The sequence below is a fragment of the Hyaena hyaena genome, unplaced genomic scaffold (assembly GCF_003009895.1).
Source record: "Hyaena hyaena isolate Hyena2069 unplaced genomic scaffold, ASM300989v1 scaffold_137, whole genome shotgun sequence".
Classification (NCBI taxonomy): Eukaryota; Metazoa; Chordata; class Mammalia; order Carnivora; family Hyaenidae; genus Hyaena; species Hyaena hyaena.
Window position 1 is genome coordinate 2,716,091 of NW_024080769.1, and position 108,274 is coordinate 2,824,364.

Genomic DNA, 108,274 nt, shown 5'->3' on the forward strand with positions numbered 1-108,274 from the left:
CCCCCAGGCTTCTCTGTGCAGTGTTCCAGCGTCCATATCTTGCCAGCTACTCTCTAAAACATGGAGATCTCTTGTCCCAGTGCTGCAGAGGTCTGTCTCTGCTGAGGGCCGCCACGGAGCCTGCTTTCTGCTGATTATTGTGGGGGGCCTGGCTGTGGTCCTGTTGAGAGGAGCCAGAAGGCTTTGAAACTGAACGAACGTGAGGACTTCTGGTGATCATGGCCCTGTGGCCAGCAGTGTGGCCTTACCCAGATGCTGGCTCTGGACAGAAGTGAAGGGGCCATACATTAGGATGCCTGATCTGGGCCAGGCTGAGATGAGCTTCTTAAGGTGAGATTGTGTCTGATCACCTGTCTTCTGGTAAGAAAATGACTCACATTTCAGCAGGTGCTGACGGAAGGATTTGGGTTGGGGGGGATCTGTTCGGCTGGTCATCTTGGACCTGGTGCCTTGCCTACAAACACCCAGAATCTCACCAGGCTTCTACTGAGGCAAACTCGATGCATTTCTCTATTTGGGGGTTTCACATATTTCCATTCACTTCTTTAACAAGCATCTAAAAAATTCCAGCTTGCTCTTGAAGCATTGATCAAAACAGACAAGAGTCCATGTTCTGCTGGAGCTTATGTTCTAGTCGAGGGATACAGACCACACACAGTCAACGTAGAATATATAGTATATTTCACATTTGTAAGTATACAAATAAAAATCAAGTTGAGAAGAGGAAGAGACTGGAGTCAGTGTAATAGTTTTACATGGGAAGATTTACATTGAGAAGGTGATATACGAGGAAGTAAGACATGAAGATTTGGGGGCAAGGGTTTCCAGGGGGAGGGAACAGCAAGTGCAAAGGCCCTGAGACGGAGTGCTGGATATCTTCCACTTGCCCCTCCAGACCTACTTTCCACTCTTCTCTACTCTCTGTCCTGTAGGGCTGACTTTCACGGGCAACAGTAATGGGTTCCTTGCTCTCTGGCCTTCAGTTGGGTACATGGAAGGCACCAGTGGGACATCAGAAGGCATGAATAGCGTGAAGTCAGAGTACTTAAGTTCTCTCCCTGCAGGGTCTTTGCATGCTAGCTGTGATTCTCTACTGAAGGCCACAGCTCCCTCTGTGCAGCCCCTCCATAGCCACCTTCTCTGTGGTCCACTTTCTGCTCCTTCCCTTCCCTGGTTCTGACTTTGTTGTAAGTCCTGGAGTGCTGCACTTACTGGCTTCTCTAAATCCTGCTCACACCTTTGTGAATGGTGTCATTATTAAACTCTTTTCCATGACCCAATTCCAGGGCGGGGGGTGGGGGGCTCTGTTTCCTGCAGGAAGGACCCTGACAGACACAGGCAGGAACTCGCCTGGATTGTCTTAGGATCATCAAGGAGGCTTTTGTGCCTAGAAAGGAGTGAGCCAAGGGAAAGGAAGAGTAACAGGCAAGGAGGTCAGAGAGCTATTGGGAGCCATATCTGGAAGGGCCTTGCAGGTCATTATAAGGACCAATCCTCATAAACTACTTTCTGAAAACTCCAACTTGTTCCTTCATGAACTTGGCAAGAGGATGGATGGGGTCTTTTCCTCAGTGAGGAGCTGTGAGAGCAAATGGGGCATGAGGAACTTAGCAATGGGCACTTCCTTCCCAGGGCATCTCCCAGCCAACAGGGTGGTGGCATAGACTCTTCTGACAGCCTCCGCTTCATGCCTGGGTTCTCTCTAGATACTCTCCAGCCAACAGCTCATCAACACCCTCAAGGAGTCTTCTGGACATAGAATTAGCCTCCCACGGTGGGGCTGATGGTGGCATTTTTGACACAGGGGCAGGCTGTGGGAAGCTATTAGGAGTGACTTCTTAGGATTCTGTCCGACTTGCCCAGGCCACCTGAGGGTCAGCCTCAAGGGCGAAGGTTTAATCACTCAGAGAGCTCTCTGGCAGGCAGGTTTTGGTTATAATTCTTCAGTTTCAAATCCTCAACCCTAACTTCTAGTAGAAGAAAAAGAGGAGAAGGAGGAGGTGGAGGATGAAGGGAAAGAGGAAGAAGTGAAGAAGAAGAAAAGACGGGGGAAGGAGGAAAAGGCAGAAGTGGTGGTGATATTGATTCACGTTCTAGAGATGTTCTATGGGTAAATTTCATTGACTTCAAGAATAACTGGATCTAGGTGCTCAGTGTCATCAATTCTTTCCCTCTCTCCCTCTCCTCGTCTCTCAGTTTTGCCTTCCCCTGAATGGACGTCATTCTAAAGTAAGCCTTCTTTGGGGCGCCTGGATGGCTTAGTCGGTTAAGCGTCCAACTTTCACTTAGGTCATGATCTCGCGGTTCGTGGGTTCGAGCCCTGCGTCGGGCTCTGTGCTGACTGCCAGCTCAGAGACTGGAGCCTGTTTCAGTCTGTGACTCCCTCTCTCTCTGACCCTCCCCTGCTCATGCTGTCTCTCTCTCTCTCTCCTAGAAATAAATAAAACATTTAAAAAAAATAAAAATAAAGTAAGCCTTCTTTATAAATGGCCACTGGTAGGCCCAGACTTATTTTCTAACTGGCTTAGCCACCCCTGGCAGAAAGAGAACTTCTCTTTCCCGACCATTTCATGAAAACCTCTCTAAGGTTCTCATTGGTCTCGGACGTGTGTCAGCCTGATGGCCAAACCTACCGGCTAAGAATAGAAGTGACGTAGTCTCATAGGCCAATCAAAGTGGTATTGCCAGAAGAGAGAATGGACGCTGGGCACACAAAACTCCTCAGATATCTACTAGCACTGGGGTAATCATATGACTTATTGTCCAGCCATGACTCTCTCAGAGGAGAGTGAAAGAGGGCACCTTTAATAGTTATACCAGTTCAACAGGTTTAGGCCAAGACTTTCCTGGGAAAGTGTTGTCACCCTACCTAGAATAGCCAAGGGCCAGGGAGCCAGGGGGCGCTGCCCTATCTGAGCCCTGGATCCTGCAAACCCAGTCCATTTGGCTGTCTGGGCACAGCTAGGAGAGGGGAAGGTCCTCAGAGTTCAGAGCTCATGTGGGTGAGGGCGAAGACGCACTGCAAGGCAAGTCCCAGTGCTCCACATCCACTCACACCCTACTCTTTTTTTTTTTTAATGTTTTTTATTTATTTTTAGGAGAGAGAGAGAGAGACAGTGTGAGCAGGGGAGGGTCAGAGAGAGAGGGAGTCACAGACTGAAACAGGCTCCAGGCTCTGAGCTGGCAGCCAGCACAGAGCCCGACGCGAGGCTCGAACCCACGAACCGCGAGATCATGACCTAAGCGAAAGTCGGACGCTTAACCGACTAAGCCACCCAGGCGCCCCAACTCACACCCTACTCTTGTCCCACAGCCTCACCCCAACCTCCCGCTACCATGCCTCATTGGTACTATGTCCCCTCCACGGGCTGGGAATGCCCCTCCTCTACTCTTCTTACTCTACCCTCCAGCAGAGTCCCCTTACATGCCCCCAACCCCGGGTCTCAGCTTTTTCTCAGCTCCTGGAGCACTTCCAGATTCGGCACAAGCTATGTTTGGGGCACTGTTCCTGTCTGCACCATGAGGTAGGGTTTTTTGTGAGTCTTGGTGTCTCCCCATCCCCCCACCACACTGCCTTCAGCAGTGCTGACCAAACACTCCTGTCTGGACCAAGACCCTCAGCCCAGAGCCCTTTCCCCCTCCCCACTGCCCCCCTGTCCCCATGTTCCTGGTATCAGATCAATCGATTGCTAGGAAATCCTAGCCAAAGATCTTCTCACGCAAAGGCATGTAAACTTTGACCCTGGATGGGCTGTTCAGCTCCATGCTAAGGCCCTCTAACCACCTGCTTGCCTCCCTCTTTCTCCGCCTGGTGATTTGGAGGCCCCTTTGTCTTGTGGGCTATTCACTGAGACAGGGCTTGCTCATGAGAAGTGCAATGCCTCCTGTAAGCTCAGTGCTCTTGTCCAGGAGTCTGGGGAAATGGGGGCCCCTGACCCAGGGGCTGAGCCTATCCACCTTTGGACCCCTGAGGCTTTTTGCTGGTAATCTGGGGCAATAAATCATGGTGGGTAGAGCCAGGAAGGAAGAGACCAGAGTTCTAGACTCTGATTTGCCACATCTCCTTGGTTGGGCCTTCTCCTTTCTGGTGCCAGAGAAGTGGGAAAGAAATTGACTAATCATGGGGTGCCTGGGTGGCTCAGTCAGTTAAGCGTCTGACTTTGACTCAGGTCATGATCTCATGGTTCATGGGTTCGAGCCCCGTGTTGGCCTCTGTGCTGACAGCTAGCTCAGAGCCTGGAGCCTGTTTTGGATTCTGTGTGTGTCTCTCTCTCTGACCCTCCTCTGTTCATGCTCTCTCTCTCTCAGAAATAAATTTTAAAAAATTAAAAAAAAAAAGAAATTGACTTAGTTAGCTAATGAATTTCTTTGGGGTCGAGAGCCCCTTAGAGAATGTGAGCAAAGCATCTTCTACCAAGAGGAGTTTGCTGGCTCCCTGCCCGGAGCCCCAATAGACAGTTTTCCATCCCTGATGAGCAGGCTGCCATGATTCTGTAGAGCATAGGTGGGGACTCTGGGAAGCCAAGGGAGAGACTGGGCTGCAGAGCTGGACAGGGATCTGGGGGTGCCTTGCTCCTTGCTTCCTTGTCACGGTTTCCATATGGGTTCTTTCTACTCTCTGTGGCTCCAACTCCAACTGAGATAGAAGGACAGAACTTTCCTGGGTACCAGGAAGCTCCTCAAGCTGAGCCAGAGGTACGGAAGTGGAATGAATGGAAGGATGCTAGGCAGAATGGAAGCCCGTAACTCCCTTGTCTCCTGCCTCTCCTTTTGCCTAAATTATAGCATTAGCACTTGGGGCTCAATATCAGCCAGGTAAATGTAACTCCTTTACCGATTATTAATATCTTGCAAAGGCTTGACTTAGCAATCTATTTCTCCCAAGTTGGTGTTTGTTCTGTGTTAAGGCATGGAGGGAGGAATGACAGGTTGGGTTGGGGTCATAGCAGGGGTCAAGTGTTCTGAGAATTACCATGGGAGAGTGTTGGAAGCACAGATCAGGAGACACCAAACTAGCTGTGGGGAGGATTTGGGGTGGGGTAGGGGCTTCCCAAGCAAAGTTTTAGCTGAATTTCAAAATAGGGGAGATTAGAAGTAGAGGTGGTCAGGCCAGGTAGGTTCTACTAAAGATTCTGGGTTTCGTTCAGATGGGAGCTACTCAAGGGGCATGGTTGTGACAGAATGAGATTTTCCATTTTCAGAAAGACCGTTTTGGATCCAACATGCTAGAGAAGGAATTGGAGGGAGCCAGAGGCAAGTGGGAACCAGGTTTGGAGACCATTTTTACTCTAGGGAGCAATGATTCGATCCTGGCCAAAGATGCACAGTAGGGCTGCTAGAGTGGAGAAGTGTGTCCTCCACATAGTCTATCCTCAGCACAGTAGCCAGAGTGATCTTCCTTGCCTCAGACCCCACAATGTGTCTGTTTCACACAGAGATGTTTTTAGTGCTCCTGGTACTGCTCCCTCCCAAAGACCACCCTTAGGGGCCGTTGAATGTGCTGTTTCCTCAGCCCAGTGCACCCTGCTTCCAGATATCTGTGCGTCTTGAGTCTTGATTCCACGCTCCTGCCTCTGCTCAGTGTCATTTTCTCAGGGATGCCTTCTTTGATCACCCTATTTTTTAAAATTAGGTTCCATGCTCCAAGTAGGGCTTGAATTCTCAACCCAGGAGATCAAATGTCACATGCTCCACCAACTGACCCAGCCAGGTGCCTCTGACCACCAATTCTGAATTGCAATTTCCCCCAACGTGATTCCTACCCCTTCTTTTATTTTTTGCGAAAGCACTTTTCCCCCCTCTGACATTCTCTGTGCATTACCCACCCCGCGGGGCACCAACGTAAGTTCCCTGTGAGCAGGAGCGTTGTCAGTTTTGTTCACTTTTATATCAATCGCCAGCATCCAAAAACAGCGCCTGCCGCATAGTAGGTGCCTGGTAAACATTTGTCCAATGCGTGAGTAGAGCGGAAGGTGAGAGAACCTCAGAAGGGCGAGGCTCTGGTTTTGGTGGGGCCAGGAGATGGCGGTGCCATTTGTTGGGTTCGGGAGCACAGCGGGGAGGGCGGGTGATGTGGTTAGTTTGGGACAAGTTGAGCTAGACACGCAAATGGGGCTTTTTTCTCCCTGCACGTTCTACCGAGGGAGGCTCGGCAGGGGCGGGGACAGCGTCCGAGGCAGCCAGCCAGGCGCTGGGTCTGCGTGTCTTGCCACAGGCGTGGGCCCAAAACACGGACACACGCAGGCGCCTGCTTGGAGGCAAAAAAGCTCGGCTCCGCACGCAAACCTGGGCCCTTTGCACCGCACCCCTCCCACCCAATCCAGGAGTGTACCCAAGGCTTCGCGGCTCCTCCCTCTCCACCCTCACCTCTAGCTCTCTGAGGACTGGCTCTTTAAGAGCCCCGCCCCCGACTCCCCGCCCCCTTCGCGTGACTTTGCTGGTACCCGAGCTTGGGAATAGGGTTGTTTAGTAGTTGTTCCCGTCTCACGCAACTCCCGGGCATCGCGCCCCCGGCCAGGTGGGGCAGGGATGGGCCGCCTGACCTCTGCCCCTTGGAGGGATGTACCAGACACGTGCACGCTAGCCTGGGGAGGCATCCGTGCTGGCCCCCCGGCTCCTCGGTCCCTGGGCCCCCTCCTCTGCCCCGCCCGAGGGTCCTCCTTTCCTCGGCCACCGGGAACTGGCCGCGCAGCCCCACTCGCCTCCCGATTTCTCCGCCCCGCCGACACGCTAGCAACCCCGGGAGTCAAGAGGGAACCTGGAGGGCCAGTGTTGTCCCGGCTGGAAGTACCTCTGGTTTACAGTATTCCAAAGTGGCCCTAGAGCTAGTGAGAGCCAGGGAGCGCTCAGCGAGAGTGAGACCGCATGTTTCCAGGCATTCCTGCGTGTCTGTAGAGGAGCTGAGACTTCAGCTAGTCACCCGGGCTCTGGGGGCTCTAGGAGAACGGAGCCAGCCCATCGGCGCCGCTGGCCTTCCGGCCCCGGTGACCTCGGGGCTGGGGTCGCCGCGCTTCTCACGCGAGCCCGAGCCCAGACTCCGTAACCCGGGCGAAAGAGGTCATCACACGGCAGCCTGGCCCCGCCTGCCGGGCTCCTGTCAACTAGTAGTGAGGGGGAGGCACTTGCAAGCCTAGTGTTCCAGTGCATGCAAAAACTAGGGTGAGGGGTCCCCGGGGATGGAGGCCTTCCAATACCGTGTCTTCGGGCTGTCCTGGGACTTCTCCCTCAAATTCCCACCGCAGCGGGGTTCTGTGCTGTCCATGGGGAACCTTGGAACGGGGGGTCAGGTGTCCCCAGCCTCCACCCCTTTACGTGCTGGCACTTGGATGAGTCCCCATAGCGGGTTCTTACCTGTCCCTCTGAGTTCCCCCAATCCTGTCCTCTCCTCCACTTCCCATCCCCCTTTCCTCCCCCTTTCCCTCCCTCTTTCCCCTCCATCTTAGAGCAACCATCCCCCCACCACCCACAGCCCGCCCCTTCCTCTGTCCGAACTCCAGAGGGCGGGCCCAAGCCTGCAGGCTGTTTATATAAAGGTGACTTCACCCTCACCCTGAAGGTGACAGTTCTAGGAGTCTTCCCTGATCTTCTTTGGGGTCCTGGCTTAAGAGACCACTCATCCCAGCTCAGTTGGGGAAGTCCTCACAGCCACAGGTGAGTGCTGGGAGCTTATGGCTTGCCCTTCCCTCCCAACAAAAAGAAAATTTTGATGCCTCCAGGTTTTCCTAGGTGGCCACTGGTCTAGCACCTCAAAAAGGAGGCTAAGAGGATCCTCAGTGACCAGGCACTGCAACTCTGTATTGGGAAAACTGAGGCCAGGGGGAAGGGCAGGTATTGCCCAAGGTCCCACAGCTAGTGCTGGAATTCTAGATATCAGATGGTCCCCCCTCCAAGGACTCCAGGATTTAGTTTCCAGCTCCATTCCCACTGACTCCCTGAATGTGCTGAGGCTTCCCCATCAGGGTCACCTGGGAAGCTGGAATAAAGACACAACTGTGGAAAGCTGGGATCAGGTGCAGCCTTTTCTTCACGCGGTGTGATGAGAGAGCCTCTTCCTGGGTGGTTGGGACGGGTGGGGGGAGGGTTGGGTTCTTACCAGCTGTATGCCTGCTGTCTCTGCCCTCCCAAAGCATGGCTTGTTAGAGCCAAGATGTGCTGGCCAGGACAAAAGATGCATATCTGAACAGGGGTCCCGGGCACTGCCCTGGGCCTTCCCTATATCATTGACTGCCATCTCTGGCTTGTACTGGGGTGGGCAATCAGTATGAGGGACTGCTAGCTGCAGAGATCTGAACTATCAGTCCCTGAAAACTCACCAGTCACACTCTTTTGGCCTCATACCATCCCACTAAGGCTAGAGGCCCTTGGGGTACCTGGTGAGCAGAAGGGAACACTGTGGCATACCAAGGCCTGTCCATATTTCACTCAAGGAGTCAGGGCCTGACTATGCTTTGAGATCCAGCTCCTCCAGGGGGGCCGCCCCAGAGAGATGGCTATACAGGTAAGGTAGGAGCCAGACAACCTCCCCATCTTGGGTGGTTCTCCTGTGAGGCAACCTCACTAGTCAGACTGTGAGGTTCCGCAGGTCAGATGTGAGTTTTCTCTTCTCTGGGACCAAGCTGGGCACCCTGAATCGGAGATCATATCCCACCCCCTCTCTCAGGTGATATAACTGGAGCCCAGAAAGGCAAAATGACAACTCCAAGGCCATGTCATGGAACCTGGAATACTCAGTCTCCTCATCTCCAGCCCAGGGCACCTGGCAGATACCCCAGTCTGAGGAACAATGTCTTCATGAATTTGCACACCCTTTCTAGAACCAGCCTAGAGAGAAAGTATTATCTCCACCTCTGTTAAATCTAGATTGATTCCTAATTTCCCTTATTCCAGTCTAGCATTATCTTGCAGCCCTTATCTGGTGGGGGCTTTCCATTTATTCTCTGCTCTCTTGGTGACTGGCAAGTGAGGGAGGCTGAGATTATGCATTCATTGAGAACTGAGCCCAACAAAAACCCTGGCCTGGATCTCTGGGACTAGGAACCTCAATGTAGCTTGTCTCCAACTGCTTTTATTTTATTATTAAAAAAATTTTTTTTAATGTTTTTAATGTTTTATTTATTTTTGAAAGAGAGAGACAGCACGAGCAGGGGAGGGTCAGAGAGAGAGGGAGACACAGAGTCTGAAGGAGGCTCCAGGCTCTGAGCGAGCTGTCAGCACAGAGCCTGATGCAGGGCTCGAACCCATGAACCGTGAGACTGTGACCTGAGCCCGTCAGACGCCCAACTGACCGAGCCACCCAGGCGCCCCCTCCAATGGCTTTTAGACTATGAGTCAGTTGAACTCAGAGAGCTGAGGCTGAGTGGTGTGGTTTAGGCAGTGGTCTTCCAGTCCCCTGTCCCCTCCCTATCCTGTCCCAGGGTTTGGTCTGGCAGGATTCCCTAGACCCTGGGATGGAGCAGTAAAAAACTGAGGGTTCTGAAAAACAAAACAAAACAAAACATTTTTCATTAATGTGACAACTCTTTAAAGGGAGGTATCGGTGACAAGAGTTGAAAACTTCCCAGGGAACTTTCCCTAAGAGGTCCTGGCTCTGTCAGTGAGTCCTAGGTGGCTTTAGTCAAGTCCATGACTCCTCTGGATGGAGGTCAGTTTCCCCAAATGTGAAATGAAGCAAAAGAAGCACACAATCCCTAGTTCTCCTGATGGCAGTGTTTCCCCAAGTGTGGTGGGTAGTACTCAAGGGGATTGGGGGTGACATATGTCGATTATGTGCTTAATTAGGGGGGAAAAATCAAACCTGTACTTTCATGCAGATATTTTTGTGTGGAGTGATGCTTAGTGGGTAGATTTAAAGTTGGTTTTAGGGGCGCCTGGGTGGCTTAGTCGGTTAAGTGTCTGACTTTCGCTTGGGTCATGATCTCGCAGTTCGCGGGTTCGAGCCCCGCGTCTGGCTGACTGCCAGCTCAGAGCCTGGAGCCTGTTTCAGTCTGTGACTCCCTCTCTCTCTGACCCTCCCCTGCTCACGCTCTCTCTCTCTCCTAGAAATAAATAAAACATTAAAAAAAATAAAGTTGGTTTTAGAAGGGTGTCTGGGTGACTCAGTAAGTTAAGTGTCTGACTCTTGATATCAGCTCAGGGTCTTGATCTCATCACGGTCATGAGTTTGAGCCTAGCATTGGGCTCCCCGCTGGGCATGCAGCCTGCTAATAAAAAATTTTTTTCTTCAGTTGATTTTAGAAAAGTACAAAATAAATAACAGTACAGGTGCTATATAGTGGTCACAGACTGATGTTTGGAAAACCCTGTTTTGGTGCAGCAAGGTTCTGAAATTGGGCAGTTGGGGTTGGGAGTATGGATCCAACACTTCCTGACTGTGACCTTGCCCAAGTTACTTACCTTCTCTGAGCCTCACTAATCTACCTTATAGGCTGTGGCCAGGACTGAATGAATGACAGTGGAATTCTTGGCACACAGTGACAGCTCAACAAAGAGCTTCTCCCATCTCTTCCTTTCCTTCATGTCCAGTTAGCGGTTCTGGATGGGAAGATTTCCCCTCTCTTTGACTAGAATGCTGACACTAGGACATTGGTTCCTCACATCCCCCCCTTCTGATGTCTTCATCTTTTCCTCCCACCCCAGCTCTCAGCAGCAATCTTGAGATCTCTACAATGATGATGCTTTCTGTGTTTGGACTCTCTGTCCCCATCTCGGCCACAATGCTTCTCCTGGCCTCCGCTGTCTTCTGTCTGGTGTTCTGGTTGGTCAGGGCTCGGCAGCCTCGGGTTCCCGAAGGCCTGAAGAGTCCACCAGGGCCCTGGGGCTGGCCTCTGCTCGGGCACGTGCTGACCTTGGGGAAGAACCCCCATCTGGCGCTGGCAAGGCTGAGCCAGCATTATGGGGACGTGCTGCAAATCCGCATTGGCTCCACACCTGTGCTGGTGCTCAGCGGCTTGGATACCATCCGGCAGGCCCTGGTGCGTCAGGGTGATGATTTCAAAGGCCGACCTGATCTCTACAGCTTCTCTCTGATCACTGACGGCCAAAGTATGTCCTTCAGCCCAGACTCTGGACCGGTGTGGGCTGCCCGCAGGCGCCTGGCCCAGAACGCCCTGAAGAGTTTCTCAATTGCCTCAGACCCGGCTTCCTCATCCTCCTGCTACCTGGAAGAGCATGTGAGCAAGGAGGCTGAGTACCTCATTGGCAAGTTCCAGGAGCTGATGGCAGAGGTTGGGCACTTTGACGCCTACAGATATGTAGTGGTGTCAGTGGCCAATGTCATCTGTGCCATGTGCTTTGGCCGGCGCTATGACCATGATGACCAAGAGCTGCTTAGCTTAGTTAATCTGAGTAATGAGTTCGGGGATGGCGCTGCCTCTGGGAACCCTGTGGACTTCTTCCCCATCCTTCGATACCTACCCAACCGTTCCCTGGATTTCTTCAAGGACATAAATGAGAAGTTCTCTAGCTTCATGAAAAAGATGGTCAAGGAACACTACAAAACTTTTGAGAAGGTATAGGCTGGGGAGAGGCAAGTGGATGGTGGGGAGCAGGTAGGGTTGGGGCCAGAAGGTCAAAGGTAAATGGAGCGGGGGGGGGGGGGGGGGGGGGGGGGGAGTGTCTGGCAGGCCCTCAGGGGCCGTCCTCCCTTGGATTTTGAGGCCAGTGGGACAGTGGACTCCATCCATGCCAGGGAAGCAGAACTTTTCCTTGACTAGACTTTCTTTCCGTCTGTGAGACAGCAATATTTACTGAGCAGCCAGTCTGTGCAGAACCCTAGGCCAGTTGTTCTGGGACCAGGAAGAGTTAAAAAGTTGATCCCCTGGCCTCACGGGACAGAGAAGGGTGAAGACCATATCCAGATGACACCTCTGTCTCATGTGTTCCTTGGGCTGGGGCTGCCAGTATTCTGGGGCAGGAGAGAGCCTTGAAGAGGTGTGAGAAGCTGGGATGGAGTACGGAGGTCAGTTCATGAACAAAGGTGCTAGGGACGGTGAGGAACCAGGCCTGAATGGAGACATAGGTCTGGGTTTGGGATCTTGTTCATCTGTGGGCTCTCCCCACCCAGGGTCACATTCGGGATATCACAGACAGCCTGATTGAGCACTGTCAGGACAAGAAGCTGGATGAGAATGCCAATATCCAGGTGTCTGATGAGAAGATCGTTAATGTTGTCTTGGACCTCTTCGGAGCTGGTATGAGCTACCCCATTGTGCCTCTCCTTTGCCCAACTGCCCTGATCTGCCAAGCATTTGATTTCTTTTCCCTTTGTTTTTCCCCGGTCAGGATTTGACACAGTCACAACTGCCATCTCCTGGAGCCTCATGTACCTGGTGACAAGCCCCAATGTACAGAAAAAGATCCAGAAGGAGTTGGGTAGGTGGTGGCTTCCTTTAACACACTCAAGGCAGAGGGCCTGGCCTCTTCTGGGAAGCCCCTTCATCCGTAGTCCTTTATGTTCTACAGACACGGTGATTGGTAGGGCGCGGCAGCCCCGGCTCTCTGACAGACTCCAGCTGCCCTACTTGGAAGCCTTCATCTTGGAGACCTTCCGACATGCTTCCTTCGTCCCTCTCACTATCCCCCATAGGTGAGGTCCCATGGATCCACTGCTTTCTGATCCTGGGCCTTCCTCCAGTCCACATCCCTGATCAGGGCTGGTGGAAAGGACATGTATGGGAGGCAGGGAGATCTCATTGTAGCCCTGAGCCTGACTGAGCTTCCTTCCTCCCCAGTACCACAAGAGACACAAGTCTGAGTGGCTTTTACATCCCCAAGGGGCGTTGTGTCTTTGTGAACCAGTGGCAGATCAACCATGACCAGTAAGTTGAGAGGAGGCAGGGGAAACTCTACCCTGTCCCAAGCTGTTCCTGGGCCACTTGCCCATCCCTTACTCTTTTGGTTTGGGGTTCAACCCACTTGATGCTTCAGAGCCCCCAGGGTACCACTTCAGCTGCCTCTCTCTGGTTACAGGAAGCTATGGGGTGACCCATCTGAGTTCCGACCAGAACGATTTCTCACTTCTGATGGCACTGTCAACAAGGCACTGAGTGAGAAGGTGATTCTCTTTGGCTTGGGCAAGAGGAAGTGCATCGGTGAGACCATCGCCCGCTTGGAGGTCTTTCTCTTCCTGGCCATCCTGCTGCAGCAGGTGGAATTCAGTGTGCCACAGGGCACAAAGGTGGACATGACCCCCATTTATGGGCTGACCATGAAGCATGCCCGCTGTGAGCACTTCCAAGTGCGGGTGCGCACTTAGGTGTCAGAGAGCCCTGCAACTTAGACTCTATTTACCTGGCCTGTCTGGGCAGCCAGACCAGGGGGCTGGCTTGGGGTCTGGGTGTGGGCGGGGGGCGGTCTAAACTTTGGCCTGAAACCCACAGATATTGGTCTGGCTGATTTTTGCTGTCTGGGCTACAGGCAAGCTTAAAGGATCATGTCTGCTCCTCAACCTTGGACTTGCTCCTCTGCAGATTGACCACAGACAATGGACACAGCAGGGGCCAAAAAAAAAAAAAAAAAAAAAAAAAAAAAAGGAGCAGATGAAGTCTTCCAGAGTTTTGCTTGAGGCAGGAGGCTTGGTAGGGTTAGGAGGTCCTCAGGCCCCTGGAAACCTCGAGGGAATTCTCTAGAAACCTCTAAGCCCAGTGGCTAGCTGGCTTTCTGTAGGGGCTGACTGGTTTGAGAAACATTTATAGCAGGTCATGCCAGGGCCTGTCCAATCTCTTTGACAATTGGGAACTGTCAAGAGTGAAGGGAAGAGGCAGCTTAGGAATCTCAGGCACAGAGGTGGTCCTCCAGCTTGAATAAGGCCGAGCAGTCTGAGCACATGGGCTGGGGACACTGCAATGCCTTCTTCTGTTCTCCCTGCTGGCAGGAATAGGGCTGCATCCTGGCCTTGCAAGGACCCTGTTCCTGTCCAGGAGGGGCTGGGGGCTCATACCTATGAGGAGCAGAGTGCAGAGGGAGTGCCCAGACTCAGACATCACAGTCAGGTCTCTATGCCCAATATTAAAATGCCTTTTAAAAATGTTTATATGCATTAAACATTAAAAAATGTTTATATTTTAGCCTGCATTGTACTGGCATGCCTTCATTTATCATACGTAAGAGCTTAAGAACAATTTATTGAGTGCAATAGAGAAAATTCTAACCCAGGTATCCAGAAATGTGTAAGAAACTTCTACGTAAGCTAAATAAAGATATTATCCAGAAGTCCTGTGGTGGAAATTTTTTGATTCTTGAATGAAGCCATCACTCACCTACATGCCCACTTTGAGCCCAGTCTCATGTTGGATTTTAGCGTGGGAGAAAGAAAAGAGGGATCCATCAAGAGGGGAAGCCATGGCTCTTTGGAAGTTTGCAATCCAGCTGGGGCACAAGACTTTATCACTACACTGTCTTCCTCCTTTTCTAACTGATCATACGTTGATAAAGTACATTCTCTAGACCAGACACTGGGGGGTAAAGAGCAAATAAAACATGGTCTCTGCCTTCAGAAGCCTCCCAAACTGGTTGGAAGAACCAACTTATAAACACATCATGTAATTCATTGTGATTAGGGCTCTATCAGATAGATCACCCAGGAAGGTGAGGCTCAGAGCTGGGGCTCGCTGGGTGGGGGGGCAGGGGTGAAGTGGGCTGCTGCAGAACTTGGGGATATCTATGCAGATCCCTTTTCAAAGAATGAGAGGCATCTCACTTGGGTCTCATGGCGTTAGATTCTCAAGTCCAACAGGGAAGACTCTAGTCACAGTTTAGGGGGAAGAAGAAGATTCTCAACTCAGAAGTTGTGATCTGCTCCTCACTTCCTTGTGCAGGTTTAGGTCCTGCTCCCTCACTGGAACCCAAGGCTGGTCACAGTTGGAAAACGAAGCCTTTGGTCATTGGGTCCCACAAGCAGACTGTGGCCCAGATTTCAACATTGAATGTCCCTGTCCATCTGGGATGTCAGAGTAGTTAGTGGTGCCCATTATGGACAGAGGCTGGACCCACATAGCCAGGAGCTGTTCTGACTGAGGGACTGAGGGATGACACATCTTGGGATGTGACCTCCAGCCTAGCTTTCTTCCTCAAGCATTGTGTGATGGCCAGCAGTTGCTATTCAGGCCCTGTGCTTTCTGGCAGGGGCAGATAGAGCCAACATACCAAAAGTTTCAGTCTACTGCAAGGGATGAGCTAAAGTCAGCTGGATCAACCCTGTTTATGAGGGAAAATGAGGCATTTGATGCCCAATATTTCTTGTATTGACTTTTAAACTTTTTATTTATTTATTAAAATTTTTTTTAATGTTTTTATTTATTTCTAGGAGAGAGAGAGAGAGAGACAGCGTGAGCAGGGGAGGGTCAGAGAGAGAGGGAGTCACAGACTGAAACAGGCTCCAGGCTCTGAGCTGGCAGTCAGCACAGAGCCTGACGCGGGGCTCGAACCCACAAACCGCGAGATCATGACCTAAGCGAAAGTCGGACGCTCAACCGACTAAGCCACCCAGGCGCCCCAACTTTTAAACTTTTTAAAAAATTTTTAACATTTTAATTTATTTTTGAGACACAGAGCATGAACGGGGGAGGGGCAGAGAGAGAGGGAGACCCAGAATCTGAAGCAGGCTCCAGGCTCTGAGCTGTCAGCACAGAGCCTGATGCGGGCTTGAACCCACAATCTGTGAGATCATGACCTGAGCCAAAGTTGGACACTTAACCAGGACTGAGCCATCCAGGCGCCCCTCACTGACTTATTTTTAACTTAAAAAATAACTTGTATTATATACTATAACATAGGTTGAGCCTTGAAAACATCACAGTAAGTGAAAGAAGCCAGACACAAAAGACCACATGGTATATGATTCCATTGATATGAAATGTCTAGAACATGTAAATCTATAGACAGAAAGTAGATTAGTGGTTGCTGGGGTTGGGAGTGGGGGAAATGGAAGGTATAGGCATTTCTTTTAGAGTTGATGGAAACATTCTGGAATTAGATAGTGGTAAGAGTTGTATAATGTGACTATACTAAAAACCACTTAATTATGCAGTTTAAAATGATTAAAACAGGGGCCCCTGGGTGGCTCAGTCAGTTAAGCATCCGACTTCGGCTCAGGTCATGATCTCATGGTTCATGGGTTCAAGCCCCGCGTTGGGCTCTGTGCTGACAGCCTGTTTCAGATTCTGTATCTCCCTCTCTCTCTGACCCTCTGCTGCTCACGCTGTCTTTCTCTCTCTCTCTCTCTCTCTCTCTCAGAAAAAAATAAAACATTAAAAATAAATAAATAAATAAAATGATTAAAACAGTAAAAAAGAAAAAGTTTGCTGACTTTTGTTCTAAAAGAAAAGTGAGAGACATGGGGATAACATATGAAAAATAATTTCTGTAACTGTTCTCAGTAATCATATTGGTAATGGTAATATTAGTATTTCTTTTTGAGACTATAGTTTAATGGGGGGGGTAAAACAAATGAGTAATCAATAATAAAAATATCTGAGTTCATGATCACCTGTATCCTCAAGACTTAGGATTTTTGGTATGGAAAAAAGAAGATAGAGATATAATATAGGAAATGTTGAGTATACATATACATATATATGTATATATACAAGTGACTCTTGAACAATGTGGGGGTTCTGGGCACTGACCCCCATGCAGTAAAAAATATTCATATAACTTTTGACTTCCTCAAAACTTATAGCCTACTGTTGACCAGAAGCCTCACCCATAACATAAACAGTCAATTAATGTGTGCTTTGTCTATGTATTATATATTGTATTCTTATAATAAAGTAAACTACAGAATAGGAAATGTTTTTAAGAGACTCATAAGTGTTCTGTTTTTATATACTAAAAAAAAACAACAACACGTATAAGTGGACCCGCCCAGTTCAAACCCTTGTTGTTCAAGGGTCGACTGTGTATGTGTGCATGAGTGTGTGTGTGTGTGTGTGTACTACTATGTGTTAGAATCAATGACCAACTCATAGCAATCCCTGATGCCTAGATTACCATCCAGGTACTCTCCACTTCTCGGAGAAATGCTGGTTACAGATTTGAGGCAGGAGATATCAAAGATGAGCCCAGAAGAGCTGCTCATACCAGAGAGCAAAAGACTACCAAGAGTGGATCAATATATTTAGAAGCCACTGAAAAGGCTCCAGCAAGTCAAAGACAGGACAATTTGAGTGTCAATAATTATAACTGTCATTGACTAAAATCTATCAAATATGTTTGAATCCACGAGTTCATAAGCATCTATGTATCTGTTTTTTAATTAGCTGGTTACCTTCAGAGGAACCAGTTCAGTATCTTAACAAGTGAGAAACAAAGGCAAGATATTAAGCATTTATCCTACCTTTCCTATATGACCTATACCTACAGATAACCAAATAGTAGATAGAAAGCATCTCTTAAGTATTCCAATTAACAAATGAAAAAGAAATAATAGAATATCACTACTTTATAGCCACCAACAAATTAATGGATCTGGACATTGTACCCAACAATTGATAGCATCCTAAAAATCAGAGAAAACCAGATATGTGCTTCCTGATGAAAGAATCCAACACTGCCAAAGGTATTGCCAAAGGGATTGAACACAAGTCTAATAACTTAGCCATTGGGTCCGGCTTCCAGTTTACAATACAGAGGATTAAGAAACATGCTAGACAGAAACATAAGTGTGCAATCAGTAAATTTCAGAACTTGGGAAATTACAGGTCTGAAGGCCTGGGGTATTCAACAGAAAAATTAGAAAGAAAGAATTGGAGGGAAAACTTGTAAATCAAAAGAGACTTCAAAGATGTATAGGTGTGTCTAGGTGGCTTACTTGGTTAAGGGTTAAGTGTCCTACTCTTGATCTCAGCTCACACCTTGATCTCAGGGTCCTGAGTTCAAGCCCCGTGTTGGCCTCCATGCTAGGTATGAAGCCTACTTTAAAAAAATAAATGTATAGAATTTTAAGAAACAGACAGGGGCACTTGAGTGGCTCAGTTAGTTAAGTATCTGACACTTGATTTTGGCTCAGGTCATGATCTCACATTTTATGAGTTTGAGCCCTGTGTTTGGGTCTGTGCTGGTAGTGTGGAGCCTGCTTGGGATTTTCTCTCTCTCTCTCTTTGCCCCCCACCGCTTTCTCAAAATAAATAAATAAGCTTAAAAATACAATAGAATCTGATAATTTCATTTTTGAGTATTTATTTGAAGAAAACAAAAACCCTAACTCAAAATATACATTCCCATGTTTGTTGCAGGATTACTTAACAAGAGCCAAGATATGGAAGCAACCTAAGTGTCCGTTGACAGATGAATGGATAAAGAAGGTGTGTGTGTGTGTGTGTGTGTGCGTGCACACACACACACACAGAGAAAGAGAGAGAGAGAGAGGGAGAGAGAATAAAATGAACAAAATCTTGTCATTTGTGATGATATGGATGGACCTTGAGGGCATGATGCTAAGCGAAATATGTCAGACAGTGAAAGACAAGCACTGCATAGTTTCACTTATAAGCAGAATCAACACAAACAAATAATCAACACAAACAAACAAATACAACAAAATCCAGACCATATATAGAGAGAACAGAGTAGGGGTTGCCAGGCAGGAAAGGAGTTAGGAGTATGAAATGGTGAAGGGGAATATAGTCAATAACATTGCATTGACTTCATATGGTGGCAGAAGGTAACTAGACTTATTGCGGTAGCCAGTTTGTAACAATACACATGTTGAATTACTGTCTTATACACACAAAACTAATAAAATATTGCATGTCAATTATACTCCACTTAAAAGAAAAGAAATACTTGTACATTGTTGTGGAAATGTAAAATGATGTTGCCACTTTGGAAAAGAGTTTCTTAAAAGGTTAAACACAGGGTCATTGTATAATCCAGTAATCCCATTCTTAGGTGTACACTCAAGAGAATTAAAACATATATCTACACAAAAACTTGTTAGGTGTTCCTAACAGCGTTATCCATTATAGCCAAAAAAAAAAAAAAAAAGTGGAAATAATTCAAGTATTCATCACCTGGTTAGTGGATAGATAAAATGTCATATATTCATGCAATGGAATAATATTATGCCATAAAATGATTGTATCAGAAGCACTTATACATGCTGTAATATGGATGGGCCTTGAAAACATCAAGTCAAAGAAGCCACATATTATATACATGCCACATATTATATGATTTTATTTATATGAAATGTCCAAGAATAGGAAAATCCACAGAGACAGAAAACAGATTAGTGGTTGCCAGGGGCTGAGGGGTAGAAGAAATGGGGTTTGACTACTGATGGGTCCAGGGCTCTTTTCTCATGGGTTGTCAGATTGAACCCCACTTCGGGCTCTGTGCTGACAGTGTGGAGCCTGCTTGGGATTCTCTCCCCCACTCTCTCTGCCCCTCCCCTGCTTGCATGTTCTCTCTCTCAAATAAATAAACATGAAAAAAATTTTTAAAAAGAAAAAAATAATTATTGACAGGGATGTAATAATGCCATCTTCTTAATTGGTTTCTTGCTATTGTTTTTAATGTTTATTTATTTATTTTGAGAGAGAGAGAGTGGGGGAGGGGAAGAGAGAGAGGGAGAAAGAGAGAATCCCACATAGGCTCCATGCCCACCGCAGAGCATGACTTGGGGCTATATCTCACGACTGCAAGGAGATCACGACCTGAGATCATGACCTGAGCTCATGACCTGAGCTGACATCAAGAGTTGGACATTTAACCAACTGAATCAGCCAGGTGTCCCTCTGGCTATTTTGTAGTTCCCTTGTGTTTTAATTTCTCTCTTTCTACCTTCCTTTGTGAACTGATGATTTTCCATAGTCGTATGCTTTGATTTCCTTCTCTTCATTTTCTGTGAATCTACTGTAGGGTTTTGCTTTGTGGTTACCACGAGGCTTACATAAAACATCTTATAGATATAACAGTCTATTTTATGTGGATAACAACTTATTTATTATTTTTTAATGCTTTTTCTGAATTTATTTTTTGGGAGTGAGAGAGAGCATAATTGGCAGAGGAGAAGGGAGAGTTGGGGACAGAGGATCCAAAGCAGGCTCTGCACTGACAGGCTTGACAGCAGCAAGTCTGACGTGGAGATCAAACTCACGAACTGTGAAATCATGACCTGAGCTGCCCAGGTGCCCCTACATGGATAACAATTTAACTTCAATCACATACAAAATCTCTATTCTTTCTTTCACTCCCTGCTTTTGTTTTTGATGTCACAATTTACATCTCTTTATATTGTGTATCCATTAAGAAATTATTGTAGCTATAGCTATTTTAATCATTTTGTCCTTTAACCTTTTTCTTTAAGTCCGTATAATTAAAGGTGATTAGTGTTACATTAGTTTCAGGTGTACAATATAGTGATTCAACAATCTATACGTTACTCAGTGCTCAACATGATAAGTATATGTCCTTTTAACCTTTATAATAGAATTAAGTGGTTGACACATCACCATATTACAGTATTAGAGTATTCTGAATTTGATTATGTGCTTACCTTTAACCAGTATGATGTATATTTTCATATGCTTTCATGTTACTAATTAGCATTTTTTGTTTCAGCTTGAAGAACTCCCTTTAGCATTTCTTGCAAAGCAGGTCTAGTTGTAGTGAATTCCCTCAGCTTTTGTTTGTTAGGGAAAACCTTTACCTGGTACAGGTTTATGGTATTTTTTTTTCCTGTGAGAGAGAGAGAGAGAGAGAGAGAGAGAGAGAGACAGTGTGAGCAGGGGAGGGTCAAAGAGAGAGGGAGATACAGAATCTGAAACAGGCTCCAGGCTCTGAGCTGCCAGCACAGAGCCTGAGGTGGGGCTTGAACCCACTAACCATGAGATCATGACCTGAGCCGAAGCCGGACGCTTAACCAACTGAGCCATCCAGGCACCCCAACCTGGTACAGGTTTTACTTAAAATAACAAAGCTGGGGCACTCAGGTGGCTCAATAAGTTAAGCATCTGACTCTTGATTTCAGCTTAGGTCATGATCTCATGGTTCATGAGATGGAGCCCCACATTGGGCTCTGCACTGACAGTGTGGAGCCTGCTTGGGATTCTCTCTCTCCAAATCTCACTGCTCCTCCCTCACTCATGCTGCCCCCCCCCAAAATAAATAAACTTAAAAAAAATAGCAAGGCTAATGTGATATACATCACTTAATAACATGCTCATTAAATCAATCCTATTTTAAGATTAAAAATTAAAACTTTAAGTAATATTGTCTTCCAACATTGTAGGGTATGACTAAATCTTTAAATATATTCAATAATAATGTCGGTAAGCAAAAAATTTAAATATGGTAGGAAAAAGGGGACTTGCAGCTAAAGGAATATTATGGCCTGGAACATACAGTTTACTTAGATATGAAGAACTGAATAATATTCTTTGTCGTCTGCATACTCTACTCAGACAATAAAATTATATTTTGCTTCACCTGTGTAAATGCTCCCTCAATTCTCAAAAATCTAATTTCTATTCCCCAGCTGCCTTTTCCTATACTCTTAGGTTGTTTTATTTTTTTTATTTTTCCCTTAAAAATTAAAAAAAAATTATTTATTTATAAGACAGAGACAGAGAATGTGGGGGGGAGGGGTAGAAAGAGAGGGAAACACAAAATCTGAGGCAGGCTCTAGGCTCTAAGGTGTCACCACAGAGCCCAACATGGGGCTCAAGCTCGCAAACCATGAGATCATGACCTGAGCCAAAGTCGGCCGCTTAACTGACTGAGACACCCAGGTGCATTCTTATTTTTCCCTTTCAAGTAGGCTTCATAGCCAGTGTAGAGCCCAATGCAGGACCTGAACCCATGACCACAAGATCAAGACCTGGGCTGAGATCAAGAGGTGGAAGCTTAACCAAATGAAGCATCCAGGCACTCCCTAGGTTATTTTAATAAAGCAACAAAGGGGGCGCCTGGATGACTCAGTATGTTAAGGGACTGACTTGGCTCAGCTCAGGATCTTGCGGCTTTTGAGTTCAAGCCCTGCCTCTGGCTCTGTGCTGACAGCTCAGAGCCTGGAGCCTGCTTTAGATTCTGTGTTTCCCTCTCTCTGCCCCTCCCCTGATCACACTCTGTGTCTTTCTCTGTCTCTCTCAAAAATACACATTAAAAGGGGCGTCTGGGTGGCTCAGTTGGTTAAGTGTCCGACTTTAGCTCAGGTCATGATCTCACAGTTCGTGGGTTCGGGCCCTGTGTCGGCCTCTGATAACGGCTAGCTCAGAGCCTAGAGCCTGTCTTTGGATTCTGTATCTCCCTCTCTCTCTGACCCTCCTCTGCTCATGTTGTTTCTCTCTCTCAAAAAATAAATAAAACAACACAAAATAAACATTAAAAGAAAGAGAGTTGGGTTTTCAACTGACTGAACCACCCAGGAACCCCTCAGCTTTACCATTCTAGACCTCCATGCTATATACTGTCAGGTCAAAAACTGCAGATTAGTGCTGTGCTGTTCTTGAGCTAAGAGTTAATTCTCTGATGGTTGATGCCCTTGTTAGAGACTATTAGTGTGGTCCGCAGTACAATAAGGCAGAAGTAAGTCTTGTTAAAACTCCCTTACATATGTTGGGAGAGGCAAGTGGGTGCTGCTCACTGACTTAATCTGCAATGGCTTCCAGAAATTTGACTCTACTGGTCAGGTAAGATCTACCCAGTTCAGATAACTGTCTTTAAGCAGCAGTACCTAGTGGTATAACTTGAGAACTTAGAAAGTCTTCAAGAGGATTTGGTGAGTAGTAAATTGTCACTGAATGGTTATTATTTTCAGCTGCCAGTACTGTTTTTTTTTAATTTTTAATGTTTTATTTATTTCTAGGAGAGAGAGAGAGAGACAGCGTGAGCAGGGGAGGGTCAGAGAGAGAGGGAGTCACAGACTCCGAAACAGGCTCCAGGCTCTGAGCTGGCAGTCAGCACAGAGCCTGACGCGGGGCTCGAACCCACGAACCGCGAGATCATGACCTAAATGAAAGTCGGACGCTTAACCGACTAAGCCACCCAGGCGCCCCCAGCTGCCAGTACTGTTAACTGTGTATCATTTCTTACCTTCATAGTCAAATTTCTTGAAATTGTCCACATTCACTGCTTCCACTTGTTCATCTCACATTCTCTCCTGATCCTCTGACATTTGACTTTTGGCTCCTCCCTCTATGTCAAAATAACCAGGGCCCTCCTACCTACTAAATCTAGTGGACATTTTCAGTCTTCTATGATTCAAGCTCTTTGCAGTATTTAGCACTGTTAACTATTCTCTTAAAATTCTCTTAAAAAAATTATCCCTTTCCTGGTCACTTTGGCATTACCCATTGCTGAGTTTTCTCTTGTATTTCTAGTTGTAGCTTCTCGATTTCCTTTGAATCATTCTCTCCTTATGTGTATCCCTTAAATGTTGGTGTTCATCAGAGTTCTGTCCTTGGCCCTTGACTATTCCCTTGCTGTATGCCATCCCTGGACCATATCACTCATTATTGGGTCTTTAAGTACCGCCTGGTTATGGATGACTTCCAAGACTCTTCTATCTCTCCTGAGCTCCGGATCCACATTTCCAATTTCCTACCAGATGCCCCACACCAGGCCCACTCCTAACACACATGGAGCTCCCTGACCTGTTTCCCTTTTCTTCACACCCCTATTCTACCCCACACTATGAGGGGCTTCTCAGATCCACATGTGTGAACATTCCAGCCTGAATTTCCAGGCTCCATCCACACTCTTCCCAAACAGCCACATTTTTGTCCACTCCTTGGGCTTACGCGTATTGCACAATGGCAGCGAGGTCCACCATCAGGATGACCTGGGGAAGATGCTTATCTATGGCCTGAAAGTGGACTCAGGCCATTTGGAAGGGAATTTGGGAATCCTAGGAATGTGAAATTCAGCAGGTCTGAACGGGCTGTGTGTGTGTGAGCTCTGGGTAGTCATGTCCCCTTAGCCTACAGAGAAAGGTTTGGCTTAAGGAGTTCCAGAGTGTGGACCATCTAAAGTGTGGAGTCTAGGGTAAGGTTCCCAATTTCCCGAGTCTAAGGATTTTAACCACTCCTACAGTACCTTAGGCTCAACATATGCAGACCTGAGTTTGTCATCTATCTTTCCCCCCTTTTCTATTATTGCCTACCCACAACCTCTTCATCCTCTTCGATTCCATATCTGAGCAAATAGTCCTGCCAAACAATCTTTTGCCTTACCATAAGTCTGGCAGTTGATCTGTCTTCTAAGCATCTTTATAATCTGTTTGTGGTCGCCTCATCAGCCCCACTGGCTGGTGCCTTACCATGACTTCTCAACATTTCTCATCTGGGCTTACTCCAACCAGTTTTCATTCAAGTCCATATTCCATAATACAAGTCTGACTAGGATACTCTCTTGCTTCAAATTCCTCATTTGTTTCCCTTAGGACATGCCCTTAGGATAAATCCAAATTCCTTAGGGCATAGAAGGTTCCTCGGAATCTGGCTCTGCTTACGTTTCCAGATCAATCTATCACCACTTTCTCCTTTTACATATGTGCTCCATTCAAGTTGAGCTACTTGTATTTCCCTGGATGGGCCTTAATTCACCCACATTTCCTTGGTTTTCTATACAATCCTCCCTTTACTGGAATGACCTTCCTATTTCACCTAATAATTCCTTTTTTTATTCTTTAAATCTCAGCCTAGATGTTACATCTAGAAAACCCCATGCTTACTGTTAGCATCCTCTTCCCCTACTTCGTTGTCTTGGGGAATTATATATTATATAGCCTTTTGAGTCTGGATTTAACTTAACATAATGCATTTGAGATTCATTCATATTGTTGCAGGTATTAGTTAATTTTTATTGTTTGCATGGATCCACCACAGCATGTTTATCCATTCCTCAGTTGAGGGACATTAGGTTGTTTTCAACCTAAGTATGGTTCCAATTAAGCTGTTTAGAATGATCATTAGTGGGGCTCCTGGTGACCAGTTGGTTCAGTGCCCGACTCTTGATTTTGGCTCAGGTCATGATGTCATGATTTGTGGATTTGAGCCCTGTGTCGGGCTCTGTGCTAACAGTGCGGAAACCTGCTTGGGATTCTCTCTCTCTCTCTCTCTGTCTTCCCCTCCTCTGCTTGCACTCTCTTTCTCTCTCAAAATATATAAAACTTGAGAAATAAAGTTATCATGAGTAACGCACAGATTTTAATATATTCGGTGAATTCCCAGTGTTCTTATTGATGCTCAAATTATCCTACTTTTGACCAGTGGGAGCTTCTTACGTTCCAAATTCTTTTAGCAAACACCTAGTAGTCTGATAGCTTCTGAGCTTTCTTGTACCACAACACATTCCGGGTGTATGGTATTTCTTGTCCCAATTAGTGTTCAGTTTAACACATGGAGAGTTAATTTGTATAGCTGGTGGTTGTAGCAAAAACAAGGTGTTTGGAATAGCGTTACAGCAGGACTTCCCCTCTTCCCTAATTATGTAAAATGCTAATCTTTAATTTGAATTTATTGTATAATTGATGAACACCCCCAATTCTGGATTCTATGAGAGAATATACCTCTTGGGTAAAACCGGATATGCATTAGTGCAGGAACCATCAGAGCCGAAGGAAAAAGGCTAAGTTCGGCTTTGAAGGAGAAAGGAAAGAACTAAGTTCAGCTTTGGAGGAGTAAACCTTGTCAATTTCTGTGTGATTTGGGCTTGGGGTGGTGGTCGGAGGCTTGGGGAGGGAAATGGAGGTGCTAGGAGGCTTCAGTATCTAACGTTAAGCAAAAAACTGTATGTGCCTCCAAAAGCATGATCCTTTAGCCCCCAGCATCAAAACTCCCTGAGGAGTTTGTTAAAATAGACTCCTGGGGGAGCCTGGGTGGCTCAGTGGGTTGAGCACCCCACTCTAAATCTCGGTTCAGGTCATGGTCTCACTGTTGGTGAGATCGAGCCCCGTGTAGGGCTTAGTGCTGACAGCGCCGAGTCTGTTTGGGATCCTCTCCCCCTCTTACTATGCCCCTCCCCGGCTCGAGTGCACACACACTGTCTCTGAAAATAATCTTTAAAAAAATCCTTTAAAATACAGACTCCTGGATCCTACCCCAGAGTCAGTGAATTAGACTCTCTTGAGAGTGAGACTTAAGAATGTGTATTTTAGGGGCGCCTGGGTGGCTCAATCGGTTAAGTGTCCGACTTCGGCTCAGGTCATGGTCTCACAGTTTGTGGGTTTGAGCCCCGCATCGGGCTCTGTGCTGGCAGCTAGCTCAGACCCTGCAGCCTGCTTCAGATTCTGTGTCTCCCTCTCTCTCTGACCCACCCATGCTCATGCTGTCTCTCTCTCAGAAATAAATAAAACATTAAAAAAGAATGTGTATTTTAAACAACCTTTGCCCAATGCCACTGTGGTTTCTGAAAGAACTCAATGAAAGCAACTTTTCTGTGCTCAGGTCAGGTAAGGGAAATAATCCCCTTCTCAGGGAGAATCTTTGTGGTTCTCAGACAACCAGCCCTAGAGAAAGATGAAGACATAGTTTAGAGAAAACAAAGTTCCCCTTTACAATTCTGCATGTATCTGCCACTCCAGTTAGGCCGAATGAGAAATTCAAGAATGCTTAAAAGCATTAAAAGATGGGGTGATTGATGGGCATGGAGGAGGGCACTTGCGGGGATGAGCACTGGGTGTTATATAGAAACCAACTTGACAATAAACTATTTGTAAAAAAAAAAAAAAAGATGGGGTGATTGATCCCTCTATAAGGTCAAAGTTCAAAAACAATACGCTGTATTTGCTAAGCAGAACAATTCAATAGTGGAATTAAGGCAGCTGATCTTGTTTCCAAAGTTTAATAGCTGACCAAGGGGTACTTCAGATCTTGCTAAAAGCTTCCCCATTTGAGCTCTAGGCAGTCTCTGCAGGGGGTCTTGGGACAATTCTTTCTTTCATTCAACAGACACTTATTTTAGCACCTATTCTAGGCAAGCACTGTGCAAGGTGACAGGGCAGCGAAGAACAACCACATGATGGAAAGCTGATGTGGGGCCTCTGGACTGGGTGGAGGCTGGTAGTTCAGGAGGTGAAAGAATTCACCCAATGCAGAACAAAGGAGACAGACATTTATTGAATACACTGCAAGAGAACAGTGGGCAGGACAGCAAAGGAGAGACTGCCTGCTAGGAGGCAGTGGAGAGGGTTTGTAGTTTAAGGGGAGGGAGGGGGAGGAAGTATGGCAACAAATGGAATTTTCCCTTTTTGGTACCTGTGCCTGGTTCCAAGTAGCCCATTGGTCAGCTAGGGTCTATGGCTATTTTGAGGTGGGTCCCTAATGAGCCTGTTGCATTCAGCCCTGTGGTCACTGTGGGCCCATTTACCTTACTCAGGTTTCCATTGTTCAAGCTTGTTGCCTAAAAGTGGCCACTACCACGGATTCTCCTGTGAATTTAAAAGATCATTTCGAGTGGACTATAGAATCCTAACCAAAAGAAGGCACAAGAGAATTAACCACCTTTTTAGGAATACTAATCATGTTCAGACGCACAGCATTTAATTTTATAGCAATTTTGTTAGCTAGTATCTCCAGTTTATCTCAAGTTGCACAGCTGTTATAAAAAAACAAAAGGTAGGGGCGTCTCGTCTTGTTGGCTCAGTCAGAAGAGCATCCAACTCTTGATCTTGGGTATACAGATTACTTAAATAAAAAACACTTTAAAAAGTGATATATATAAAACAAAAGGTAGAGCTAGAACAAAACTCAACCCTGAGTTTCACACAGCAATGGCTCCCAAACCTGGGATGTGCAAGAATTGACTGTAAAGAACCTTTAAAATAATCTACATACATGTCAAGGCCCCTTCAGACCTACTAAAACTGAATCTCTGCGATGGGAGAGGGGAAGGGAGTCCCTGGAGAGAGAAAACTTTATAAAATTCCTCAATTGATTTTGCAGAGCCAAGTTTGGAACTACTGCCCTACTCTATGCTGCTTGCCCAAGCAGTAGTTCCCAAACGTGGCGTCAGGCTTTAAGAGGACCTTACAAACTTTAAAGGTCTCAAATTTCTCACTATACTCAGTCTTGCTCTTAAACGCCTACTTTTCTTCAAAACCAAGACTACCAATACTCTAAAATGTCGTAAGGAGAGTGGCACTTAACCATGTACCAAGTACTGGGATGTGTGTGGAGGAGCGGCACTCACGTACAGATTGGCTAGCGCGAACTCCAGAGAGCTGAAGCTGATCACACTCTGAAGCTCAACCACAAAGGGAATTTTTGTTTCCTTTAATCCGTTGCGGGGGCCTACTTAATTGCTTCCCACAGGTATAACTTGATCAAAGGCCGGGATCTACCCCTTCCTCCCCAAAGTCCTCTGTTCTTCTTCCGCGATGAGCCGAAAGGGTCTGGAAGGAAAGCTGGAACTTTTCATCACAACTGGGCGGGAAAGTAGGGCCGGATCCCAACTCCAACCAGGCCTCCACCTCACGTAAGTAGGCAGGCGCCGTTCTGGAAAGGACGCAGCGCGGGCCTACACCGCGGTCTTCCAGGCTCTTAAATTTCCCGGGCGCCCTGACCCTCAACAGCCTACCCTCCGCTTTCCAAGGCGTCGCGCCGGAAGTGACCTCACGACAGTGGCGTGGAGACGCGGGGCGCTTCCGGCGGTGGCGGCCGCGGCTGTGGGGGTGGGTGTGGAGAAGCCCCTTGGTCTCTGGGTCGCCTCGTGTCGCGGGGTCTACTTGGCGCGGTGTGCGGAGGAGGCGCCGGGAGGACTGCGTGGAGGTGGGAGCGGAAGGGCAGCGGGGGTACGGGCGCTCGCGGGAGGGGGCTTCTGGGGTTGCCAGGCGGGTTTGCTTTTAGGCTTCGGGGGTTCCAGGCCTTGTAGACTTTTACCGAGGCGGGCGCGAGCGGGGGACCAGGGCCTGGGGGTTGCCTCGGGGGTGTGTGGTTTGCGGTGGGAAGCTGAGGGCTTCCGGGTTCCAAACAGCCTGGGAAGCGTGTGAGGTGGGAGGCATTAGCGGCCTGGGCTCTTGGTTTAGCCTCGTTCATGGCCGCTGCAGCTCGCCCACTCTTTGCTCCATGCCTCAGTGTCTTTTTGCACGATGGAGTAGGGTGGCATGGAACAGCGCGGGTGCCACCTTTAAGTACGCTTTGTGTGCTGTTGATTGAACTTCTCAACATTTGGCTTGTTGAGTAGTTCAGGTGTTATGGCGTGGGCGAGGCATAGTCCTCACCTCGTTGGCCAGTTGGTTTTCAGTGACTCTCCCAGTTCCAGAGCTAGGAGGAGTCCTAATAATCCTCTCCTGTGGTTGCGGGTGAGGAACTAGAATGGTTTTTCTACTCTTCCCTACTCACAGACTAAACTGATTTCGGTCCGTTGGCAGGTATCGGTCTAGTAAGACCATCAGACCATAAATGACTCTGAGCAGGTCAGTGTTTCAACTGGAAACCTCAGATGGATTCTAGTCTTTTTTTTTTTTTTTTTAATAAATGGTAGATTAAGGGTACGGAGTTCAAAATTCCTATCTGTAGGTTTTTCTATATGCAATAAAGATGGTTACAAGTAACGTAACTTTTTTATTACTAAACATATTTTTGGTGGAACTTCCTTGTGGGGGTTGGGCTGTGGGACTGGCAAACCGTGTTTCAGACTTCACACCACACACATCCCAAAAGTTTATCCTTTTTACCTATGATGCCCCTTGACATTTTCTGTTTCCTTAAAAGAAAAAATTGATTGCAATTCCCCTAATTGACTGCTAACAGGTCTGACCACCAAAGACCTGTAATTTGAAAAACACTGGACTGAAAATGTTTAAGATATTTGTGACTTCTGAGATAACTGTAATTCAAAGTGGAAATGTATCCTAGCCAGAGGAAGGTTTTTGGAGTTATACATTCACTCTGAACTGCAGGACAGGAACTTCAAATTGGTATCGCAAAGAAAGATAGCAATAGCGTTCAGGATTTTAGTAAGGCATTTGTTAAGTCTTTTTTTTATGATCACCTGGTGGATGAGATCGGGGAATTTGCCAGATTGTGATAAAATTAGATGGAGTCGTGACTTTGAGCCTCTAGGTCTGGAGGGGTTTGATTTATGGATACAATTTAGGGTTGGGATTCTGGTGGTTGAGGCTATATCACTTTATTTTATTTTATTTTTTTTAATATTTTATTTATTTCTAGGAGAGAGAGAGAGACAGTGAGACAGTGAGCAGGGGAGGGTCAGAGAGAGAGGGATTCACAGACAGAAACAGGCTCCAGGCTCTGAGCTGGCAGTCAGCACAGAGCCCGACACGGGGCTCGAACCCACGAACCGCGAGATCATGACCTAAGCGAAAGTCGGACGCTTAACCGACTAAGCCACCCAGGCATCCCTATATCACTTTCTTTAAATAGAGTGTGTATTTAAAGCCTTATCTGGCAGATGTGCTTATCAGATTTTTTTGCAAACTTTTTGAAGTGAAGGGAGAAAATATCATCTGATTAATCTCAAGATTTGCCCAGTGCAGTTTAATGAAATGGAAGGGTCATACAAATGTGAGAAATTTCAGTTAGGTTAAAAAAAAATGCAGTTATACCAGTTAATGAAGGTAGATTTAACTTAGAAGGGGTTCATGTGATAAAAAATGGAGTTTCAGTCGTCTGAATCAGTGGTGTGGCTAGGTTGTGAGAAGGACTCGTGTGACTGGTGGTAGATTGCATTAGGAGAATGTAGAATCCAGGACAAGAAAGGAAGATTGACCCTAGCGCTGGTTGGCTTGCCGCTGGAATATAAGGTTCATGTCTTCTGGGTACTCTAAATTAATTTGGGGATACAAATTAAAAGTCGCATTTTCAAAAGTAATTTTTTATTGCCTGTCTGAAGTAATTTTTTATTGGTTGTCTGGGTTGCTTTGACATGAATGATTCTTTTTCCCTTGTTACTCAGGGTCTTAAAACATTTTTTAGGGTCCAAAACATTAGAAAGTCTGTGTATCTCTTATACATTTAAGTTGGCATCTGAAATTGCTCATCGTAAATTTCAGTAGTTTGAATAACTTAGGATGCTAAGTTTTGACGTGTATATACTAACTTCTAAAAAATCCATACAAAGTTATCTAAATATGCAATTTGATGTTTTTATTTTATTCTTTTTTCTAAGTGGGCTCCACACCCTGTGTAGGGCTTGAACTTAAGACTCTGAGATCAAGAGCTGCATGCTCCACTGACTGAGCCAGCCAGGCACCCCTGATGTTTTTAAAATATACAAATAACCTTTTTTTTTTCTTTAACAAATAGTTTATTGTCAAATTAGTTTCCACATAACACTCAGTGCTCATCCCCACAAGTGTCCTCCTCCATGCCCATCCCCCCCTCCCCCCCCACATCCATCAGTCCTCAGTTTTTGTCAGCATTCAAGAGTCTCTCATGGTTTGCCTCTCTCCCTTTCCCCCACCAAACCTTTTTTGTTTTAAACCTCTGAGATAATGTGTAAGATATCTACCACTGGTGTCTTACATTACTCGAATTTGAATATCAAACCAATCTTGTGTTGCTGGAATGAACCCCACTTAGTCATGGTGTATAATATTTTTTTATATGTTGCTGAATTTAGTTTGCCAATATTTTGTTAAGAATTCTCATGTCTGTGTTCATGAGGGGTACTGAAGGTTTTTTTTTTTTTAATGTTTTATTTTTTTCTAGGAGAGAGAGAGACAGCGTGAGCAGGGGAGGGCCAGAGAGAGAGGGAGTCACAGACTGAAACAGGCTCCAGGCTCTGAGCTGGCAGTCAGCACAGAGCCCGACGCGGGGCTCGAACCCACGAACCGTGAGATCATGACCTAAGCGAAAGTCAGACGCTTAACCGACTAAGCCACCCAGGCGCCCCAAATAAATACACATTTTTTAAAAAGCTCTTTTGGGGTGCCTGGGTGGCTCAGTCAATTAAGCGTCCGACTTCGGCTGAGGTCATGATCTCACGGTTCGTGGGTTTGAGCCCCGCGTCGGATTCTGTGCTGACAGCTAGCTCAGACTGGAGCCTGTTTCAGATTCTGTATCTTCCTCTCTCTCTGACCCTCCCTTGTTCACACTTGTCTCTCTCTCTCTCTCAGAAATAAATAAAACATTAAAAAAATAAAATAAAAAGCTCTTTTAAAAAATAAAATGGGTTAGTAAAGTAGCTATGCCATAGAATTGTCATGAGGATTGAAGGGAAGAATGCCCCTAAAGTTTTGGCTGAGATGTGCTAAGCGTGCACTAAATGCTGCTGCTATTGTTGCATAATGTGATGGTATGTGCTTAAAGGCTGTGGGATTATGTGTGTTCCACTCACCTTTTATTTTCTTAGCAGTTTTTTTCCCTTCCTTTCTGTTAAACTATCATTAGATTCAAACCACCACCTGTATAAGTCTTAATTCGTCAACTACTTTCCATCTCCATCGATCTGCCTGTTAAAATTTACCATCAGTTCTCAGATGCTCTGCTCTAGTTGCCTCCCTGTTAGTCTCACTGAACTTTTTTTTCTGCTTCTCTTCCAATTTGTATTCCTTATGGTGACCTTTGATAATTAGAACTTTTACATTTTTTTTAAAATTTTTTTTTAATGTTTTATTTATTTCTGAGAGAGAGAGAGGGAGAGAGAGAGACAGCGTGAGCAGGGGAGGGTCAGAGAGAGAGGGAGTCACAGACTAAAACAGGCTCCAGGCTCTGAGCTGGCAGTCAGCACACAGCCCGACGCGGGGCTCGAACCCACGAACTGCGAGATCATGACCTAAGCGAAAGTCGGACGCTTAACCGACTAAGCCACCCAGGTGCCCCAGAACTTTTACATTTTGATGAAATCTAATTCATCAGATTTTTTTTCTTTTATGATTAGTACCTATTTGTGTTTTGTCTAAGAAAGTTTTTTCTCCCCTAAGGTCACTAAGATATTCTGTTTTCTTAGTAGCTTTAATAGTTCTAGTTTTTATGTTTAGATAGTTTGTTTCAAGTTGATTTTTTATATCTGATATGGGATAGGAATAGAAGGTTATTTTTCCTCCTATATGTCTAGTCCTAGCACCCATTTATTGAAAAATACTTGGATTTTTTCATTGATTTATCTTGGTACCTTGCTTGGAAGTCAGTGTGGGTCTATTTGTGGGCTCTTTCTGTTCCATTGATTTTGTTTGTTTTGTTTAGCCTTGCACCAACACACAGATTTTCTATAGCTTTATAGCAAATCTTGAAATGAGGTTATATAAAACATGTAGCCTTGTTTTGTATTTTCATGAATGTTTTGGCTGTTCTAAGTATTTTTGCATTGCCATATACCTTTTAGAATCAGTTTTTCAGTTTCTTCAAAAAGACTAACTGGGATTTTTATTAATCTTTGTATTTGGGGAGAATTGACAGCATTGAGCTCTTTGACTTATGAAGGTGGTGCATCTCTCCCATTTATTTAGATCCTCTTAATTTTTCTCAGTGGTCTTTTATAGTTTTCATCGTAGAAGTTCTGCACATTTTTCATTAGATTTATCCTAAGTAGTTTATAGTTTTTAATAGTATTACAAATAGTATTTTAAAATTTCATTTTCAGTTGTTTTTTGCTAAATAAACTGAGAGTACAGTTTATTTGAAATTGAGCATGTATCCTGTGACCTTGCTAAATTAATTTATTAGTTCTAGTAGGATTTTTTTATTTGGTACATTTCTTAGGGTTTTCTTTTTTTTTTTTTTTTAATTTTTTATTTATTTCTAGGAGAGAGAGAGAGAGACAGAGTGAGCAGGGGAGGGTCAGAGATATAGGGAGACACAGACTCTGAAATAGGCTCCAGGCTTTGAGCTGGCAGTCAGCACAGACCCCGACGCGGGGCTCGAACCCACGAACTGCGAGATCATGACCTAAGCGAAAGTCGGACGCTTAACCGACTAAGCCACCCAGGCGCCCCATAGGGTTTTCTACATATACAGTCAATCATATGGTTTACAAGTAAAGACATTTTTAATTCTTCCTTTCCACTATTTGTGCTTCTTATTTCTTGTTGCAGTGGGTAGGACCTACAGTATGGTATTGATTAGAATTAGAAATAATGGAAGTGGACATCTTTGCTTGGTCCCAGTCTTTAGGGATAAAGGATTCATTATTTCACCATTAATATGTTTGTTGTAATTGTTTTGTAGATGCCTCCACTCCCCCCTTTTTGATTTCATGAATGGATATTGAATTTTGTCTGATTATCTTTCTGCATTTATTATTATTATTCTTAAAGATTTTACTTTCAAGTAATTTCTATACCCAATGTGGGGTTTGAACTCAACCCCAAGATCAAGAGTTGTATGCTCTGCTGACTGAGCCAGCCAGGCACCACTTTGTGCATTTATTGGTATCACATGTGATTTCCTTGTTTATTTTTTAATGTGGTAGAAGACACTGATGTTTTAAAATTTTTTTGTTTTATTTTTTTTAATGTTTATTTTGAGAGCAAGTGTGTGTGCGAGTGCAGGGGAGGGGCAGAGGGGGGGGGGAGAGAGAGAGAGAGAGAGAGAGAGAGAGAGAGAATCCTAAGCAGGTTTCTGGGCTGACAGCGCAGAGCCCAACATGGGGCTCAATCTCACCAAGTGTGAGATCATGACCTGAGTGAAATCAAGAGTCAGATGCTTAAGCGACTGAGCCACCCAGGTGACCCTGATTTTTTTAAATTAAACTTTTTAGTGGAGATAACTGTAGATTCTTACGCACTTGTAAGGAATAATACAGAAACATTACATATACCTTTTCCTGGTTTTCCTCATTGGTAATAATAGTTTCAAAAACTATAGTACAATATCACTACCAAGATACTGACATTGATATGGTCAAGGTACAGAACATTTCCATTACTACAAGAGTTCCTTTTTATAGCCCTTTTGTGGTGCTTTTATGGCCATCTCTTATTTGCCTCCTGCCTCAGCCCCTCCCTAAACCCTGAAAACCACTCATCTCCATTTCTGTAGTTTGTCTTTTGAGAAATGTTAACACAAATTGAATCATACAGAATGTAACATTTTTCATTTTGTCTGTGGTATGCATGTACCACAGTTTGTTTAACCATTCACCTGTTGTCATCTTGGTTTCTAGTTTGGGCCTATTAGTGTAAACTTAAGTGTTACTTTCTCTGGGATAAATGACCAGTCGTACAATTGCTGAGTCATGTAATAGTTGCATGTTTATACTTTTTTATATAGATGGCCAAATTGTTTACCAGAACGGCCAAACCATTTAATATTCCCATCAGCAATGTATGAGGAATCCAGTTTTTTCCACATCCTTTCCAGGACTTGGCTATTGTCACTATTTTTTATCATAGCCATTCTGGTTGGTGTGTGGTGATCTTTCATGGTAGTTTTAATTTGTATTTCCCTAATGGTTAATGACGTTGAACTGTTGAACATCGTTTCATGTGCTTGTTTGCTGTCTGTATATCTTCTATTTTGAAATGTCTTTTGCTAATTTTTGCTGTATTTTTTTTCTACTGGGTTTTTTTTTAATTTTTATTTTTATTTATTTATTTTTATTTCTAGGAGAGAGAGAGAGACAGCGTGAGCAGGGGAGGGTCAGAGAGAGAGGGAGTCACAGACCGAAACAGGCTCCAGGCTCTGAGCTGGCAGTCAGCACAGAGCCCGACGCGGGGCTCGAACCCACGAACCGCGAGATCATGACCCAAGCGAAAGTCGGGCACTCAACCGACTAAGCCACCCAGGCGCCCCTCTACTGGGTTTTCAGAGTTCTTTGTATATCCTGTATACTAGTTCCTTGTCTTTTTCCCACTGTGTTTTCCCTAAAAGTTTTATAGTTTGACATTTTACATTTAAGTCTATAATTTTTAATAAATGTGTACATTATGAAACTTAGGTCGGGGTTTAGTTTTTACTGATGGATATCCATTTGCTCCAGCACCATTTGTAAAAACCATGTTATCTTGGTTGAATTACTTTTGTGTTTTGTCAGAATCATTTCAGGGCATATTTGTGTGTATCTCTTTCTGGGTTTTCTATTGTATTCCATTGATTTATATATCCTCCCACCACTACCATATCATTTTGATTACTATACCCATATATATAATAAGCCTTGAAATTGGGTAGATTGATGCCTTCCATTTTCCTGTCAAAATTGATTTAAAAAGGTTATAGTTTGTGTGATTTGATGTCTAGGTAAATATTATCTTTACTATTCTTTAAAGCAAGTATAAAATTTTTATATACATTAAATTATATTGCTTATTCATTAATATAACAAAAAATGAATTCCAATATACTTACAGTGTTATATTAGTTTCAGGTGTACAGTATAGTGACTCATCAATTCTATATATTACTCAGTGCATATCAAGATGAGTTGTACTCTTAATCCCTTCACCTATTTCACCAGTCCCCCCACCCACCTCCACTCTGGTGACCATCTGTTTATTCTCTATAGTTGAGTCTGTTTTATTTTATTTTACTTCTTGCTTATATATATTTTATTTTTTTAATTTACATCCAAGTTAGTTAGCATATAGTGCAACAGTGATTTCAGGAGGAGATTGTAGTGATTCATCCCCTACATATAACACCCAGTGCTCATCCTAGCGTCTTCCTTAATGCCTCTTACCCATTTAGCCCATCCCCCTCCCACAATCCCTCCAGCAACCCTCTGTTTATTCTCTATATTTAAGAGTCTCTTATTTTTTTTTCCCTTTCCTGTTTTAATATTATTTTTGCTTCCCTTCCTTTATGTTCATCTGTTTTGTATCTTAAATTCCACATATGAGTGAAGTCATATGATATTTGTCTTTCTCTAATTTCACTTAGCATAATACCCTCTAGTTCCATCCATGTATTTGCAAATGGCAGGATTTCATTCTTTTTGATTGCTGCGTAATACTCATATATATATGTGTGTGTGTGTATGTTATATTTATATATATATATAAACACACATCTGTAGTGTCTGTTTTTTGACTTGTCTCTCTTTTTCCCCTTTTGCTTGTTTTATTTCTTAAATTCCACATGTGATTGAAATCATAAGGTATTTGTCTTTCTCTGACAGGCTTATTTTGCTTAGCATTATACATTTTAGCTCCATCCATGTTGTTGCAAATGGCAAGATTTCATTCTTTTTTTATGGCTGAGTACTTTATTACTTCAATTAAGGATGTGACAGAATATGTATTATTTAAAATTTTTTTTTTTAACATTTATTCAGTTTTGAGACAGAGACAGAGCATGTGTGGGGAAGGGCCAGAGAGAGAGGGAGACACAGAATCCCAAGAGGTTCCAGGCTCTGAGCTGACAGCACAGAGCCTGATGCGGGGCTTGAACTCACAGACTGTAAGATCATGACCTGAGCTGAAGTCAGATGCTTAACCAACTGAGCCACTCAGGCGCCCCCAGATATGTATTATTAAGCAACACCTGGGTCAGAGCCTGACATAATATCTGGTGAATTTAATTAAAATTAAATTGTTTCTCAAGATTTGTGTGACTCCTTCTTTCTACAGTGGTCATATACCAGCAACATGGCTACGGATTGGCTGGGCAGTATTGTGTCCATCAACTGTGGAGATAGCTTGGGGGTCTATCAGGGAAGAGTGTCAGCAGTGGATCAGGTCAGCCAGACCATTTCTCTCACCCGGCCTTTCCACAATGGAGTGAAGTGCCTCGTGCCAGAAGTTACCTTCAGGTGAGTGCCCTGATTGATTTCTTCAAATCTGGCCTCGTGGTCTGTGGAGCTTGAATCTAGCTCTGATTGCCAGTGTTCTCTTGTATAGGGCTGCTTTTGAAGAGAGTCTTGTCAGGTGGGATTTTGCAGTCTTAACTCTTCTAGTCTAGCTGCCATTTCAGCATAGAGTTTGTGTTGTGTCGTAATTAGCTTTTAGCCAGTGAATTGGGGTTTGTCAGACATTTTTCTTGTCTCTGTCAATATTATCTTATTTAAATGGGTCAAATTCAGAATAATCTATTTTCTTTCTCAGATTTTTATTATTTGTGTTTTCTTATATCTAAGGCCTTTATTGATCCTCCCCCCACCACCTAAATGTATCTCTCTTTATAGATTTGTATTATAATTTATCTCCAGAAGCACAGTTTCTAGTAGCTGAAGTCCTTAGTTACAGGAATATATTTTACTTTCTTTTTTTTTTTTTAATGTTTATTTATTTTGAAAGAAAGTGTGTGAGAACAGCATGAGTAGGGGAGGGGCAGAGAGAGAAGGGAAGAGAGAATCCCAAGTAGGTTCAAGGTGTCAACGCAGAGCCCAACACAGTGCTCGACCTCATGAATTACGAGATCACGACCTGAGCCAAAACCCGAGTCAGATGCTTAACTGACTGAGCCATCCAGGTGTCCCCGGTATGTATTTTTCGTAGTGTTTGTCTATGGATCTCAAGTTGTTGTCTGCAAGTTCACTTATTATCTTCACATCCCTCTTTCCACCAGTTTTTCATACAGTCTCCCTTTCTTAGGTTAGAGCATCAACAGCGTGGTCAGACGAGAGCTTCCTTGACTCTCTGAAAAGTACCTTCACATAGTGTTTCCTGTAGGAGTAGCCATTCTTATTTCTAACTCCCTCTAAGTCAATAGAAGACATGTCCTGTGTATTCAGGGCTACCCTTGTCCTGTACGCTTTACATACTATCCTTTTCTGTCTCCTCTGACACCCTATTCCATCTCTTTTGTGTCTTCATTATCAGCCTTTATACTGTCTTTCTCCTCTCTGCATCCCAGCATTTTCCCAGCCTTCCCTCACAATTCCCACCCTCTAACACCCATGTCCACCCCCAGCTGGCATGTGCCATTAGGTATTGCCCTGTCCTTTCCTTTTTCTTCATACCCGCGGTTCTTTTCAGAGCAAAATAGTCTGTTTTCATTCTCTTTGTGGCCTCATTCTCTAGTCCTTCTTCTCTCCACCATTGTCTTTTTTCTAATTTTACCTCTTGCTGAACTAGCTCTTGCTAGTTCAATATTACAGATTAACTAATTGCCAAATTCTGCAGCAGTGTCTTCATTCTAACCTTACTCAAACTGTTGAAGTGCCCTCATTTAGTTCCTCTGTCACTCCTTTGAGTTTTCTTTGCATGTATTCCTCCATTCCTTTACATCCCTGACACCACATTCTTCTTCTTCTTTTTTTTCATGTTTGTTTATTTTTGAGAGTGAGTAGGCGAGCGGGCGAGGGGCAGAGAGAGGAGGCAGAGGCTCCAAAGTGGGCTTTCTTTAAGTGGAGCTTGAACTCACTAACTGAGATTATGACTGGAGCTGAAGTTGGATGCTTAACTGACTAAGCCTCCCAGGCGCCCCTGTTCTACTCACTTTTTAAGACTGATTTATTCAGAGTTCTATCTTTGATTCTTTTCTTAGTCTGTAATCTCGACCACTTCATGTGTATCTTCTTACACATTAATGAGACCCCAAACCTTTAATATAAACCCATTATCTGAACTCCAGACACTTATTTTGTCTATTAGTCATTTCCAGGTGGATATCCCACAAAATATCTTTTTGTTTTTACACCTAGCTAAGAGCTCGACCCTGAGATCAAGAGTTGGATGCTCTTTCGATTAAACCAGCCAGGCACCCCTCCCACAAAATATAGATATATTTTTAATGAATATGTGAAATTTGTTCACATATCCTGTCTTTTTTTTTTAATGTATTTATTTTGAGAGAGAAAGTGTGAGTGGGGGAGGGGTAGAGAGAGAGGGAGAGAGAAAGAAAATTAATGCTGCCACCATGGAGCTCAACATGTGGCTTGAACCCATGAATTGTGAGATTGTGACCTGAGCTGAAGTCGGACACTTAACCGACTGAGCCACCCAGGTGCCCCGCTCCCACAAAATATCTTAAATTTAAGATTTTCAAAGCTGAACTCATTATGTTATCTGTAGGTTTCTTCTTTCAAAGGTCTATCCTCAATCGGTAAACTAATTATACTTTTCTGAGTTAGAAACTTAGGAATCATTGTAAATTCTTCTTTCTCTTTGATCCACATGCTCAGTTAGTCACCAAACCCTATGGAGTCCAGATGTCTCTTGGTTTCATCCTCCCCTCTCCATTTGCATTGTCACTTGCCCAGTTCGTTCCCTCTTATTTCTTGCCCAATCTCCTAACTCTGTGTTCTTTCCGCTAGCTTTTCCACCTTCCCTACAGTCCCCAGAAAAATGTAACATGAGTATGATCTGGCCCCCATTTCCTCCACAGCTTTACCTCCTGTCACTGCTATCCATCTCCAGAACTTTTCCATCATCCCACAGTGAAACTTCATACCTTGTAAACACTTAACTCTCCAATCTCATTTTCCTCTAGCCCTGGTAACCAATTTTTACCTTCTTTCTCTGTGAATGAGACTATTGTAGGTACCTCTTATAAAGTGGGAATCATTTAATAATTGTCTTTTTGTGATAGTTTATTTTACTTAGCATACTGTCTTCAAGGTTCATCCATGGTGTACTATGTGTCACAATTTCCCTCCTTTTAAACGCCTAGTGGGGCGCCTGGGTGGCTCAGTCGGTTAAGTGTCTGACTTCAGCTCAGGTCATGATCTTGTGCTCTGTGAGTTCAAGCCCCGCGTTGGGCTCTGTGCTAACAGCTCAGAGTCCAGAGCCTGCTTCAGATTCTATGTCTCCGTCTCTCTCTGCACCTCTACCCCTCCCCTGCTGATGCTCTGTCTCCCTCTCTCTCAAAAAATAAACATTAAAAAAAAATTTAAAGGCCTAGTGAATACTTCACTGTAAGCCTATGTATGCCATATTTTGTTTATCCCTTCATCTTACAGGAGACACTTGGGTTCCACCCTTTGGCTCTTGGGAAGAATGCTGCTATGAACATGGGTGTGACACTCTTACAGTTTTGAGACTTGGACTCTTTTGTTTATTTCAGGGCAGGTGACATTACAGAATTAAAAATTCTGGAGATACCAGGTCCTGGAGAAAACCAACATTTTGGAGATCTTCATCAGACAGAATTAGGCGCCTCTGGTGTTGGATACCAAGTGGGTATCAGTCAGAATGGCACAGGCAAGCTGGTGAAGAAACCAACCTCTTCCAGCAGTGCCCCTCAGAATATCCCTAAGAGGACAGATGTGAAGAGCCAAGATGTTGCCGTTTCCCCCCAGCAGCAACAGTGCTCAAAGAGCTATGTGGACAGGCACACGGAATCCTTGAGTCAGTCCAAAAGTTTCCGTCGTCGGCACAATTCTTGTAAGTTGGATCAAGTTGATATTTCTTTTTAACCTTGTGTTTCAGGTCTGTAAGCTTTTATCCACTGCTGTTGTTTAAACACATTCTTTGTTACCCTAGTGAAAAGGGATGCTGATAGAACTTCACAAAAACACAGCATGATTCTCTTATGTAGATCTACTCCATCAGGAGATTAAGGGAAAGAAAATAAACTGTTAGAGACTCAGCTTCCTACCCCCCCCCCACTTAACTTCCTTCAGGAAAAGTCAGTAACCTGCCTGGAGTTCACACAGATGAAAGTGATTATTGTCTTCAATCTGGTAACAGGTGGTGGTGGTGACGTCTGAGTTGAGCCTATACTTGGCTCTTCTAGGAGATTCTTGGATAACTTGCGATTTGGTTCCCATCCTCAGAGGAGAGGAAGGGACTGGCTTACGCATCTTTGTGATCGGACATTACTGACAGACTATAGTTGGGTTTGTTTTTTTTTTTTAAGTTTATTTTTTGTTTATTTGAGAGAAAAAAGTGTGAGTGGGGGAGGGGCACAGAGGGAGAGGGAGAGGGAGAGGGAGAGGCAAGAGTGAGAATCCCAAGCAGCCTCTTCACTGCCAGTGCGGAGCCCAACATGGGGCTTGAACCTATGAACTGTGAGATCATGACCTAAGCTGAAATCAGATGGTTCACCCACTGAGCCACCCAGGTGCCCCTTCCAACAGACTGCAGTTTTAAATTTGCTGTATTTACTGTCCTTGCTAATACATAAAGGAGAATATGCACTGGTGTATGTTGACTGCCCAGTTGTGTTTGGCAATAACAAATCATTGAATGCCATTCACTCACTATGGAACCGTAATTAATTCACTAGAATGTGGTATGCTTTTTAACACAGTCACTAGAATAATGCTATAAAAGTGAATAATAACAGATTCACCAGAATCTGTGTGACATCTGGGTTAGGGGCCAACATTTTTAAGTTTTGAAAATGCCCTGATTTCATGAATGATCTCGTGAAATTTTGGAACTTAAAAAAAATGTATTTCAAGACCCATTCCTTCATTTTAAGTAACTGAATTGACAGGGGTTGAAAACCTGAGACTAAAATTGAATTGTTACTTCCATATCTTTTGAAAAACTAAAGAATGGCTTGGATAGGAAATTTACTATTTCCATTTAGATTTTAACCCTCTCTGCTTTGCTTTATTCTCACTTAAGCCCTTTTTTCTTTACTGAAGACACTGACTTGTTTGTTTAAAGTTCAGAGGTCAATGGGGCGCCTGGGTGGCTTAGTTGGTTGAGCGTCCAACTTCGGCTCAGGTCATGATCTTGAGGTTCGTGGGTTTGAGCCCCACATCAGGTTCTGTGCTGGCAGCTCAGAGCCTGGAGCCTGTTTTGGATTCTGTGTCTCCCTCTCTCTGCCTCTCCCCTGCTCATGTTCTGTCTCTCTCTGTCTCAAAAATAAATAAACTATTTAAAAAATTTTTTTAAAAAAGGTTTAGACAGTCAAGCAGTTTATAATCTCATGTGCTTGGAGTAACCTTCATTAGCACATTTTTCCTAGTATTTTTTTCTCTTATTATTAACATCCTACATTACCAAGGTAAATTTTGTTAACAGTTAATGAACTAGTGTTGATATATTATTATTAAGTAGCGTCTTCAGATTACCTTAGTATTTATCTAATGTTCTTGTTACAGACTCTTGTCCAGCATACTACATTACATTTAATAGTCATGTCTCTTCTTGCATCTGACAATTTCTCAGACTTTCATTAGTTTTGGTGACCTAGACTATTTTGAAGAGTATCATTCAGGTATTCTGTAGAATATTCTCAATTAGGATTCGATGTTTCACTTGTGATCAGATTGGGGTTATGTGTTTAGGGTGGAAGACTACAGTGATAAAAGTTATTTTCATCACTTCATATCAAGGGTATGTACTGTCAACATGGTTTATGACTTGATGTTGACTTTGAGCCATGCTCATTGGTATATACACATATCTCTTACTATTTTTACATGTAACCTTCTGTACTATATGAAGCTAAGCATGAGTTCATACTGATGTCTCCAGCTCGAATCCATTACCACCTGCCTCACTCTAGCCACCTCTTTTTCTTATCTGTCACCTCTTACTCTAACAATAAAAGACTGGTCTCCTACCATTTACCATCCATGGGCTTAAATCATTCAGTTCCAGTGTACAGGTATAGCCCAATCAGAATTACTAACCTGTACTCACATTCCCTTCGTTGACTTGTTTTATACATTTGTAACAGATTGTTTTGTCACATTCTGCCTTCCATCCTGGGATCCTCCCGCCTCCTCAATGAATTTTTAAAAATTTGCATATATTAAGGCTTATTCTTTGTGCTCTAAAGTTCTGAGTTTTAACATGCAGTGCCTTGTATCCATTATTACAGTATTATACAGAATGCCTTGTTTCACCAATTTAGTCTTTCTGACTTTTCCTCCATGACCTCTCCCCTACCTAAGCAACTGATCTTTTTACCATCTTTGTAGGTTTCGCCTTTTCCAGAATACGACATAATTAAAATCACACAGTATGTAGCCTTTGGAGACAGACTTCTTTCACTTAACAATGCACATTTAAGATTCACTCATGCTGGGGTGCCAGGGTGCCTCAGTCAGTTGAGTGCCGACTCTCAATTTTGGCTTAGGTCATGATGCCAGAGTTGTGGGATGGAGCCCTGCGTTGGTTTCTGAATTGGGCATGGAGCCTGCTTAAGACTTCTATCCCTCTGACCCACTCTCCCACTCCTACTCTCTCTCCTTCAAACTAAAAACAAACAAACAAAAAAAACAAAACAAAAGATTCATGTCTTTGTGGCTTGATAGCCCATTTCCTTTTATTGCTGAGTAATATATTTCACTGTATGGATGTATCAAAGTTTGTCTATCCATTTATCTGTTGAAGGGCATTTTGGCTGATTCCATCTTTTGATGACTATGAACAAAACTTGCTAGAAACATTTGTGTGCAGGTTTTATGTGAGCATAAGTTTTCAGTTGGGTAAATACCTAAGAGTATGATTGCTGCATGTTATGGTAAAACTGTTGAATTTTTTTCCCATTACCAACAATTATAGCAACTCCCTTGAAAATGTGCAGTTAACATCAAACAAGTAATTTATTTGTTCTTTAACAAGTCACCCTGGTAAAAAAAGTTGGGTCGCTTTCAAAAAGTATCCCCTGGTAGATGATACTTCTATTTTTGGTGTTTAGTCTGTTGCTAGATTATTAAGTGCACTTAAATAAGGTGAAGGGATCACGGCGAAAAAAAAAAAAAAAAAGTTATTCTCTTTCAGAGAACTTCTTTTGAATCCAGATTTGTGTGGAAAATGTCTGTGACCTGAGAATTTGATGATGAGATGTGGCTCAGAATTGGTTTATGATAGGTAGACTTGCATTTATTTATTTATTATTATTATTTTTTTAATGTTTAGTTTTGAGAGACAGAGAGAGACAGCGTAAGCAGGGGAGGGGCAGAGAGAGAGGGAGACACAGAATCAGGAGAAGGCTCCAGGCTCTGAGCTGTGAGCACAGAAGCCCCATGCTGGGCTTGAACTCTTGAACCGTGAGATCATGACCTGAGCCGAAGTCAGTTGCTTAACTGACTGAGCCACCCAGGTGCCCCAGAGTTTCATTTATTTATCTGTTTAGTGAACCCTGTAAGATGAAGAAAGGTCTGCCAGAGCATTTTAAGGATTCCAAGAAAATAGATTGTTTCTTCCCACTTCAGTTGTAACGTAGATTATCATTGTTTTTCTCATTGATGATTGAAGAAATGGAGATTAAGTGTTTTTTGCATTAGAGATATAGAAATAAAAATTTTCCTGATATATGTTTATTGATGTTGAAACTAGTAGATTGATAAAGTATAGGAATATAATCTCTCTTCAGTTCTGGTTTTTAAGTATTCTCTCAAGGTTAGTGATGAGCTGTTGAGGGATTTGTTGGTTATAGTTACCTAATCCAACATTCATGAGAGATTTAGCACAAGCAGATTTTATTTTATTTATTTATTTATTTTAAGGTTTATTTATTTTGAGAGAGAGAGAGCAAGAGTGAGCGAGCGCACATGCAAGTGGCAAGGGGGAGAATCCCAAGCAGGCCCTGTGCTGCCAGCCAAGAGCCTGACGTGGGACTCCATCTCACAAACCATGAGACCATGACCTGAGCCAAAATCAAGAGTCAGACGCTCAACCAGCTGAGCCATCCAGGCACCCCTAAGTTAATTAATTATATTTTTTTTTTTTAGAGAGAGAGAGTGGAAGTGTGTGTGTGTGAGAGCACGTGCGAGAGAGAGAAAGAGGGAGAGAGAGGATATCCCAAACAGGCTCCATATTTGTCGTAGATGAATGGAATATTAGTCCTGGGAAGCAGAGGGAAACCACTGGAGACTGGTTAAGGGTATAGGTCTGTTCCTTTTACCAGTGATCCCACCATCTGAGGTCCTACTGTGACTTCTTAACCTCCTTGGATGTACCCTGGTGTCCAAGAAGTTGAATTATTACCAAAGCCTGGAATTTGGGGGAGTTGAAAAGAAGATTCCAGATGCTCTCAGTTGTCTCCTCATGAAGCCCGTTGAAACTGACATGAAAACATTTGCAGTTTGACCTTCAGGTGCCCTTTAGCGTGCTAAATGCAGGACAAAGTTCCCCTTTACAATATGTGTGTGACAAAACCCAATAAATAAGTGGCGCTGAGGGTTACACAACAATGGGTTTGTTGTATGTTATCCTGGCCAAAGGGCTTTTGTGCCAAAGGCGGGCAGCAAAATGGCACAGGAAGGCGGCCAGCCTCTAGTCTTAACACATACTTGGCCCTTGTAATTGAAAGGTAAAGAAATCTGTGAAGCGCTGTTTATCTTTTCCAAGGGAAGCGCTTTTCTCTCCTAGTGGTCAAAGGCCATTTTATTTTTTTATTTTTTATTTATTTCCCCCAAATATTTTATTATCTTAAATTCTGAACAACAGCTGTGCTGCTTAGTTTTACATATGTTATATTTCAAATGAACACATTTTAATTATTTGCCACAGTACATTTTAAATATAGAGCCAGGCCCTTGGGCTGAAGAAGCCAAGTATTGAGACCGCTTATTCACCCAGGACTTCCTAATATTTGTATTAAAGTATGAGGAAAAGGAAGAATCAGAGACAACCAAGCATATTGGCTTGCTTTTCATTTACTTTATAATCTCTTATCTTTTTCTTGCTGACCTATGATGTCAGTATTTCCTCTTGGAAATCTTTTTTGCTCTCTACTTTCCTAACAGTGTTTGGAACATAGCTGGTCCTTAGTGTATATTTGTCAAATGAGTGAATGTAAGGTCTGTATTCAGAGGGAGTGTGAGGAGATACTTAATACTTTCTAAAGACACACTCTGGTTTGATTGCAAGTGGTGTTTATAGAAACTTAAGGCTGAGCCAAAAATGGCTTCCTATTTTGCTGCTTTTGCCCTGTCTTCTCTCAAACTGATTAATTGCTTCTCTTCATCTGTCATTGTGATAGATTCGGATAGTTCATTGTCGGTTCATACTGGGCATGACTGAACTCCTTTCCTCTGAAGCCCTTGCCTTATCATACCCCCTCTTTATTGTTGCTGACAACTTCATCTTCCTGTCTTTTCAGTCACGCAAAGATTTGATAGCTCCCATTCTTTCTCATAGTTAATCTCAAGTTGTCTTTTCTTTAGTGACCTCTTTAGACTCTTAACTTTTGTTGCTTGTATGGGGTGTTTTTTGTTTTTTTTGAGATGGCTGTTTTCAGCAGAGATTTGTATATTTATGGTGGACAGAGCATAGAATTGGGTGACAGGTCTGAACAACATAGTTCTGTGCTCCATTTGCTTACATTGTCCTTGAGGAGTTAGAGTAAAAACACAGATAACTGCAGAACAGAGTAGGTACTGTGGAGCAAGTGCTAGATGAACGGTACCCACACTGCTGCAGGTGGTCACATGGGGGTGATCTTTCAGCTGGATGAATCAAGATGGGGTGTTTGGGCTGAGTTTGTAACATTAAAAATGAGAATTAGCTTAAAAGTTCATCAGTAGGTATGGTATATATCAATAGGGTATAGTCTAAAAAATCTTTAAAAAAATTTTTTTTAATGTTTTATTATTTATTTTTGAGAGAGAGAGACAGTGTGTGAGTGAGGGAGGGGCAGAGAGAGAGGGAGACACAGAATCTGAAGCAGGCTCCAGGCTCTGAGCTGTCTGCACAGAGCCCAACACAGGGCTCTGACTCACAAACCTTGAGATTATGACCTGAGCCGAAGTCAGACACTTAACCGACTGAGCCACTCAGGCACCCCTATAAAAAATCTTATAAAAAGATACTTGGAGAAATCATTCATGAAACAGAAGCTCCTAAGCAAGAGAGCAAGGTACAAAACTTTATAAGATGGATGCATACTTTTTGACTAAAAGAGAACATGTCAAAATGTTAAGTGAATATCTGCAGTTTTTGGGGTGCCTGGGTGGCTCAGTTGATTAAGCATCTAACTTCAGCTCAGGTCATGGTCTCATGGTTCATGAATTTGAACTTGCATCAGGTCCCTTGCGGACAATGAGGAGCCTGCTTGGAATTCTCCCCCCCCCACTCTCTGGCCCTCCCCTGTATGTTCTTGTTCTTTCTCTGAATAAACTTTTAAAACGTTCAGTGAATGTCTGCAATTTTCTGTATATTTTATGCACTATTAAGAACATTTATTAATAAAGTTATTTCTAAAAAAAGGAATACTTCTTTCCTGTGGCTTTTGAGTTCCTTTTTTACCATTGTGCTGTACTGAATAGGTTTTTTGCTTTTGCCTTTATGCTCATTTTCTAGACATGATCCTCTGCTAGTTCTTTTAACTTTGCCTAGGTCTGTCAGAGTTACATGTCCTTATTGTTTCCATAAATACTGTGGAGTTTGGAATCTGACAGATCAGAGTTCAAGTCCTACCTTAGACATTTATCAGCTGTATGGATTTGGAACATCTTAGTTTCCTCATTGATAGAATGCTAATTTTAATTGGATTATTCTGAAGACAAAGGGAGGTAATGTGCATATCTAAGATGGTACTAGTTACATAGGTTCTGCAAATTGACAGGTGGTGGGAGCCCTTAGTATCTTTCTTCCTTTACTCTCGGCTAGTCAATAACTATAGAAATAATAACCATCTTAAGTATTTTCTTGCTTCTCTAATTCCTTATAATACTTTAGAATATTATAACAATGAAGTAATCTATATGAAAAAACTCATGGTAAATGTTAAAGTGCAAATGGATTTTATAATTTAGGATACTCTGTCTGTAATAGAAACCCTACTTATTGGCTCAAATAATAAAGAAATTTTATCACATGTGAAATCCAGCGTTGGGACATTTCCAGGCATAGTACAGTCAGGTCTCCAGGCTAGTTTCTCTGAAACTCACCTTTGTGCGTTGGCTTTGTTCTCAAACTGACACTCGCTTGATATAGCAGTTCTAGGTGTCTCATCCAGATTCTTCAGGAGAGAAGACACTGTCTCTTCTAGTCTGTCGTCTTTAGCAGGGTTTCTCAACCTCGGTGCTCTTGATATTTTGGTCCAGATAATTTTTGTTGTGGGAGACTGTTGTGTGCATTGTTGAACGTTTAGCAGCATCCCTGGACTCTACCTTCTAGATGCTGGGAACACTTCCCAATCACCACCAACCAAAAATGTCTCCAGACATTGTCAAATGTCCCATTGGGGCGTAATATTGCCCCTGATTGAGAATCAGAAGTTCTTCAGGAATGAGGAGACCTTGTTATCAGAAACTGCTGTAAGATCTACTCTCCACCTTTCACCCCATTTGGTCTTCTTGACCAGTATTCTTCACATGCCCATGCTTAAATCAGTTGGCATAAGCAGCACCATGGTTGATTCAGAAATTTGTCTCTCCCCTACCCTGAGAGGAGGGTGTGCTATAGCTTTCTGAATAAAAATGGGTTTTGTTCTGAGGGAGAGATTTGGATAACAACGGAATCTGCTTACAGGGCAGAAAGCTCTAAAATTGCTTACCTGTGGCAAGGGCCTCTTGAAAGTGCCATGGAAGATACAGGCAGTTTGACTCTTGGGTCTGCAGAAGTGATTGGGAATGAGAGTAAAGGGGGGTGAGAGTAACTTTAGTTGAGGACTGGGGTTATGTTGATATTGTTCACCGTTGACTCTCGTAGCACAGATCCCAGGGGATAGCAGATGCTTAATGAACAGTTTTTAAATGAGTATAGAAAAATACTGATCAGAATTCTTTCCTGAGTGAAATGTGTTTTGGATTCAGTGAGCAGTGGTATGATTATAGGTATGGTTGGCTGAGATGAAGAGACTCCTGGAGGCCACCCCCATTCCTTTCTTTCAGATAAACTAGCTTCAAAAAAATTGTGCTTTTGGCCTAAATAGTGCCTTAAAATAAGCATGAAGTAGTTGACTACTAATATTGATGTTACTAGTTCATTAGGTTTCTTTTACTTCTTTTTGTAAAAGTAAACATTTCTGTTACCCTGACCACTCTTGATGGGCTCGCCAATTTATTGACTTTTTTCTATGATACATACATACTACATACATTAGGTATGAGGCACAGAGGAACTAGATAAACACGAAGTAAACTTTTACAGTAATATTGGTTCACATTCAGATATGGTTCAAAATATGTTTTGCTTCTTAAGAATTAATATTTGGTTATTCAACAGAGTGAATAACGAGTCATTGACTTTTCTGGAGGTGGTGGGGAGGTGATGGAGATTCCAAGGTGATGTTTATTACCTTGATTGTGGTCATGGCATTACAAGTATTTGTGTATGTCCAAACTCATCATATTGTATCCATTACGTATGTGCAGGGTTTTGTATACTGATAATACCTCTAGTAAAGCTGTAAACACAAAAATCAGTGTTGCACTTCGGAGCAGATAAAGCCCAGGTGCATCTTCTCTGGCTCCCAGGTCTGACTCCAGGGTGGCAATAACCTTGGCCGACTTTGTTTCTTTAGTAGTCTCCCTTTCTACTACTTTTTTGTTTTCGCTTTGTCTACAGCTAAGCTGCTCCCCATTGGTAGCACAGTGATTAGGGGTTTGGCTTTATGGTTTGATCACTTGATCTCTGTAAGGGAATTAATCTTTCTAGAGCTCTACTTTCTGTTGGGTGAGAGACAACAGAAAATCTGGTTAGTCTGTTTCTTTTTGTCTATTTGTCTACTTTGAGCTCGAGTCAGCTAAGATTTTCATCCCTACTGGGAGAAGATGAGCTCTTTAACATCTACACTGGTCTGTGTTTAATCTTGGCCCATGTCTGAGATTTTAGAATTGGAGCTCTAAGCACTATTTCTGTGTGTCTGTCATTCAGAAAGTTCTTTACCTTTACAATTTAAAAAGGATGAAATAAACATGAACTATTTTTAAAGAAATGGTTTATTAATGGTTCAAAACCTTTTTGCTTAATAAACGTTAATATTTGGTTATAACAGAGTGATTAGCTGTGAGTCCTTAATTTTTTTGATCTTGGTGTACCGCTAAAGAAAATAGAAACCACACTAGTTATTTCTGAAGAAATTTAAGAGAATTGGTTAAATAGGTGTTAGAAGACCAAAAAAGCAAAAAGAGACCTTGAGGGAGGGAAAACCGGGAGGAGGCTGCTGTTAGCAGAAATTTGAAGTTCAGAGAAGGGGCTTCTCACAGCTGGTGCCAGTAGTTCCCGGAGCTGCCCTGACACCGGGTGTCTCTGCACGAGGCGGAAAGAAAACTGAGACTGGAGCCGACTGCCAGGGCAATGCTGGTGCGAATAGCAAGCAGACAAGAAGGAGAAAGTCCCGTCTCATTCCTCCTTCCTTTTTCTTCCACTCTCTTCCAGTGTCTGCTACTGGCCGTGGAAGCTGACAGGAAGCCGCCTGAGGGAGGGAAAATGGAGCTGGGGAGTCCAGCCCAGCATTGCAGAGATTGAGTGTGGAGTAGAAAGACTCATAAGTGACACTTTGAATGAAACAGAAGTTCAAAGAACTGGTCCTGGGTTCAGTGAATTAAAAATTTAACATTTTTTTCATTGCTGGAAAGTTATTAGCTGGGGGGAACAAAAAGGCAAAACTGAAAAGAATACCTCTGAGAGGCCTGACATAGAGCAGGGTGAGCACACTTTCCCTGTTCGGGGTCAGATGTTAAATATTTTAGGCTTTGCCGGTCATGAGGTCTCGGTCTCAAATACTTAATGTTGCTTTTGCACCACAGAAGTGGCCTTACATAGAATGTAAACAGATGTGTGACTGTATTCTAAGGACACTTATCATAGGAACAGTGGTGGCCTGGGTTTGGTGGGCTCCAAACAGTTTGCATACTCCTGATGTAGAATATACACTTAGGGGGAGCTTAGTCGGTGATAGTCCATATGGATTCCTGTTTGGAATAACCTTGATACTTTCTCTAATTTGGGAGATCATCTTCTTCCATCTGATCAATTTTTTAAAAACTTCATTCTAGCCAAAGAAGGCCTACAATAGAGGAATAGGGGAGGCATTAGCTCTGCCATTCTTTTTGTTCACTTACGATTGCGTTATTAGTATCATATTTAATACATAATTTCTTTATAGGAATCTTTTTAAGCCACTTATTTTAGCATGCTTTAGTAGCTAAAAATTTATATAATTGCACAACAGTACTTGATGCCCCTGAACTGTAAACTTAAAAATAGTTAAAATCGTAAATTTTATGTTACATACATTTTATAGTAACAACAAAAAGTGTCCATTTGCATGGATGTACTTCTTGTTATGGAACATCACTCTTTCTTCCAACATCTCATATTGGCAGTGATTGGCTGGCATGAAGCCTCATAAGAGTGCCAATTTCTATCTGAACATTAAATTCATAAAGCTTAATTTTCTATTCTTTTTAGTTAAAAGAAAAAAATAGAGTATGCAATATCTTCTCCCTTCATCCCAGTGGATCATCCTTTACACTCCTGGGTATGTCCACATCCACTGGAGAAAGACCACTGGGCCAGAGACCTGTTTTCTAATAGTATGCTTTGATTTGTATTGAGGCCAGAACATTAGTCCTGGATATAGGATTTTTTTCTAGTTCTTCCCCTACCTACTTCTATTGCCGAGGATGTTATCCTGACCTTGTATTTTCATGCCTGCTCTCCCATTCCTAATCCAGCTCTGGTTTTTTCTTCCACGTTTCTTTAATACTTTATATAAATTTCTGTTATAATTCTTATCATGTTGTATTTTAGTTACTTATATATCTCTCCTCTGTTAAAAAGAAAAATGTTTGTTTATGTTAGAGCACGAAGCAGGGAAGGGCAGAGAAGGAGAGAGAGAATCCCAAACAGGCAGAGCTCGAGTCCATGACCATGAGATCATGACCTGAGCTGCAATAGAGTCCCTTGCCCCAGTAATGAACATTGGTGCTTCCTACAGACTTTGCATTGGAAAAGGTCTCATGGCAACTTGTTGCTAGAGTTTTAGAAATTTATTTTTTTATTAATTAATATTTTTTAAATTTATTTTTTTATTTCAGAGAGTGCAAGTGGGGGAGGAGGTAAATGGAGGGGGGAGACAGACAGGCAGGGGGAGAGAGCATCTTAAGCGGTCTCCACACTCACCACAGAGCCTGACACAGGGGTTGATCCCACCACCCTGGGATCATGACCTGAGCAGAAATAAGAGCTGGATGCTCAATGACTAAGCCACCAGGCACCCCTCTCCTCCTTCCTTTTAGAGTAGCATGTCTAATATACTATATTTCTAGCACCTGGCTTTGGCACATAGCATGCTCTCACTAAATGTTTTTGTCAGATTATTGGAACTAGAACTTAACCCAAATTTTGTCAAGTGTGTCATTGTTTTATAATCCAAGCTGTTGATGGTGGCTCAGCTAGATCTTCCTCTCCTTTATAATTTTGGCCAACCTAAGTTATTTTCAGAGGCCTAAATCTCATCTTTCAGCTCAGCCCTTTTCTATACCAGTATTTGGCATCAGGAAGACTTGGGGACACGAGTTGTATTTGCACAGTACACATCTTGCAGAATAATTATTGCAGTTGATCTTGCCAATGTTGATTAAGTTGTTAAACAAATATTTATTGACTGCTGGCTGTGTGCTAGGAACTGTGCTGGGGATATAACAGTGAGCATTTTACGTACAAGGAAATTGAGATTGTATAACATGTTAACGAGAACTGCAGCTAGACATAGGTGTCCTGGCTCGTCCATAGGGTAGAAGGGAGTTGCTGTGAGAGGTTAGAGCAGGATAGTTGGGATGATGTATGTGAGGGGATTTGCTCGTGATCATTCTAACCTCTACTTAAGTATCTTCAGTAATTAAAGAGCTCAGTCTTTCAAAAGGAGGCACATCACATTTATTTAAACCATATTGGAGGTTCAGTTTGGCATACCATTAGCCTGGTCACCCTGAAAGGGTCAGAATATAAACTCAATTCAGAATTCTCTAAGAGTGGATGGCTTGGAGAATTCTGTGTGATTTTCTGTCTTGGCTGCTAGAAGAGTAGACTGATGTGTGGTAGCCAGATAGTGTCTGCTGTTCTGGTGTTGATGTGCGTCTTGGTGAATCAGGTCAGTATGGTCCTTGTCCTGTTTGATGGTTCAGTAATTGCTTCCCTACAAGTGTTAAATTCTGAGAAAAGATCACATTAAAAGATCTAAGGGTGCCTGGGTATTGTCTTAGTCAGTTAAACATCTGACTTCAGCTCAGGTCATGATCCCATGACTTGTGAGTTTGAGCCCCACATTGGGCTCTGTGCTGACAGTTCAGAGCCTGGAGCCTGCCTTGGACTCTGTGTCTCCCTTTCTCTCTTCTCTGCCCCTCCCCTACTTATACTCTGTCTCTCTCTTAAAAATAATGAAATATTAAAAGAGAGAGAGCTAAAAACAGGTTTATAAGTCAAAATACCAACTTATAGTGATAGATGTATATCTGACTCAAGATCTGGAATCTCTCTAAACCAGAGATTCCCTCCTGCTGGGTTCCAGGCTAAGACCACATTAAAAATTTAGAAGGTTGTTTGTTTGGGAAGCATAGAATCTGGAGCCAGTTGAGTAGTATTTTTCTGTGAACTTCAGGTTATGAGGAGTTGGTCTTCTTTTACTCTGGGGGGATTTCTCTTTCAACTGCTGGACATTAGGGTTAAACCATTCAGACATGTGGGGAGAGGCTGCTGTATCATTGCCCTTCTGCTTTTTTTTTCTTTTTTCTTTTTAAATTATTTTTTCAGATTGATTTATTTTTTAATTTACGTCCAAGTTAGCATATAGTGCAACAGTGATTTCAGGAGTAGATTCCTTAATACCCCTTACCCATTTAGCCCATCCCCCTCCCCCCAACCCTTCCCCCAACCCTCTGTTTGTTCTCTATATTTAAGAGTCTTTTATGTTGTCCCCCTCCGTTTTTATATTATTTTTGCTTCCCTTCCCTTATGTTAATCTGTTTTGAATCTTAAATTCCTCATGAGTGAAGTTATATATTTGTCTTCCTCTAATTTTGCTTAGTGTAATACCCTCTAGTTCCACCCATGTAGTTGCAAATGGCAGGATTTCATTCTTTTTGATTGCTGAGTAATACTTCAGTGTGTGTGTGTATCACATCTTTATCCATTCATCTGTTGATAGGCATTTGAGCTATTTCCATACTTTGGCTGTTGTTGATAGTGCCGCTCTAAATGTTGGGGTGCATGTGCCGCCTCGAAACAGCACACCAGTATCCCTTGGATAAATACCTAGTAGTGCAATTGCTGGGTCATAGGGTACTTCTCATTTTTTGAGGAACCTCCATACTGTTTTCCAGAGTGGCTGTGCACCAGTTTGCATTCCCACCAGCAGTGCACAAGAGATCCTCTTTCTCTGTATCCTTGCCAATACCTGTTGCCTGAGTTGTTAGCCATTCTGACAGGTGTGAGGTGGCATCTCATTGTGATTTAAATTTGTATTTCCTTGATGATGAGTGATGTTGAGCATTTTTTCACGTGTCAGTTGGCCATCTGAATGTCTTCTTTGGAGAAATGTCTATTCATGTCTTTTGCCCATTTCTTCACTGGATTATCAACTCGGTGTTGAGTTTGATAAGTCTTTATAAGTTTTGGATACTAACCCTTTATCTCGTATGTCATTTGCAAGTATCTTCTCCCATTCTGTCAGTTGTCTTTTAGTTTTGCTGATTGTTTCCTTCACTGTGCAGAAGCTTTTTATTTTGATGAGGTCCCAATAGTTCATTTTTGCTTTTGTTTCCCTTGCTTCCGGAGATGTGTTGAGTAAGAAGTTGCTGCAGCTGAGGTCAGGTTTTTGCCTGCCTTCTCCTTGAGGATTTTGATGGCTTCCTGTCTTACATTTAGGTCTTTCATCCATTTTGAGTTTATTTTTGTGTATGGTGTAAGAAAGTGGTCCATGTTCATTTTTCTGCATGTCACTGTCCAGTTTTACCAACACCAATTGCTGAAAAGACTGTCTTTATTCCATTGGATATTCTTTCCTGCTTTGTCAAAGATGAGTTGGCCATACGTTTGTGGGTCCATTTCTGGATTCTCTATTCTGTTCAATTGATAAAAATGTCTAATTTTGTACCAATACAATACTGTCTTGATAATTAAAGCTTTGTAATATAGCTTGAAGTCTGGGATTGTGATGCCTCCAAATTTGCTTTTCTTTTTCAGGATTGCTTTGGCTATTTGGGGTCTTTTGTGGTTCCATACAAATTTTAGGATTGTTTGTTCTAGCTCTGTGAAGAATGCTGGTGTTATTTTGATAGGCTTGCGCCCTACCGCTTTTTTGACATTCAGTTGTCAAAAAGCCTCTGTCATTACTGATTTCCTAGTGAAGGATAGAACTGGTTAATATTTCCAGGAGTTGTACTTATTTTATATTCATTATTACTTGGGTAATATATGAAATCTGTTATTCTGGGAGATCTGTGGTAGTTTATGCTACTTAATGTGATCTAGGAAAAGCTTATCTTTACCATCTTCACTTTGATTCCTGTAACACTGCCCATAAAAGACTAATGTATTTTTCACTTCTACTGAGCACATCCTGTGGGCACACTGACCTTAGTTCCCATTTTTTTCTCTAGGGTCATCTAGTAGCAGACACCCAAATCAGGCAACTCCAAAGAAAAGTGGCTTAAAGAATGGCCAAATGAAGAATAAAGATGACGAATGCTTCGGGGATGATATCGAGGAGATTCCAGACACAGATTTTGATTTTGAAGGGAACCTGGCTCTTTTTGACAAGGCAGCTGTGTTTGAGGAGATTGATACCTACGAGAGGAGAAGTGGTACCCGTTCCCGGGGCATCCCAAATGAAAGGCCCACTCGGTACCGCCACGATGAGAACATCCTGGAGTCAGAGCCCATTGTCTATCGGCGGATCACAGTGCCCCACAACGTGAGCAAGGAGTTCTGCACTGGTGAGTTGCACCAGGTCCACTTCCCACTGGCTGCTCTTCCCTTTCCATTATGCTAAAAACAGAATGACCTAGATTCTGAATCAGAGGCTTGCAGTAGGAATTAACTAAAGTGGTTTTGTGGTTGGCTTATTATTATTGTCTCTTGTGGCTAATGTAGCATCCTACCTACCATGGGGTAGGGGAGTAGGGGGCTGATTTCATGTCCATTTTATCCTACATCTGACAGGATCTGCTCTGCCTTTAGTGCATTATGATTAACAGCTAAAGGCATAGGAGCCACCTAATCAGATCTTTGCTTTTCACTTTGGCTTGCCTATTACTGCCTATACATTTTACCAGAAGTTCAACTCTGTTTCACTGGCTTTTGGGGTAAAAAAACAGTTGGAGATGGATGATTGACCATTGGCTAAAATTAGGACTTTAATAAATTGTTTACTATACTGTCCTCATTTCTTGCTAGCCTTGGTCATGGAAGTTTTGTTAATCCTAATTCTCATGTAACCAAGTAGTAGTGCCTAGGTCACTATCTTGAATAGTCTAGTCTATTACCTCAGTGGTTTTTAAGTTTTGTTTTGTTTTTTAATGTTTTATTTTTGAGAGAGAAAGAGACAGCATGAGCGGGGGAGGGGCAGAGAAGGAGACATGGAATCTGAAGCAGGTTCCAGGCTCTGAGCTGTCAGCACAGAACCCATCGTGGGGCTTGAACTCGCAAACCGTGAGATCGTGACCTGAGCCAGAGTTGGACTCTCATCCGACTGAGCCATCCAGGTGCCCCAAGTTCCTTTCTTTCTTTTTTTTTTAACATTAGGATCTTTCTTCAAACATGGCATTTGAGGAAGATAAATGCAGCTGTGGGAGAGGTGGTCTACTTCACCCCTCTCTGTCCCTTCTCCCCCAAACCACATTATTATCTGGGCTTCCTGGAATATAGTTTGAAAACCATTGTTATTGAAGGATCTTAAAGAACGAAGGAGGAATCATAATCATTTTAATGAAGTAGAGAAGGAACTAAGTACAATATTCATTTTGGTTTGAGGGTCTGAATATAGGGAATATAAATTTAGAACAGTAGTAACAGTTACAGTAAGTATTACAGAGATGGCTTAATTACATTTGGAGGAAAATCAGATATGGCGTGGCTTTTTGTAGACCGCAGTAGGACTGTGATGTGTTTGGTTTGCTGAGTATAGAAACTTGCATGTGCTTTCCGTGTGAGAACAAAAAATAAGCAGACTGTCAGGCTAAGAGAGATTACCAAATTATCTTTCCATTTTTCACTGGCAGATTCTGGTGGGCATGCCTCTTTACTAAGGTGGTTTCCCTCAGTGGCACTGAGAGTGTAACTTGCTCAACTCTTTTGCTTTTTACCACCTGTGTATAGGCAAACAACCTCGCTCGGAATCAGGCTTAATTTAAGTTGCCCGATTTTAAACTTTTCAAAGGCAGCTATCATCCAGCAGGCCTGAGGACACTCAGATTTATCCACCCCTATGGCTCCCCTTTTTTACTGCCCTCATTTGGAAAATAAGCCTCTGCTGGTGGCTCTCTGAGCTGAGGTGGTTGGGCCGTGCAGTATGTCGTTTCCCTGAAATCCCCGAGCTGGGGGGATCTAGCCTGCCTCGGAATGCAGTGGCTAAGAGGGAGGGAAAAATAGACTCAGGAAAGACACTGAGATTTGAAGGAACCTGAGAAAACATTGCTAGAGCAAACAAAGGGGAGGGTGGGAGTTTTTCCCTACTACACACTCCACGTCTCTAACTTTATTTTTGCACTTTAATTTAATGACAGAAGTAAAAAGTTCCCTTCTCTTACGTGAAACTATTTTTCCAAAACTGCCATCAACAAACCTGCTACAAAGCCCATGAACTGGTCCTCCGCCAAGAGCTCAGGATGCGGCCTGTGGTGTGTAGCGACCAGTTGTACCTCATTGAGGCATGACGGTGGGAGGACGAGAGGCCCCACAGCTTCATGCTACCTGGTTTTCCTCTTTATCATCAGTGGTGATCAGGAATGTAACCGGAGCCCTTTGGCCAAGCAGGGTCTGCGTTGAAAGTAGAGCAAGCAAGCTCTTGCCTTGCTGAGCGGCTTCTACAGGTGGTTGTCATCTCTGCTCCAGGAGCAAGACACAAGCCCCAAAGTAGGTTTTTACTGTTATTCAGACAGTGCACGGCTGGGGACACTTCTCCACTTGAGTCTCCTATGCAGATGCTACAGTTAGAATAAGGCAGACTTTCTGGAATAGGTGGGGAAACCACCTAAGACCATCAAATGTTAGTTTTAGGTTACTTGATTGCTTAGTATGATTTTCTCGTTTTACATATGAGGACATTGAGGCCCAGAGAGATGAATGCTCTTATGAACCTTATCTGTCACATTTCATTTTATCTTCCAAATGTGGATACGTTAAAAAGGAAGAAGATGGTATAAGAAGAGAAGGGCAGCGTAATGGCAAAATATACTATAGTCGTTTCTGTTTAGTATTCCCTCAGGAATGGACGAGCTTAGATCAGCCTCTGTGGGGAGTGGCTTGGATAGCTCCCCAACTAGCCGTTTAGCATTAATGTCCTAGAGCCCCAAATACCTTATTTTCTGCCAATCCCCAGGGTAGCAAAAGAACAACAACATGCTTACTACCATTTGGTGATGGCTTGGGTTTTCGGATTCTCACAGCTTGCTGCTGGTATCCAGCACATTGACTGCATGCTAAGTGGTGTCAACAGTTTCTAATTGCTCATACTCCTCATGGCAATCCTCTGCCAACTATGTGTGTGTGTGTGTGTGTGTGTGTGTCTGTGTGCGTGTGCGTGTGTTACGGGGGCAGTGTTCTAAAATGCCTGTGGATTGGGAAAACACTTTCAGGAAGCAACTAAATTTAGTTCTTTGTTTAACCCAAATCTTTTCTCTCTGAAAAGCCTTTGAGTCCTTTGATAGTGCTGTTTCCAACAGTCGTGGATTGTCAGACATTCCTCCAGCTTGGACTTAACCCTGCTAATAAGGATATCCAGTGGTCATATACTTGTGTATTAAGTTTGGCTGTAAAGTGTGAGATGCATGTGCACACTGTGTTCAGTGGTAAAGCAGTCCCCAAAGAACACTAGTTAGGAGAGAGTCTTTGCTCAACAATCATAATACTCTAAAAGAAATATTTAAAAGTTTTCGGTCAGAATACTGTGCTTATTTTGTGTCAGTCACTCTAAGACAGACCTTGCATTTGTTATTAAAATATATTAGGAAATGGAAAGATACCATATATGCCTGGAGTCCAGTGAGAATGGACATTAATTGCACTGGACTGAGAAGCAGGAGAGGTCCTGAACGCTGGGCTGATCAGGAACGGCTTCACCAAGGGCGCAGGACAGAAGCCTTGAAGCATTGGGCAGGCTTCACCAGGCAGGGAGGAAGAGGAGATGTGTGGGTGGGCTGGTAGGCACTGGTGAATAGTGTGAGTAAAGGGCCGTGTGAGAGATTGGCCTGGTGTGGCCAGGGCCCATGGTTTGCATGGGGGACTAGCAGGAATTAAAAATACTTTGGACCGGAGCACAGAGCCTTGTGTGCATGTGCTTTCCTTGTCCTGTGCCGTAGGGAGCAGCTCAAGGGTTCTGAAAATGACATGATCCCAGATCTCTTTTAGGACGACTTTTAGTCTTTACAAAGACTGGTCTCATGATAGAATTCAGGGTACAGTGGGAGGACAGAGGGACCAGAGCAGGAAGACTGGTCAGTCTCTGGACCTAATTCATGTACCAGAGGTTTGGGCCTCTGAGTGGAAAGGAAGACAGAGCTGTGAGAGAAATGGTGCAGAGGAGTGTGATGGTTGGAAACAGGTAGAGAAGGGTTGAGTGGGCAGAAGTGTTGAAAGGCATCGAGCCCGTGGGGCAGGAAGAATGGCCGTGAGCGTCTAGTGGCAGTTAGACTGCGTAAGTGCAGTGGGCCAAGTCTGCGTGGTGTTGTGATTTCCCGCCCGCGGTGCTTTGTGGCTGAGCTCAGAGAAGACCAGCAGTAGAGTCACCACACAGAGAGAGGTCAGGGAGTTACCACAAGTTTCAGTGGGGAGACGTCTGTAGAGTCAGAGTGGAGGTATAGAGCCAGGTGGGGGCTACTGAGCCTATTTCCTTATCTGTAAAGTGGGATAAAATTGTCAAATGAGATCATATGGAAAAGCAGCTAGTACAGTGCACAGCTTATGATCGTTAGTCAGTATTTGACTTCGAATAGAATTGCAAAGGCTGCCCCAGGAAGGTTTTTTCAAAGCATCTGCATTTATAAAGTTTTTACTATGTGCGAGGCACTATTCTAGATCCTCTGGGTAAGTCACTGTCTGCCACTTCAGGGGCCTCAGGAGTAACTAAATGTGTAAACAAATAATAGAAGTGTGTACAGGGGTTAGAGGTGGCAGAAAGGGGATGTGGGAGCCTGTTTCAGGAGAGGCAGCATCATTATGATCAGCATCATGGTATTGAAGGTTCATTGAGTATTTATGATGACTCTGTCATGGCACCATTCTGAGTACTTTACATGCTTATCACAGTCTTCATGGCACATCTGCGAGATTGCCCTATTCTCATTTTGTTATTATCTCCATTTTGTTGGCATTAAATGATCCAGTAAACCTTTCAATCAGGAATGACTTTAAAGTGTCTCGAATTCTTCATTTCCTGAGTTGTAATAAATTATTGTTGGGTATATTTAGGTAAGAACCCTTCCTATTAGGTAGAATTCTTAGTTAACTTCCACCATTTGTTTTCTACTGTGTAGCCTCCTCCTGCCCTCCAGTATTTGGAAGCCCAGATGGGAGGCAGGGTGTGCTGTTGGTGCAGGCACTGAATCTCTGCAGTTGTCCCATTTGCTTTGCCTGAAGGATGTTGCTTTGTCTCTATGCTGTCTACTGAGATTTGAGGAGCAGCAAATGTATGAGGAGGATGACCTGAAGTAGAGTTACTATTTACTGTCTTGCAGAAGGATCAAGTCAAAGTTTGAGTGGGGCACTCTGGTCTGAGCTCCCTTTGAGTCCATTACCACTTACCTGTACCCATCTTGGTAGAAGCATTTCTGTTTCCTACTTCGAGGGAGAGCTGCTGGCGGTGCCACAGTGGGTTTGTTCCTGCTGCTTTATGGCTTGCCTCTTTACTCTTCCCACCTTGGCTAATAACTAAGTCTTTGAGCTTCAGTGGGGATGTATCTTGCTGTCAGGACAAGCTTGATCTTCAGCATTTCAGGCTGGCAGTTGTCTTCCACAGCTGGCATTTCATTTCTGCCTCTGAACTCTGGCTGCCTGCTTCTGCCTCTTGTCACCAAGAGTCCCTTAAAAAGTATTCTGATGCCTTCCAGACCAGCAGTGTTCTTCTCTCTTGATGAACAGGTAATCAGGAAATCTGCTTTGAGTTTCTGTGTGTGTTCAGTAGAAATTCAAGAAGAAATAAATCTTTGAGTTTAGAAGGGGCCATTGAAGAATTTTACCCTAAGGGAGAGAGATTTTCCTTTAGCAGTTGTGCTCCTGAGAGCCACAGGGACACAGGAGGTAAATTCTAGGAAATGTTCTGGATCAAAACACCTGCACTAATAACCTGTGCGGCACCAAGTGGCACCATAAGTTTTCACTGAACAGAGTTAATGAACCTAGTTTCTAAAATTGTGTCTCTGCTAGCAGACTTACTTGACAGTGACTTGGTTGATTTTAGGAACCTCAGGTTCTAACAGATCCTCTGGTGCTAGGAGTTGAGGGAGTAAGTAGTCCTTCACATGGTGTCCTACAGAGTTTTGGGGCCTGAATCATCAGGTGGGTACTTGTCCTAGGCCTGAAGGCCTCGGTTGTAGGCATTGGCAGTCTCACGAGGGTTTAGGGCAGTATTGTTAAGACAGGTGTCTTTGTGAGACCCTTCCCCCAGGAATGAACATTTGTGCCTCCTACAGTCTCTGCATGGGGAAAAGGTCTCCTGAGAACTTGTTGCAAGAGTTTTAATTTAAGAATTTATTTATTTTTTATTATTATTTTTTTTTAATTTCTAGGAGAGAGAGAGACAGCATGAGCAGGGGAGGGTCAGAGAGAGTGGGAGTGACAGACTCTGAAACAGGCTCCAGGCTGTGAGCTGGCAGTCAGCACAGAGCCCGACGTGGGGCTCGAACCCACGAACCACGAGATCATGACCTAAGCGAAAGTCGGACGCTTAACCGACTAAGCCACCTGGGCGCCCCTTTAAGAATTTATTTTTAATTAAAAATTTTAAAGTTTATTATCTTTTATGTTAGAAAGTGCAAGAGGGAGGAGGGAGGGAGGGGGAGAGAGAGAGAGAGAGAAAGAGAAAGAGAGAATATGAATGAATCTTAAGCAGGCTCCACACTCAGTGCAGAGCCCGATGCAAGGCTTGGGATTTCAGCCCTGGGATTATGACCTGAGTTGAAATCAAGCATCAGATGCTCAACCAACCAAGCCACTTAATTTGATTTGACCAGGTACCCTGTAATTTAAAATTTAAAATTTAAACCAAGGACTGGAGGGCCTGGAGCTGTGGCATATTATGGCCTCACAACTGAGTTTTTGATATTACCAAAAGTTGCCAATTGGTCATTTTATTTTATTTTATTTTATTTTATTTTTCTAGAAAATGATTTGGTCTTTGTGAATGTGACTGACCCCTTTGCCAGTATGTATCCTCTGGTCATTTCAGAGCCACAGTGTCTAGCCAGAGTGAGGAAACGAGTTTGATCTTTGCATACGCACCGTCCACCATCCTCCTTAAATTTGACACACCGCAGCTAAGTCCGTCGTCCCTGCCTGGCACTCTTGCCCCTTTCCCATTCCTTTTTCTTTTCGTGCGGTCGCCATTCTTTAGGTGCCTGGCAGAGAACATTGCAGTCACCTTTGCCTCTTCCTTCTCGTAAAAATTCCTGACAAGAAAGGATCCTAGAGGTCATTTTTTTCTTCTTTCTTTCTTTCTTTCTTTCTTTCTTTCTTTCTTTCTTTCTTTCTTTCTTTTTCTTTCTTTCTTTCTTTCTTTCTTTCTTTCTTTCTTTCTCTGTTTCTTTGTTTCTTTGTTTCTTTGTTTGTTTCTTTCTTTCTTTCTTTCTTTCTTTCTTCTTTTTTAAATGTTTTACCTATTTTTTGAGAGAGAGAGAGAGAGAGAGAGAGACAGCATGAGCAGGGGAGGGTCAGAGAGAGAGGAAGACACAGAATCTGAAGCAGGCTCCAGGCTCTGAGCTGTCAGCACAGAGTCTGACGTGGGACTCAAACCCATGAACTATGATCATGACCTGAGCCGAAGTTGGACGTTTAACTGCCTGAGCCACCCAGGCGCCCCCACCCCCCCTTTTTAAGAAAGGCAGCCTGCCACATGCAGCACCTCATTTTGGATGTGTCTGGAGTCTTGGAAGCTTGACTCCCCTACATTCTCCTACAAGTGGACCTTGAGAGCTTGTTGGGAGGCTCTCGCAGGGGAGCCATTCATATACCCTTGGCTGAAGAATGGCCCTTCTCTGTTGGAGAAGGTTGTCCTCTTCAACCTGCTCACAGCTTCAGGAGGGATGCACATGGAGCTGTGAAGAAGGAAGAGGAACCTGCCTAGCCAGTCAGCCCAGCCACATCAACCCTGGAGATCTGTGCGGTCACAGATGTCGTAGCCCGATTGCCCTCACATTATTATTATTATTTTTTTTCTAATTTAATAGCAGACGTTGTGATTCCTTGTGTCGCAGCCCTGGCAAGGAATTTTTCCTTTGTCCTCAGTATTCATTCTGGCTTTAGGCTCTCTTATTCCTACAGAATCACCATTGAAATGGTCATGGCTTTTTAGTTACTTGTGCTTCCCCACAGGCTCCCTGTGTCATCTGATACCAGTTCCACAGAGTCTTTCTGTCTTCATTTTCTAGCCCTGTCAACTCCACCCTGCATAAAACAACTTGGCCTTTAAAGCCTCCTGGAGTCTGGGCCTGCCTGCTACTCTGAGTCTAAGCTGGCCTTCACATGAGCATCTGGGCTCCAGGCAGGGAAGTTTTCATCTGCACATGTCGCACAGATTCCAGCCTCTGGACCTTTGTTCATGGTTCCTCCCCACCCCATCTGGAGTACTCTCTCTCTCCTGTCATTCTGACTACCGTCTTGCCTGTCTTTCAAGGCATAGTTCAGATCGAGAATTAATTATCTGTCACCTGCAGCTCCTGATTTGAAATCGATATATGACACTTGGGCTCAAGACAACAGTTTAGTCTGTGTATTCTCTGGTATTTGCACATATTTTTTTTTTGTTTTCAGCTAGATCATAAGACTGTGGGAATAGGGTCTTTTTTCCTCTATTTTTTATTTACTCTGTCTTTTGCCACTCCCCACCCCGCCACTGGCTTGATGCATTATTACTCTGCACACATTTCTTGGTCGTGTTTGCAGGCACTTAACTCTTTCTCTTTTCTACCCCCCAACTTTTTTACACTGGAAACAATTTGAGACTTTCAGAAAAGTTGCTAGAATAGTATAATGAACACCATGGGCTCTTCATTTAGATTCACTTGTTAACATTTTGCCACATTTACTTTGTATAAACGCATATGCACACCTAACCCTTTGAGATTTAGTTGGAGTACTCCTTCCGCTTAATCACATTATCCCACCTACTTCTGGTGCTGCTCTGTGCAACCATAGGGTAAGCTGGCTCTCAGGAAACTTAAAATGAACACAGATGTATTACCTAATGTACACTCCATATCCATTGACTTTCCAGTTGTCCCAGTAGTGTTCTTCATAGCTGTATTTATAATCAACAGTGTGTATTATAATTAGTTGTCATCTCTCATTTGTTTCCTTTTAACCAGGACAATTCCCACAGCTTTTGTTGTCTGGTGTGATACTGACATTTGTGCAGAGTCTAGGCCAGTTGATTTGCAGTATACTCCTTAATTTTTAAAAAAAATTTTTTAAAGTTTTTATTTTTGACAGAGAACGTGCGTTGGGGAGGGGCAGAGAGAGAAGGAGACATAGAATCTGAAGCAGGCTCCAGGCTCCAAGTTGTCATCACAGAGCCCGGTGTAGGGCTCGAACTCACGAACCAGGAGATCATGACCTGGGCTGCAGTCGGATGCCTAACTGACTGAGCCACCCAGGCGCCCCTTCCTTAGTTTTATTTACTGATTGTTTCCTTTTGATGTGGTTAATGTTACACATTTTTCCAGGATTTTGGTGGGGCACTCTCTCCGGGTATCACATCATAAGAGTATACAGTGTCAGTTTGTCTTACCCCTGGGGCTTAGTCACTTGGTAAGGTATTGTCCACCGGATATCTTCTTTGTAAAGCTCCTTCTCCTCTTCATAATTAAAAATCTTGTCAGGAAGTTCTTTACACTCTTGAGTCCAAGGCTTATTGTAGTGGAGCTTTAACCTGAAGTAATGAGGTCCAGTGTGGACAGGGGGTTGGTCTAGTTGTTGTAAATGGGGGGAGTAAGAGGTGAGGAGAGAATCCGAACCTCTTACCCACACTTAACCTTTGGTTACAGCTGGGCTCTTATCCAACTGCAGAATGGAATGTGCTGAGGCGGTTTTATAGGTTTCCGTTCTTATTCATTCATTCATTCATTCATTCATTCATTCAGTACCTATTGATACAGACCTTCTTCCAGGTCCCGTGCTAACACTGAAGGCACAAAGAAGAAGAACAGAATACAGCAGCGAATGAGACAAACACGGTCCCTGCCTTCATGGAGTTTATAGTCTGGCAAAGTAGATAGCCCAAAAAGAAAAAAACCAGTTGTTTACAAGTTGTATTCAGCACAATGAAGGAAATAAGCAGCATGCTGAGACTGAGCTCTTTAAGCCGAGACCTGAAGAATGAGGAACCAGCCTTGAGTGTGGGTAGAGCATTGATTGGAAGAGAGAAGAGAGTCCCCAGAGAGGGGACATCCTTCCTAAGGCCAGAAGGGACTGGGGTGTTTAGGAACCAAAAGGCAGCCAAGGTGCCTTGGAGCATGGTTGGGGTTGGGATTTAAGGTAAAGGGGGTAAAGTAAACAGGGGCCAGATCATGGGCCCTAATAAAGAGTATTAAGAATAGTTAGGCTTCTTCTAACACATTCTTCTTTCAGAGATACTCATGACACCAAATTTCATTTTGTGGTAGCTTTAATGTAAATCTGCAGGGGCTTTCTTGTACACTTTGGGTCTGAGGGTATGAATTTACTGGTGGTTTGTACTCCAAAATAGAACCAGTGTGTTTAATTATAGAGAATAAACTGATGGTTATTAGGGGGGAGGTGGGTGTAGGGATGGGGGAAGTAGATGATGGGGATTAAGGAGTGCACTCATAAGGAGCACTGGTTGATTAAAAGAAAAACTTAAAAACAAAACAAAGCCAGTGTGATATTGCCCCACAGTTGAGTCACCACCATGGAATGGAAGCAGAATTCATAGCCCTGGAGAAATCACCATGCCCGTTAATGCACTGTGCTCCTCACTGATAAGACATGGGATGCACACAGTCTTTCTAACCAAAGGGCCAAAGGATTGGGTTTTGATCTGAGACGGCACTTTGTTGTGGGAGCCTTGTTACATAACCGAAAGGCTGGGGGGGTTGAAGGACAGGGAGGGACGTACATGCAGAGGCTGCTGGAGGTTTGGACATTCTGCTTGAGGGTGTGAGAACGTGTATATATGTCCATAAGGGAGGCAGAGGCCTGAAATAGCATGTGCTGGAAGGAGCCATGTGGAAATGTCAAAGGCCTGAAGAAGGGGAGGCCACAGCAGGCAGTGAGCTCGCTGGCTGTGAGGCTGCATTGCCCTCATAGCCTTACGTTGTGGAATGAGCTCCCAGCCTGTATGGGGTGTACTTAAGTCGTTTTCCTTGATACCCTAAGGTTAATCAGATCCTAAGACGTGCTCTGGCTATAATCCTGTCTCCCTTTCTGGTTTCACCAACAGCTGTAAAATACATATTAAGAGAAACCCTACCAACTGATCTTACTGCTTTGGTTCCCGAACAATAAAGATACATCTTCCAACCCAAACATAATTAGCTTGGCTCGTGTTCAGGCTTTGGCAGCGTTATTGTTTGCAGTTAACACGCTATGTTCTTGGTTCCCTTCCTTTGGAGTTTATTTTATTCCCTCTGCCTGTTTCTGATAAGCCAGTCTGACTGGTTGGACTTTGTGTGTAAATGTTGAAAAGAAACATTTTGTGGTGCTCGCACATTCCTTTCAGAGAAACTGAATAGGGTACGGTAGAGTCCTAGACCCTGTAACTGGCAGACTGTCTTTCCCTAGGCTACAGAGTGCCGGTTCATCAACAGTGACCCCCCCCCCCACCCGCTCCCCAATCCCCAAGCCCAGATCAGCAAGAGGCTGGGCATTAATATGCAGCTCCCACCTTAACCAGCCAGGGTGTGGGGTCAGCTCTCCTCTCCCTGTACTCTGAGTTCTGTACCCTTAGGCTGAGGAGACAGGTAGCAGAGGATGCTCAGTCTGCCTCTGGAGAGCCCTCAGAATGGGAGGCTGTCTGTACATGCAGCACAGGACACGGCCCCTTGGTTTGTAGGGTTGCAGGCTCAGGACTCGCTGCCTTGATCCATTTCATATTCAGCAGAAAGCACATAACCGGTTGAAGGAAAGCACAGGCTCCAGGGAAAGCCTCTTTTGCGTGACTTTGCAGGTAAAGAGGGTGTTTGGAGGAAGCAGGCGTATGACTTGTCTGACAGGTTAGGGTTGTTAGTGACTTAAGATTCACTGGGCCTTAAGATTCACTGGGCCTTTTCACACCGCTATCAGTGGTTCCTAATTAGTTTCGATAATATGTGCGTGTCTGGAGCAGGCCATAAAAATGGCTGTTTTAATCAGCTGTTGACACGCAAGGTCAGGCTGCAGCCTTCCTAGAACCTATGTTTCAGAGGGTGAGAGAGGAGACTGCCTACGTTCCTAATGGCGCTGTTTGTACCAAGGCGGGAGTGGGACTCAGGCGGGTGGAGGAGCTCGGTTAACCAACAGGATAGTGGTAATTTGGATGTGTAGACATCTTGTATTATCATCATTACATAAATTATTATTATTTTACCTTCCCTTGAGAGGATGTAGACCTTGGTGCTTTCAGTTCAGTCTTTGTGCTTGGGTTCCTGTTGTTCACATGTACCACCACAGCCTTGTTCTGTGTGGTTTTAAGAATCTGTGTAGGGGCGCCTGGGTGGCTTAGTCAGTTAAGCCAACTTTCGCTTAGGTCATGATCTCATGGTTCATGGGTTTGAGCCCCGCGTCGGGCTCTGTGCTGACTGCCAGCTCAGAGCCTGGAGCCTGTTTCAGTCTGTGACTCCCTCTCTCTCTGACCCTCCCCTGCTCATGCTGTTTCTCTCTCTCCTAGAAATAAATAAAAATATTAAAAAAAAAAAAAAAAAAGAATCTGTGTAGGCAGGCCTGGATCTCTGATCGAACTTCAAGAAATTATTCCTGAAACGATCAGTAAGGAAGACAAGTTTTTCTATAGAGGAACCAGTAGGATAATGATGAATTTCCTGATAACTCCTACCATAAAGTTAGGCCAGACCAGAAATAGCACTAGGATTGCATCATGTATATGTTTGAGTACCCACCTCTTTAGATAAATGTTGCTGAGACAAGTTGAAGAGGTGGGGGGCGGGGGGGAGCAAAGAAGTTAAAGGTTTATTTCCCTGTTTTGAGGAGTCTACAGGCCAGTATAGATGAAGACACAGGATCTAAAAAGGTATCTGATCCAGCCAGACAAAACTAGTTACATGCAATCCCATGGTGACCTGCCAGTTGGTCTGTGTGTGTCGGTCTTTCTGCCAGTAAGATCAAAATGGGGCTCTTTGGCAAAAGTCTCCTCTCTTGGCTTCTAGTATTTGTAAAGTGGCATTGCTTATCAGGATGAGCTGCCCATTACAGATCACGGGTTTTTACTTTGTCATGTCTTTCTGTCCTGGTTTTCCTGGGCCCGGAAACAGTACCTGGTTTGTTGGAACTGATGCTTGTAAGACTCTTTCAGGTGTACCAGCTGCTGCAGATGTTGGCCTTGTGAAACCAAATCTTTTCCACGGTCTGCTTTCAGTGCCTGTGATTCTCCCTAATGTTCGTTGAGTTTCTTTCTTTATGGCAAATAAAATGTTTGAGATTCCTGTGAGTAGCTTGCTTTCTATGTACTCTTTCCCTGAGGTAGAAGTATTAGGTTACACTCACCCCAAATGGGGAGAAAATGACAAGTTATTTGAGGAAACAAGTTGCTCATTCAATTTCTTAAAAAGGAGGAAGGGCTGAGTAGAAGAGAGGAGGAAGAGTAGGGAGCAGGTGGGAACAAGTCGTCCAGCCTAGACAGTGAACAGAGTGTCAGGAGGCATTAGTCGGTGTCTGTTGTGGCCACTAGGTTGCTGTTACATGCTCTGCTACCTTCTCTGGCTGGTAACAAAGTCAACCTTGGTAGACTTGGCTTTTACAGCTAAAGCTGAATTGCTGAGAGAGCTGAAGCTCGCCGCTGCTCTTTGGCAACACAAACCAGTTGTTAACTCCCTTCCGCATCCACTGCTTGAGCCCTGGAGGGCCATATGGCACACCTCTGTCCCCGGTCAGGCGGATGGGCCAGGGGAGGGTTACTCTTAGAGTCTTGGCTTTCACAGAATCCTGGATTGAATACAGCCACTTGTGGATCTGGTTTCCTGTTGTCACTTACCCTTTCTCTCCTCACCTCCTTTTGAACTGCAGACTCAGGCCTGGTTGTCCCAAGTGTTTCCTATGAGCTGCATAAAAAGCTGTTGTCTGTGGCCGAGAAGCATGGACTGACTCTGGAGCGGAGGCTGGAGATGACAGGGGTGTGTGCCAGTCAGATGGCACTGACCCTACTCGGAGGACCCAACAGGTAAATAAATGCCTCCAGACTGGAGGGGCTGAGTGTGGGGAGGTGCCGCTCACCGAGGAGTTGGTCGTTGTGAGTCTTTCGGTGAAGTCACTTTCCTGGATGCTGCGAGGGGTGTTTTGCCCCTCTTACCCACCTCCCGGAAGTCCTCATTCTTCTCTCAGCAAGCTGCCCTTTGACCCTCTCTCTCCCTGATAACAGCTGGTTCATGACACTCCTGCTGGCCACCAGAGGCCTGCCTTCTAGGAGCCTTCAGAGATCAGCCTTTGGCACTTGTCATTCACTTCGGATGGGCTGGGATACAAATGAACTGAGTTCCATACCTGAGAACTTCTGGAACCACCGTCACAGCTGGGTGGGAGAGCTGGAGTTCGGTGCCTTCCTACCTGCCCTTGGGCCCATATATCAAGAGCAGTGCTTAATTTTAATTGTCATTTCCCGAGATCATGCACCAGTCCTTGCGCTAGGACTAGGGACACAAAGAAGATTGAGATACTGCTCCTGCCCTCCGGAGGGCTGGTGAGGTCTTCGGAAAGTACAGGGCTGTGGTAGAGGAAACAAGCTTGTCCAGGAAGCCACGGTTCTACTCCAGGCCGGGCAAGCCAGTTGTCCTTCCTTGAGCAGCAGCATCTAAGCCGTGTCCTGCGGAGAAGAGGGAATTCACACAGGCGAGCAGGAAGGGAGGGCAGTCCAGGTCTCGGGAGTCACGTGCGCGAGGGCAGAGGGAATTGAGAGCGTGGGGGTGGCCGGGATCTAGAAGGTCACTCTGTGTGGCCGGAAGGTAGGGCTTTAGACCAGCTGAGCAGTCGGGCACTGCCCAAGGAACAGCAGTGTGGGGGCAGGATGCAGATGTCCTCACCGGGCCGCGTTCCTCTCCAGCTGGCTTCTTGGGGCTGGTTGTCCTTGTGCCTGTCTTTTCTCGCATTGGAACTCTCAGGAGGGCCACCCCCAGCTCCTTTGTGTCAGTTGCTGGTTTTCCTTTGAGAAGGATCATCACAGCCAGTAATGTTTGTCATGTGTGTAGGGTACCGTGTGGTTTATCACTGCTTTCACAGCACTGTTGGATGTGAGCCTCATAACTTCACCTCGAAGGTAAGTCGTAGCCTGGTGTTTGACAGGCTCACAGAGCTGGAAGTTTTGCCACATTGACACTGCTGGTACTTGATGGAGCCAGGTCTCCCCCCCAGACATGGCTGGGTTCTGCCCCCTGCCGTTGGTTATGTGGTGCTGTGGCCTGCTTGGAGTCCTCTGATGGGGGTGCCTCTGTGAGAGGAAGAGTCCGTTTCAGAACAGACACGGGTGAGTCAGATGCCACAGCTCAGCAGTGTCCGTCAGAAGGGAGAAGTACTCATCATATTTCCTTCAGATGCAGACGTCGTGGGGGAATGAAATGTTTGGTGTCTGTGTAGAGTAGGTTGCTGAATTCCCTAGAATTTATTTGGAAGACAGGGGTTTCCTTTTTGACTTGAATAGCATCTGTCATCTTCCTCCCTTTGGGAGACTAGTAGGTGATGGTCCCTGCTAAGCAGGGGCCTAAGCCTGTTGTTTGCTGTCCATCTCCACCTGCCTTCTGTCCTGGAGGCCGACCGCACTGCCTGTGGGTTGGGAAGAGCTCCAGAGTTAGTCCTCCAAGCCTCCTTACCGTGGCTCGGCTTTGAATGGCAGGAGGTGGAAATGACTTCATCAGGAAGTGGGTATCTAAGGGAGCTGCCAGTCTTGGAGACCAGGAAGCCCCGAGCCTGCTGCCTCCTCTGTGACCAGTGCTGCAGTGTATCAGGCTATACCTCCATTGACCCACATGGCACTCTGTGGAGGAGGTACCAGCTGTGCCTACACTGTTGCCCCTGTTAGCTTACCCACAGCTCTGTAACGAGAACTTGGTTTGGCACCTGATTGAGGACGATTTAGAACGGCCCTGTTCAGTGCTTGCTGTGAGCTGCTTAGGAGTTGAGCCAGAGTAATCCTGGAAGACCATGAGCCTTAGGCCAGATCTCTAAGAAAAGGTGGGTCAGAACTTGACAAGGAGAAGCAGGAAGGAGCCTTACAGGTACAGGACAGAGTGAGGCCAGCCTTGCTTCAGTCGGGCAGCACGTTGGGGAAGAGTGAAGAAGGCTGTAGAGGTAGAGAAGCATCTCTGCTAAGCAGAATTCGGACCTCACAGGTCACACAGAGCAGTCAAGTGGTTTTGGTCAGAAAGCAGTGTTCTGGCAACAGTGTCGTATGGAACAAGATCTGGGTGAACCGCCTAGTGAGAGGACCCAGCAGATGAAATGACACTGATGTGTGGGACAGTGCCAGTGCCACCGCCACCCTGTAGACCTGGGATGCTGTGGATTTTGGCCCCTCTGGGAACTGGGACTGTTAAGAACTCAGCAACAGGTGCTGAGAGGAGCTTGTCTGGTTTAGGGTGCAAGAGATGGGCAGATCTGCAGCTGATAATGCTTATTTACCTTCTGTTTTAGGTTGAATCCCAAAAATGTTCACCAGAGGCCTACAGTGGCCCTGCTGTGTGGCCCCCATGTGAAAGGGGCTCAGGGGATCAGCTGTGGAAGGCATCTAGCCAACCATGATGTCCAGGTCATTCTCTTCCTACCCAACTTTGTGAAGATGCTGGAATCCATCACCAACGAGCTGTCTCTCTTCAGCAAGACCCAAGGCCAACAAGTATCTAACCTCAAAGGTGAGCGTTTGCTAGGGCTGGGCTAATACGGCAAGCTGCCTCCCTCCTCTTGGAGTTTAATGGTCTGGTGCTGCCGCCTGGTGGTGGCGGATGGAAAGGCATCACAGGTGTAAAGTCTGCTCTGCTTGTAAGTTTTCGTGCATAAAGGAAGTACCTAGGGTATTGACCTGCCTACTTCCCATCCCTTCACTGTCCTCCCTCTCACACTTCTCATATGGAGAGTTGGGGACTCGTTTGTTCTTTTATGAACATTTACAGAACAGGCGCTATTCCTGACACTGAGGATGTGGTAGCAGATTTTTTTTTTTTTTTTTTTTAATCCGTGCTTCATGGACTTACATTCCGGTTAGGACAGACAGAGACAAATAAGTACCGTTTCTGTTAGGTCAGATGGTGGTAAGTGTTACAGGGACAAAGCAGGGAAGGGAACTAGAAAGTGTTGGAGAGCTGGGTAGAGAGTAGCAGACTTAGACATTTTAGGGTCAGGTTCTAAAGGACCTGCAGATCACTCTAAGGTTTGAATGTTTGCCCCGGATGAGATGGGGAATCACTGGAGGAATGAGTAGAAGGAAGATAGAATCCAGCTCAGGTCCCAAGTGATTATTCTGGCTACTGTTTGGAAATAGACTAGAGGTTTACAAACAGGTGTTGGAGGCTCCTGTGAAGCACTGGCACGCATGCTGGTGGCCCAGACAGTGGTACTGGTAGAGGAGGTGAAGGGTGGTTCGGTTCTAAATCAGTTTTAAAGCTTGAGACTGCAGATTGGATATGTGGAATGGGACAGGGAAGGGTTAAGAACGACTCCGAGGTGTTTGGCCTGAGTCATCTGAAGGATGGAGGTGCCATCCTGAGATGGGCAGACTTGTGGGAGGAGATTTGGGCAGGAAGAGCAGAATAGAGCTGCTGAGTGGATGTGCAGGTATTCAAGGGGTCTGGCCTGGAGGGCCAAGTGTGTAGGTGGGAATGAGCCGTGATGAGCTTGGATAAGCTATCTCCTCGGAAGAGAGAACAGGTAGGGGAGTTTTTAGACTGAGTTCTTTGTTTAGAAGTCAGGGAGGGGGCACCTGGGTGGCTTAGTCAGGTTAAGCGTCCTGACTTCAGCTCAAGTCATGATCTCGTGGTTTGCAAGTTTGAGCCCTGCGTCAGGCTCACTGCTGTCAGCACGGAACCCCCTTCAGATCATCTGTTCCTTCATCTGTCTCTGCCCCTCCCCTGCTCACTCGCTCTCTCTCTCTCTCCCCCTCTCTCCCTCCCTCCTTCTTCTTCTCTCTCTCAAAAATAAATATTTAGAAAGGGGGGGGGGGGTTGAGAGACCGGTTTAAGAGACAGGGAAGGAGAAGGGAAACCAGGAGAGCTAGGCACCTAGAAGTTAAGTGAAAGGGGGGGTGTGGTGCAGTCAGCTCTGCCAGCAAGCAGCTCTAGGTTAGGCTCAAATGAAGACTGGGAACTGACTACTGGATCTCGCAGCGTGGAAGCTCCTGATAATCTTGACTAAAGCAGTTTCAAGTGGGGGAAAGGGGCAAAGTGATTGAAGAGGGTTTCAGTGTGAGTGGTGGGGGGGCAGGGAGGCGGAGTGGAGAGAAGAAATGGGAAGAGAGGGCTTTGCCAGGGGTCAGATGGCAAATTGGGGCCAGACCCAGGGCCAGAACCTCAGTCTCTTCTCAGGCCAGGTTCCTGGGTACATAGAAGTAAGACTGCCCTGCATTCTTAATCTTGAGAACCTAATGGCCCACAGGGACATCCCCCGGCCCCTCATCATGGTGGCCTATCATAAGTAAGGAAGCCACGAGTCCGTAATTGAGAAATAGCAGTTCTTTAGGCCAAGAGTCAGGAAGGGGGCCTACTGTGGGTTCTCCCTCTTGAGATATGTAACATGATGTCCTGTTCCAGGTAGTTCTTCCCCTGGCTACCCAAAAAGCCTTCCTTTTCAACTCTAGAAGCCAGTCTGAGGATGCCGACCTTGAGTTTGGTCTGATTTCTCTTATTCTCAATTTATCCTCTTAGGCTGGTCAAGACTAACATACTTGTTGAGACATCTGTTTCTAGGCTGTCCCAGAGGCTTGGTTTGAGCAGAGCTTTGTTAAGTGCATGGAGAAGTGATAGGTTTCTCTCTCCGTTCTTAAGATTGGGCTGCAAGGACAACAGCCCATTTCCATGAGATGGGGGGTCGGGGGGATAGTGCAGCAAGGCCCAGCTGGCTCCTGAGGTGTGAGTAGGCTAGCCCAAGGCAGAGTAATAAGTAAGCATGTTCTGGCCTGCTTGCAGTTCTTGGGCCAGTCTGCAAATGGCAGCCAGCCCATTTGTGCTGGGCTCTGGGCAGGGCGCCCTCTTCCCCGAGCTTAGTTGGATGTGCATTCCCATGCCCGGAGGTGGCCTGCACAGCCATCAGGACAGTGTTTCGGCCTGGGGCCTCCGTGAGGACAGTGGTCCATCAGGCTGACATTGGTCTCTTGGTCTCTGGTGCCCAGCCCAACCAGGCCTTGGAATTCCTTGGGCCTGGCACAGTGTTGAGAAAGCCAGCCTGTGGAGAGGCCTCTGAGTGGTGTCGGAACAAGACACCCTTGGGGCCATCTGGGTTCTGGTGCCTACCTGGGTTTCTCTCTGCTTAAAACGATTCCCAGATGGTACTCTTTCCACCTGCAGATTTGCCCACTAGTCCTGTGGACCTGGTGATCAACTGCCTGGACTGCCCTGAGAACGCCTTCCTGCGGGACCAGCCCTGGTACAAGGCAGCTGTCGCCTGGGCCAATCGGAACCGGGCACCGGTGCTCAGCATAGACCCTCCTGTGCATGAAGGGGAACAGGGCATCGACGCCAAGTGGTCACTGGCTCTGGGCCTGCCTCTGCCACTGGGGGAGCGTGCGGGCCGCGTCTACTTGTGCGACATCGGCCTCCCCCAGCAGGTGTTCCAGGAGGTGGGCATCAGCTACCACTCACCCTTCGGCTGCAAGTTTGTCATTCCACTGCACTCTGCCTAGAGGAGCTCTGGGCGCTGCAGTCCCCTGCTGCTCCGGACACACTGAACTTGACAACGAACGCCTTAAGGATGTGAAGCTTCAAGGACCTTGTTAAATTTTTTCGCTTTTGGATTTGTTAGTTTGTGAGAGAACAGATCATATTTAAAAGTGACCTGTCACCTGCCCTTAGCCGGGGAAGGCTTTCCCACTGGGTGTGCGGGGTGGGCGGCAGGCCGAGTGGCTCTAGGCATCTCTACACTTGGCCCCCTGCGTGGCTGGGTGGGACTTTGTTTACAGATTTAGGCAGCTCACAGACTGTGTTTCAGGTTTACAGTCACTGGGGCCTGGGCAAGCACCGTGGGTGGGGTGGGTCCTGTTTGGGGGCCTGTACTTGCCGTAGCTTGTGGCTTCCTCTCCCCTCGCCAGCAGCCCCACCTTCCGATCATGTCGAACTGGCTGTGCTGCAGCTGCCCGCTAGAGGGCGGACTTGCACTCTGCATTTGTTTCCAGGGCTTAGAGGCAGCCCAGAGCCCCGCCACAAGTTGATTTGGGGGCTTTTGACCCTTTCTCCTGAGCTGATGCAAGTTTTATGGTGGGATTTCTTTCAGGGTCCTTCCTTTCCACTCCATCACTCCAAGAGGCAGGGAAGGGGGTGACATCAGGATGGTTTTACTGTATTGGGATTTTATACTGTTTTTCTGTTTTCAGCATAGGTAGTATAAGGTTATGTTACTGTAGAACCACAGTGCCCATCTTGCCAGCTGTGCCCCTCAGCCCCATACTCTCTTTAGCTGGGGGCAGAGCCTTTGCCTAGTCTGGGGCCAGAGCCCTCAGGGTGCAGCTTTACTGTTCAGTATTGGGGAGGTCCCTGGGGGAGCCTGGTGCTGAGCCAGAAGAGGCTCCCTGGTGCTTCTTAGGCCACCACTATCCCACCCCTACCTCCTTGCCTCCATATGTCCCCGTACTTCCTTCTGCACCCCCCCCCCCCGCCCCGGTCCTTCCCCTGAAACAGTTCTCTGCAGCTGCCATCCCAGAGCAGGGTGCATGTCTTTCCCCTGTCTGGGCTCCACCCCAGCTCTTATAGTGTCTGGACTTTGACCCCTTTATGGGTGTCCATTCTAGATGAGTAGGCTTGGGGCCAGCCCCCTATCTCAAAGATGCCAAAATGAGTCTAGTTCTGGCTGAGCTAGCTGATGGGGCTCAGCCATAGGAACATACTGCTGCTCAGATCCTAAGGCAGTAGAGCCCTTGGGCCTTCCCAGGCTTAGGCCTTGGAGGCTGGTTTCAGAACAGGAGCTGTGCCCTGGAGTCCCCGGCAGGGGCCCTTGCCAAAAGCTCATGCTTTTAAAAGCCGTTTTCAGGGCTTCAGGCCTCTTCCTGTTCTCTGCCCACCCACTCTGGTTAGGGGGGTGAATGGGAGGGCTCGCCAAGGATCATGGACACAGGGTAGGCCCTGGTACCTTGGGTTTCAGGCTACTTATCACTTTTCTTATAGGAGCATAGCCAGGAGCAGATGAGGCAGGGCAGAGGGCTGGTCCCTCCTTTCCTCCCATCCTCCCTCAAACGTTACATTGTCTCCAGCAGTGGGAGGAAGCCAGAGACGGTGAGCCTTGTTGTATCCTCTCTGAGCCTCTGCTCACTCTCAGGGCCAAGAAGCTCCCGAGATGCGTGCGGCCCTCTCTTCTAGAGGCAGGGCCGTGATCTGAGGAGCAGTGCTGGATCACAGGCATTGTATGTCGTAAGCAACCATTAAACAGATCTTGGGTGTCTGCCTGTGAATGCAGTTAGGCCCCCCCATCGGGTACAGTGGAAGGAAGAGCTTGAGGGACCCCCGGCCCAGCGGACTCTGCTTGCTCCAGGAAGTTGCAGAGGCTCTGGAGGTGAAGGCCGTGTTAAGGGGCCGCTGGGAGCTTCTGCCCAAGCCTCTCCGTCTTCTCCCTGCAGGTGGCTCTGGAGCCTCTTCCTGCCTTCAGCCTGGGCCTTCTCCTTTGGTATTAAAGCATGATTCCTCTTCCTTCAGCTCTTTTCAGAGGCCTCCTGCCCCCCCAGTGCCCAGTCCCCAAGGGGCCTCAGTCAGGTGGTCGACTATCACTCCTGCAGCTCTTGGGGAACTAAATACCAGCACTTAAAATAAAGCTGAATGACGGAGTCCTGCGCTCTGTGGTAGATTGCTGCGTAGGCTGCTGTGAGGCACCGCCACTCCAACCCTAGGAGCCCAGCTTGATCGGCTCACGCCTGACAGCCTTTGGTAAGCCAGTTGTCAGGCACAGCGAGCCTCAAGTGCCAGCCAGTGGCTGGGCAGGAAGGATAGGGACACTAGGCGCGCCTGCCCAGGCGTGGCGGGCCACTTCCCCTAGACTCCACGGGCTGAGGGGAGCAGGTGCCCTCCAGCAGCCCCTCCCCTCCCCCCGCCCAGTTCTCCTGGGCCCAGAGGGACCCCTGGCTTCGGTCTTTTCACTGGCTAGCCTTTCTGTGCCCGGTTCACACTTTGTTCTCCACAAGCTGAACTGCTAAGAAAGACTTTATTAATCAGGTAGGGGAAGGAGAAGGCAAGGAGCCTGGAGACGGACACACCGGTACCAGGGGCTACAAACAGTAAGAAACACTTTATTATAACTTTACAACATATAAATAGCTTGGGTCAAATCTGTGCTTTCTGGCAGCTGGGCATCAAGTCTCCTCCTCTGCGGGCTCCTGCCTTCCTTCACATTGCACTGTTCGTTTGGTGGCTCTGGCCCTGGGGCCCGGCAGTGGCGGTTGGAGAAAAGGGGCCGGGCAGCCCAGTCCCGCTCTCCGTCGCACGTGGTGGCCTGTGTCTGTCATCTGCTTGGGTTGCGGCTGGTGTGGAAGGACCGCTCCTCAGGGGTCAGGCCGGCAAAGAAGGGGTGCAGAAGGGCCTCGGCCAGTGTGATGCGCTGGGCAGGGTCAAACTCTAACATCCTCCTCATCAGGTCAAACAGCTGCACGTGCTCCAAGGAGTCTTGGAGCATGTAACTCTGCTCAGGGACACAGGGTGCCTCAGTGTGACAGCAGGGTTGTGGGAGGCCTTGCTGCAGGGGTGGAGGAGGCAGCGATGCCCCCTGGAGGACTACTTCTCCCCTCCGGGACAGTGAGCAGCTCCTCTCCTTTCATGCCCGTATAGAGCGTCTGCTCGGAACTTGTCAGGCTACTGGGTGTCTTGCTGGCTTGGGGCCTCTGCCCCCACATGCAGAGTCCGGACAGGTGGGCAGCAATCACCTCTGCAGAATTCGCTTGTCGGAGCACCAAACGCAGTTGACCGAGGTTTCCCCGGCCATGTCTGCGCCTTCCCTCCCCCTCACTTCAGTCCTGCCTAGTTCTTCCCAAAACAGAGGAGAGGAACAGGAGGCAACAAGGTGTCTGACATCTGGCTCTTCTGCTGTTCCCCAATTACATCCATAGCCACCCTGTGGGGAAGGGGGTTGCTGCACGAAGCCCCGCTGCCGGCGGCCTCGGGTGCGGCCTCCCATACAGCTGGGGCGGGGAGGCAGCCTTTAGCGGCCTGGGGTCTCCTTGGCATGAGCTGAGCTGGGGGGGGCCAGAAACTGACCTTCAGAGGTTTGCAGTTCTCCTTCACGTACCGGCCGTCAGAGCTGTTCTCGTCCCAAACCAGGCCCCCCTTGTAGAAATATTTCTGCTTCCTGGAAGTAAGGGAAACGTCAGGTGGTGGGGGTGGGAGGGGGCCACAAGTCTCAGCTGGGGGGTGGGGAAGGGCAGCAAAGCCAGGTTGGGGGGAGGGGTCCTAGCCAGCCTGACCCAGCATGGCAAACGGTGTACCGGGTCTCTCGGAGTGTGTACGGCAGGGGAGGCCACTGAGCCTGGAGGGGCCAGGCTGTCCCGGAAAGACTGGCTCATGACCCACAGCCAAGACCGGAAGGGCCCCTAGGGCACCACCGGGCTCTTTACCTGGTACGGTGGATCATGTGCGATGGGATGGGCCCCAGGATCTTCTCCATCATTACTAAATGTTCTCGGTTCTCGTGGGTCTACGGAATGTCAGGGAAAGTGCAAGCAAGGGTCAGTACCAGCCTCAATGGGCAGGTGCCCTCCTTGCCCCAAGAGATGCAAATCCACCAGTGGGAACAGCAGCCCGGGCCTGTGACCCAGCGGCAGCCCTTCCGCCGACTCGTCCTTCACCGCACACCTCTGCCCGGCCCGTGCCCACCTGGCCCGTCCTTGCCCCTCGCTCCTGTCCTGGCCCTCCATCCCAAGGCTGAGCACCAGACTCCCCAGCTGGGGGTGGTCAAAGGGCTCCGCACACCGGCCCCACCACCTGCCGGGGGGCAGCGCGCAGGGCAGTGCAGGGACGCGGGACAGGCCTCACCTGGAAGAGTGTGAAGCCCCGGTAGTACTCAAAGAGGATGCAGCCAATGCTCCAGACGTCACAGGGCTGTGCCCAGCCCAGCTCTGAAAGCCAAGATGGGGAGAGACCATGAGAGCCCGCCCTGTCCTCTCAGCCTAGAGGTCAAAGGGCAGCGGTCACTCTGGCTGGCAGGACTCTTGCCCAAACCTCAACAGGAGACCTTTCCTCAGGAAGGCCAAGTCAGCAACCACATACGACTCTCTAACACTGGCCCCTGGTGGCAGGCACTGCCTCTATCCGTCCCCTCCCCAGCAACTGTTCATTTTATCAGGGTCGGGGGCTATAGTCACTCACCAAGGATCACCTCAGGCGGGCGGTAGTGACGGGTGGCCACGATGGTTGTGTGATGCTCATGGTCAAAGGTGGCACTGCCAAAGTCAGCTACTCGGATGCTGGTGTTCTTCACCGACTTCTCCTCACAGCTCTGACAGGCAAGGGAGGCGAGCCAGGTCAGGAGTCTTCCCGTGGGTGACCCGCCCCAGAGCACGGCCCTGCCCCTTCCCTGCCGCATACCTTGTGCTCATTGTAGAGCGTTTCAAACTCTGAATTCACAAACAAGATGTTCTCTGGCTTCAAGTCTGTGTGGGTCAGTTGGTTTTCATGTAGAACTGGGAAAGCGGGAGGAGGAAAGCAGACACTTGAGAGCCCCGCTGCTTCTCTGGTCCGCAGGCCACCTCCCTCCTCCAAAGCCCGCCTGCCAGGGCCTCGCCCACCCCTACCCTCAGCAGCGGGCTAAGGGACACTTAGACTCTGCGTCTACACTGGTTCCGTCCCAACAGTTCTGTGCCTGGGGCCTGGGAAGGCTCTGACACCCTACGAGAGGGGCAGGGGAGACTTTCCACTTAGAAAACCCCCTTCACCTCCTCCGTGGGGGCCTGGCTGCCTCAGCCTCCTCTTACCAAAGCTGCAGCACCAGCCCTGGGGTGGGTCCCTCTCCCCAGCACCAGCTACATTATCTACAGGGCCCAGGGCAAAATGAAAATGCAGGACCCTTTACTCAAGTTATTAAGAATGTCAAGAGAGTGGCAACCGATGTTAAACTAACCACCGGGCCACCCGTGAAGCACAACCTAAGCCTGAGCAGAGACACCTACCGCTTCCTCTGGCCCCTGCCCCCTCAATGGGAGCACCCTGCCATCTCTCACGTTCTGGTTCTCATCAGAGTGAGTTTCAGCACATGCCGGGCTCTGGGCCCTCACTGAGCTGCTCACCTCGGAGTACTGGCCCTTGTCCTCCCAGTCTGTGGACGCCATACAGCCTAGCTCTAGGCCCATCTATAGCTCCAAGGAGCCTGTCCTGCGCTGCCCACCACAAATCCTGCAGGGCTGAGCACGTGTACCACCGAAGAGGCTCTTAAAGGCTGGGAAGTGGTGGCCAGACAGGGCGTCTGTGTGGGCAGCACCTGGGGGTAGAATCTGCCAGGGCAGGCTCTGACCTTTTCATCTCTGCAGGAAGGTGAGAGGTACCGGTAGCCGGAATGACTTTATAGCCACTCTCCTTCCCTCCTGAGTGCCTGCCGCACAGGTGGGCTCAGGAGGCCCCTGGAGATTCCTACCTGAAGGCTTTGTAGCCAAAGGGGCCCAGGTGTCTCTCAGGCCCCACAGAATGGCTTGCCGGTGTGAACAGGGCAGTGTAAGAGCACCGGGTGAGTGTGCCGCAGGCGTGTGGCCGCCCCATGCGCCCCGTGAGCGTGGACACTTACATCTAAGGGCGTGGCAGAGCTGGTAGGCCATGTGCCGGACGTGTGGTAGCGGGTAAGGCTGGAAGTTATTCTCCTTCAGGAACTCAAAGGTGTTCTTGCCCAGGAGCTCAAAGGCGATGCACATGTGACCGTGGAAGTTGAACCAGTCAGACATCAAGACACACAGGCTAGAGAAGGACAAGTGGGGCTCAGGCTCTGCTGGGGGGGTGGGGGTGGCTGGCTCCCCGCCCCTCCCTCAGATGAAGCCGGTCCCCACTCCAGGCCACATCTCCACGACAGATGTCCCTCAGATCAGCTCAGGGCAAGGACTAAAGTTCCTGCAGGGGGAATTCGGGTCCAAGGTGTCCTGCTTCCTCTATTATGACACGGGCACAGCCGCACAGAGTGGTGGGATCACACACTGCTTTTTCCAGCTCCCTTAACTGAGCTGCTCGGGTCTGCAGGGCTCAGCAGAGGGAGAGGAACCGCTTAGCCTGTGTGTGCAGAGGTGGCTCTCCTTCGGAGCTCTTGGACTACACCAGAGCCCTAATGGCTTCAGGTGCGCGTCTTGTCTGACACCTGCTGTGACCCCCGGAGGCCCCTATTCACAGAAGCGGGCCTGGGAGGCCTGCCGGGGAACGCAGAAATGTCTGCGGGTGGAGGCTGGACCGAAATCCAAAGCTCCTTCGGTGAGTCTCACTGGCCCAGCTCCCCTGGCTCTGGGCGCTGGGAGAAGGCCCGGTGCCAGACAGAGGACACGGCTTGGCCCCCAGGGGCCAGGCGGCTGGGGCTGGAGTGGACACCGTCCCCGCCGAAGGCTTCCCTGCCGACACTCACAACTTGTTCTCTTTGTCCTTCTCCTTGATCTTTTTGAGAACGTTGATTTCTAGCCGGGCGGCCTCCCGGTACTTGCCCACGTTGCGGATGATCTTCAGGGCGACCTGAGACTTCCCTCTGGGACCAGGGAAGGGAGCAGAAGTGCTTGTGAGAAGCGCCCGGCCCCTCCCTCCCTCCCCCCCAGTCTGGCACCTCCTGGCAAATACCATTAGGGGCTTCAGGAACAGGGCCTGCTCTGAAGACAGCAGACACTGGGCCAGCCCTGCCCAAGAGACACCAGACCTCTACTCTCCCAGCAGCAAGCTCCCCTGGCGGTCTGTGCGTTAGCGCTCCTGGCATCCGTGCCAGCCTAGGCTTGTCTCGTGTCAGCCGGTGCCAGCTCCCAGAGGACAGTGGGCAGAGGAGAACAGGCCTAGCCCACTGACCAGCACCGGCTCACTCAGTGACCCAACCTGTAGGCTGGTCAGCCCTGACCCTGGCCAGGCCATCCCACCCCACCCCACCCAGAACCTCCTTGCAGCACCTCTTGACCTTCCTAATAAGCACATCTCCAAACCGCCCCCCCTGGGGTGGGGGTTCTAGGATGGAACGAAGCCTCGGCAAGAAAGTCAAGGGTGGCAACAGTAGGATGCCCCAGGGAGCACCTCTCTCCCTGCAGCCCCACCAGCCTGCCTATCAAGCAGCCACAGCATTTCTCAGAGACCGAGTGCCAGCAACCCTCTTGGGTGCCCAGTGAAGATTTTACGAATTCCTGCTCTGCGCTTCCCAGCCCTGGCCCCGTGCCACAGGCCACCTGCAGGAGGCCTGCTGAGACTCGGTGGCCGGGACCAACGGCTACGAGGAAGGGACAGCCAGACTTCAGAGGCCTGGTGGGGGACTGGAGGGACACGGCCCTGGCCCACAAGGACATGGCCCTGTGAGGCTGGCCATGGTGCCTAAGGAAAGTCTCCCAGGCCCTAGGGCAGAGGCACCTTCTGGAGAACATCCTGATTTTTCTCTCCCTATCCCATTTTCCCAGATTTTCAGAGCAGGGCAGGACCTCAGAGAAAAAGCCACCCCTGCCCCAGGCTCCAAGGACAGGACCCCTCAATGGCATTCTCGTCTTCAACACAGGGAACACCTCACCTCCACAGGCAGCCAGCATCAGGGCTGGAGGCTCTGAGGATAAGGCCCTTCCCTTCGCGGAGCTGGAGCTCACATCGTCAAAACCCTTTGGAGACCCTGAAAGTCTCTTGAGCCTTGTGCCTGCCCGCGAGGGACTTGGCTCAGCTTCCTACTGGCTGTTCACAGAGCCACAGCGCTCAGATCTGCCCCAGGTCACTGTGGTCTACACATCCCTAGGTCCACTGGTGGTCCCAGCCCCGACCTTCTGGGCTCTGCTGGGTCCGAGGGGTGTTTAAATAGGAAGTGGGCACCCACGGAGGTTTCCCCTCGGTCACTGTCACCATCTCGTTGGGAACGACAGGGCTAGCTGGACTGCTGGGTCTAACCGTCCCTTCTGAGCACCCCGGGCGGTGGTTCTCGGTGCCAGCACTCAACAACTGGGGGTACGGGTAAACCCCGAGTGCATCTCTTCACCTCTAACACAGTGGAAGGGTTGTGACAGGTGGCACGTGGCTCCAGTGAGACAGCATGACAAGAGCACTCTATAGCTAACGCCCCAAACCAACGGGAGTGCCATCAAGGGAGGCAGTGGGCTCCAGGGAGGTGGCCTCGCAGCCTAAGGCAAGAGTCCTGGCCCTCAGGAACGGCAGGGGGACAAAAGTGTTTCTCCATTCAGCCTGGAAGGTGGCACGGTTGCCCAGAAGCACCCCCCCCACACAGGCGTAACCCCATTCTAACTGAGCATGCTCAGAGGGCCCCACGATCCACCCCAGCCACCTCAGTGGAGGCAACGGCCTGCAACGTGAGAGAGCCCAGGTCTCGTTTCTGAGCTGGGACGTGCACAGCCTCTCAGGCCGCCCTCCGAGGGTGGGGGCTCCTGCTTGGTCTGGGCACAGCGCTACTCTCGTCCCCCTGCCAGGCCCGAGCCCTAAAGAGCGCAGGAAGTGACCCAGACCACGTTAAGGGCCAGGGCCTTGGCCCTGCTCCGACACCCACCACCACGGCCTGAGGGACACAGGGCAACGAGGGCAGCCCCACTCACTGGCCAGCACTGCCTGGGCAGGGATGCACGTGCCTGTGGAACCCCAGGAACTTCTCCCGATTTCCGGGGCTCGGCAGAACCCAGCACGTGCCGGCCAGCACCCTGCTACGCTTTTTGAAAAGCAAAAGGATAAACGGATTGCCGCCACCCTCGGGAAGCCCAGGCCAGCTCCTCCCAGGAGGATGGCTCACCTGGCGTGGTCCAGGCACTCCACCACCTTGCCAAAGGTGCCTTCGCCCAGGTTCCCCACGATCTCATCTAGGAGAGAAAAGACGCAGGGCGTGAGGGTCTGGAGGGCAGAGGGTCGGCGGCTCCTGCAAGTTCACAGCATTCAAATTTTCAAAACAAAAAAGGTTTCTCTCTCACTGCTACACTCTTAAAAACGGAAGTTGCTAGTGTCTGTGTCATTCAGGCAATTTACTGGTGGCCCCACTAAGGCGCCACGCGCAATAGAGGCCCCTCCGGGCAGGAGAGGTCTCGTCTAACAAGGGGGGTAGAAAGTAGAGAGGTAAAGTTTTACGAAAGGTGGCTGTACATCGCTCTTGGAGCCAATCGCCGATCCGGCACACCAGGTGGCCCTCCTTGTCATCTTCCACACTCCGGCTGCTGCGCTTACTGCTCTGTTGGCTTCTCTGCATGCACCGCCCCCCGAAACGCCATCCGACCAATCGCATGGTAGGCGGTTCCGATTGACAGATTGAGGTGTCAGTCAAAGGCAGAGGTTGGAGACGGTGAGGAGCCGGTGGGTTGGTTGGTTGGATTTTCCAGATCCCAGCATTTCATAAGGCACACAGCATATATAACGATAGGGATATTGCAAGGGACACGTCAAGACACAAACTGACTTCAAAAACAGAAAAGTAAAAACAGCTACAGGTATGTAAAGAAAACTCGGACATTATCTAAGAGAAGGGCGCCGCAAACGCTCGGAAAGACGACCAGCTGCTGAGGGGCCAGGCCACGCAGAGAGCCACAGCCCCGACTCCCTTCTCCTCTGAGCGTCCCCCTCCCGGGCCCTCCCGTGATGGCTCCAGGCGGGGCGAAGACGCGGCGAGAACGGCGCAAGAAGGTGGCTGGCAGAGCCCGGGTCCGATCGTCCAGAATGGCCAGGGGCCACCCTGGTGGCAGCCGCAGAATGCCCAGCCCGTCCTGGCCTGCCTCTGCTCGCACACGCAGCCCTGCGCGTGCCGACAGCTGCCACTCAGAGCCAAGCTGCTACCTGCCCCCAGACGGCATCCACGGCCAGACTTCGCATCGCCACCAGAAACGGCCTTCCATCAGCAGCCCTTGTGCCACCAGCCTCGAGCAGGGAAGGAGCCCAGGATCCTCTGGGCCCGTCGGCCACCTACCACCATGGCCCACACGGGCCCCAAGCCAGTTCCTGCCCTGGCACCCATGATACTCACAGGCCAGGCCATCCTGAGCCTCGTGACGACAGAGGGCACCAAAAAGAGAAGCAGCAGAGCCACAGACCCAAGCCGCCATCTGCAGCAACGTGTGGCAGGGTGCAGGGGGGCCGCCAGGCCACGCTGGGCACCCACAGTCAACCCTCAAACCCGTGGCCACTCAAGGAAGTCGCAGGAAAGCTGCGCGGAGAAGATGCCTGGCTCCCTGTCCTCCGCCACTACTCCTCAGGGGCCTCAGCCGGCGGGGCAGGGGGGAAAAGGGATGGGGAGGAGAAGAAAAGACGGCACGTAACCTGAGAGACACGAGTGGCCTGCCTTCCAGAGGCCCGAGTGCAGCGGGGGCTCCTGGTCTCGGCAGAGAGCTATGCAACCGCCACGCTAAGAACACCGCCAGACCCTGCTCTTGGCCGGCAGCCTTGCGAGCAGACAGGGCCTGGGGCTGCGGGCCTTTCTGCCGTCTCCTCGTGTGTGCGATCACACAGGCAGCTGGTCCAGCCTCGTCCTGTCTGCCTCTCACAGGAAGAGGCGAGGCGAAGAGGGCCTGGCTGGAGGTTGGAGGGGACGCTCCGGGTCTGAGCTGACAGGCAGACCTCCCCTACCCGCGGGTACTCCAGCCTCCAGCCCCTGGGGAGGGGTGTGGAGATGAGACCGCAGAGATAGGTGCTGTCCACAGCAATCAGAACTCGAGGCTGTGAGTGCAGGCAATTGTTTGGTGGGAAGGACCAGGTTATATGGCTCCAGACCACATACCAGCAACACTATCAGGTTTCCTGTGTGTCCTCGGCCACTTGCACCATGTGGCCTGTGCCTGGGAGCCGTGCAGAGACATAGACAGGCCGGGGGGCCAGCCAGCGCCGGAACCAGAGCTCCTATTGCTGCCCATGCCAATGGGCCAGTAGACAGAGGCGCCGGGGCTGCTGCTCAGCCCTGCACCTCGACCAGACGACACACACACACAAGCACACGCACGCACACCAAATGCGCGTGCGCGGGGCTGGCAGTACTCACCCACACCAGCCAGCCTGAGAGAAGGCTAGAAAGAGATGAGGCCTTTGAGCCCCAGCCGGCACACTCTGGCCACCACTCACCGAGGAGGCGCTGCTACAAGACCTGGTGCGGCGTTTGTGGCAGTGGTGGGCGTGTTTGCGGGTCCGGTACGGCTCCCTCTCCCGTGACCGCCGGCGATGATGGGAACGGGAAGATCCATAGCAGTCCTCTACGAAGGACGGGCTCCGCTCTTCACACCGGTACGTGTCACTGTCGCGGCGCTCCCGGTATCTTCTCTGGTAGGGCAGGCGGTCATGGCTGCCAGGAGGGGGGTGAGGACACTGGTAAGACGGGGACCTTCTTCCCACCAGCCAGCTTTCGGCTTCTGGGCAGAAGGCGTGTGGGGAGACCCCTGCAGAGAGCTCACAAGGGCAGCCCGCAGGAGCTGAGGGGCGGGGGGAGAGAGGTCAAGTCCAGCCTCCAGAACCTTGGCTGATGGCAGCAACACTCCAGCACAGGCGAGCAGGGTGAAGGGCTTCGGGGGCTCCCAGTGCCCCAGAATTCCCTGTGGCCATTAAGACAGGGCCAGGGACCAACCTCCAGCAAGGACATAGGCTGTGTTTCTAACCCCCTTCGAGAAAGGCTCAGCAGGGAAGATGCTGGCCTAGAAAATGGGGGAACGTGTCTGGAGAAAAAAGACCCAAGGACAGAGAAAGGGGCAGCATGGATGGCAGTGAATACAGAGGCCCAGAAAGGCAGGAGATCAGGGGAGGACGGGGCAGCGAGCGAGGTGCCGTGGGACAGAGGCGGCAGGCAGCTGACAGAGCCCAGGGCCGCCGTGCGCCTCCAGGTCGTCTCCCTGACCCCAGTGAGGGAAGGAGCCCTGTCTTCCCGCCTAATCCCTTGTTACCTTCTGGACCGAGATCTCCGGGGCGGAGGCTCCCTTCGAGACGGATACCGCAGTCTCCCTTCGTGCTCCCGACTGTAAGACCTCCTCCTCTTCCATCGGTAGCTCAGGTACGGGTCTGGCTCAGGGGAGCGGTATCGCTTACAGTGATGCATCTAGGCCACGAGGAACAGAGAGCCCTGCTAAAGGCGCAGCTGGCCACCTCGGGCCACGGGGCTGCTGGCACAGCCCAGGCGCTCCTGAAGAGGCCCACTGTTCTGTGTGGGGGCAGCCCCTCCCAGGGGTTTATGAAGTGAAGAAGAACTCTGAGGTCACACTGGTCAAACAGCATACAATGGGCAACACCCTTCTCTGCCAGGAACAAAACAGACAGCTGCCTCCCCGGCTTGGTGGCGGTGGCCTGGGCACTTGTGGCACCAAGCTGAGCCAGTACAGGTGCTGAGACAGAATGGGGATTGGGGGGTAGGGTGTGGGGGGTGCCGGTGAGCACCGTCACAGGAGACCAAGGCCAAGGAGGAAGGAGAGCCTCCTGGGTTCAGTTTCTGCCTGTCTGTGGGGCTGTACAAAGCCACTGGTCTGTCAAGCCAGAGACCAGGGTCAAAAGGCTGTTGGCAGGAAGCCAACACACAGGTGCAAAGGGTGAAAGCCTTCAAGTTTGAAGCCGCGTTGCCTGGCTGAAGCCCTGAACTGGACCCGGCTAAAGGGAGCAAAGGCCACACACCAGGGTGAGCAGCCGTGGGCAGAGACAAGAAGGCCCGCCCTTGGAGAAGGGGGCGTGCAGGGGCTCTCCACCATGCCCCAGCCCACCTGAGGGTCTGGCCAAGCAGCCACGGAGGTCTGTCCAGCCCCCGCTGCTGCTCCACACTCTGAGCACCAGGAAACCGATGCCAGCATCCTCAGGGCATCCAAGTTTCTTGCCCAAGGCCCCTCTGACCACCTGTGGTGCCATGCCGGGCAGTGCCTCCTCTCTAACTGTACCGCTGCTGCCCCCTCCCAGATCCCTGTTCCAGGGCCTACTCCTGTGCTCATCTCAGGAGGAGCCGGAGGGCTGAGTGTCTGGCAAGCCTGTGGGCTTGGAGCCGCAGGCCAAAAGGGCCCCACCTCGCTATCCCTGCTCAGCAGGGCCTTAACTCCACCACAGGAAACTGCCAGGCTGGATCAGACACCAGCTGAGGAAGAGGGCTGTGGGAGGCCAGCTCCCTGTTCCACCCACACCCAAAACCTCCACACTGGCGCCATCGGAAATCCGGGCCAGAGACCGAGGCCAGCCTTCCTCCCAGCCCTTTACCAGCCTCCATGGTGGTCAGTCCCTGGGCTTGCCTGACTCAGTACCTTTGGACAAACCCCCTGCGGCCGCCCTGTCCCCTGAGAAGGGTCTGTCAGGAGAGCCAAACGCAACCGCTCCCCTCGGATGAGCAGGGCAGCAAGGCGTATCTGATTAAAGCCAAGCTTTAGGAGCTTCTCCCTGATCCCAAGTAAGTCACTGCTCTCCCTCTCCCCACCAGCAGGTTTCTTCCCCTTTGTACCTGGCAGCCCAGGGAGCAGCAACTCTCGGAGGTAAATACTATGTAAAATTACCAACAGCTTCCCCTGGGGCTTAAACTGCTGTTCTGTTTTGATCAGCTGACCAATGTTTCACTGTCTTCCTGCAATTACCCTGGGTCAGGTGCCCAAGTTATGGAATGAAGGCAGCATATCACACCTCACTGAGTGATGCGGAAGATGCTCCAGTGGCCAGGCAGAGGTCTGTCCATCCCTGCTGGGCAGACAAAGCACCAGAGCCGGGGGATGTGACTCAGTGCACGCCAAAGACTCCCTCCTGAGATCTAGAGGGTTCTTACGTCCGCACATGTTCATGTTGGTGGGCTGAGCACAGCTTCAGAGTCAGACAGATGTCAGTCTCAATTCCAACACTGCCACTTCTAGCTATGTGCCTTTAAGCAAGTTAATAAACCACTCTGACCTTCAACTTCCTCTTGCAACAAAGGGATAGTAATTTCTTACAGGGCTCTGTGAGGATTAAATTAAGCCACTTCTTAACATCCTAGCACATGCATTGGGGTCAAATGCTTAACAGAAGTCAACCCCCGCCCCCATTAAAAAAGTTCAAGGTTAACACCTCTGGGTCTATGTTAAATGCCTTAGGGCATGAGGGATATTTTTTTTTCCCCCTAAGATCTTTCCAAAGGGAGAGAGAGCTCTGGGCAGAAAATCCTGAACTAAATCCCGGTGCTGCCACTTACTGCCCTTGTGACCTTACACAAGTCACTCTAGGCCTTGGTTACCGTACCTGAAAATCAGAGGTAACACCTCCCGGACAACTTGGCAAAGAAGATGACAAGTATGAGAGCTATGAAGTACCACATAAAGTAATCGTAGGGAAGATAACCTCTCCTTTAGCACATCCTAAGCACGTGAAATATCGGGAATATCAGCTATCCCTCGTTATATTCCTAGCCAGGACTCTAGTTCCCATTTCTCATCAATTACCTCTGATTCTCTGAGACTCCAGCATATAGGTTATTTAAAGAAGCCAGGGGTCACAATTATGTTCAGGAAAGCTCTACTCTTACACAAAGAAAGAAAGTGATAATGTAAAGGAAACCAGGCCAAGGATGCCAGCTTTTCTCTAAGCACAGGCCTAGTCGGCTTCTCATTTGCTGTTCCTGGCCAGAGAACTGGGTTGACAAGAAGAGCGGCCAGCCAGGTCAGCGTCTGCCCTCCCGGTTCCAGTCACTCCAGCGCCCCATGGTTATTTTTGGCTGACGCTGCCCCACCGCTGCAACCTCAAACCTGCCACCTTACAAGCTGCCGCCACCGGGTGAAACGCTCCTCCTTTTCAAGGGCATGGAGGAGGGAAGCTGGAAGATCGCCAACTCCGCCTCGACGGAGGCCTGGCTTAGGGAACTCCACACCAGGGAACCCGCACCCGGAACTAAAGCTCACAGGGACTCCCGGACCGGGGAGCAGCGCGGGCATTTGTACTGTCAACTTGGCCCGGCCCCTCCCCCGGGCTGGAGCGGCTCCATCATCACAACAAAACGCGTTGGAGGCCTGCTGCTCTAGCTCGCGTCCCTTCCAGACGCGCCCTGGGGCTCAGAGATCTGAGCCCCTTCCCCCATAACCGCCGCCAGTGGCGGCCAGGGGAGACTCCGGGGGCAGGCGGCAGGCGGATCGCCAGCTTGAGCCAGAATCAAACTCCGGGCCGCGCGGGGAGGAGGAGTCTGCAGACCCAGCCTCGAGCCAAGGGTACGGAAGGGGTCTGAAGGCCTCTCCAGGCTCTCTCCCAGGTAGGACCCCGACCCCATTCCGCGGGAGGTGCAGGCCCGAAACTGGATCACTGCAGGAGCCTCAGAGGCCGCTCAGACTACGACACCGCGGGATCGAGAGGCTGGGGTCTGTGGTGACCGCCCCTCCGGGGGAGAAGCGGCGGGTCAGGGGTGAGAGGTCGGGGCCGCGGCCAGAGGCGGGCCGAGGAGGAGAAAGAAAGAGTAGGCCGAGCCCGGACCGGGAGCTGGGGGACCTGCAGCCGGAACGCCAGCTTCACAAACTCACCCGCCGCCGCCGCCGCCGCCGCCGCCGCCGCCGCCGCCGCCGCCGCCGCCGCCGCCGCCGCCGCCGCCGCCGCCGCCGCCGCCGCCGCCGCCGCCGCCGCCGCCGCCGCCGCCGCCGCCGCCGCCGCCGCCGCCGCCGCCGCCGCCGCCGCCGCCGCCGCCGCGGGCCTGGGCCCACACTCACCGTCTCCCAGGATCCGGCTGCGGCTAGGCCCCACTCCCCGCTCCGAGAGCCTCTTCCGCTTCCGGCTCCAGCCTCCGCCCGCGGCGGCCCCGCCCCTCGCGTGACGCAGCTGTCGCCAGTCCTCGCTCGACCTCGCTCTGTGGCCTGGTCGCTCTAGCCCCCGACTCGAAGGCTCTGGAGGACCCGCCTTTGCCGCTCCGGTCCGGGAGACCGCAGTGAGGAGACTGGTTCCGGGAGAGCAGAGGGGACGTCCCCGACCGCGGCCCGCCCCGCGCCGTGTCGCGACGCACGTAGGCCCCAAGTCTCCGCAAGGGTGCCGTCCCGCGCTGCGGGTGCTGGGAGCCGAGGGCTGGAGCCCCGACCCGGCCGGGGACCCCCGCCTGTGCCCGCCATCCCTTTCCTGCGCGCGGGGAAGCGAGCATTGTTTCGCTGTCGCCTCAGTGAAAGTAGGACGCGCCTTGAGCGACCGCCTGGCCCCGGGACCCTGGAGGGCGCCAAAGATGATGCGAGGCCTGTGTCCCGAGGTTCGGGAAGGCGGTCGCGACTCTCGGTTTTGTGGAAGAAGCAAATGAAACCTTATTCTTTTTCGTGTGTGGCGGGGGGTGGGGTGGGGGGGGCGGTTAAAGACATGCGGCACGCCCACATTCTCAAGTGCATGCAGAGCAGGTTCGCGGAAGATACCCGAGAGCCACGTCGGCGGGGCTTCTGGGGGCAAGGGAGCCTCGTTTTCCCTGAGCGGCGCAGTAAGCGGACTCGTACTGCGTCTCAGCTAGCAAACCCCTGCCAAAGGAGAGCCCGCGCCCGGCCGCGGTCAGACCCCGCGGGCCTTTTCTCCCGCAACACGCGACGCCCCCTTTGGCCGAGGTCGAGGGGATGGGATCGCTGAAGCCCCTCCCGCCCACTGCCCCGCCCCTGGGGAGGGCGGGAGGACGAGACCCCACTTTTCCTCAGGAGAAAACCGAGGTCTGGTCCTTTGTGGAGACCTCACGGCTTGTGAGAGTTCGCGCCCCAGGGCCCTCGCTAGCGTCACCAGCCAAGCGGGAGGCAGCGGCCCCTCACCGCTCACACCCGCGCCAGGGCCAGAACGGCGTGGTGCCCCGCCCCCTCCCGGGATGGCTCCGTGGGGGCGGACCACCCCCCTTCCCTCCTCCAGGCCGCGCCCGCTCCCCAATGCGTGCTGGGCACGCCCCCTGATGCGAGGCGTCGTGGCCCCGCCCCCGAGGTACTTGCGGAGCCACGCCCCCCGGGGGCGCGGCGGTTCCCTCGATCTTTAGTCCCAGGCTTTCCCTAAAACTGGCTTCCGACGACATGGCTCGAGGGGCTGCCTAATACCCCCCCAGTTGTCTGTTAGCTGCACCCTCCCCCCATCCGAGGTAAACACCTGAAGCTAGGGAAAAACGGAAGGCTCCCGGCCCCCAACCAAAAGCACCACCCCCCAGTACAGAAATCCAGGAGGTGCTTCGATTGTGCCGTGGGTGACCGAGAGCCCGGCTGTCCCCGCTCCCTTAAGATCCTGCTTCAGGGGCCGGAGGCAATGAGTTGCCATTCTTGCCCGGGCCCCGTGCTTGGCCCGTGGCCGAGGCCACACCAGCCCGATTTCATCTAGGGTTTCATCCACTCAGACGAGGTGAATGGACTCTGTCTCCTCCCCCAACCGCGTCGCGTTGCCGGAGGTTTCCAGAGTCCTGGAAGTCAGGACCACGTGGGCAGCTGAGGGTGGAAGAGCTGAGAGGGAGACTCCTGTCTCCAGCCCTGCTCTGGGAGCCAGGCTCTTAAGGGTTAAGGCGGCTCATCTTCCCAGTGGGAACCCTGGAGTCCTGCCTCCCAACAAGGAAGCCAATCTCATTTTCCCAAATGGAATAGAAGCCTTCTCCCAGCCCCTTCTCCAAAATCTGCAATTCAGTAGCTGTGGGTGCCTCAGATTCTACCATTAGGGCTTCATTCTTTTGTGTTTCTGCTCCTGAAGGAAACTCACGCCTATTAGAAAAAGATTTGGCAGAGTATCAGGCACTTGGAAAAAGATCTAACTTGAAGTGAAGTAAAGATAACTACCCCCCACCCCATGTCATTCCTCCAGTGCTGGAAGGCTGAGATTCTGGGACCTCTTGGCTGGGGACCTCAAGCCGTGGGTCATCCACCAGGAGCCTCCTCTGAGCCGTGCCGGTGGCATAGCTGCCTTTCCAGGAGCCTTGCTCCACATCCTCTGCCTCTCAGGGACCAGCCTCTTTCCCCAGGCTCTACCTTTGTGCCCACCAAGTCTTTTTCTGTGTGGGCTGAGAACTGCTGCGTGGTTCAAGGGCACCAGGCGAAGCCCCTGCCCTGTGCCCTGCTCCCTGCCACCCACAGCAACTCTTGCCCCTCTTGAGCTTCCTATTGCCCTGCCGGGCTCCCAGCTCAGCTTGCTGCCCCCTCCAGGCCCCAGATCCTCTGATCCCCTCCTTGTCTTGCCACCCTTGCTCTCAACTGACTGCCACATCCTTCTTTGTCTTCTCTGGGGTAGTTAATTCACCTTTGAGCCTCAGCTCCAGGGTCACCTATCTGGAAAGGCTTCCTAGGCGCTCTGAGGGGGAGTCAGGCATTGAGGGCCGTGCCTTCCTCTGCACAGGCTTCGCAAGTTCAATACTTGGCCCGTGCCAGTCCCTACTCCAGCCGACCATGAGCCGACCACAAAGCCAGGCAGAGCTTGGGTTCTCAGTAAGTGCTGGGGGCTGCTGTGGGGAGTGCCTGTTTTTAGTGGGAAGACTGAACACCCAGCCAGAGAGGAGTTGTGGGTGCTCCCCAGGGCCTGGGAGACTGGAGCGGTGGCCAGTCCTCACAGTCCACTTTGGAAAGGCCTGGTGTGGTGGTGAAATGTGGAGAGACTGCTCTGGAGGGGCTGCAAGAATGTGGGTCTGGAGTCGAGGGAGGAGAGCGTCGAAGTGTCTGAGGGGAGAGGGCTGGTGGGCGGTAGTGCCATCCTGAGCAGGGGGTGGGTCTGGGAACGTGAGGAGTGAGTAAGTCCCTCAGGGAGTGGGGGAGCTCAGCCCAGTGGTATTGTCCTCTCCCTGTGCCTGCACAGAGCTGGGGCAGGGTGCCTGGTGCCCGGGGGTGTGGGTTGGGAGACGGTGCTAGGATTCTGAAGCCTCGGCCCTGGAGGTGACGTGGGTGGGAGGAAGGACAAGTGGAGAGTGCAGCCCCTATCTATCCCATGTGGCCCCTTACCAAACTGGTGGGGCCTGGGGCTCAGGGGCCCCATCTTACAGCTGAGGCTATAGAAGCCAAAGAGGGCACTGAAGCGGTAACTGGGTTGAAGGGCTCTGACCCCCACATTAAAGCTCAACTCCCATGTCCCCAGATGTTCTGTCCCCTCCCATTTTCAGACTCCCACACCAGGGAGGGGAGCCGCAGGGGTGGGGGAGCGTGGGCCCCGTTCGCAGTGGACTCCCTTCATGACCTGGGGCAACGGATGGGCCCTTCTGAGCTTCAGCTCCCCCTGCCCAGGATGGAGAGGGCCAGAAGAGCTTGGTTGTTCAGCACGTGGCCAGGCCATGGTCAGCACCGCAGCTCATAGAAGCTGTTGGAACTGAAAACTGTTTGGAGGGGTTGTGGCTGCTGTTTATTTGTAGTGTGAATCATCAGGGAAAATCCTAGGCCAAGTGGTTGGGGCTGACAGGTTTAGGTGCATGCTCAGCCCCAGGGCCTCAGTTTCCATAGCGTAAGAGGGGTCTCAGAAGCTGGCGCCCTGGGAAGGCAGGGCTGCCCCAGCTCCAGGGTCTCCCATCGGTCCTGCTTTCAGGACCCACGCCGAGGCAGAGCCCCGTGGACCTGATGCCTGGCCTTTCCGCTCTCCCTGGCACTCCCGTCACTTCTGGCCACTGGACTGTACCTGCCCACCAGGCCCCACTGAAGGGTGCAAGTGAGTGTGGGGAAGGTGGGCACAGCATCCCCTGAGGCCCAGGCCGAAGCTTGGCTCCTCTTCCCTGGCGGGTGCTCAGACAGGGCCCTGGGGCAGGACTGGAGGCCGGCAGAGGAGGCCCTGTGGGCTGGAGGCCCAGTTGAGCAATCGCAGGTGCCGCAGCCACGGGGAGGGGAGCTGGGACTCTACAGCGCCCTGTGTGAGCTCCTCGCTCTGGAGCACAAAGTGAGGCTCCCGTCCTTCTCTCCCTGGTCTCCCTTGCTTGTCTGCAGTCCTTGGGAGGTCCCCTGAGCTAGAAAACCCTTTTCCCAGGCCGAGAGCTCTAGACTGCTCAGGGCTGCTTGCCCACATCTGGGGTGATGTCCTCAGGAAAAAGGCTGGTCAAGGTCTGGGGCATCGTCCAAAGGAGACAGGAACCGAGTCCCCAACAGAGCTGCTGTGAGTAGTATCATTTCAGTGACGGCGCCCCTGGAGGTGTGCAGTGCATTGGCTGGTGTGGCTGGGGGCAGGGGATGAAGGCAAAGGAGGGGCCAGTGTCCCTGTGACCCCACCCCCAACCCAGAGAGTCAGAGGGAGGGAGGCAGCTGGTATTAGCTCAGCAGATAGAAAAGTTTCCAAGTCCCAGTTGCCCTGGTGAAAGCTGCAGTCCCCAGGGAGTGAGGAAGGTGAAGGTTCGTGCAAGCTCAAGATTCTAGGGGAGGTTCCCAGAGCAGCACCACCCTGTGATGGCCTAGGTTCCTAAGCATTTAGGGACCTGGGGTCTCAGCCCACAGCTGACCCTCCGAGAACTCCTGCTCCCTACCCTGCTGGGGGTGACCCTGGGGACCCACCTGTCTGCTCCCACCTCCCGTGACAGCGTCCCTTCTCTTGCTGGAGCTCCAGAGCCGTCAGCAGCGGGGGTGGAGAGGTGAGGTCTTGGGCCCAGCTGGAGGTGGAGGGTTACCTGTCTGGAGCCTGTAGTGGTAACGGCAGCCCCTCAGAGCTGGGGGGCACAGTCCCATGTGTCCAGGCCAGGGTACAAGTCTGTGCCAGGCTTATCACAGTGGTGGAGCAGGCAGGCCCTTGTGGAGTCCGCCTGCTTTATCAAAACCTGCAGGCGCTGCCGGGCCCGGGGACAGGGATGGCCCTCTGCAGGGGCTCTGTGCTGCCTTCAGCCCTCTGCCCCGCAGCTGGGAGGCTCCGTGGCCCACCCGGAGCAGGTGAGGCACCAGTGCAGGCATCCCAGGGACAGCGGTGGAGGAGGCCAGACCAGGACACACAAGTCAGGGTGCCCGGTCATGGGTGAAGGGCACAGTGGCAGAGGAAGGGCAGGATCCTGCTACTGCAGACAGACAGACACAGAAAAAGCCCAGCCATGTTTGGACAAGAGGAGCCAACGGCCCCTCGGCCCGGAGCCCTCCTCGAAGGGGGCGCGCGGCAGGGCCCTGAACACTGGCCCTGCCTTAAACTTCACTCTTCGGTCCTCATTCTTCGGGCAGCAGCTGGCAAAGGAGGGCAGTGCGAAGGTTTCTGTTCAGTTCAGAGAGGGACCCCTCCTCCCCGTCAACATTTGCAAAGACTCTGCCATCAGCCTACTCGCCTCCGGCGTCAGATGGGAAAACAGAGCCCGGAGGGTAGAGAAGACCTTGTTCAGGCTCCAAACTGTGGTCTGGAGGCTGTGAAGAGACCTCAGGATCCTGCACTGAGTGGACGTGCGGGGCCAGGATCAGAGCCAGGATGGGGACGGGGCCTGGGCACTTTAGGGCCTGGAGGGAGTCTTGATGGGGGCAGCTGAGCCCCCTGACCAGGCTCAGGACACAACCTGCGGGAGCAGCTGCTGATGCTCGGCCAAGTGGCCCAGGCGGCTGGCAGGATGGGCCCCGCAGGGAACCCAGGGCACTGGCGGAGCCAGCCCGTGCCCACATGTGCTGGCAGGGCAGAGAAGCAGCGGAAGCTGCTGACCTTGGGGGGTTCCAAAGTTGGGTGAGGGGCTCCAGGGACACCATGGAAAAGAGAATGTCCAGGCAGGACAGACCGGAGCAGGGCCTCCACACGGCACAATTCCTTTCACACTGTGGCCCCAGAAAGACAGTACCCTTTGGCCAGGCGCAGCCTGCCTTAGCCCGTCTGGTTCAGAATTAAAGCCTGGAGTTTGGAGAAGCGCCTGTGGGCTGGGAAGGTCCGAGGAGGCCTCTTGGAGGAGTTGAGTCCCAGAGGATGAGGGGAGCGCTCAGGGAGGAGGGGGCGGGGCGGGAAAGGCCGGTGGCTCTGTCTGCACGAGCCAGGCGAGCCCCACAGCCCCAGTGGAGGCTGAGCCATGACTGGGGGCAGAGGGGGTCTTCACGGGTCAACAGGAGACTCTTGGAAGAGCTGGGCAGTCCCCCTCAGCGACCGGTGGTCTGCTCAGAGCGGCCGTAGCCACTGCCTCTAAGAGAGCGCATGGTGGCGGAGGGCCCGCGCAGGCCCCCAGGCAGAGCACCAGGGCAGCTTGCGGAGATGACGGGGGTGTGGCTAACTGCGCTGGGGGTGCTTCCTGGAGACCCAGCATTGCCCAGATTGTCTAAGCTGGGGTGAGTGTCCCACTCTCATGCTGGGTGAGATGGCCCTGTGGGCGGGAGGTGGGCCAGCCTCTGCCCCCAAACCCTGAATCATGTGGCCAAAGCCAGACTCCCTTCCCCAGGTGTTAACCCTCCTGGTTGTCCCCTTCTGGCCCCTTACATCTCCAAGCTTCAACAAGTCCTGTTTCTGCCACACACGACCAAAGCCCTCCTGAGGGCCCACAGCCGGGGGGGGGGAGGCAAGCTGACCTTAGCTGCTGGGCTCAAGTCAGGACACCTGGCAGTGGAAGTGCCCAGAACAGAGGGCCTGTGTGTGTAGGGGCCACAGAGGAGGCGTCTCTGCCCCAGTCCCCCTCCCAGCCAGTAAGACATCGTGAGGACATCCACGCGACTTGGAAAGAAACCACTGGAAATGGGTTGGGGGTGATCTGGGGCCCATGCTGTGTCCATTGCTACTAGCGCACCCCACTTCCAGGAGGTGTCAGTGCCCCCTAAGGAAAGTGCTAGAAGAGGAAGAATCATATCCCAGGCTTCAAGAGAAGGTGGCTGAGTGCTGGAAGGCACTCCCACACCAGGTGGTAGTCGCCCTGATATTTAAAGAACTGCAGAGTCTCCAGACAGAGAGAGTGAGGCCTGGTCTCCCCAGGCGGGTGCTCTCCGCCTACCTTCCTCTCCCTCCCCACGTGCCCCCCTCCTCATTCTCTTCCCCAACCCCCAGTCTTTCCTACTGGGAGCCAGTGTCTTCCTGCCCTTAGGCTGCCCCCTAGCTTTATCCTACACTTCCTTGCCCTCTCCTGCTCCTTCCTCATTACACTCCACCCACCCACCCATCCATCCTTCTCACCATCCCCTCCGTCCATTCAGCATACCTTCCCTGAACGTCCACTACAGACCACTCCTTGTCCCCAAAAGCTTATGGTTTGGGGCCACGCAGTCATCAAGTGGTTAATTACAATTGAATATGTCTGATGAGGAGAGAGACGCCCAGGTGGCTCAGTCGGTTGAGCATCTGACTCTTGGTTTTGGCTTAGGTCGTGATCTCATGGTTTGTGGGTTCAAGCCCCGTGTCAGGCTCTATGCTGACAAGTGTGGAGCCTGCTTGGGATTCTCTCTCTCTCCCTCTCTCTCTGCCCCTCCCTTGCTTGCTCTCTACTGTTCTCTCTCAAAAATACATAAATCAACATTTACAAATATATGTCTGGGGCACCTGCGTGACTCAGTTCGTTAAGTGTCCAACTTCGGCTCAGGTCATGATTTTGCGGTCTGTGAGTTTGAGCTCTGTGTCAGGCTCTGAGCTGTCAGCACAGAGTCTGCTTTGGATTCTGTGTCTCCCTCTCTCTCTGCCCCTTTCCTGCCCCAAAATAAACGTTAAAAAATTTGTAAAACACTTATGTCTGATGAGGGGCGAGGCACTGTGGGAGTTGGGGGGGGCAGCAGATAGGTAAATCCTCCCCATCGAGGGGGTTTCTGAGCCTCTGAACCATCACTGAAGATGAACTGGGCATCCTCAGTGACAGAACGTAGGGCATTTCAGCAAGAGAAGGGGGCACATGCAAAGGCCCAGAGAGGAGAGATGTGGAGGTGGCAGAGGTGAGAACGGTCCCCGACCCTGGCAAGGAGTAGGGAGGGTGAGGGGGTGGAACGTGGAACGGGGTCCAGGGCAAGGGCTCAGGTGTCCCGGGTCGTGTCCACTGGACTTCAGGTCCAGTTTGGCGACTGCATCCTCCCGGCCAGTGTCCTCTCTTAGTCTCTAGGGCAAATGTATACACGCACAAGCAGACAGACGGGTAGACAGACGGGTGGACACCCCTCCACCCCCCACCCCGAGATACATGTGAGACACTCACCCAGGGACATGTACATGTTCCCAGATGTGCACACAGACAGAGAGACACACAGAGGCAGCAAGGAGGCGGCCTGGAGGCCCAGGGATGTGGACTGTAGGGGCCCGGGGGCCTGGGGTGGGAGCGGGGGGTCATGCTCTGCCGCGGTGGGGCTCGTCTGCTGATCCAGCTGGAAGGAACATGCGAGCGGGTCTCGGCAGCAGTGCTTAGCTGGCCTTGGGCCTCATAAAGGGTGGCGATGGTCTAAATCGGTGTCTCTCAAACTGGGGTCCAGAGCTTTGTTCTGAGAGGGCTGTTAGCTCTTCAAGGAAGCGGATTTGCAGCTGCAACTGTGCATTTGCACAGAAAGAAACCTCAGGGGTTATTTTGGTTTGTTTATCAACCCAGACCCCTGAGGGTCGGAGGGCATCTCCTCAGGACCTGCAGAGACCCTTTGGGGTGTGCACCCTGGGCAGGGTGGGGGCCTGCAGCGGACGATGGCAGCGAGAAAGCAGGGCCCTGGGTGACTGAGGGCTGGGGCTCTGGGCAGATTCAGGCGCCGGGAAGGAAGTGGCGCGGAGTGAGCCCTGCGAAAGCACCCTGCAAATGACCCGTAAACCAGGGTCGGTTTGGGCCCCAACCGGAGGGCCTACCAGTCTTTTGCTTCTCAGGGACTGCCCAGGCCATGTCTCTGTCCCCAGTCCCCAGGGGGGCCCGGCCTGGACTCCCCTTCTGTGAGCAAGTGGGTGCTCCAGGCCCGGCGCCTGTCCAGGGAGGGTGACCTAGAATTCCACCCTGGGTCATGGGCAGCGGTCCCATGGGGAGCAACCGACAGGCCAAGTCACAGCAGCCCAGGGACTGTGAGGGAGACCGGACAAAGTGTGGCTGGCAGGAGGGTGCGGTGGGGCCCCCGGGGCCTCCAGCACATTCCACCTCCAGTCTCACCCCCAACCTCAAGCTCCTTCCACCCTGACCCTCTCCTGGCATCCGCCTCAGTCCCTCTTCCCCGGCTCACCCAGGATTCTGAGCTCTTCGCTGTCCCCAAATTAGTGGTTAAGATCGTGTGCTCGAGAGCCCGAGTACTGGACTTGAATCCTGCCTCCACAGTGTACTTGCTACGTGACCTTGAGCAAGTTACTCTACCTCTCTGGGCTACATCTGTAAAGAAGAAAAACAAAAACCAAGAACAGTTACGGTAAGAGGGTTAAATTGGACACATGTGTAAAAGGCTCAGAGCTGGGGCAGATGCAGTCAAGCTCCTGCTACCACACACTGCACGCTGCTCACTGGCAGTGGCCACTTTCCGGCGAAGATCCCCTTTTCCAAACAAAGGGCCACGAAGCAGGGTGGGGGTGGGTGCTTAAGCAGCAGCCACTTCCTCTCTCACAGCTCTAGAGGCTGGAAGTCCGAGTTTAAGGTGCAGCAGGGGTGGTTCCTACCGAGGGCTGTGAGGGGATTCTGTTCCTACCTCTCCCCGGTGTTCCTTGGCTTGTAGACCCATCACCCCAGCCTCTGTCTCTGTGCTCACAAGGTGCTCTCCCCGTGCGTTTCTGTGTCCACATTTCCCTTTTATAAGAACACCAGTCAGAGGAGATCAGTGCCCTCCCTAATTACCTTGATTACCTCTGTGAAGACCTTATCTCTAAGGTCACATTCTGCCAAACGACGGGTTAGAACACAAACACGGCTTATACCTCCCAGGTCGCATCCTGCTACCTTCCTATCGGGGCTGGGTTGGGTGTGACTTGACATCTTGCGGACCCAGCTGTTCTGTCTTCTTTCTCCCCTCATTTGGCCCTGGGACCCTGACACAGCTGCAGAAAGGCTGGAGGGGCCTCTGTGTGGAGGCGTGGGCACTGTTCGGTGAGCCCCCAGGCAGCCGGTCCACATCCGGTTGGGAGAGGCAGGCTGGGGCCCAGGCTGGAGATCGGCTCCCGTCTGCGGGCCAGGCCCTGCCCAGACCCAAGAGCCCGTGGGTGAGTGTTTGTGGGCGCGAGAGGATGGCGTGGGGGTCGCCCTGTCTGGCCAGCGACAGAGCAAGATGCAGACCTTGGAGAAGGAACACAGCCAGGTGGCTGCCAGGGTCTAGAGGTGGCAGGAGGCAAGGAGCTGGAGGCTGCCCGAGGTTGGGATGATATGGGGGCCCACTGGGGATTGGGGCCCCCAAGGAGCCCTTTCTGATGACCCTAGAAGCTTTCCCAAACCTGAAATCAGGGACTTGGTGCGAAAGAGTAGGAGGCCCAGGCTCTGCCAGTCACCAGCCACTTCCCCTCAAGAGGTCTCAGCCTCCCTGTCTGTTTAAAGAGTCCCAAACTCCCTGCCGTGGCCCCTGTCGTACCGGGGAGCTCAGGAGCGGGGCTGTGGCACCCCGGGCAGCCCATCTGTCCACAAATGGACAAGAGCCTCGCCCTCCTGGCTGAGCTGGATGCCGGGGAGCTCCAGGACGTTGGGGGTCGCGGCGCCGGAACTCTCAGGGCCAGGGGCCCTCAGGTCAGCGCGGCCTGGGCCTGCCCACACACCAGAATGAGGACGAAGACCTGGACAGTCCAGCCAGCCCAGAAGGGAGGCCAGCAGTCCCGGAGTCCTAGCCACCCACCCTCTTCCTAAAGGGGTAGCCCCCAGCAGGGCCCCCAGGCAAGATCTCAGGGTCTGCACGTGGAAGGTGGGCTCCCCACCCTGTGGAAGTCTGGGGACCAAACTGCCACCTACTGAGTGGTCACCAGTCAAGCCCACTCCCCTTGGCCTCCAGTCACGCAGTCTGGGGGGGGAGGCCACTGTGGAACCTTCCCGGGGCCTCTCAGGCAGCAGGGCTCCTAAGAACACAGATGGGGTGGTGGCCTGGTAGCCCTTGCTGTCTCAGCTCAGGTCTCCATCTGTGCGCTGGGAGTGGGGTTGGCAGCACTCAGGGCTTCTGATCCCATGGGTCCTATGACCCTGTTCAGTGTACCCACTGGGTCCCTGTCCCTGGGTCGCACTCTCTCCAGCTTTTAAGAACCAGGCCAATGCTCCAGCCGAGTGGCCCATTCGCCTTGGTTGGGCTAATGATGTTAGAATGGGGTGGGGATGCAGGTACGGGTCTTGCTGTCCCCACCGGGCCCCAGGAGCTGCTAGAGCCAAGGACCACAGAGGAGCCAGAGGGGTGTTGAGGCTGGGCCCCACCAGAGGCAGAGGGGAGAGCTCGGGGGCAGGCAGGGCAGGACGTGAGGGCTGGCTTGGGGTCCTGGCTGCCCTCCCTCGAGGTGGAGGCAGGGCTAGAGATGGGGCCTCCCAAGCAGAGGACAAGGCTGATACCTTGTGACCAGGGACCAGAGGAGCTGAGACCAAGGCCACCTGGGGAGGGGACTGTGGGGAGAGGAGGTACCTAGCTTGTTGGAGCCCGTGAGTCAGGATCAGGGTGTTTTCACTGGGGGCCAAGAGCAGAGCCTAGGCCCACCCTAGGCTGGAGCCCCAGGCGGCCCTGCCCTTGTACTATTGCAGGGTAGGCCTGGGCTCCCCAGTCAACGCAAAGCAAGGGCACCAGGGCTAAGTGCACAGGGACCCCATGCAGAGAGACAGAGGAGCACCTCGAGACGGAGAGGGTCTGGAGACCTGGCCTGTCCTCGGGAAGCCCTTGGGCTGAGCAGCGTAGTGCATAGGGAACACTGAGGGAGTATCACCCATTCATATTTTTGGATTCAGGGGAATTTGTAGTTGTCACCTGTACGGTGTGGAAAGGCGGAGGCTGTCCTGCTCCCTCCTCCAAGTGCTGTTCTACCTGCCTCTCCCAGCCCCTGACAGCTATTCTGCCCCTTGTCTGGGTCAAGGCAGAGTCCCAGGCAGCAACACCCCCCCCCCCCCGCCGCCACCTCGGGAAACCAGGGTGGGGTGATGTCCAGGAGCACCAGATCAGGGTAGGAGCCAATGACTCTCTCTCCCCGCCCCCCATCCCCAGACTTCCCTGTAGGAGGGAGGTTTGGAGGTGGCCCCAATGCAAGCTGGGCTCCGGAAGATCTGGGCCCTGGCGGGTGCCCATAACCAGGTACTCTGCACCCCTCCACCTTCGTGCCTCTGCCAGACCTGCATGCCTGGGGGACCCGTGGTCCCTGGTGCCATTGACCTGCGCTCCCTGGACTCAGTCAAATCCCTCCCAACTTCTCACTGCCCCTCGCCCTCCCCAGGGGGGGAGGGAGGCTCAGGCCCCAGAATGTGCTCACTGTCTTTCTGCCTTCTCCCCAAGGTGGGAGAGAGGCTCAATGAGAGGCCGAGGCTGGAAGAGCAGCCGAGGGTTCTGAGCTGGTGGAAAAGAGGAGCATGGAGTGAGGGGCACCTGGATCTGAGGGGCTCTGCAGGGAGGAATCACCTTCCTTCAGAGAGATTCTCGCAATTCTTCCCTTCCCGTGAGGATCTGGGGTAGATGGGAGAGGGTATTAAGGACATGATAAGAGGGTCCCAGGGGGGACACTGCCGGGCCTGGAACTTGATGTATCTCCTGATCTGCCTTCTCCTGAGGAAGGGAGCACGGGGAAGAAGCAGGAGGAGGCATGGCTGGGTGGGCTCTGGAGGCAAAGGGATTAGGACATCTGGGTTCCTGGGCCGGGGGTCATCGACGGAAGGAGAGTGGCCTTCTTATGCTCAAGTCACCTCCACCACTGACCAGCTCAGCGAGCAGGAGCAAGTCTGCCTTCTCTAGGCCTCAGTTTCCTCATCTGTAAAATGGGGATATTACCTAGCTCACCTATCTCAAAGGATAACGTTACGATGACACAAGACAGTGCACCTGGCACAGTGCCTGTTGCTTGGGCCCCCTGACTCTCCCTATACCTGGGGTCCAGTTAGAGGGAGTCCGTACTAAAGTCGGACTATGGAGTCCGTGCGATGGAGGTGTGCCCAAGACCACCCGCATATAGGGCTCTAGTCACTAGGTCTATCCCGTATTCTCTCAAGAAGGCATTATTTGCACTTCGTACGTTCAGGAGACAGCTTGAGCCGCCAGTGATAGAGAATGTAGCACATTCCCTGGCCTGGAGCAGCTACTTCTTTATGCCCGACGGGGGTCTTCATCTTTATGACCCTGTGTGGAGGAACGTGACGGGGTGAGTGCTTCTATCTTTTGCCTCAGCTGCTCTCTGGGGACGCCGAGAGAATGGGGTCATATCTGCCAGCGGGCCCTGGGAGACTCCAAGAATTCTGATCCTCAGGCTAAGAACTGTGTCCCCAGGGAGAGGAGCTGGCACACCTCTGAGCACCCAGGCCTCCAGCACTGGGAGGGCGGGAGCCTCCAGCCATCTCTCCACCCCTGAAGGTAACATCTGGGCACTCCCTAGAGGAACAGGCAGAGTGCCCCCTGCCTCCCTGTGTGGCCCAGACCCTGTTTCTCTCTCTACTTTTGTTTCTCCATCTGCAAGCCGGAGGGGGTAGACAGAGGCACAAAGGGTCCTTCTAGCTTGGGCCTTGGGCGATTCTGAATGGATTCCTCAGCTGGCCTCCCTTTCCCTGGATAGAACCGGAGCTACTCCGTACCTGGTCACCTGCCCTGCCTCTCTGTCCACTATGGGGTCTGCTCTTGCTTTATCTGTCCCCAGATGTCAGGCACAGCCCAAGAGCCATGGAGGAGAGGAGCATCTGAGAAAAGTTGGCAACTGGGACAGTGCCCCAGCTGGGGGAGAGAGGTAGTGTGGACGCTGAGGCCCAGAGCCACCAGGGTACAAGTTCATAACCTTGCTTTGCCGCACAAGAGGTTGAGGTCAGCCCTTTGCCCCCAGTGAGCTGATAGCAGACTGTCCGGTTTCTGGAACCAGGGGTGGGCAAGGACTCCCTGGGGAGAGCTGAGGCCCCTATGGCTAGACCTTTAGCCAACCCCCAGCTAGGGTTTCTGTCGGGCCTGAGGCATGGGACCTGTCATAGGTGGCTGCAGTCAGAAGCCTCCCTGTTCCCTGTCTGAAATAGGCCCGGAAATGCCCATATCAGTACAAGGTTCTTGCCTCTTAGTGGACGAGGCCACCTGCCCTTTCCCACAGGGACCCTGTGGCTGGAAGCAGAGCTGGGCAGAGTGGCCAGTGGGGTGCTGAGTTCCTTGTGGGGCTTGGTTGGTCCATTCACTGCCCTGTCCCAGCAGAACGATGACCACAGCCTTCTGTCTTACTGGTGAAGGCCTTGGGTACTGGGCTTTAGATGCTGCAAAGTGAGATCTGATTCATTTGTGTCTCAGCTCACTCTGTTGTCCCTATTTCACAGGGAACTTGCCCAGACAAGGCAGTAATGTGCCCAAAGTCACATAGCAAAACAGCAGCTAAGCCCCCTGGTCCCTTAACCTGTTTCAGAAAAGTAGTTTCTTGTTTCTGAGCTTGATGCAATGGCCATCTTCAACGGCCACAGGCAAGGCTGGCTTAGAGTTGCCCCCCTTGAGGTTACCTGACCATTTTTCTCTTTCTGAACTTCCCTCCCCACCCTGCTGTGTGCTTCCTTCCCTTACAGAGCTCCGTCAGCTGGGTCACATGCTTCCAGCTCCGTCACTGAACATTCCCTCCATCTACTGACTTAAGCAGTTTTGCAGAGGAGGACTCTGGCGGGATGGGATGGAAGGGCAGATCATCTCTCAGATAGTTTCTCCAGCATCACCTCCTGCAAAATGTTCTCTGCTATCCCTGCCATTCACACAGCTGCCGTGGGACCTGCAGAGTTCTCCATGGATGGGTCCTGAGCCCAACGGAGCCAGTGGCCTGTCCTGATCACTAGACTTGAGACAAAATCGTAGTCTCTCAGGGCTGAAGACTGGATACAGAAAACTTTGGAACTGTTCTCTTCCCTGTTTTTCATGGTGGGAAAAGCTGGATTTCAGTGAGAGCAAATGGAGCCGACAGTTCCTAGGACATGGAATTGGGATGGAGAGACTTTAGCTCATCCCAGGAGGTCTCTTGTATGGAGAAGACATAAACTTGACCTTTAGGATGGTCATCTCACGTTGCTCTGTGGCCTGGGCAGCATAGTGAGCTGGTCTTCAGAAGGAAAGGAGTACCTTCCAAGGGCAGCACTTGCGGGGCCCAGTCCCAGGTCCCGCAAACTCCGAAAATAAATCCTTCTCCTTTCTGCTCACAGGAGATGGTGGTTTGGGACCCCTGCCAGGGCGAGTCCCCAGTGCGCTCCAAACCAGGGCGCTGCCCTCCTGGAGGGCCCTCCCTTCAGGCACCCACCCTCCAGCCGCTCACTCCCACAGGCAGGCTCTTGTTTGCTTCCTGGCACGGATGGCTACCCCACCCCACCAGCCCCTTGGCCTTCTTGTCTGTTTCTGTGTCCCAGCTGCCGCTAGGCTTCGTACCTCTCTGTCTCCAAGCGCAGCAAGGTCCCCACTCGTCCCGGTCCTGCTTTTCTGGTCGGTTCCTTTTTCCTTTTCCTCCAATAGGGATTCCAACCTCTCAGAAGCCCCAAGCCACCAACTCCTCTTTGCACGCAGAGACTTCCAGGAGAAGGTGCAGTAGGCTTCCGGGCTTCCTTTCCCGCGCCCCGCCCCCTCAACCCCATTGGCTATGCGGAAGGCACGTGGCCACCTCTGGCCAATGAGGCGGGGGGAGGTTGCGGCGCGGAGCCGGGAAAGCTGATCCGGGAGAACCTTGGAGCCTCTCAGGGCTGTCAGGTGATTCCCGACTGCACAGCAAGGGGGACATGGGCGGAACGGAGACTTGGGACAACCAGACACCCCCTCCAACTTCTGCTTCCTTCTGTCACCGGGCTGGGTCGCTCCTGCCCCTCACTGAAGGGAGGCACATGCAGGGGTTTAGGGCAGCTGATTAGAGTCCATTCCCAGCCCTGCCATTCACTAGATAAGTGCCCTCGAACACAATTCTGCCCTTGAGCACGTTGAGTTTTTTCATCTGTAAAATGAACCAAGTTACTGCCTCATAGGGGTGTAGGTGGAGTGGAAATGAGACAGTGTGTATAAAATGCAAAGTACTTGCTGGGAGGGCAGACTTGGGGCTCTGTAGCTAC

The 108,274-nt window shown here is 49.2% G+C and overlaps 3 protein-coding genes and 1 long non-coding RNA gene across 8 annotated transcripts; 3 read left to right on the forward strand and 1 right to left on the reverse strand.

Moving 5' to 3' along the window:
• Positions 1 to 7,561: 7,561 nt before the first annotated feature.
• On the forward strand, positions 7,562 to 13,528 carry LOC120235772 (cytochrome P450 1A1). The gene is made up of 7 exons (XM_039238245.1): positions 7,562 to 7,650; positions 10,636 to 11,507; positions 12,062 to 12,188; positions 12,280 to 12,369; positions 12,460 to 12,583; positions 12,729 to 12,815; positions 12,967 to 13,528. The coding sequence occupies exons 2-7, from the start codon at positions 10,665 to 10,667 to the stop codon at positions 13,250 to 13,252; spliced, it is 1,557 nt and encodes a 518-aa protein (XP_039094176.1). The 5' UTR covers positions 7,562 to 7,650; positions 10,636 to 10,664; the 3' UTR covers positions 13,253 to 13,528.
• Positions 13,529 to 28,574: 15,046 nt separating this feature from the next.
• Positions 28,575 to 77,732, forward strand: EDC3 (enhancer of mRNA decapping 3). 2 transcript variants are annotated; one of them, XM_039238228.1, is made up of 7 exons: positions 28,575 to 28,609; positions 37,409 to 37,590; positions 40,785 to 41,104; positions 56,182 to 56,517; positions 70,187 to 70,340; positions 72,800 to 73,017; positions 75,661 to 77,732. In XM_039238228.1, exons 2-7 carry the CDS (start codon positions 37,427 to 37,429, stop codon positions 75,993 to 75,995), a joined length of 1,527 nt encoding a protein of 508 aa, XP_039094159.1. In that variant the 5' UTR covers positions 28,575 to 28,609; positions 37,409 to 37,426; the 3' UTR covers positions 75,996 to 77,732. The 2 variants fall into 2 exon arrangements, with proteins under 2 accessions (XP_039094159.1, XP_039094158.1); XM_039238227.1 differs by having other exon boundaries at positions 28,577 to 28,706.
• Positions 77,733 to 78,551: 819 nt separating this feature from the next.
• Positions 78,552 to 101,348, reverse strand: CLK3 (CDC like kinase 3). Of its 4 annotated transcripts, none has more exons than XM_039238232.1 (13): positions 101,328 to 101,348; positions 88,323 to 88,474; positions 87,514 to 87,730; positions 85,555 to 85,651; positions 85,211 to 85,277; positions 82,874 to 82,990; positions 82,058 to 82,224; positions 80,869 to 80,963; positions 80,650 to 80,779; positions 80,317 to 80,399; positions 79,899 to 79,978; positions 79,543 to 79,633; positions 78,552 to 78,970 (listed from the first exon to the last, which is right to left on the reverse strand). In XM_039238232.1, the coding sequence occupies exons 2-13, from the start codon at positions 88,472 to 88,474 to the stop codon at positions 78,794 to 78,796; spliced, it is 1,473 nt and encodes a 490-aa protein (XP_039094163.1). In that variant the 5' UTR covers positions 101,328 to 101,348; the 3' UTR covers positions 78,552 to 78,793. The 4 variants fall into 4 exon arrangements, with proteins under 4 accessions (XP_039094163.1, XP_039094160.1, XP_039094164.1 ...); XM_039238229.1 differs by lacking the exon at positions 101,328 to 101,348 and adding an exon at positions 92,058 to 92,146; XM_039238233.1 differs by lacking the exon at positions 101,328 to 101,348 and adding an exon at positions 91,996 to 92,111 and having other exon boundaries at positions 88,323 to 88,475.
• On the forward strand, positions 88,699 to 90,096 carry LOC120235766. Its single transcript, XR_005529495.1, has 3 exons — positions 88,699 to 88,754; positions 89,828 to 89,876; positions 89,986 to 90,096. It is a non-coding gene; the product is annotated as an uncharacterized LOC120235766 (long non-coding RNA).
• Positions 101,349 to 108,274: the final 6,926 nt, after the last annotated feature.

Bases quoted from the DNA above. Each gene is read 5' to 3' on its own strand.
- LOC120235772 (XM_039238245.1), top strand. From the start codon at position 10,665: ATGATGATGCTTTCTGTGTTTGGACTCTCTGTCCCCATCTCGGCCACA. The intron at 12,370-12,459 runs GTAGGTGGTGGC...TATGTTCTACAG, and splicing joins AAAGATCCAGAAGGAGTTGG to ACACGGTGATTGGTAGGGCG. The intron at 12,816-12,966 runs GTAAGTTGAGAG...CTCTGGTTACAG, and splicing joins TGGCAGATCAACCATGACCA to GAAGCTATGGGGTGACCCAT.
- CLK3 (XM_039238232.1), bottom strand. From the start codon at position 88,474: ATGCATCACTGTAAGCGATACCGCTCCCCTGAGCCAGACCCGTACCTG. The intron at 82,991-85,210 runs GTGAGCCATCCT...CCCTGGTCCCAG, and splicing joins GAGTGCCTGGACCACGCCAG to AGGGAAGTCTCAGGTCGCCC. The intron at 79,634-79,898 runs GTAAAGAGCCCG...CCTTACTTCCAG, and splicing joins CACATGATCCACCGTACCAG to GAAGCAGAAATATTTCTACA.
- EDC3 (XM_039238228.1), top strand. From the start codon at position 37,427: ATGGCTACGGATTGGCTGGGCAGTATTGTGTCCATCAACTGTGGAGAT. The intron at 41,105-56,181 runs GTAAGTTGGATC...TTTTTTCTCTAG, and splicing joins CCGTCGTCGGCACAATTCTT to GGTCATCTAGTAGCAGACAC. The intron at 70,341-72,799 runs GTAAATAAATGC...CTTCTGTTTTAG, and splicing joins CTACTCGGAGGACCCAACAG to GTTGAATCCCAAAAATGTTC.